The sequence below is a fragment of the Tinamus guttatus genome, unplaced genomic scaffold, assembly GCF_059628265.1.
Source record: "Tinamus guttatus ecotype Peru unplaced genomic scaffold, ASM5962826v1 Tinamus_guttatus_pri_ptg000154l, whole genome shotgun sequence".
In the NCBI taxonomy this organism is placed as follows: domain Eukaryota; kingdom Metazoa; phylum Chordata; class Aves; order Tinamiformes; family Tinamidae; genus Tinamus; species Tinamus guttatus.
This window is the reverse complement of record NW_028288688.1, coordinates 729,302-860,431: the sequence shown is the minus strand read 5'-3', so window position 1 is coordinate 860,431 and position 131,130 is coordinate 729,302. Positions and strand designations below refer to the sequence as shown.

General features: G+C 44.7%; 1 protein-coding gene and 1 pseudogene across 1 annotated transcript; both read left to right on the top strand.

The window, feature by feature from the left end:
* Window positions 1-22,215: 22,215 nt before the first annotated feature.
* LOC148595100 (PI-PLC X domain-containing protein 3 pseudogene) lies at window positions 22,216-22,940 on the top strand (annotated as a pseudogene).
* A 5,021-nt stretch (window positions 22,941-27,961) lies between these two features.
* Window positions 27,962-125,112, top strand: LOC148595099 (uncharacterized). The gene is made up of 3 exons (XM_088522493.1): window positions 27,962-28,034; window positions 98,848-99,627; window positions 125,021-125,112. The coding sequence occupies exons 1-3, from the start codon at window positions 27,962-27,964 to the stop codon at window positions 125,110-125,112; spliced, it is 945 nt and encodes a 314-aa protein (XP_088378619.1).
* Window positions 125,113-131,130: the final 6,018 nt, after the last annotated feature.

Genomic DNA, 131,130 nt, shown 5'->3' with positions numbered 1-131,130 from the left:
GCAGAGCCTAGTTCCTCTAGGGTGATGGTACAACGCATGAGATTTGGGAAGATAGATTTAACCCCCAAAGCAGAAAAACTGATTGATAACATAGGGATGAAATAGTTAACGTAGAGTGTACTAATAAGCTAGTCAATACTTAGTCGACGGGTTACAACAACGGTTCCCTGCAGGATTACCCTTAGGAGCATATGGGGGGGATCCATCAGGACAGGTACATAAGAGTACAGATTTACTATGGAATAATGATACCGCTAAGGCCTTGCCAGATGGAGTGATTTTAATTTGTGGGGATAGAGCGTGGCAGGGAATACCTAAGAATGCCTATGGGGGGACCGTGTTATTTAGGGCAACTGGCAATGATAGCCCCGTCTAGAGCTAAGTTGTTAACTATGAAGCAGGAACAAAGAAGGCAAAAGCGTTCCCTTGGTTTAACACCGGAATGTAATGATAATGTACAATTAATATCTGTAACTGCGCGGGTCGCCTTAGCTATCTTTGTACCAGGAGCCGCAGCAGGAAATGCATTAAGGGAACTTTCGAAGCTAGCCTGTTGGAGTGAGAAGCAAGCAAATGCGACAACCGAAGTATTGGTTGGATACCAAGGATTTTCACTTATATGTGAGCGAAAAAGCGGGAGTTGCCAAGGGAGTGTTAACGCAGAATCAAGGCCCTTGGAAAAGGATAGTGGCGTACTTATCAAAAAAATTAGATCCAGTTGCCGCAGGGTGGCCCTCGTGTCTTAGAATTATTGCAGCCGTGGCGTTAATGGTTAAGGACGCAGACAAACTCACGTTTGGGCAAAAGCTGTATGTAACGGCTCCTCATTACGCAGAGGCATTACTCAAACAACCGCCTGAAAGATGGATAACAAATGCTAGGCTGACTCATTATCAAGCCTTGCTTTTAAACCCAGGAAGAATTATGTATACGTCCCCAATGACATTGAATCCAGCCACTCTCCTACCTAACCCAGAGTATGAAACACCTATGCATAATTGTCAGGAGGTGTTAGCTGAAACTACGACAGTGCGGGAAGATTTGAAGGATGAGCCGATGCAAGGAGGAAAAGTGTGATTTACAGATGGAAGTAGCTTGGTCGAGCAAGGAAAAAGAAGGGCGGGAGCTGCAGTGGTAAATCAGAACGGAGAAATAGTTTGGAGCCAGCGTTTACCAGACGGCACTTCAGCTCAGAGAGCGGAACTGATAGCCTTGGCTAAGGCATTAGAAATCGCAGAAGGAGAGCGAGTGACGATTTATACAGATAGTCGCTACGCATATGGGACAGTGCATATACACGGAGCAATATACAGAGAAAGGGGATTTCTCACCTCTGCAGGAAAAGAGATCCGAAACAAAGAAGAGGTTTTGCACTTATTATCAGCTTTACAGAAACCTAAAGCAGTGGCAATTGTGCATACCTTAGGACATCAGAAGAAAACTGATGCAATAAGCAGAGGGAATGCAGCTGCAGATAGTGCAGCCCGGCAAGCCACGTTAGAAGGACAAATACAAAAGGTACTAGCGCTGACCCACAACACGTTAAGAGAAGATGTGGAAATTGTGGAGGATGAATACACCTCCCTACAGGAGAGGGAATGGATCCAAAAAGTTGCAGAAGAACAAGGTGCCGGAGCAGTTGCATAGTACCACACACTTAGGGGAAAGAAAAATGGGACTGTTAATAGAAAAGTTTGGGTTGAGATTCCAAGATCAGAAGAAAATATTAAGAGAGATAATAGAAGGGTGTCAAGCGTGTCAGGAAATGAAGCCATCGAGGGTCAGAAAGGTGCATGAAGGTATAAGGGAAAGAGGTGGTGAACCTGGAAGGCATTGGGAAGTAGATTTTACGGAAATAAAACCAGGTAAATATGGGTATAGATATTTATTGGTATTAGTAGACACATTCTCGGGGTGGGTGGAGGCCTTCCCCACTAAGCGAGAAACAGCCCAGGTGGTAGCGGTCCCATATATGCAAACGGGACATTCTGTGGGACAAATGGGACAGTCGACGGGTTACAACAACGATTCCCTGCGTGCGGGATTACCCTTAGGAGCATATGGGGGGGATCCATCAGGACAGGTACATAAGAGTACAGATTTACTATGGAATAATGGTACCGCTAAGGCCTTGCCAGATGGAGTGTTTTTAATTTGTGGGGATAGAGCGTGGCAGGGAATACCTAAGAATGCCTATGGGGGACCGTGTTATTTAGGGCAACTGGCAATGATAGCCCCGTTGTTAACTATGAAGCAGGAACAAAGAAGGCAAAAGCGTTCCCTTGGTTTAACACCGGAATGTGATGATAATGTACAATTAATATCTGTAACTGCACGGGTCGCCTTAGCTATCTTTGTACCAGGAGCTGCAGCAGGAAATGCATTAAGGGAACTTTCGAAGTTAGCCTGTTGGAGTGAGAAGCAAGCAAATGTGACAACCGAAGTATTGGAACAACTCCTGCTCGATCAGAACAGCCTGCGACATGCACTACTACAGGATAGGGCGGCTATAGACTTCTTGCTCCTCGCGCATGGGCATGGATGTGAAGAGTTTGAAGGACTTTGTTGTTTTAACCTGCCTGATCATGGCCAATCGATTCACCAACAATCGCGCTGGCTCAAGGAACATACTCAGAAGATAACACGGGAAGAAGGACTGATGGACGGAGGGCTAGAGTCATTGTTTGGAGGGTTACCTGGGTGGATATCAGGACTGATAAAAGAAGGATTGCGCATATTTGTAATTCTGTTATTGCTGTTTGTTGCGACAAACTCAGAAGAATCGAGAAAGGATTCTCTGATATGAACAAAAGAAAAAGGGGGGAATGTAGGGATTAAATAGTTAATGTAGAGTGTACTAATAAGCTAGTCAATACTTAGTCTCAAAGTGCAAGGACTCTTGATAATTGGCAAGACAGGTGGCTCTGCATGGAGGGGTTGCCTATCTGCAAGAACTCCTGATATATGGCAGGTCAGGACGTTCTGCATGAAGGGGGTGCTTATCCAGAGGTCCCAGTCAGCAATAAAATATAGATAACATTGACATGAAAGCAGAACAGGAAAACGGGAGGGGGGACATTTTTGGGGTAAGAACGGTATAAAAGAGGGACGACCGAAGCGGTCGGGGTCCGTGAGAATCCTTTCTCGATTCTTCTGAGTTTGTCGCATAAGCATTATATGCATAGAATTACCTCGATTTGTAGCTTTTTCCATAACCCCCATTACACATTTCCATATTATACAGATACGTAGTAACAGCAATAACAGAATTACAAATATGCGCAATCCTTCTTTTATCAGTCCTGATATCCACCCAGGTAACCCTCCAAACAATGACTCTAGCCCTCCGTCCATCAGTCCTTCTTCCCGTGTTATCTTCTGAGTATGTTCCTTGAGCCAGCGCGATTGTTGGTGAATCGATTGGCCATGATCAGGCAGGTTAAAACAACAAAGTCCTTCAAACTCTTCACATCCATGCCCATGCGCGAGGAGCAAGAAGTCTATAGCCGCCCTATCCTGTAGTAGTGCATGTCGCAGGCTGTTCTGATCGAGCAGGAGTTGTTCCAATACTTCGGTTGTCACATTTGCTTGCTTCTCACTCCAACAGGCTAACTTCGAAAGTTCCCTTAATGCATTTCCTGCTGCAGCTCCTGGTACAAAGATAGCTAAGGCGACCCGTGCAGTTACAGATATTAATTGTACATTATCATCACATTCCGGTGTTAAACCAAGGGAACGCTTTTGCCTTCTTTGTTCCTGCTTCATAGTTAACAACGGGGCTATCATTGCCAGTTGCCCTAAATAACACGGTCCCCCATAGGCATTCTTAGGTATTCCCTGCCACGCTCTATCCCCACAAATTAAAAACACTCCATCTGGCAAGGCCTTAGCGGTACCATTATTCCATAGTAAATCTGTACTCTTATGTACCTGTCCTGATGGATCCCCCCCATATGCTCCTAAGGGTAATCCCGCACGCAGGGAATCGTTGTTGTAACCCGTCGACTGTCCCATTTGTCCCACAGAATGTCCCGTTTGCATATATGGGACCGCTACCACCTGGGCTGTTTCTCGCTTAGTGGGGAAGGCCTCCACCCACCCCGAGAATGTGTCTACTAATACCAATAAATATCTATACCCATATTTACCTGGTTTTATTTCCGTAAAATCTACTTCCCAATGCCTTCCAGGTTCACCACCTCTTTCCCTTATACCTTCATGCACCTTTCTGACCCTCGATGGCTTCATTTCCTGACACGCTTGACACCCTTCTATTATCTCTCTTAATATTTTCTTCTGATCTTGGAATCTCAACCCAAACTTTTCTATTAACAGTCCCATTTTTCTTTCCCCTAAGTGTGTGGTACTATGCAACTGCTCCGGCACCTTGTTCTTCTGCAACTTTTTGGATCCATTCCCTCTCCTGTAGGGAGGTGTATTCATCCTCCACAATTTCCACATCTTCTCTTAACGTGTTGTGGGTCAGCGCTAGTACCTTTTGTATTTGTCCTTCTAACGTGGCTTGCCGGGCTGCACTATCTGCAGCTGCATTCCCTCTGCTTATTGCATCAGTTTTCTTCTGATGTCCTAAGGTATGCACAATTGCCACTGCTTTAGGTTTCTGTAAAGCTGATAATAAGTGCAAAACCTCTTCTTTGTTTCGGATCTCTTTTCCTGCAGAGGTGAGAAATCCCCTTTCTCTGTATATTGCTCCGTGTATATGCACTGTCCCATATGCGTAGCGACTATCTGTATAAATCGTCACTCGCTCTCCTTCTGCGATTTCTAATGCCTTAGCCAAGGCTATCAGTTCCGCTCTCTGAGCTGAAGTGCCGTCTGGTAAACGCTGGCTCCAAACTATTTCTCCGTTCTGATTTACCACTGCAGCTCCCGCCCTTCTTTTTCCTTGCTCGACCAAGCTACTTCCATCTGTAAATCACACTTTTCCTCCTTGCATCGGCTCATCCTTCAAATCTTCCCGCACTGTCGTAGTTTCAGCTAACACCTCCTGACAATTATGCATAGGTGTTTCATACTCTGGGTTAGGTAGGAGAGTGGCTGGATTCAATGTCATTGGGGACGTATACATAATTCTTCCTGGGTTTAAAAGCAAGGCTTGATAATGAGTCAGCCTAGCATTTGTTATCCATCTTTCAGGCGGTTGTTTGAGTAATGCCTCTGCGTAATGAGGAGCCGTTACATACAGCTTTTGCCCAAACGTGAGTTTGTCTGCGTCCTTAACCATTAACGCCACGGCTGCAATAATTCTAAGACACGAGGGCCACCCTGCGGCAACTGGATCTAATTTTTTTGATAAGTACGCCACTATCCTTTTCCAAGGGCCTTGATTCTGCGTTAACACTCCCTTGGCAACTCCCGCTTTTTCGCTCACATATAAGTGAAAATCCTTGGTATCCAACCAATACTTCGGTTGTCGCATTTGCTTGCTTCTCACTCCAACAGGCTAGCTTCGAAAGTTCCCTTAATGCATTTCCTGCTGCGGCTCCTGGTACAAAGATAGCTAAGGCGACCCGCGCAGTTACAGATATTAATTGTACATTATCATTACATTCCGGTGTTAAACCAAGGGAACGCTTTTGCCTTCTTTGTTCCTGCTTCATAGTTAACAACTTAGCTCTAGACGGGGCTATCATTGCCAGTTGCCCTAAATAACACGGTCCCCCATAGGCATTCTTAGGTATTCCCTGCCACGCTCTATCCCCACAAATTAAAATCACTCCATCTGGCAAGGCCTTAGCGGTATCATTATTCCATAGTAAATCTGTACTCTTATGTACCTGTCCTGATGGATCCCCCCCATATGCTCCTAAGGGTAATCCTGCAGGGAACCGTTGTTGTAACCCGTCGACTAAGTATTGACTAGCTTATTAGTACACTCTACGTTAACTATTTCATCCCTATGTTATCAATCAGTTTTTCTGCTTTGGGGGTTAAATCTATCTTCCCAAATCTCATGCGTTGTACCATCACCCTAGAGGAACTAGGCTCTGCGGTGGCCTCTCTCCAGTCCAGCCTGCTTCTCCAGTAAGTTTGAGGCAACAATAAGTTGACAGGGTCTTTTTCACAGCTGTGGATTTTATCTTTTTTTGGCATTCACTTCCCCTGCTGTTCTCGGAACACAGAAGGAGAGAGGGGAAAAAAAAAAAAACACACCTAAACGTCATCCATTTTGCACAGACTTTTCCTCTTTGGGTCATTTCAACTCTGTTTTAACAGTGTGGGATATTGACCACGAATGCTGTGTTAGAAAATATATAAAGCTAGTAGAAATATGGAGGCATGTTCTTCCAACACGTAAAAAAATAAGTGGGGAGGCGCAATCGCATCTCTCAATGTTAGATAATAAAACTCTGAGCCCCTAGGAGGCAAACGAATGTATTTCCAAAACCCCCACCAATACCAATATATGAACAAAGAAAAAAATGCCATTTGGAGGGAGGGAAGCAAATATTAAGATGCTAGAAATACTGCAAAATGCTTATCTCAACCCAGTCCACAGGTAAATATTTTTGGATATTTTGCTGGATAATACAATTCACCAGCCACCAGGATCAGATTCAGCTTTAATGTCTGAGACTGCTGGGTCTAATTTTCTACTACTTTGTACCTTGCATAAGTGCAGATCTGTATGAAGTATCACTAAATCAGAGTAGTAACACTGCATTTTTGCTCTGTGCAGTGCATGTAACTGTGCTGTGTGGAACTGAATCTATTTTGGTGTGAAAATGTTGCAGTTTGAAAGCTGTAGTGGTGGTGGTGGTGGGGGAAGGAGATATCAAATCAATATCGGATTCACGAACAGTCTGTGGACTGTAGGTCCGATTGCCTCCCCCCAAACAAGTAGTCGACTTCACAAACAGTATGATTTATTCAAATGCAACATTTACAAAGCAAGTTTCGGATGTCAGTACAGGAAATTCTCTACTAGAGCGTGGGGTTTTTAGCTAGCTCTGATGTACAAATGTGCAACCATCACTCACCCCAGAAGATGGGAGAGGGCTCTCAGTCTCGAGTCTCCTCAGGCAGCGTCCCGACACAAGGGGAGGGAAGGGGGATCAGCGCATCAACTGATCCAGAATTTATGATGGATTCTTCCCTCTCACTTCTTAGTCTCCTCAGGCAGCGTCCCAGCACGAGGGGAGGAAAAGGGGCTCAGCCTGTCGACTGACCCAGGAGTTACAATGGTTTCTTCCCCCTCTCCTTTTCATCCTTAGTTCACCTTTTATACTTTTCTTTACATTCAGGTAGAGCTTGAGTGACTAGAGTCATACTTAATATTGTTATTGATTGGTGAAAAAGTTTCTCGCTTTCATTTAAAGGTACAGTCAACCGAAAATCTAGAGCGCATGCTCAGTGAGGGGTGGTCGTACCTCGGAGGCGGGTAACTTTTGGGATGGAGGTGTGGTTTTCACATTATAATGAGCAAAGTTCAAGCAAAGTTCATCCGAAAGGAGTGATTTGCCACCTTTGCTGGCTCAGCACCGGACTTGTTATCGTATATCTCCCATTAGACAGCCACTGTGTGGCTTATCAGTGGCCCAGCACAGGGAGTGCAACAGAGTTTGGCTGCGGTGTCTTCGCTCCGCTCCAGCCTCCATTACTCCTCTTTGCAGCTGCGAGGAGGGCAGATTGTGCTGCCCAGGGAACCGTGGAGGAGCAGAGTCCCTGTGCACCAGCCATCCTGGAAGTGGCGACTGTGTATCACCCCAAGCAAGCTTTTGTAATGCTAAAACTTCAATTAGGCCCTAGTTTTCCTCTCAGTTCCTGCTTTCAAACAATTCTTCTACATTTGGTTATCTCTTGATGAATAAATTGTTCTGAGCAGATGAAGAAAGCAATGCTGATTAGATGATTATGGACTTAAATATGGCCCTCTAAAATACCAAGTGCAACTTATTTGTCAAAAAGATGAGGAGTACCAGATGAAGCTGGTTGCTTCCAGTCTTTAACTGAATCTTTGTGATATAGCTGCATGGAAGAAACTTCAATCTGTCTTCAAAGAGCTGGAAAAAAAATCAAAAGCTTTAAAATTTAGCCTTTATCAAAAGTTCTGTTGTCTTTGATTATGGTCTATGTACAGATTAAGGAAAAACTAGATGAGAAAAGCAGTATTTAGGATCTCACTATTATACTTTGAAGTCATCAGACAGATGTAGTTTGGCCAATGGTGCTAGTTGAGACCCTTGGTCTTTTGTGATTGTAATGAGTTAATGAGAGGGACAGTGGCAGACTCTACTACATATGTAACCATATAAGACAAGTATAAAATAAATACCTGTTACCATATCTTGTACATTTATATAGAGGAAAAGATTATAGAGACACCAACTGTGCTCTCTTGACAAGTGTGTGTGTGTATGTGTTTTTTTTTTTTTTTTTTTTTTTTTTTGTATCAGCCTAGGTATCATGTGCTTTCTCTAAAACATGATAAAGAAATGGAGTTTTTGAGACCACTGAGTCTTAAATATCTACTCCTAAACCCAAGTGCCTATCTGCAGATTAGTTGATGAATGCTACCAGCTTTATTTCCATCATCTTGCAAAGCATTGCTTCAGGAAGCATCTAGCACGCATCCTGGGAGCAATTTTCTGACTGATTTCACTGCTAAGGCTTGAGCAAAAGCGAAGGAAAATCTGTGCTGAGAAAGAGGATGCATAGGTATTACACTGCTATTAGGGAAAAAAAAAAAGGGAAATTCACAATAATAAATGGACATTTTACTGCTAAATAAAAGAATATACCTAGGTACTTCAGCTGCTGAATTTATATGGGGGTTCTAGAAATATATATATATATATATATTTAATTTTGTGGTAATTCTTATGTATGTTCTCAAAATGTATGTCATGGTGGTATTACTTTCTATTACATTTTGTCTTTGGGATCTCTATTTGGAAAGAATTTTCTGTATAGCATTGCCGCCAAGATCTGTCTTTAAAAAATATGAAAGCAACAAAATTTATTAGGAAAAAATTTAAGTAAATTCTATGATAAACCATATAGAAAAAAAAGGCTTACATGAACTTCTGGCAGAATGTAGCTTTGCTTCCACAATCCTCTGGTAAGACCAAGTTATTCTGCAGTGTGGAAGTATTCCATGAATGCCAAGCTAGGATACTTCAAATTAAAACTTTTGGTCGAAGATACTTTTATAGCTACCAAATTTAGATGAGTATATGAAATTGCTGAGGGCATAATATGATATTTGCCAGTAGGACTGTGCCTGCTGTCACATACTTCTTGCTTGACACTTTTGACAGAATTCAAGTTGCCTTTAGAGAAGTGAGCTTCAATATTTTAGGGGAGCTGATGAAAGACTTTGGCAACACTTTAGGTTTTTTTTTTTTTTTAAGGCACATCAGGACAACAGTAAACAGATTTTAATCTTGTAAGTAGTGTCTACAATCAGTCAGTTTGAAAGTATTTCAGAAGAAGATGAAACTGAATTGATAAAATTGAGTCCTCACTGAATTATGGTAATAATAAAAATGGAAATGAACACATGAGTAAAATAGTAGTGCTTATTGGACCATAGTGAAACAAACATTTGGGTAAAAATGCAACTGAATAAGCTGGGACTGAACCATAAAATTATTTGAAAGCTGCCTATTTGGCAGAAAAGAAATTTAGGACTGGTAGTGCAGGAAGAGATATGGGGAGGATGATGGCTGTGATTTTCATGTGTGAGACCTCAGGGAAGAAATAGTTACTGCAGTTTTCAGCTGTGTGTTGAGAAGCTTTGTAGGCTAAACTCTGGCTGCAGTAACCTTACCTGGCCACACACTGTGTATTGTATTCATCGGTACTAGAAAGACAGATGGAAGGGAGGTGACAAAGTCCCTTTATTATATTGAAGTGTGGGGAGAGGAAGTGGTAAAGGTACTAAGACTGGTGTATGTCTGGGCATAACTCTGGAAATCAGCTGCCCACCTGAGGCATGGGCACTGTCACCCTCTGCTCGGCCTTCCTGGGCCCCCTCCACATGGAGCAGCAGCGCCTGGGTACTGTGGCTGTCTCTGATAGCGATTGTGCAATCTAAATAATGTTTAAACCAGTGTAAGTGTCCTCTGAGAGGTTTGCAGTAATTTATCTCAAACTAGTTAAAATATCATTTTAGGCATCACTAGTACTCGTGCAGAAATGTCGTTTCTGAGTGCAAGTGTTTGGAAAGGAGCCTTTGGGATGGAACATGTGTTAATCTTTAATGTCTGAAGCCTGTCAAAGTGAAGGTCACGTTGCCCTTTCACCCATTGCATTCTTCCCTTCTCCCATTATACTTCTGCATGTTTTCCACAAAAACAAAGCAGATCACGCTCATTGCCTCCTCATGGGAGGAATGCAGCCATGTTAAGGAAACTTGCACTTCTCCATCGCGTTTGTGTGCCATTTTTGACACAAACTATAGTCTGTTTGGGTAAAGATGCATTAAAAAAAAAACATTATTGGAAATTAGCTGCTGGATTTGTGGCAAAATGTTACAATAGGCCTCAGCTGAAATGTGCCTGATGTTAGTTACAGAGTCTTTTCTCTTGTCTCGTTCCTGTTAACGGAAGTGAGAAGAGATGGGGTGATAGTGCATGTGAGGGAATATGCCTCTAAACATAACAGTTTTGGGCACAGGGACGACAAAATGTCAAGGCCTTTACTGAGAGACTTTCTAGTTATATAGTATAGTTAAAACTGAGTGACACTTAAAGGATTTGGGGCAATAGATATTCTGGGGATGATGTATTCCTATATAAATATGAGAATTAAATGGTAATCTGACTTCCTTTTCATTATTTTGGGTAATTTCCATTCAGATACCAAATTCAGTATCTTACTTATTAGTGTCCCTTTAGCTGTGACAGCTTGAGAATATCAAGTGCAATAAAAATGCAGAAAAGATATAATTATAGCTACTGGTCCTCATAAAAGATAATAATAAAAAAAAAACAGGTAAAGCGTTCTTCAGGACTGAAATGGAAACAGCACACTTAAAGGTGCAAATAAAAATACAACATGACACTAATCTAATGCTGGTGTCATCAAAGAATAAATGCAGTCTCTATAGCTCAGTCTGTGGAACATGAAACTGTCACTGTCTAGATATAAAATTTGAGTTTAGCCAGATTTTTGATGAGAGTATCCCAAAGGCCATTTTTTTCTTGGCTCTCCAAGAACTATTTATCTTATTTTTGTCACGCAATGGGTGGAAAAAATATTAAAGTCTGTGTGGTTGTTGTTATGATGGTATTTTTGTGATAAATGATGAATGTAACTGAGACTTGGAGGAATGCAGAATAATACTTTAAATAATTTGGTTGTCCTTGATACTACGAGGAGGTGGAATATTTTAGACATTAGTTTTCTGTTCTTGTGTGTAAGTGCATGTAAAAACAATACCAGAAAAATATCTACAGAGTCGAGCACTCAAAATTAGAAAATGCTTGAATTACGATTGCTTGTGCAGTTTTAGTTTGTATTACCCATACAATGGGCACAAAGTGTACAAAGATACAGTGTTTCTTGATGTAGGATGTCTGTATCATGTAGTTCATGGAGAGCGCTGCAGTAGCATTTTGTTTTTCTATTTTTCCTCAGATGGCAGTTCCCTATCTTCCTTTTTCTGCATCATTCATGTCTCACATTGGAACAGAACAGTTTCCCACTAGTATTTCTGGAGGAGTCAGGGGCTCTGATCTTGCAGGCTGTCCTCTCTCTTGTCCTTGTCCAGACCTCTTTACCCATCACATCAAACGCAGAGTGCTCGTGGTTGGTTTCTTGCCCTAGCTTGACTCACCCCAGTCTACCAAGTCTTGGGCATGATGTGGAGATCCTGATTCTTGTGGTTCTTGCCAATGTCTCAGAAGTAACAGTCCCCTTTCTTGACTGTGATTGAGCATTTCCCACAGGTCCCATCACCTTCTCTTGTGCTTTTTATTTCTGTAGGGAAGAAATGCCATTTCAGAATGGAAGACTTTCCAGTCTCTTCTGAAAAGATCAGCTCTTTCATGATGCAGAAGTATGAAACACTTGGTAAGAATTGATGAGCTGTGACCTTTTTTTTTTTTTTTTTTTTTTTCTTTTGGTTATTTCTAATTCATGCACTTCTTTCTATACTTGGCTGGTTAGATCTTTGTGGAGATACAGGCTGACTGTGATGGGCCTCTGTAGAGGTTTATCTTACTATGATGTAGAGCAAGGCAACCTGGCCCCTTGCTGAGGACTTTCCTGCACTGTTCAAATACAGCTGTCGCTGCTGTAGTTGCTCCTCAGCGAGACAGGAGGAAAGTGGAGATATGACTGAATATGGGAGAATGTATTTAAAATCAAAGATAATTTTGAGTGCTGACTTTGAAATGCCATGGGCCTGAATTTTCAGATTCCTCGCACCCCAGTGTTGTGTGTCCTCCTCACCACACACACACACGTGCGTGTGCCCTGCTCTTTTCTGGACCATGTGGCCTAATATATGCTGTCACTGAGCACTTTCAGGGCTATCCAATGTTCTCTTGCACATGCTCCAAAGGGATTTAGAGCAAGGGCACCATCAGTTTGTGGATCCAAATGGGGCTCATGCCTATTAAGCACTGGGATATTTGGTCCTGCTAAGGTTGGTTCATTTCTGGGCACCTGCAATTGGGAAACTCTGCAGCAAGAGTAAGGCTTTGTGGTAGGTAGGCAAGCAATATGGAAAGGTTTTCAGGGTCACAGTTTTAGACTTAACACTGCTAAATTCCACTTAGAAACATTTAGAAAGATTTTTACCCTCTCAAGACCTTAATGTGCCTGTTAGAGATATGGGGATATTTTCCTCCCCTTAGGGATATGCTCATTATCATCTGAGATATGTATGGTGTGATTAATCTCGCTTAACTTTAGCAGCCTGAAGTGAGCTGTTTGCTTCACTTGAACAACAAAGGAAAAGAAACACCTTCATAAGTGGATCATCTCAATTTGTATTAGATGCCTATATTCAGACAGGGTGACGTGCCCACCAGAGGTGCCTCTCTTCTCTCTTGCCTCTGGAATTTAGATGGTGGTTTAGATGAAAGGCTAGATTTTAAGCAGCTACATTGGGCAAGATGATCAGAGGTGATAAGCGTGGACTGACTAAATGGATGCACATCTGTGTGAGGAGGTGAAATATCCAACATGTTGCAGTTCTGGCGAACAGCGTGTGTTCATCTACAAGGGGGACAGTTTCAGTGCTAGAGTGCTATAGAGATTTCCTGCTACTTAATTTTTAGTGCTAAGGATTCAAATCCACCCATACCAAGATCCTGGATATCTTCTCTGTCTCTAAATATTGTTTCATAGTTGCTGGAGCCAAGTCATAAAAACATTTCTTTCCTTTGGCTTGGTTCCAAGTAGAGTGACATCACTTTTATCAAACTGTCTCTATTAGTGCTTTAATTCAGCAAACAGAGATTGCTAAGTAAGCCAAAATATCCATCAGAACTACATGCTCCCCAGAGTACTGTACAAACTACCATTTTAAGATCCCTATTGTAGTAATTATTCTGAGCATCTTTCTTATGACACTCACTAGGAAAGGGATGACTTTTTGCTGAGGGTGCCAGTCTCTAATTTTCTCCCTATATAAATGTGCTCTGCCAACATCTTTTTCCCTTCCACCTGTGCAGTGTTACTGCTTTGCTCATACGCAGCTGGGAGCTCCCCATCTTAGTTGTTGAGATGCTATAATAGAGGGCAGGGAGGACCCAAACATCCTTTGTGTATGTGAACAGGTGGTTTGGATGTTCAGAGCATCAGATGCACCGACAAGCATATGATTTGACTGCTAAGGAGATGATTTGATAGCGAACAAAAGGTCGTATACTGGCAAAACTGTTAACTGGTGGCATGAGGGTGGTGACTGCAGCTCTGGCTCACTGCTCATTTTCCTCCTACATTGCAGGGCCAGGTCTGTGTTTTTTGCAGCACAAGATGAGAACTTTGTGGGGGTCATGCCGCGGACTCTCCTTGTTGCACTGTTACTATATGGAAGATGTAGAGGAGAGGGATGGATTTTTAGTATGTATCTGTTGCAATAGGTGTCTCCTCTTCCTCTTTGTGGACTGTTTATCTCTGGAGTCAGGGATGTACGTGGTACTCACGTTCACCCTCACCTCGCCGTCCTGGGACACTTCATCTCTGTCCAGCGAGCAGTGCCCCCATGTGCCTCTGTGTTTCTGCTTGACTGGTGAAAATCAGTGCCATGAAATTTGCCTTTCTATATGCAAACAGTTGAACTCTCTTGCTAGTTCGAGAGGCTCATTTGTGGCTGTAGGAAATGGCTCGTGTTTAATGTGGCTTTGTGTCTCTGCACAGGGAAAAATGTGTTAGTCAAATAAGGAAAAAGCTATAATATGATTTTTAGCTTGGAGATTAGGTGCAATTCTGAGGTTATTTTGGACAGCTAAACACCCAGAGTGAGAAGTACCTGCGCCAGAGTGCACTGCAGCAAATAAAAGCACCATTGTATTGCCAATCTGTTCAGGCAAACAGCTTTTCTTTCCAAGGTTTTGTACTGATTATTCATTTGGCTCTCATTCACCTGCACTTCCAGATTTGCTTTCTGTGCTTACTGCTTTGGGGAAATTATGCTTCACTGAATAGGTCCTGCAAATTCATGACATGCCACACTTGATAACTGGGCTGTATTAAAGCTGCTCTGAACAATGCTTGTAAATACACTGCCAAAATCAGCTGTGGATGCTGAAGAGCTGTATAGGAACTGGATTTGTTGCTATAAAACTGTTTGTGTATCTAGCTTGTAAGAGCCTAAACCACACTGACTCTCAGCTGTAGTTAGATTCTGAAAAGTCAGTTCTTCAAATGTGTTTGGGAGCATAATGATATAAGTATATGCAGAGAAGGTTTTTCAAAAGAGTTGAATCAGGTTAATTTCTGCCTGCTGTTGAAGTCTATTTTAAAAATTGCAGTCACTATATTAAAGGAATGGTGTCTTCCTTTTTATTTGTTGATTTTTTTTCTTCTTTAAGCTTGTGTTTAGTCAAGAGATGCTTTAATTATATTTAGCTGTCATATTGGAAATATCTCTCAAAAATCAGAGGGGAAGCGAGTACTTAATTGGAAGACAGAAATGTCATATATAATCTTTGTGATATGAATAGTGCCATTTTTTGTTGCATTAGTGACTGCTGTGATATTAAACAACTGCACATTGATAAAGATGCAAGTCTGCTTCATAGCAAGTACATCACAAATTTTATAGACAGTGATTATAATGTGTGAATTAGATCTAATTAAAGTTTGTCAGTAACATAATGTACAAAATGGCTGATTGCCAGTTCAGAAACAGAATTAGGGACTTCCTGCAAATTTTAATTTTTGATGAATATGTTTGGATTTCAAAACATACCCTCTGATAGAGCATATTTATTCTTTATTTATATGTCAGTGCTGTTAGCAACAAAAGACTACAAACAAGGCATTTTTCATAGGTGAGCAATAATGTGTCATGTGATTATTTTCATACTTCCATCTTAAAGTACTAAGTATTTTTGCTTTATGCAAGGCTGCATGTTGGATGGTCATGAGCACAGCATAACCTACTAGCCTCACTTCTGCAAAAAGGCTTATTCTGCTTTATGTGGTATTAGCCGCTCTGGTTACAACCCAGGTGCAGAGGTACCAGGGTGGGAGAAGAGGATAGTGGTCTGGTCTCAGCACCATCTGGAGTACCATGTGCTCTCCCTCAAAGGAAGAAATACAGAGTGTGCAGTTGCTGCTGTGTCTGTGCTTGGCTTGCTGACCTGACTGGGGTGGCTGCTGCATGGCCCTCTAGGTTTTTCCAGGTTTGCTCTAGTGCTTCAACTCCCTTTTCTCCTCCTTGTTTCACAGGTGACCATCCATGATCAATGGGTCACCATTGTGTTGCCTTGGTCTTGGATTTCAGTTTTCCAGGCTCCTTGCAGCGCAAAATACCTTGTGGCAGGTGTCAGGAAGGCAGGTGGCCTCGGCCGAAGGATCCTGTTGAAAGGGCAGATGTCAGCATGGCTGCAGACAAGGCTGGTAGGGCAACTGAGTGTGTGAGGGGAGCGCTCTCCTGGGAACTTTGGCTACAGACCCACATGGCTTTGATAAGGCCTCAGCGGTACATGAAGTTCGCATCCTAGAGGGTGATTCAGGTTGTGAAAAGTTTTCTCTTAAAAAAAAAAAGTATATAAATAAATAAAAAGAAAAATAAATAAAGGTGGGGGGGCTAAATATGACAATCTAGATCTTATATCCAACTACATTAGCTTTTAAATAATTTCTAATCACTTGCTGTTTTTTTTTTTTTCCCCAGTACGGATGCTACTGAAAGAAGTAGCAAAGAAGCACTTTTTCTGAAGATCTCAGTTACTAAAAATTAATCATTAATTTATATGTCTATAACTGGAAGAAGAAAGGCAGAGGGAGGAAAAAAACGTCTCTGATACAGACTCTTCTTTGACAGCCTACTTGAAAAAAGGCAATAATAGTGTGGAACAGCTGCTATTATGTTTAGTTGTGGAGTAGGACTGTGGAAACGAGACAGTATCTGCCAGTGCCAATTTATTAAATAGTAACTTCATGATTTAGAGCAAAGGATCTACAGGCAGCTCGTGTCCTCTCAAAACTGAGTTGAAAACGATCCAACCAGGTGTTGAGCAAGTTCCTGCAAATATCATGAAATGAATATTCAGGATGGCATGGAGCTACAGGGGGAAAGCGACAGGGAAGGGAATGTCAAGGCAGTTTGGACTGTGATGTTCATGCATAAGTAATACAGGGCAATCTCTACCCAAAATGGGACCTGTTGGTGCAGAATAAAAGGGATGTAATTAGGGAATTCAGAAGAGGAAAGAAAGAACTCCTGCTGAAATCAGCACAGTATATTAAGGGTCGCCATTACTAATACCGCCATCTGCAAGATTATTGCAGGCAACAATGCTGTGACTTCTAAGCAAAGGAAGTGTCATGTTAAAACCAGAATACAGCCACTCTGGAGTGGACTGCAGTAATTGCTGTGTTTTGGGAAAATATGATTTTTGGGGGCGCATTCAGTACTGAAATCATTCTATATTCAGATGTTTTGAAAGGTCTTTAAAGTGCATTTACTAATTTACAATTTTCATTATTTTCAAAGTTGACTCTTGCCAGAGGGATGAAAACAGCTGAAATGAGCTAGAGATAGGATAAGGATAGTATCCAATTACATGCTGGGAAATTACTATAATGTGTTATATTTATGAAATGTTAATGTGAAATGTTTATGAAATGTTAGTGTTAAATTAATTCTTGTGTTTAAAGTCACGAACGTTACCAGAGCCTGGACAAAGTGCATATCAGCTGAGTGTTCATTCAGTTAATCAATAATACTGTCTGTGACTTTTCATTGACTTTCTAGTGCTAAATGGTAAACACTAACAGCCAGATCTGCAGCGGTATAAATTGGCATAATGGGTCATTAGAGCTGTACTGATAAATATCAACCGGGAATCTGGTGTAGATTGTGGACTGGAAAATAAGGAAGTAGAATGCTGTTATTTTATAACTTGTTTCATTCGTATCTTATACTCCTTGCTACTGTATAGCGTCTCATTCGGGGACCATATTGAGTGAAGTAGGGTTACTATTTGCAATAATAATATAAGAAAAATTGGGTAGAAATGGATTTCTGGGCATAGAGTGTTTGACAGGACTCCAGGCTGATTGATTGTGTAGGGCTTCAACTTGCCTGAACAATGATGGTAAAAGAGATGAGTAAAAGACAGCCATTGACGGTTTGATTCCTTTATATTCTGTGTGTTACTTTACCTGTTGCTATACTGTTTGCAGAATAAATTGTGTTTATTAATCTCCATATGTTCATGGATGTAGCTGATTGCTTTATTTTACAATTCCAGCTAAGACTCTTCTAGCCGTAGCTCTGGTAATGCTTAAATGTAACACAATGTAATTTATTATTATTATTAACCTACCATCAAAAATAGCATTGAGCACTGTGCATCTGTTTCCTGCATATTGGTTGAGGCCTCTAGTATTTTGTTGGGTGTTCTGTTCTTTTGTGATAGCTCCTTTTTTTGAGGTTAAAAAATACAGCAATTGAGTGGATAGAAAGATTATTCAGAGTAGTAATCAAAAGCATGAAATTTTTGGAGGGAACAGTAAATCTCATGTTTTAGAGTTTAGTCTTGTTTAAAAATCAGATTGTGAACTGTTGAGGAAGAAGGGATGGCAGATTATCCCAAACCTCTTGTCTGGAGATTTCTTAAGCTTTCTCTGAAGTGCTAGACCCTGTATGAAGGTGGCCATGGGCTTGTCACAGGGTGCATAGTGTGACAGCACTTGCCTTAGCCACATTTTCAGTCCTGAAAGACTTGGATACAGACACAGTCACACCAAACTTGGATAGGAGGTGCTTTTAAACCTCCTTCTTTGATTGCAATCTGTCTTGTCTGTCCACACCTTGCAGTCAAGGAGTAAAAGTGCAGATCATTTCTTCTCTAGTTTCCATTTAGTAGACACCAAATATATATATATATATATATATATATATATATATATATATATATATATATATATAAATTTGCTCTTTGAGGTTCTTTTCTGACTGCCTGCATCTTTCCGCCATTCCCCTTTCTGAAGCTTCTTTGCCCATTGTCTTCTAGATGTGGTGTTACCTGATTGCAAAAGGCTATTTTATGATGCTGATGTAGTGTTTTGCAGGTGCTATGGAAGCTTTTTTTCATATAGTGTGCACCCAGTCAAATTTCTGTCTTCTGTATGTGTATGAGAGTAGGATCAGGTGTCAGGAGGACATATGCTGGAATCTGTTACAAACTATGGGTACCAACTAGATCAGAGCCTAACATCTTCTAGTGATCTGTAATGTATAAATACAGCACCAATGAATGCCACAGCTGCCTTGAAATCTCACATTCAGAATCTTTGAATGAGATTATTTTCCTTGTACAGGTGCACACAAAAGTCAAATACTGATTCCGTGATGGAGACAAAGTGAGGCCTTTAGGAGTTTTTTCCCTCCAAGGTGTTCACATGGAGTAATTTTGTAAAGTGGTGCTTGTACATGGTAAAAAAAGTGCAGCTGTACTGTAAGTTCAGCTCTCTGGGCCAGGGCATCAGCAGAATAGCAACACCATGTCACTGTAACTTGGAGGATGGGTCATGTTTATGGTCAGCAAAATGAGTCCGTGTTTGCTCCACTGTACTGCAGTACCACCAGTACTGCTCCACTTAGCACTGTGGAGTAAGTCCTTTTGGTGCAAGTACTGCTCCCTTGCACCTATTTAGTTACAGCAGAGCAAACTGAGATCCCCCTCTGTCAGAGCAGCTATTTGTATGTGCTGAAATGATGATGCCTTCAAAAAGCTTGGGTTCCAAGTGCTTAAGACTGTTTTCTGGATTTTTAAAGGAAAAAAAATCTTTAGGAAAGATGACAGTGCTTTCACCTGCTTTTCCCATTTTTTTCCCATGAGAATCAGATTAACTGCTCAGATTTGTGCCAGTTTTTCAGGCTCAGTCACTGAGAAAATGAAAATGAATCTAGTCTGGATTTCCTAATGGTAACTCCTAGGACAGCCCATCCTGGAGTGCTGATAAACTAGCTGTCAGTGCACTCGTTAATGTGCAGGAGGAATCCTTATTCTCTGCTTCACAGGTGTCCTTGCAGCAGAGTTCGGTGTTTGTACAGTCAAAAAAAAAGCCTTGCCTTTAAAATTCTTATGGCGGTGCATTTCAGATTGCTGTGGCTTCCTCACGGGAGTCTTAAAAGTCACAGGAAAAAACATTTTAAGGCATCAGTCTTTTCATCCCTAGCCGGTTCTTCCTTATTCATAGCAGATCCTACAGCGCACTTTGTCTACTTGAAGGAGTGCCGTCAGGGAAAACATTCTCTCCAATGCTCTCCAGATTGCCTGTGTCCTGTTGTTTTGCCCTTCAAGACCTTAATAATGAAAAATTATTTTTCTAAGCTATCTTGCTTGTAACGTTCAATAGCTTGCAACCATGCTGTGTTTTTTCCTCCCTCTTCCACTCTCTTCTCTGTTTTGCTTTACCAATATTAAAAACTGTCCACTGACAAGGTGTTCACCATAGTTTTCTGCTGTGAGAATTGTGCTGCTTCTCTTGACTTTATTAGTTTTAAATCACAGTTGGTACTATACATATTGGTTGTAGTAATCAAGTTTAACTTATTCTGCAAGTTTAGGTTGCCAGATGCTGTAGACCAGGCAAGGAAGGATTAAAGGTCTAATTAATCTTGCTATCATCCTGCTGCAATCAGTTAATAGTTTATACATATATCCTTATTCTTCTACATAAAATTCTAGGGAAATTGGAGAGGCTTCAATGGATGAAGAATTCACTTAGTGAGGGTTTGCAAGATCCATCCTTTAGTTATATCAGTAACTATGCCCTGTTTTAAACAAGACTGGATTTACTTTGATTTCTAGGTTATTGCAGGTTACATTGAGCAGCACATTTAATGTAACTCATTGATTTTTCCCTGTAATGCTGTTGAGACACAAACTACTGCTCTAATCATTTGTTTTATCATTAAAATTCTGTATGCAGATCTGGTCCCCTGGGATATCACTGTGTAACCAGGTACTCCATGATCTATTCCATATCTGCAGAGTGTGGTATCACTTCAACACTTAGCAGTGTTGAAAGCATCATCCAAATTGAAAATTTAGAATATAATGCATTTCAAAGATAGAACTGTGAAAAGCAGGGGTGTACAAAAATATAAGATGTTTGTCTAATTAAACAAAGACAAATTCAAACCAAAGTTTAAGATGGTTTGTCGTGACTGCGTTTATTGTTAAAGAAGAAAATCTCGTAACTGTCACTTCACTTTGTAGGGTTGGTTCCATCTTGGCTAAAACACCAAGGACTGACTAGCAGAGTTTTATTAATGTGATGCTTATTTGCCACAAAATTCAGGTTTAGGAAAGCAGTTTTCAGGAGCACTCTAAAAGCAGTGCTAGAAGGCAGGACATGTGCTATGAACTCATTTTGCTACTAGAAGCTGGATCGCTGAGGGCCCAGTGCTGCAGTCTGTTTCAGAAATGCAAGTCCTGCTGGCCGGAAGAGCTCTGCAGTGTGTGTGTGGCACGGGAGGAATGCAGCCTTGCAATCAGTCTTGCTGTATAAACTGCCAGATTTACTGCTAGTTATTTGGAAAACTAATGGTATACAGGGGTGAGAAACATCTCCTAAATTCAGGTTGTCTCTCAGTAAAGCAAAACAAAGTTCCTTGCAGAAGACTTTTAATATATTTGCAGATAGAAGGACATTTGCATATGCCCTTAGCTTTATCAGCAAAGGGTCTGAATGCTGCTCAAATGTATGAATTTTCATTTTTCTCCTTTTCTTTTCCTTTTTTTTTCTTGAAACAAAGAGAATTTTGCATCACAAATTACTTCGTATATTTTTGTGTAACCGTGTTAGGTTGTGAAAACTTGCAACTTCCGTACATAAGCATGTGAAGTAGTGTATTCCATTCTTGTTGCGAGCATACAATAGCACTTTATTTTAAGCAGTGGAAATCAATGCTATTCTTGGCTGCATTTGTTATACTTAAGTAGCTTCCTCTATGGAATGCAAAGATTTCAGATGCGTATTTTAAAAGGAACACAATACTAAGTAACTTGATTGCAGACCAGATGAGACTTGAACTAGAGAGGGATTCAGGAAGGTTAGATGTTTTGGGCATTTTTCAATCAATATTTTAGTATTTTAGCTGACCATAAAGGACTTGTTGGAGGTAGGGTTGTTGTTCTGCAAACTCCATACAGTGCATCATTCAGAGTGCAGGGTCAGAGTCTCTCTTTTACTTTTTTGTTTTTGTTGTTGTTTTTGTTGTTGTTGTTGTTGTTGATTCTAGGGGCCTTTCCTATTATGTGACTTTGGTGTTATGTTTAGCTTATTTTAAGGTTCAGAACCACTGACTTCAGGGAAGTTAAAGGCATAAGTAAGAGGGAAAGAGAGTGGGACTCAAGCTTCAAAATTGATGCTGCCTTTCATTCAAGTTCTTGTGAAGTGACAGTGAAATAAATATTGCCAGATAAACATACTTTTATTGAGTAAAAGGTCAAGGGAGGAGTCTGTGAGTGTTTGTGCAGATTGGGATCATTTATTAACAAAGAATCATTAATAACTTTTAATGTGCGAATGCAATATTGATTGTTTTCTTTTGTTGTGTTTTTAGGGTCTCATGACTCATTTAGCTTCTACATTGATGAAGCCTCTCCAGTTGGGCCTGAACAGCCAGAAACTGTCCAGAACTTTGTCTCTGTATTTGGGACAGTGGCTAAAAAGCTGATGAGAAAGTGGTTGGCTACACAATGAACTTCACTAGCCAGCTGGGGGCAGGTATACGATATTTTGATTTTAGAATTTCTACCAAGCTCAGAGACCCGGGCAATGAGCTCTACTTTGCTCATGGTTTATTCAGTGCCAAAGTCAATGAGGGCCTGGAAGAGATCAATGCTTTTCTCACTGACCACCCCAAAGAAGTGGTGGTCTTGGACTTCAATCATTTCTATGGCATGCAGAAATGCCATCATGAAAAGCTTGTCCAAATGCTCAAAGACACCTACGGAAACAAAATGTGTCCTGCTATATTTGCCCATGAAGTAAGCCTCCAGTACCTGTGGGAAAAGGAACACCAAGTGCTGGTGTTTTATCACAGCCCAGTGGCTCTTGAGGTACCATTTCTTTGGCCGGGTCAGATGATGCCAACACCCTGGGCAAACACAACAGATCCAGAAAAACTGATTCAGTTTCTCCAGGCATCAATCACCGAAAGAAGAAAGAAGGGCTCCTTTTTTATATCGCAAGTCGTGCTGACGCCAAAGGCTAGTACAGTGGTGAAAGGAGTTGCTAGTGGTCTCAGAGAAACAATCACAGAAAGGTAAGTTTTGGGAAGGTAATGTGTTTTGACTGTGTTGAATCTGTATTGGTAACACTGCATTTCTAATTCCTTTTGAAGAAATCTAGCAGGCGTGTTTCCTTCTTCCATTGTACTGTGGGATACAGTGAGAATTTAGGCATAATCCTAAAATATTTAGAGAGAAACACATTTAAGGAGAAGCTTTTGTATATTGAAAGAAAATACTCTGGTGCTAGAGCCTGATAAGATCTTGTTGGATTAGCTTTTTTTTTTTTTCTTCTCTGAATAAAAAATAAAGCTTTTTCTTTTGTTTCTTCTTTAGGGAAGACTCTCTGCAGCCCATTGTAGTGGTTGTGTAGATGAAATACTGTGTTGACAGGCCATTAGTTATTACATTACAAAAAACACTGTCCATGCAAGGCACACATTCTGACTTTGATAAATTACAGCCAATTTTCATCTTAAAGGCATATATCTATGACTATGTTCTTGACAACTTTGTAAGAAACCTGAAATTTAATGCCAAGGCATAAGAGCTTTTTTTCTAAACAACAACAACAACAAAATGTTGTAAAGTGTAAAATTTTATAATGGGGATCAATGGCTTGTTAATGTTCTGCTCTCTGGATGGATGTGCCTGTGCCAGGAAGGTCTTTTGGGAATGCTGTATCCTGATAGATGATGAATGACTGTGACACTGCACCTGACAACAAAAACATGCCTCATTTTTGAGAAGCGCTTAGCCATTTTATGACAGCTTTCCCAAGTGAATGTAGACTAGAGCAAAAAAACAAAAACAAACAAACAAAAAAAGACAAACTTCCCTGACATGATAAACTGGTGACACAAAAAGTTTTATGAGCAGTTGAATATGAATCAGAAACGCTTATGCAAATGTACTTGTGGCTCTTCACATATTCACCACCTATGTATTTATAGGCTCCATATGACTGGGAATCTCCCTTACTGGTGAGTCTGAAGAACACTTCTCTGTATTGAAATTCTACTTTGGTTATTGATTTTACTGTTAAATGATCTGCTTGTTTGGAGAGCTCGTTCTTGTTGTGTTATTTGCTCTGATAAACATCACCGTGTGTTCTTAATAACATGAAGTAGCACAGCTGAGAAATTACTTTTTTTTTTTTTTTGATAGCCAGTAACATTCTTTTTTTCCTCTCCAGCTAAAAATGTGCTCTCTTGGGACTGCTTGGGAGAAAATAAAAGTACAAATGGATTCTGGATATGTTTGGATGGGTTTTGAATGACTTGAACTTTTGAAATCTTATTATCTCTTATCTACGTCTAATTTTGAGTTTATCACCAATTTATTTGCAATGTCAGTAAATATTAGGGCAGAAATACCTGCCACCAATCGGCTTCTCTGTTGGAACTCCCACCATACACGTAGAAAAAGGGATTTCGAGGATCGCTAGTAGCCAGGCATATGGTGCTTTGATTGATTGATGGCATTGGCTAGGGTTATCCAGATGTTGCCGCCAGTTCTTCGGGGAGGGGCTGGACACCAATCTCCTCCACCCTAACTTCCGAGGATGAGGAGGGCAGCGACTGCAACGCAGGTCGCACACACCATGCTGGAACCCATCGCGGTCCACTTTCTGTGGAGACACAAGCATATCCCCTTCCCCAAGTTATGAGCTCGTGTGGCCCAGACCAGTGGCCAGTAACCAGATCACGAACTTGCACCGGTACCCGCTGTGGTACCTTTTCTGTTGTAGTCAAAGAGGAAAAATGCGAAAAACATGGATGATAGAGTAGAGTTGTTAGGGAAGGAAAGTTAAGCACATATACAGCTTTATCTAGTCTTGCCTGTGGGGACTCCCCCTGCATTCCCCCTTTTTGTTTTTGCACGAGGCGCTTCAGAGTGCCATGTAAACGTTCAACAATGGCTTGGCCTGTAGGCGAATGGGGAATCCCAGTCATGTGGTGAACACCCCATTGATTTAGAAAACTCTGCACCTTTTTGGAAACATAGGCAGGACCATTGTCAGTTTTTACTGTTTGAGGAATACCGAGAGTTGCGAAGGCACGTTGAAAATGGTGAATTATGTGTAAAGATTTCTCCCCTGCTTGGGCTGTAGCACAAGCAGCGTGGGAAAATGTATCAACATTCACCCTGTCACCGCATCTTAACCAGCTCATCAGGCGAGGGGTTCTTATGACTCGAGTTGGTTTCATGTTTCAATGACCCAGAGGCGCCCGTGGAGCACTGCAAAGCGTCCATTTGCTCTGTAACAGACTCTATAGGAGAAGGATGCTTCTCCTGGTCCTCTCTGTCTTCCCCTAATAGAGGGGTACTTTCCGGCATCACCGGAATGCTCTCCTGGTTGTGCTCCGCTTTCCAATCCTCCAAAGTCTCCTGCAGCAGTCGCCAAGTAGTAGGTAAACCCTCTACCTCTTTAGAGCCTCTAGAAAGGGCATCCCACAGCTTATCACCGACCTTCTGCCAAGCGCTCACACTAAATGCAACAGCTGAAGTGGCTTCAAACCCCTGTCCTCGGCACCAGAGCAACAGGCGGTGTAACTCATAGTCAGTAACTTTAATACCTCTCTGAGCAAGTAAGGCCTTCCATGTAGATAAAACTAGGGCTTCCTGCTTTGTCAGGTTTTGCCCCATGTCTGTGTATTTCCGCTCTCTGCAGTGCACCTTCGAGAGGTGTCAGTCCCGCTTGCACCTTCAAGAGGTGTCAGTCCCATTCGCACCTTCGAGAGGTGTCAATCCCGTTCCCGGCGGCTCACCTTCACAAGGAGTCAAATCACAGGTCTGGACCAGGCAGCTTCCCTGCTGCTCTCAAGTTCCGCCGGGCTCCGCCGCCACCGCCAGTCGCCAGGCGGTCCACTTCTTATTATCACGTTGGGGGTCACCAGTTGTCGCAGTCGTGGCGGCCAAAAACACAAAGAAATGGGGTAGAAGCAACGCAAACTACGCTTTATTGTTTTTTAGGTACATTATTTATACCGAGCTCTCCTCGTCGTGGCCGCTGCTTATTGGTGAGGACTACAAAGGACAGTAGCTAGTGACAGAGTTATGATTGGATGATTCTTAGCTTGGCCAGTTTCTGCTCCATGGCCAAACCTCCTTAAACTTGTTAATAACTTTCTGCTGTCTCCGTGTGAACTCCCTATCTCATAGATACACTCTAATCTTTTCAAGGTTAACATTCTCTGCTAAGGGAGCCAGGGATTTCACAGACCAGCTGCAATCCCTGACAGGCTCCGCGTGCGGCCAGGCAGGGCAGGGGCTGCTCCGGGATCGGAAACTATATAAGTTGTGTTTAACTCTAAATAAAGGTCTTTGGCTCACCATCACAGAGACCCTGCTCCTGTAGGACCCTGTGCAAAGAGGGGCCATATAAGAAGTTAATAAGGTTGAGGTGACTAGGTACCTAATTTCGTTATTTGCTTCTGTGAACATAGCTTGCTACTTATGCTGAGCCACCCTGCTCTTGCTGCAACCATGAGATAAGATATCAGCTGTGAATAACTGGTAACTGCAAATAACGTATGAAGGAGTTGCAGCTGTCTATAAAAACACGGACTTTTTCCTAAGACGGCGCGGATCTCAGGCAAACTGTAAGAGGTCCACCGCCGGCCGGCTGCTAAATCTTGCTTTTCAACCCACCAGGTTGAGAGTGCAGGTGATTATTGAGATTACGGACTAACATTTTGGGGGCTCGTCCGGGATCTCAGTAATCGCCAGGCCCTCCCTGGTTGTGAAGGGCCGCTCGACTTCGCCGGGGGAACGTTTCCAGGGGGAGCGCTACCTGATGACGTTCCAGGTCCCCGGATTCCGCCTTCCCTTGGCGACCGGGCGGCACCTTGCAAGCTTAAGGGACCTCCGAGGTCCAGGGGGAGTGCTACCTGATGACGTTCCAGGTCTCCAGATCTCGAAAAACCTTGAGGTAAGGTATCGTACGATTCAGGAGGTTAAGGGGCACCCCGATTTCTGGTGTGGTGGACTGTGGGAGGTCTGACGAGACAATAACTCCCCGCCACCGGCACGCGTGGGACGCCACTGCGTTGCCCTGGGTAAAAGGTTGGAATAGGTTGGAACGTTCCGCAAGTAGTATCATGGTCATTGTTATTTGTGTCAGTTGTCGTGATAATTGTTATTTGTGTCATTTGTGTTGTGTTCTAAATTGCTTTAATCCAGACGGAATGGGACAATCAAGTTCTGTTCCCGAAGGACCCCTTGATTGTTTTTTGTCAAATTTTCAAAATTTTAGGAGATGGACCCTCCTAAATTATGGGTTTAATATTAAGGCAGATAAATTGAAAATCTTTTGTAAAAGTGAATGGCCAACTTTTGGAGTGGGTTGGCCTCCCGAGGGGTCTTTCGACCCCAACGTAGTCCAAAGAGTACTTTTTATCGTTATGGGGGATCCTGGCCACCCCGATCAGATTCCTTATATCGTTCCGTGGAATGATATCCTAAAAGAACCCCCCATTTGGCTACAAATGTGTATGGTAAAATGTGGAAACGGGTGCAAAGCACTAGCAATGAGAATGGGGGGAGAGAAGCCCCCCATTCCATCTGCGTCATCCGCGCCAAAATTCCCTGTCCTCCAGGAGCCACCCGAAGATTCGATTTTACCACTCTATAGCCCCCAATAAGCACAAAGCCCCACTGTGGTGCCGGATCAACATGGTGGTCCTGCCCAGGACGACCCTTTATCCCCACCCACAATAGAAGGGGTCAAACTTATGGCCCGGTGGGAACTGGTGAAGCCATCTCTCCTGACTCCACCAGCTCCATGGTATCAGTTTTACCTCTAAGGCAGGTCCCTGGAGGAAGTGGGAGCACGCCCTTCTCCACCACGGACCTGTATAACTGGAAGCAACAAAACCCTCCCTTCTCAAAAGATTGTGGGAGCATGATATCCCTTCTTAAATTTGTAATGTATAGTTATCAACCCACATGGGATGATTGTCAGCAGCTCCTCCATGCTCTATTTACATTGAAAGAGAGGGAGAGAATATTAAGAGGAGCTAGAGAATTGATACCAGGTATAGAAGACCTGACCGAACATGGTCGTAGAAACGTTCAAGATGAACGTGCGCCCCTCCAACGGCCGGAGTGGGATTACCATACAGTGGACGGGTGAAGGTCCACTGAGTTGTATCAGCAGTTTCTGATACAAGGGCTTCAAAAAAAAAAAAAATCTAACAGGCAGAAAACCTACGAATTTGTCAAAAGTAGCAGAAGTTAAACAGGGATCCTCTGAATCCCCAACTGCATTCTTGGAATGCCTGCTAGAGGCATATCGTATTTATACCCCTATTGATCCAGAGGACCCTGCAAACCAAAAAGCTATAAATCTGGTCTTTGTGGAGTTGCAGCTGTCTATAAAAACACGAACTTTTCCCAAGACGGCGCGGATCTCAGGCAAACTGTAAGAGGTCCACCACCGGCCAGCTACTAAAAGCTTGCTTTTCAACCCACCAGGTTGCGTGTGCGGGTGATTATTGAGATGACGGACTAACACTCCTCCATACGCCCGCAATACCTAGTATTGTGCTGATGCATAATGTACAGAGAAAGCAGTATGGGATCCCAGCAACCTATTGTTATGTTTGTACAAAAGAGAGAGCGGTAAAGCACATGGTAAATAGAGAAGGCAGCTGGGCAGAAGGTCTTGGTGATGCACCACGCTATATGAAGCAGAACTTGCATTGAGCTAGAAAAATGCCTATGTTTGTCATACTGCCTTATATTAAAACAGAGATGATAGCATTTTCTTCTTAGGAATTCATTAATGTCTGTGGGGAGTTTTGAAATTCTTTCTTGGGGAGCCACAATCGCTGTGGAAGTTACCATTTTGATACAATATAAAGCGTGTTTTGGTGTCTTTTTGTTCTGAAAGCCTGGAAATGTTTCAACTCATTATACTGAACTTTTCTTTACAGCTTCACTCATATGCAAAAGCTTTGTTATTACATTTTATGCCAGGAATGAATGATGATTTTTTTTTGTGGCTAAGATATAAGCTTAATGTAATGGAAGATTACAAGAAGACTATGTTACAAGAAGACTATAATGATAGCATGTCCTGTGTTGTGCTGTTGCTCGAACACAGCAGAACCTATTATAGTAAAATGTCATTCAGTATTTCTCTTAGATAATAAGGAAAATAATAAAAACAGACATGTCTTTAACACACTGCATGATAATTCAGTGGGATTTGATCTTTGCCAAGATTTTAATACTGTAACTGTTGATCTGAGAGTTTTTGTAACTAAGCAACTGCTACCTAGAATATATTATATCATAAAATTGTATTATTGAAACAGACCTGTCAGGGATTGCAGCTGGTCTGTGAAATCCCTGGCTCCCTTAGCAGAGAATGTTAACCTTGAAAAGATTAAAGATTAGAGTGTATCTATGAGATAGGGAGTTCACACGAAGACAGCAGACAGTTATTAACAAGTTTAAGGAGGTTTGGCCATGGAGCAGAAACTGGCCAAGCTAAGAATCATCCAATCATAACTCTGTCACTAGCTACTGTCCTTTGTAGTCCTCACCAATAAGCAGCGGCCACGACGAGGAGAGCTCGGTATAAATAATGTACCTAAAAAACAATAAAGCGTAGTTTGCGTTGCTTCTACCCCATTTCTTTGTGTTTTTGGCCGCCACGACTGTGACAACTGGTGACCCCAACGTGATAATAAGAAGTGGACCGCCTGGCAACTGGCGGTGGTGGCGGAGCCCGGCGGAACTTGAGAGCAGCAGGGAAGCTGCCTGGTCCAGACCTGTGATTTGACTCCTTGTGAAGGTGAGCCGCCGGGAACGGGATTGACACATCTTGAAGGTGGGAACGGGACTGACACCTCTCGAAGGTGCAAGCGGGACTGACACCTCTCGAAGGTGCGCTGCAGAGAGCGGAAATACACAGATATGGGGCAAAACCTGACAAAGCAGGAAGCCCTAGTTTTATCTACATGGAAGACCTTATGTAGGGGGACATTGTACAGGGGGGTGCCTTTGACCGTCCTTAACCTGGACTGAAAAGGCTGACGTGCAGAATCACTGAATTTCGGTAAACAACTTTTAAGGAAGTGTCTCCTGTACTTGAGGAAGTTCCTAGGAATGAGATGCTGTTTTTAAATCTTGCGGTTAGGCACTTGGATACGGCTTAGCAACCTATGATATGTTAGTACGTTAATGCTTGTAACCAATTACTGATGCTCTGCCGAGATGTTGCTATGCTAATTGCTATATATTGTGATACGTAGCGCGAAATAAATGAAGTCAGTTCCAGCTTCTATGAAGTTGTTGTCTGGCATTCCTGACCCGCTCCAAGCTGCAACAACCTTACTTGCTCAAGGAGGTATTAAAGTTACTGACTATGCGTTACACCGCCTGTTGCTCTGGTGCCGAGGACAGGGGTTTGAAGCCACTTCAGCTGTTGCATTTAGTGTGAGCGCTTGGCAGAAGGTCGGTGATAAGCTGTGGGATGCCCTTTCTAGAGGCTCTAAAGAGGTAGAGGGTTTACCTACTATTTGGCAACTGCTGCAGGAGACTTTGGAGGATTGGAAAGCGGAGCACAACCAGGAGAGCATTCCTGTGATGCCGGAAAGTACCCCTCTATTAGGGGAAGACAGAGAGGACCAGGAGAAGCATCCTTCTCCTATAGAGTCTGTTACGGAGCAAATGGACGCTTTGCAGTGCTCCACGGGCGCCTCTGGGTGGTTGAAACATGAAACCAACTTGAGTCGTAAGTACCCCTTGCCTGATGAGCTGGTTAAGATGTGGTGACAGGGGAAGTCTCCCAGTGAGTTTTTGCCCCCCCTCTATAAGACACCTGCGCAACAGTTGGCCTAGTGGGAGGCTTTGAATAAACCTGTACTTCCCTCTGCTCCTCCTGGAGAGGGGGAGAAGGAAAATGATGAAGAAATCCACAGTAAAAAACGTTTCCCACCCCCCCTCCCCCAAGACTCCTCGGATGAGGAGGAGGAGGCGGTTTCTGCTGTTCGTCCTTCTGTGAAAGAGACTATAGGGAGTTCTCAATGTCGGACCTTGAGATTAGCAGCTGAATCCTGGACTCTCCTCCCCCCGCCACGGTGACTGTGTTGCCGCGGCAGCCTGGCAAATTCTGGGATCAGGTTAGAAAAAAGGCAGCCGAAATGGGGCAATGGGATTTGTTAGATAAGATCGGTTGCCCCTCAGAGGCCTCCACTCAAGTTGTCGGCTGTGGTTTGGAAGCTTTTCCTGTGTTTAAGGCGGCCCCCAACTCTGGAAGAAGGGATGAACACAGCACGATTGCCTGGAAAGTAGTGCAAGACCTGCAGACATGTACATCAAAATATGGTATTAACTCTTCAGAGGTGATGCGGCTGATCCGAATTATTAATGCGGATCTTTTAGCCCCGTATGATATATCCCATCTTGCTCAGATTCTGTTCCAGCCTGTAGAGAATCAAGTGTTTATGGCACACTGGAGGAGATTAGCTGAACGGGCTGCACTAGACAACATGCGATTGCCGCAAGGAGATCCGCGGCAGGGAGTTGGGGTTGACGCTTTGATGGGAATGGGTCTTTTTGCTAACCCTGATCTTCAGGCTCAATGGGAACCTAGTATTCTTGCACAGGCACAACGTTTAGGTATGTCAGCTCTGATACGAACTATGGAGCTGGTCTCGCCCCGTCCTAGATATACAACAATCAAGCAAGGGGTTAAAGAGCCATTCTTACAATTTGTTGAACGGATTGCTACATCATTAGAAAAACAAGTAGAGGATGATGACTTGAGAGAGAGACTGTGCACTCAGCTAGCTAAAGATAATGCTAACGAAGATTGTCAGAAAATAATTGAAGCAATGCCAGGGAACCCAACTATTCCTGATATGGTAACAGCTTACTCAAGAATGGGAACAATAACACATAAAATGACTGCTCTAGCTGCAGTTCTTCGTCCCAATCCCAAGTGCTTTGGGTGCGGTCAGGAGGGGCATATCAAGGCTGCTTGCCCGTTTCAGAGTGCAGCCGCTAAATGAAAAGGCAAAGCGGCAGGGCATATTGCCAAGCCTGTGGAAAATACTTGTAATCGATGTGGCAGGATAGGGCATTTTGCCAGACACTGTCGATCTAAATTCCATATTAATGGCTATTCTTTGACGGGAAACGAGGAAGCAAGCGCGAGGAGGCGTGCGGGGACACAAGTACCTCACACAGCGATTCCATGCATGCGAGCACCTCCGATGGCTTATCCCTCTGCGACCATCTCACAGGGAAAACCCGTGGATCAGCAGGCATGGATGTATCCACCGCCGACACAGTAACTCTGTCAACTACGGATATTGTTAAAGTGCCTCTGGATGCAAAGGGGCCTATAGGTCAAGGACTCAGTGCATTATTGATTGGACGGTCTAGCAGTATTTTAAGTGGATTAATTGTTCATGTAGGTGTTATTGATTCGGATTATACTGGGCAAATTTGTGCTATGATGTCTACTCCCTATCCCCCAGTAACCATTCCCAAAGGTACCCATGTCGCTCAACTTGTGCCTTTTTTGAGTTGTGTTCCTCACACAGAACTTAAGGAACGACGAGAAGGAGGCTTTGGTTCTACAGGTCCACCTCAAGTTTTCTGGTCGCAAACTGTATCAGCGCAGAGGCCACAAATGACGTGTACCGTCTCCAACAAAGGCTATTCACCATCAGCGTTGAAGATTATGGGTTTGTTGGACACTGGGGCTGATGTAACTATTATCTCTCAACATTCCTGGCCGTCGTCTTGGCCCATTGTGAACACTGGGATGGGTGTAGTAGGGCTGGGGGGATCCACTCAAGGGGCATGTCTGGATTCATTAAGTTTAATTAAGTGGATTAATTAAGTGGATTAATTGTTCATGTAGGTGTTATTGATTCGGATTATACTGGGCAAATCTGTGCTATGATGTTGAGCAGAATGCTCAAGTTTCTGTATTCATCAATAAGGGGGTTTCTCCACAGTTTGGCTGAAGAGCAGGACAAAGGGAAGGGAGACTGAGTGGAGCCATGAGCTGAGTGGGACAAAAAGAGCCATCTGCAGCAAGATGGGGGCCTTTACAAAGGAGGGAAATAGGGCAATTCCCCCACATTCTTCAGCAAGGGGGACAAAGGAGTTGGTGAGCTCAGGTGAGAACAGACGGCGGGAGGCCGGAGTTCGGTGTAGGCGGGCCGGGAAGGCTGTAACTTCTGAGTACCTTGGCCAATGGGGAAAAGGAGAGGGCGTCCCTCGGTCGGGAAATTAGGATAAAAGTGGGGGCTGCATCCCCCAGCAATTTGAGAGACCCCCCAGGGCTATGCCTGGTGGACTCTCCCTTTATTCGAATAAAGTTTTAGGACTCCTCTGTCTCCTTTTTGGACATTCAGTTCTTGACAGCGAGATTTTCCGCACAATGTCTACTCCCTATCCCCCAGTAACCATTCCCAAAGGTACCCATGTCGCTCAACTTGTGCCTTTTTCGAGTTGTGTTCCTCACACAGAACTTAAGGAACGACGAGAAGGAGGCTTTGGTTCTACAGGTCCACCTCAAGTTTTCTGGTCGCAAACTGTATCAGCGCAGAGGCCACAAATGACGTGTACCGTCTCCAACAAAGGCTATTCACCATCAGCGTTGAAGATTACGGGTTTGTTGGACACTGGGGCTGATGTAACTATTATCTCTCAACATTCCTGGCCGTCGTCTTGGCCCATTGTGAACACTGGGATGGCTGTAGTAGGGCTGGGGGGATCCACTCAAGGGGCATGTCTCTTGTACCTGCGCTGATCACCAATCCTGAAGGGCAAATAGCAACGATCAAACCATACATAACCTCTGCACCCCTGAACTTGTGGGGAAGAGATTGTTTAGGACAATGGGGCGTTAGGATTACGACGGATTTTTTGACGGGGGCCACTGTGTTGCAGGGTGTTCATCGACCCACACTTGCTTTAACCTGGTTAACTGACAGGCCTGTGTGGGTGGATCAGTGGCCCCTAGCAGAGGAAAAGTTGCAAGCCCTGCAAGAATTGGTGTCAGAACAGCTTGTGACTGGGCACATTGAACCCTCTCACAGTCCTTGGAATACCCCTGTATTTGTGATTAAGAAGAAATCTGGGAAATGGCGACTTTTACATGACCTATGACAGGTAAATGCTGCCATGGCCACCATGGGAGCTTTACAGCTCGGCCTTCCTGCACCCTCAATGATCCCTATGGACTGGGGTATTGTGGTAATAGACCTGAAGGACTGTTTCTTTACCATTCCATTAGCACCCCAGGATAGGGGAAAATTTGCTTTTACCGTATTACCTATAAACCATTCTGAGCCAGCCACAATATATCAATGGAAGGTGTTACCTCAAGGTATGAAAAATTTGCCAACAATTTGCCAATGGTTTGTTGCTCAAGCCTTATCTCCTGTTCAAGAACAGTTCCCAGACTGTTATTGTTACCATTACATGGATGACATTTTGCTTGCAGCCCAGAAAAGGGAGCAGCTGAACGACCTAGAAAAAGTAGCTAGACAATCCTTACAGCATTTTGGCTTGGTTATAGCACCAGAGAAGGTGCAAAACACTAAGCCCTGGAAATATTTAGGGCTTACAGTCACTGCCCGACGAGTGACGCCCCAACCCATCAAACTTAGTGTTAACGTTCAAGCACTTACTGATGTCCAAAAATTGATGGGGTCGCTGAATTGGATTAGACCCTATCTTGGTCTCACAAATTCCCAGCTGCAGCCCTTATTGGAATTGCTCCAGCATTCTGTTAATCCTTCTGTTATCTAGGACTTTGAGTCCTGCAGCGGTTCAAACAATCCAGCAGGTGGAGCCGTTATTACAAACTAAATTTGTATCCCGCATTGACCCATTACAGATAGTTCAGTTGTTTGTCCTCATTGATCGGACAACTCCTTTCGGTGCCTTGGTGCAATGGAACCCTGAATGGACAGATCCTTTACATATTCTGGAATGGCTGTTTTTACTTTTTCGACCTCGAAAGACTGCACCAGGATTGTTTGAACTTCTGGCAGACCTTATTATGAAGGCTCGTAAAAGATGTGTGGAACTGACAGGAAGGGATCCGTATCGCATCGTTGTCCCAATACAAACGTGGTATTTTGAATGGTGCTTAGCCAACAAGTATGAAGTTCAAGCAGCTATGGCTGATTTTCATGGGCAGATCTCTAATCATTTGCCCTCACATCCTCTTATTAAGCTTTTTCAGGAATTACGGTGGGTCAAAAGCACTTGAGCCAAATGGGGCCAGTTGATGGACTCACTGCCTTTACAGATGGATCTGGAAAGACTGGTAAAGCTGCTGTGGTATGGTACGACAACCGAGAATGGCATGACAAGGTAATCTTACAAGAAGGATCACCTCAAATAGTGGAGCTGCGAGCTATGTCCGTAGCTTTTCAAATGTTTCTCCAACCTGTGAATATTGTTACGGACTCTGCTTATGTTGCCAATCTAGTTGCATGGCTAGACAAGACGGTTCTGTCTTTTATTGATCAACGTCCATTGTTTTTGGTACTCTTAGACCTATGGTCTGCAATACAACAGAGAACCGAACCCTATTTTGTACTACATATTCGCAGTCATACTGCATTACCTGGCTTCTTTACTGAGGGTAATGCTAGGGCTGATGCCCTTGTGTCTGCTGTGGCCTTGGGTCCGCTCCCTAACAAACACCAGCAGGCTTTATTATCTCATTGTTTTTTTCACCAGGGCAGCTCGGCACTGAGTCAACAATTTGGCTTGACGCAATCCGCGGCACGATCTATAGTTGCTGCCTGCCCTGATTGTCAAGGACAGCAGCCACCTGTTTTCTATGGAGTTAACCCGAGAGGCCTACAAGCGTTACAATTGTGGCAAACGGATGTCACCCATATCTCTGAATTTGGGCGGCTTCGGTTTGTCCATGTTTCTGTTGATACATTTTCCCAAGCTGCTTGAGCTACAGCCCAAGCAGAGAAGAAATCTTTACACGTAATTCACCATTTTCAACGTGCCTTTGCAACTCTCGGTATTCCTCAAACAGTAAAAACTGACAATGGTCCTGCCTATGTTTCCAAAAAGGTGCAGAGTTTTCTAAATCAATGGGGTGTTCACCACATGACTGGGATTCCCCATTCCCCTACAGGCCAAGCCATTGTTGAACGTTTACATGGCACTCTGAAGTGCCTCGTGCAAAAACAAAAAGGGGGAATGCAGGGGGAGTCCCCACAGGCAAGACTAGATAAAGCTGTATATGTGCTTAACTTTCTTTCCTTCCCTAACAACTCTATCACCCATGTTTTTCGCATTTTTCCTCTTTGACTACAACAGAAAAGGTACCACAGCGGGTACCGGTGCAAGTTCATGATCTGGTTACTGGCCACTGGTCTGGGCCACACGAGCTCATAACTTGGGGAAGGGGATATGCTTGTGTCTCCACAGAAAGTGGACCGCGATGGGTTCCAGCACGGTGTGTGCGACCTGCGTTGCAGTCGCTGCCGTCCTCATCCTCGGAGGTTATGGAGGAGGAGATTGGCGTCCAGCCCCTCCCTGAAGAACTGGCAGCAACATCTGGGTAACCTTAGCCAACGCCATCAATCAATCAAAGTACCGTATGCCTGGCTACCAGCGATCCTCGAAATCCCTTTTCTAAGTGTCTGGTGGGAGTTCCAACAGAGAAGCCGATTGGTGGCGGGTATCTGCGCGAGCCGAATACAAGGGCTTCAACTGCTGCCTAATATGCTGACAATGGATCAATGAGACCAGAGATCCAGACTCGGGGCGAGGGTAAAGACTACAGTTGCTCTAACTGACGGAGTATGCAAGTTGCAAGTGGATGATGGATGGGAGTGGTTAAATAAGTTGTTTGGCAACTGGGGTTTGTCTGGGTGGTTACCATCTCTAGTGAAAACAGGTTTGCTGATTTTGGTAATTATTGTAATTGTGTTATTAATGGTACCTTGTTTGATCGGTCTGCTGCAAAGGGCCCTGCAGTAAACCGTTAGTGCCATTTTTGTAGCACAAATACAAAAAGGGGGAATTGTCAGGGATTGCAGCTGGTCTGTGAAATCCCTGACTCCCTTAGCAGAGAATGTTAACCTTGAAAAGATTAGAGTGTATCTATGCGATAGGGAGTTCACATGGAGACAGCAGAAAGTTATTAACAAGTTGAAGGAGGTTTGACCACGGAGCAGAAACTGGCCAAGCTAAGAATCATCCAATCATAAATCTGTTACTAGCTACTGTCCTTTGTAGTCCTCACCAATAAGCAGCAGCCATGACGAGGAGAGCTCGGTATAAATAATGTACATAAAAAAACAATAAAGCGTAGTTTGCATTGCATCTACCCCAGTTGTTTGTGTTTTTGGCCGCCACGACTGCGACAAACTCGCAGACACAGGCTTTTATTGTGGGGGACAGATAAACAAAATTACTCCTTACTGCCTTAATTACTCAAAAAACAGTGAGGGTGACGGAGCACTGGAACAGGTTGCCCAGAGAGGTTGTGGAGTCTCCTTCTCTGGAGATCTTCCAAACCCGCCTGAATGCCACCCTGTGCCACGTGCTCTAGGTGACCCTGTGTGTGCAGGGGGGTTGGACTAGATGATCTCTAAAGGTCCCTTCCTACCTTAACAATTCTATGATTCTATGATTCCTTTTCAGTGGAACCAATGGAGTGAAAAAAGGAGGAACATAAAATTTATCCCATGAAAGTGTGTTAGTTAAGACAAGGAAATTCTTCAGAGAGACAGAAGAAAGATTCCATGAAAGATCCTGGGCTGAAAAAAACTTCCTCGGAATGAAGATGATGTGAAGACAAATACACAGTTATTTCTCCATTTTGGGGAAGAGAGTGGATAAATGAAACATAATTCATAGCAGAGGAAGAAAGGTAAGATAAAGTAAAATAGTTAAATAAAAATGAAAAACAGCCCTCCTTAAAGATTATGACTTAGATTGATGAGATTTTTTCCCCTGATGGACAACTTACAGACTAAAGAGCTTTTAATTGTCCTTGATGCAATCAAGGGCGATGGTCTTCTGCTAACTTCTGAGTTTCAGCCATAGTTTATGATGTAAGTTGTTCACATTACTCACCCTATAATGATGCACTTGGCTTCATTGTTTGTAGTCTGGTTCTCATTTGTCTGGCATTACATTCTAAGATTGCAATTTTAGGGCTACATATACTGTCCTTAAATTCCCAGGATGATGCTCACACCTATGAGAATTCTGCTGCGGCAGAGAGAGGGCAGCATACATCTCACTGCTCTGAATGCTGCAAATTTCTTGGCACTGTTCATAACCGAAGACATACAAATCACATTTGGTACCTCAGTGAAAACATGTAAGTGGCCTTCTTTTATCAAACACTATAAACATGCTTAGTTTTGCTTTTTACCTAAAACACAAATGTAAAAAATGATCATAATTGATTAAAACATTTTCCCTTTGCCCACCCACTAAAGCCCTAACACATCGGTGTTATAGGAAGATCAGTGTTTTACAATATAATTCTTTAAAATGTAATTTTTCTTTTAATTCTAAATAATGCAACAACAAACATATAATACTATCAAGTAGTGTCATCTTCATCTTCATCCAGGGCATAGTTGAGGTTTATGACTCTGCTGATAAAGTCCACAAGTTCTACAAAATCTGCAGTGATAATATTTACACCACTTTCTCCTGGTTTCTGAGTACGGACCCATTGCATCATTGCAGGAAGAGCTCTAAGGAGAAAAGAGAAACAATAATTACTCATCTGCAGTGAGGTAAATGCATTGAAATTTACCAACGGTGACCTTAACTTATCTTACTTGGTTTCTAAGGGAAACGAGTGCAGAAGGACACAGGTTACTGCCCAGGACTTTTAAATCATAGAATCATAGAATGCTTAAGGTTGGAAGGGACCTCTAGAGGTCATCTAGTCCAAACCCCCTGCACTCACAGGGTCACCTAGAGCACGTGGCACAGGACTGCATCCAAGCGGGTTTTGAAGATCTCCAGAGAAGGAGACTCCACAACCTCTCTGGGCAGCCTGTTCCAGTGCTCTGGCACCCTCACTGTTAAGAATTTTTTCCTTAAGTTCCTGTGGAACTTTTGGTGTTTCAGTTTGTGGCCATTACCTCTAGTTCTGTCGGTGGCCACCACTGAAAAGAGGCCAGCACCATTCTCCTCACTGCCTCCCTTGAGGTACTTATAGACACTGATCAGATCCCCTCTCAGCCTTCTCTTCTCCAGGCTAAACAGGCCCAGCTCCCTCAGCCTCTCCTCACAGGACAGATGTTCCAGGCCCCTGATCATCCTTGTGGCCCTGCGCTGGACTCTCTCCAGCAGCTCCACATCCCTCTTGTCCTGTGGAGCCCAGAACTGGACACAATACTCCAGATGTGGCCTCGCCAGGGCTGAGTAGAGGGGCAGGATCACCTCCCTCGACCTGCTGGAGACGCTCTTCTTAATGCACCCCAGGATGCCACTGACCTCCTTGGCCACGAGGGCACACTGCTGCCTCATGGTCAACTTGTCGTCCACCATGACACCCAGGTCTTTCTACCTACTCTTACTTATATCCTACTCTTTATAATTTTCAATCTCTATGGGACGAATATGTTGATTGTATGACCTTTGTGTTATACTTTTCTATTGAGAAGCTGAATTGCAATCTCACAGTGATTACTGATCTTGTTTTAGGGCAATGGAATGGACCAGGTATCTTTTCAGTATCATCCAGTCACATGATTTCATGAGAATTGTTTCAGGAAAAGGCAATCACAGAGAATTCAAGCCATTTGTAAAATGTGTTTGATGCATTCTAAGAAAGACTGAAAAATCTTTTTTGGGGACACTGCAGCAACTATGATTTCTATAGTATAAATACAGCATATACTGAATATAATTTCTTTACCAGTATCAATATCCCAGGCTTGAATTATGTTTCTTCATAAAACACTGATTAATAATTGAAATCAAAAGCAACACAGTCAAGTTGACTCTTTTCTAAAACAGCATATTTTTTATCATATCAGACTTCCAGCACTGGGTTAATGGAGTAGATTTGGCATATTGTATTGGCATGGCTTTGCATTAATGGTATTTTAAACCATTGCGCCCTGCCATGGAACTATCTCCAAATAGTCCTGGTTGATAAACAGGGATATCTACATTTTATTTATATTTCAAACAGAACTCAGTTGCATGACCCTTTGCCAATACGTAAATTGTTAGATGGAGTCACAGAGATCTTGTGTTCAAGATACTAGAGAGCATTCAATTGTAAGAGGCAAGTGAATCAGATTATCCAACAAAAAGCTTATTTGCATAGCAAAGACCAAGAGAACAGCTCTGTAAAAATAAATACATGAGCCAAAGAATCCACTGACCTCAAGGATTTGGTCTAGGCTATGCAACTCTGCTTAGGATAAAGATTTACAAATAAATAAATAAATAAACAAACAAATAATACACCATACACGTCTTCCTCCCACAGTGCCATCTTGAAAGTGAGTCGGTATCTGTGATTTTAAGACATCACAGATTGCTCAGTTTCAGTAGAAATATCTCATGCACACTAACAGTAATTATTAGAATAAGCCTACTTTAATGTTCCCCAGGGTGTATTTGTGATAGCAACACAAAGCTTGTTCACCCTTCCTTGTAATTTCCAGTCTCCGCATGCTCCAAACCAGTGACTGTTCTCATTAATGGTTTTAGTCAGCAGAACACAAACCATGCTGTGTGACAGCCACCTACATGACTCCGTGCTTACAGAAACCCCGTAGAGACCATGCTCTTAATGAATATTCACGTGATTTTGATAAACATGACTTTGTACATAAGCATACGTAAGCCTCTCAGTCTGTAAATTCAGACAAGCAGAGGATCCTGACAGCACTGCTCTCTGTGTTAGGCAGGTCTGGGCTCTCCTGGGGGGGTGATTGATGTCCACATTTATGAGGGTCTCCTTGGGGATTTGACACCAAGGGGTCTCATTGACTCCAGAAGGGCTGACAGCCATTTCAGTTCAGGTAGATGGCCAAAGCTAGTGATTTCTTCTTTTATGTGAAAGTAATTCTGCAAAATTACAGTGGTGTAGTCATCCTGTAACTACATTCATAACTGCATTGTGCTGGTATAACTAGCTTTCATAATAAAAGAGCATCACACTGGTGATAATAACAGTGATGCCACTTTTGGAATTGCATATAGGGCAGGCTCCAGCTCTCCTTATGGCACTGAGCAATCTTAAGCCTTCTAGCCCTCCCATACCCCAGCTGACTTTGCTGTAAAGTGATGCGGGGAAAGCATGATGAGTTAATCAGAAATCCTTACTGCCTCAGAGATGTGTTGGGAGATTTCAGTACTGTGAATAAATGTTCTGAAGTGCATAATAGATGAAAGTACTATGTTAGCATGAGTGGCACAAATTAACAGCCAGGCAGCTGAAAAATCTGACATATGCAGAATACTGTGAGGCCTTTAAAAATGATTTATGTCTGTTCTATCCCACAGCTGCAGAATGCAGTCCTTGCAATGGAACTGCATGCCAGGATTGAAGTTTTCACAAAGAATACATTTCTGACTCTTAAGGGGTGAGAAAAATCACCTTGAACAAAGTATACTGGACAGTGCTGCTTGCCTTAGCCTATAGGCACATATAAGAAGATATGTTGACGGCAAAGTCTAAGTGAGGAGAAAGACAGAAGTCTCCTTCTCTCATCTTAATAATTTACACCATCATTTTACCATCATTTACCATCATTTTCACTTTACTGTAACTTCACTGCACTCAGTGGAAATTGGCCAGATTTTACACCAAGCCAGACCAGCACAGGTTTCCTAGACAAGGTACAACAAATTGACCTGCAAATAAGGCTCTGTATTTGTGTCATTTTTTCCTCTTGCTTGGCACTAGAGAAGGGCTAACAGTTGGAGCAATACAAAATAGGAAGTCACAAATCTGAGGTTTTAGCAGTGGAAGAAGGTTATTCTGTGGGGAAGAGGAGAAGGACATGCTATCTGGCACTCACTACAGACTATGCTATTTAATCTTAGAGATTTTTCTATCCTCACCTTGGTACCTCGGCTGCCTCCTGGGCATTAGCTTCCTCCTCGAGGAGAAGCACATGATCTATTCAGACTCAGAGCTCCCTGGGAACGGCAAGGTCACCGCCTGCTGCTCCTCTCACTTCCATGAGGTTGAGAGGACAAGGGAACAAAAGTGACGTGAACGGCTTGACAAGGGAGGGATGGGTGAGACAGGCTGCCACACAGCACCAACTCATCTCTACGTCTTCTCATCTCCACAGGACAGGTCCATCTGCATCCCCCAATGCTGCTCAGCAGTCTTGTCCAGAAGCACTAGGGTAAGCTGAGAAGCATATGTGAAATGGGGAAACCAAAGCACTGGAGAGTAGGGACACAGCTGCGGTGAACAATGTGGTGCTGTGCAGAGATATTTAACATGGCTATTTATTTCTTCTAAGATCAAAGCCTTTATTTCTACTGGCACATCACGAGGCCAGTCAGACATATCAATCATTTGGGCATATCTTAGGTATCCAGATGACTTGTGTCATGGAGTGCAAACATGCCCTACATCTCTATTTTCTGCTTTTCGTTGTTGTTGAAGAGCCATCTACTTTCTCACATAGTGTTGCCACAGTGATTTTTATTTACAACTAAGTAAAATCTAGACTCAGCTTTGACAGTTACTTTATTACCTCTATTTTCCTTGTTCTGCTTGTATGAACAGAAATGTGTGCTTTTTTCAGATTTGCATTTCTTTCAGCAACCATTTTCTGATGTGCTTAAGAACAGGAAGAAACATTGCCCTAAACTACAAGAGACGCACAGCCCTTTCCAAAGCTATTGGATATGTGTATTGGAGATGGGAATTTCTATGATCTGTAGAGTCATAAAAATCTCCTGTGGGAAGCAGAGGCCAGACCTTGAGGAAGAAGATGTTTGCCTGCCTAGGCTGAGCGATAAGGAGCACGGATGCAGCTGCTCAGCCCAGTTCACAGGCAGGCCCTCCCTGGAAACCTGTTGAAGCCGGCCGCTTGGCCAGGCTTGTAGCCAACATAACTGCAGACGTCCTCCAAACTAGCTTTGGAGGCCAAACACCTGGAAATGAGGAAGAAGAGGAGGAAGGCAGGACCCTCGAATTGAGGGTTTGGACCCCTGACTGGCATGCGCGCCTGCGCACCCAGGTGTAGGGTACGGCGCTCGGAAGATCTCGCGATGTACGGGAAGAATAGGGAACTAAGGCATATGCCATATTAGGTAAAGAGCAACGCTTATTGGCTATATAGGCATGCTTCCGCCTTTGCTACCTTTATAAGATCCAGCCTGCGTATATTAAATGCCATTTGCAGCATCCTCATATTGGTGTCTGTGCTCTCTGGCCCGGGCACGGGTTGGACGTGCCTGGCCGCCTCGGCGGACGGAGTCGATTGCCAATGTCAGGCAACAAGTGGTGACCCCGACGTGATACTCCGAGGCGGCGGACCGCAGGCGGTCGAGGGATCCGCGGATCATGGAAGCGATAATCAAGGTCGTATTATCGTGTGCTCGTGAATGGGGATTTCTATGAAATCGAACGCAGTTAAGAGCTGCTGAGCGGCTCCTTGAAGAAGGGGCGGTTAACAGTGCCAGGGAAGTTTTATTCCCCCAGCAGAGATGTACCACCGCGTTAACGGAATATGGTATGTCTAAAGGGAGCGCGAAAGATCTAAAGACATGGGGAGTGATACGGCAGGTCCTCCAGAGAGCAAGGGAGGAGAGGGAGACTTGGAGGGCAGCACGGGAGGCGCTCGAGAAGAGCGAAGCAGTGGGAGTGCAGACAGAGGCTGATGAACAGACCCTCTGCAAGCTTTCGATCTGGTGCAGAGAGAATGGGTTCAAAGCCGAGCCCCACCTAGTATTCAAACCCGATGTGAAAGCCAAAAGCAAAGTGGCCATCGGAGCCACGGCAGCCTTTGCAAGCACTTCAGGACCGGGACCGCCACGCCACTGAAAACCGCTGGTGTTTGGAGATCCATCGCTAACCCCCCCGCCCGTGCCTGCCTCTGTGCCTGCACCTGCGGCGCCTACAACGTCTGTGCCCCCGCTTCCGCTTGTTAGATTGCCTTGAAAAAAGGAGAAAGGGGGGCTGGGGAAGAGAAGGCGAATGAGATCAAGGAAACTTATGTTGCTGAAGGCTTGATGAAAGCCAGGAGGGAGGTGCAGAGGAATTTGATTCATCTTTTAAAAGTAGGGGTTGAAGAACTGTAATGCTTTAAGTGAGGACGGAAACCGTTATTAGGGCTATTATTTCTATTTGCTATGTTCATCTCTATTATGTGTTGTATCCTTTGTATATTGATGCCGACACGAGGTATGGTTGAAAGGTGGAAATTTGTATGATCTGTAGAGTCTTAAAACTATTGTGCAAAATAGGATCCAAGACCCTGAGAAAGAAGATGTTTGCCTGCCCAGGCTGAGCGATAAGGAGTGCGGAGGCGGCTGCCCAGCCAGGCTCAGAGCCGACCTCCTCCAAAAGCAGTTGAAGGCGGCTGCTCGACCGGGCTTGTAGCCAACTTAACTGCAAACATCCTCTAAATTAGTTTGAAGGTCAAACACCCGAGAGGGAGGGAGATGAGAAAGGCAGGACCCTCAGACTGACGACTGGGACAATTTACTGGGATGCGCACCTGTGCACCCAGGAGGGAAGATTATGTGACTGAAGGCGGAGTTTGTCCGCCCCCCTGGTCTGCCTGCTGGCACGTACTGGCCCTACGTGGCAGGATGCACCGGGCATAAACAGACAGTGCAGAGAGAAAGGAGGAGTGAGACTTCTAACACTGAGACCCACGTTGTCTCTGCGGGGACGCCCGCTGAGTTGGGAGCCTGTCAGCAACCCTCTCATCTGCCAACTCAAGAGAATGTTCAGTCTCAGTGTCCTGCCGACAAGTATTACCTCACGAGTAATTAGGCATACTTTGCTTCTTTAACGTGCTTTCACCTGAATAGCCGTAGCCACTTTGTTCTGTGTGATTATTGCCGAATCCCAAACCCATTCGCAACCTAATTGGCAGCGAGGATGGGATTAGGCAATTGAGACAGTGGAACTCACTAGTGGAGTGCACAGCTACGTGAGGTCGTGCCACTGGATGGAAATTGTGTTTGTGCTGTTTGTATCTGTGGTTTTTAGATCTTTATTGTGTAATATATATCAGCAGAGAGGGCTAAATAAGCACAACAAGAAAGTCCAGAATTTGAAAGTGGGAAAGTCAGGAATAACTCAGACTACGGCGTCCCCCCCCACCTCCCCCGCCCACCCACCCCACCGATGGAGGACTGGGAGCCGTACTCTGACTTGTATCCTTGGAAAGAGACTAGGGAAGTACTTCAGCATGGGAAACAAAAATGAAGCGACGGCCAAGCTCCAGTGCAACTGACACAGAAGGACCTGCAACAGTCCTTACAAATTGTAAAAGCCTCAATGCTACTGGAGCGGGCGCCTCCTTAATATACAGAAATCCCAAGCAATTTCTGGGGAGGAAACCAAATTGAAGCTATGCAAACATAAATAGAAATGGAAATCAAGAACCTTTCAAAATGATTCGGACATCTTAATAATCGATTTAAAAGATTGTTTTTTCACCATACTATTACATCCTGAGGACCATGACATAGTGGAACATATGAACCAAACGCTGAAACGCCAGCTACGAAAAACGAAAAATTGGCAAGAGTAGAATATGTTTTAAAATTTTGAGATTGCCACAGGATAGCCTAGTCCCTCTGATGGTCAAACACAGGGCTGGGCTAAAGGGAGGCCTGACAGAAGTAAAGTCGGGTCCGTGTAAGGTGATGCTGAGAGACTGGAACACGGGAAACTGGATAGGACCCTTGGGCTTAATAACCTGGGGAAAAGGGTATGCTTGTGTCGTTACAGACACTGGAACCAGATGGGTGCCAGCAAAAATGGGCGAGACCTTGGCTGGAAGCAAACTCGCATACATCAAACGTAGCAGGCAGGCAGCTGGTACCCTAGCTGTGGAAAGTGTGAGCCTGCAGAACAACAACATGGGAGGAAGAAGTGTTACTGTTATTATTAGCTGTATATTGTGGCTTTTAGGAGGTAATATTACTTTTAACGCTATTATAGAAGCTGATGCTACTTTTAACACTAATGGATATGTTATGCTACTTAGGCGTATTGTTAATTATACCCAAATTAAGAGTTGTTGGCTTTGTGGGACAGCGGATCAATTGATGCACTGGTGTTAGGTATTCCTCAAAGCAACTGGACAGACCTGAATCCATATAGCCTACTCAATACATCATATCAGTGCACACAGGAGAATGTATGGGCGGGCACGCCAATAGCCATCATGCTGGAGGAGGCGCTGCAACAGCGCAGCACCACAGCCTCCATAGTCCATGTGAGAAGTCATGCCAGTATACAGGGATATTATCAGGAAGGCAACAATAAAGCTGATGCAGCAGCCAAGGGTGTATGGACAATAACACAAGCTCGTGCTATACACGAGCACCTCCACATAGGAGCGAGAGCCCTCGCAAAGCATTGCAACATTCCCCTTGCAGCAGCCAGGGATGTGGTAGCCACTTGCCCGTATTGCCAACGATCGACTCTATGGGGTGCTGGGGTGAATCCCCGTGGCCTAAAGGCAAATCAAATCTGGCAGTCAGACTTCACATTATGCCCTTTATTCAAACCACGACCCTGGTTAGCAGTTACAGTGGATACATGCAGTGGACTGATCATAACCACACAACACCAGAGGGTTACTGCACGTGCAGCTCACCAGCATTGGATAACGGCTATAGCATGGTTAGGCGTTCCGCGAATAATCAAAACAGATAACGGCTCCTGCTTCACAGCCCAATCTACGCAAGACTGGGCTGACAAATGGGGAATTCAACTGCAGCACGGAATTCCCCACAATAGCCAAGGACAGGCAATTGTAGAGAGAGCAAATCAAACCCTCAAACAAAAAATCAAGATCCTTGGGGAGGGGGAAGGTCATACCCAAAGAATTCCCAGTATGAAGCAACCAGAAATTTTGATGCGAGCGCTATATTCGCTGAATCATTTCATTCGTGGAAATGAGAACAAGGCACCAGTGGATAAGCATTGGGCGGTCGCAGCTATAGAGGATGGGCCCCCAGTTCTGGTCAGGTTCCCAGAGAAAGGGATATGGGAGTCTGGGTGGAACTTGGTAACCCAGGGAAGGGGCTACGCGGCCGTAAGACAGCAGGAGGTAGTGAAATGGGTACCCACAAGGTGGATAAGACCGAACCTCAAAACTCATGGCAACTATGAGCTTCCCCCTACAGGAACAGCTGGTGGGACGACCTCACAACCCATACACCTCAGTGATGGAGGATTCGACTGGACCCCGACCTACTAAGAAAGCACCTTGTCCAGTTGAAAAGGAAATATTGGAGAATAGCAAAACAAACGATCGACATGGCAAGACGAGGAAAGGGTCTCTTTGCGTTATCCTGCTGATACAGGTTGTATGGAGTCGACCAGGAAACACAGAATCCTAGGCCCGACAATGGGCGAGGGCGAGAGGCGCATCCCATTATTGCCTCCCCACCGGGGTGGAAAAAGGGGAAAGTCCTGATCTCAACCTGTGTTGAAAATGTTGCAGTTTGAAAGCCGTAGTGGTAATGGTGGTGGGGGGGGAAGGAGGTATCAAAAAAGGTATCGGATTCACGAACAGTCTGTCAACTGTAGGTCCGATTGCCCCCCCCCAAACAAATAGTCGAGTTCACAAACAGTATGATTTATTCAAGTGCAGCATTTACAAAGCAGGTTTCGGATGTTAGTACAGGAAATTCTCTACTAGAGCATGGGGTTTTTAGCTAGCTCTGATGTACAAATGTGCAATCATCACTCACCCCAGAAAATGGGAGAAGACGTCCAGTCTCGAGTCTCCTCAGGCAGCGTCCCGGCGCAAGGGGAGGGAAGGGGGCTCAGCCTCTCAACTGACCCAGGAGTTACGATGAATTCTTCCCTCCAGACTTTTCATCCTTAGTTCACCTTTTATACTTTTCTTTACATTCAGGTGGAGCTTGAGTGACTAAAGTCATACTTAACCTTGTTGTTGATTGGTGGCAAAGTTTCTCGCTTTCATTTAAAGGTACAGTCAACCGAAAATCTAAAGCGCATGCTCAGTTAGGGGTGGTCGTACCTCGGAGGCGGGTAACTTCTGAGATGGAGGTACGGTTTTCACATTATAATGAGCAAAGTTCAAGCAAAGTTCATCATTTGCCACTTTTGCTGGCTCAGCACCGGACTTGTTATCGTATATCTCTCATTAGACAGTCACTGTGCAGCTTATCAGCAGCCCAGCACAGGGAGTGCAACAGAGTTTGGCCGCGGAGCTTTCACCCCGCTCCGTCCTCCGTTACTCCCCTTTGCAGCTGCGAGGAGGGCAGATTGCGTTGCCCAGGGAATCGTGGAGGAGCAGAGTCCGTGCGTACCAACCATCCTAGAAGTGGCAACTGTGTAGCACCCCAAGCAGGCCTCTGTAATGCCAGAGCTGTGTGAGGCCCTAGTTTTCCTCTCAGTTCCTGCTTTCAAACAATTCTTCTACAAACGCTCCTTCCACACAATCCACTAACATGCTTTGCTTTTGTAAGTTTTGCGGCTCCGCTAACAGATAACGCTTTATGCAAATTAATGGCACGAAGAGCAGCAAATCTCACAATACTGCCTAGTGGGACAGTGTATGGGGAATCATGGTCACCATATGGGTCATATGTTAATGTGACATACTGCTCCCATCATGTGAATTTCACAGGGTACCTAGAGATAGTCACTCAGAAGGCTCAGAAATGGGAGAGAAAGATTACATCAGACCCCTCTGCCACCTATGAAAGTTATAATACAATAAATATAGGCAGAGGTGTGGGAAGATTTAGCTGCGGGGATGATGAAGGAAACAGGGAGTGGATTATACCCGAAGACTTGTTTAGACACTCAGGTACAAGATGGACGAACGGTACTATAATTCTCCCCACCTGAAACGTTTCCTGCTCTAGCGCGCTATGCTTGCTGGCTGCTGCATACCTACCACCAGACAAAATACCCCCAACCCTTGTAAAATTTTTTGCCCCCATGTCACCTGGTGTCTTTTTACCGGGTAATATGAGCGAGGCACCATTCCTCGTCCTGGTGAATGCTAATATTACTTGCCTCGGCCCGATTTTAGGATCAACAGGGCTATACAAAATTCAAAGCTCGACCTGTCACTTGTTGCGGACGAATAAAGCAGTAAACACGTTGTCTCAACAGATAGCGGCAGGTCTTAGGGATGTCAACAAGATACTCAAAGCACATCACGAGGCCATCAACGTAATCTTCGAGATTCTCCAGGTGGGGGGAGGCCGGTCCAGAACATTCAAAAACCTAACATTTTGTTGCCTGACCACAAAAGACTACGAGAAGATCGGCAAGAGGTCGGAGGCCATTCAAAACATAGGATCACATCTGCTACAGGTGATAAGATGTAACCCAGGAAACTGGAGATGGCTTGAGAGCATAGGCAACAGTATCTGGGCATGATTACTATCCTGGTTCAATTGGATTGATTGTGGAAGCTTGGGTTGATTATCATTATGGTATTGATTGGTGTCTTTTGCGGCATGTCTATTTTGTCATGTATAACCCACTATGTATTGCATCAGCTACAACGCTCACAGAAACAAGGCAGTCACAATGTACGCTATCAGCAGCTTGTTCAAAGTAGTGATATTTAGGATACTTAGATTAACATGGGGAGGGGGAGATGTAGGGTAGGGCGCTCGGAAGATCTCGCGATGTACGGGAAGAATAGGGAACTAAGGCATATGCCATATTAGGTAAAGAGCAACGCTTATTGGCTATATAGGCATGCTTCCGCCTTTGCTACCTTTATAAGATCCAGCCTGCGTATATTAAACGCCATTTGCAGCATCCTCATATTGGTGTCTGTGCTCTCTGGCCCGGGCACGGGTTGGACGTGCCTGGCCGCCTCGGCGGACGGAGTCGATTGCCAATGTCAGGCAACACCCAGGGGGGAGAGTTGCACAACTAGAGGCGGCGTTTGTCCGCCCCCTGGGCTGCCTCCTGGGTCGTACTGACCCTACGTGCCAGGATGCACCGGGCATAGAGAGGACAGTGTGGAGAGAGCGGGGGGAAGGAGAAACTCCTAACTCTGCGGCCTACGCTGTCTCCGCGGGAGCTGGTCAGCAACTCTCTCTCTCTGATCTGCTTGAGAGGATGTTCGGGTCCAGTATCCCACCAGCAGGTATCACCTCGTGAGCAGTTATCCTTACTTTGCTTCTTTTATGTGTTTTCACCCGAATAAATGCTCGATGTAGTCACCTGATTATTGCCGAATCCCGAGCCCATCCAGAACAACATGCCAGATCTCTATCTTTTTTTTGTTTTAATCTATCAGTGATCTTAAGTGGATTCCCATGCTATTGAATTTTGTTTAAATAATAATAATACATTCAATTAGCTTCAGTTGATGGAGCAAAACTGAGAGTTCACATTCTGAGCTTTCAGACAGAAAATATGCCCTAACCAATTGCATTAAAATTTGCTTTAAAAATATGCTCTTAAGCTATTTTAGTGCAGAATTATTTTTTTAGATATCTGAGTCATCAAAGCCTGACAACACGACAGAACATGAACGGCAGCAGCATGCTAAGATAGGACCACCCATGGCAAAACAGCCATTCCTCTCTGCAGAGTTCTCAAGGCAGGAGGAGGAAGGGGAGAAGCAGTGTTATAAATACAAAGTGAAAGAGTTGTTTATTGTTTAATGAAAGTTTGATCACTAAATGGCAGACAAGAGGTTTTCATTCAGAGCAGATGGAGCCACTGCAACCTAATCCAGAAAGGAAAACAGGTCTCATTTACAGAGTGCAAAGCAATTTAGCATTATGTGCCCATTACCAGCAGCACCAGAGAGAAGTGAAGCTGGCCCAGTCACTCAGCAAGAGTGGCATAAATATGGCATATTTTCCCTCTTCAGTAAAGCACATTCCCCTCCTTCCCCCATCCTTCCTCAAAGAAGTGATACTACATAAGAACAACAGCGTTCCTTTGCAGGAGGATGCACTCACATGAGCAGCAGATTTTTGGGAGCTCCTGAATTTGAATTCCTAAAACATTTTTCTGCCCATCCAATTTTACTCACGTTCACACAAACTCTGAATAATTCTGAATCCATAATTCAGCACATGCTGACTTTGACTTTTCCAGGTTGCTGAGAACTCATCACTCCAGTGGGAGCAGCAGATGTCTTGCATCCCACTGCATCATAAACATAATTGCTGGAAAGAATCTTGACAAGTCATTCACATGCATCTATGTCCACTCAGCCCATCCTGAGGCTGAATCATCTCAAAGATCAACTGCACAAACTATTCCTGGCAAAAGTTCAATTTCATCAGCTCTTACAAACCTCCAGTGATGGATTTCATAATCTTCCTCTGCATATTCAGAACCTGTCTTCATAACTCTCTTATTCCTCCTCATTAGTTTCAGTTGTAGTACCCAAAAATAGATGCCTCTAGAATGAACAGCATTCAGGTATGCTATTCAAGAGTGTTCACCGAGTCCTCATCCTGCTGTCACTAAATATTTACTATCAACTAGTAAATAAGCTTTCCTGCAAAACATGAAGCTTAGAAACCATCCCACGGTATATCATTTTGCAATAATTTTATTTTGTGGCAAAATTAGTTTGAAAGTTTCCTGTCTTTTACAGGCCAGCCATTTGTTTCTATCCTCCTATCACCATTTATTGTCCTCTTAGTTGTGCTGATACATCCCTACAGACAAGATAAAAAGCAGCACACAGAAATGTGCTAGAGTAAAGGAAACAAATCAACCTTTTCACTCTTCCCCTGTCCCAAATAGCCTCAGTTCATTGAAGAGATTTGATTTACAATAGGACCTTGCAAATTGCTGAATTGGCACAGATGGCGAACAAATGAACCAAAGCAGAGAGATTTACACAGCCCAGGCATGGAAGGGTGGAAAGGAGTTATTTAAGAACTTCCCCATCACTCAGATCCTCTCTAGGCAGCAATAGTGTGGTCATAAAACTGTCATTAAAAAGATCCGTCTGACTAGAACCAGTGAATTTGGGCAATGCTGGGTGAAATTATGATTTTTATTATTCACAGTTAGCTCCAAAGGGACAATGGTGGGTATGCATTTTTGGGGCTCCTGAATGGACATGTTTCACTACCTGTGAGTCATCACAGTGCAAGTACTACGTATATTAACATCCATCAGCCCTGGATTTATCCTTCTGAAAAGCTGTAAAAAGTTTGAAAACACATCAAATGACACAGATGACAATTCTGGGGCCAGATTAATATTTTAACGTAACTGATCATAGCACTATGCTCTGCAGAGTCACAAGGCACACGATGTCTTTGCTTTCCTATTAAACTGTTGTTGGCTTTACGGGTTTCATTTTAGAAAGGAGGCAGAAAGGAGCTTAAAAGTAGCCTTTTCTGCCCTCTCTTCAAAGAGCATTTCAGCTGAATTTATTGAATCTGGACCTCTATGCTAATATAGAAAGAGTAATGGGATATTTAATAGCAGCAAATGGATAGCACAGGAGGTTAGTGATCGATGTTCACCATCCTATATTTATTCCTGATTTTGTTTTTGAGCCATTGCACCTACAGCATTAAGTAAGAGTATTAGAAATCCAGATAGGTGGTAAAGGAAACCCTGTATTATAATATCCCTAATGAGGTAACCCTAGTATTTTCACAGAATCACAGAATGGTTGGGGTTGGAAGGGACCTCTAGGGATCATCTAGTCCAACCCCCCTGCTCAAGCAGAGACACCTAGAGCACGTGGCACAGGGTGGCATCCAGGCAGGTTTTGAACATCTCCAAAGAAGGACATATTCTTTGGCTACTTGGCTATATTTTGGCTATTCTCTTGGTCAACATAGTGGGGAATGGAAGTGGGAAAGCCCAGAGCTATGAGAGCTTGCATTGCAACCACACAAATTTTACCACACAAATTACCATGCAAAAGCTCTTATGCCAGAAGTGAAGGCAGCCTTGTAACACACGCACTTATGCTGGTATGGACAAACACCCAGTAGTCCATGTATTATCAGGAATATATGCTACTGACTGCCAGGATGATGTCCATTTCCTGTGTTTTTTTTTTTTTTAATGATCACACATCAAGCCAGATAAACTCCTTAACTGTTGCTCTAATTTATATCTGTGGAGATCACTTCAGCAAAAATAATCTCCTACCCCACAAGTGGTTTAAGTTATGAAAACCAGGGACAGAGAATTGCAATTACTTCCTAATTAACATCTTTAGCTGAGAGATCTTAAATCGTTCAGATGTCAATTTTTTCCCCACATTTCATGGCTGAAAACAAGATAAGGCAGGACACATTTACATGGCATTTTTATGTGCTCAAGACAGTTGGTTCTGAACCTATTTCCAAAGTACTGAAGAAATGTTAAGAATTTCACAGAAATGGCAATAAGAATGGATTATAGAAATAAGAAAAGGAGTTTATTGTGCTGCCTCTTAAGTGAAGAAAACCTTTGTTTTGCATAATAAAACCTCTGTCACCAAGCAAGAGAATAGCTATGGGTATTTTTCTCCCCTCTTCTATTAAAAAAGTGATTTATTTAACTCATTATATTTGATTCGCTTTACTGAAACTATTCAAATAAGGTGTTAGAGTTCACCACAAGGGGGTAATTGCTTTGTCACATGTGCATAACGTGTCGTTGAACATTCTTCCTGCTTCATATCTCCAAATCTTTTACTGACATTAGTTTTCAGTCCCCGTGCTCTCTACTGTGTCCTGGTCTGAGTTGCCAAGAATTTTTTGGGACAAGTTAGTATTTTTTTTGCCTCTCTCTCTTGAGATACATGGTTCCCTTTGCATTGAGTAAAAGGCTCCTATTGTCACCTAGACTTCTCTTGTGCGTGAGGCAAACATTGCTATTTTACTGTGGCACCCACCTACAGAACTGATGGAGCTAAACTGAAATCGTCAGCTGTTTCTAAGCTCCACAAATATATAATCCCAGCAATGCTGCTTAATGAAATGCCCCTTTCCACTCTTTCCAAGCTGCAAGAAATAAAGCTCTGATAAACCTCATTTGCACTGTAAAGCATTAGGAATCACTTCATTATTGAATCTTGTATGAGTAAACACTGCACAGAAAAGCAGACAGCAATGGCAAATCCCTTCTCCCCACACATTTATTTCCCGCTGAGCTGCTTTTCTGACACACTATTTTCTCAGTCCAAAGCTCTTGCCTAAGCCTGCAGCTGAGAAGGCTGTACTTAGCAGCAGCAGCAATCTTACATAAACTGAAGGAAGGCAAACAACACTTAGGGCAGGAGGCTCTGAACAGCTATGTATCTTCCAGAAAACCCCTAAAGAGTAAAGTGCATCTTCAGTAGCAGCAGGGAATAAATTTTTACCACCTGTGGCTACCAGGTAACCATGCAAATTATGCTAAAGCCATCTGTACTGTTAACACATGACCCTGTACATCAAAATTCTGCCTCTGCTTTCTTTGTCTTTATCATACTTTTTAGCTAGTTTTGTTATGCATAGGGAGGGGGGAAGTTGTTGCAGATAGTTAGGGAACGGCGGCCGGAAGATATCGTGCTGTACGGAAAGATAGGGCCCCTAATAGCCAATAGTGTTTAGTCTATGGTGTAAGCAGACGGATGTGACGTTGTAAACCTAGCTATATAACACCTTGTTACCCATCAATAAACGCCATTTGCCGTCCACCACATTGGTGTCAACTAGCTGATAGCCCGAGTGGTTTGGGGGTGGTCGCAGTGCCGTCCCTGAACCAGGTCGCAGCAGCCGTTTGAACTGCAACAAGTGGTGCCGAAACCCGGGAACGTCATCGCCTGGATGAGCGAGCAGCGTGAGCAGCAGCCAGAGCAAGTGGACCACCCCGGCGAAGGGGACACTACCGAATCAACAAGGAGGATGGAAGCCCTCATAAAGGTCGTATCGCAATTACATAAGTACTGGGGGATTGATTGTAAGCCAAAAGATTTTACTCTTGCAGTTACAAGGCTTTTGAAAATTAAGGCTATAGACCAGCTGGTGGATATTCTCCACCCTGAACTGTGGGACAAATGTACTAAGGCATTAGCTGAGGAGACAATGTTCTCAGGTTGTGGGAAAAACCTTAAGGCTTGGGGAAAAGTTGTACAAGCCTTACAGAAAGCTATGAAAGAGCAGGAGACTTGGGTAGCAGTAAAAGACTGTTTATTGGCCACGTCCAAAGTGGGAATCGGGACAACTGTGCAGACTTTGGACCCCCCAGGTGATGGCAATTCTGCTGAGCCTAAAGGTCAGCAAGAGGGTGAAACATCCCCTCCATCCCCGAACCCCGCCCCGCTTACAGAAGAGCAGAAACAGCCGAAATCTGTTTGGAGCGAGCTAGCCGAGGAAGCTAGGAACATTGAAAAGAAGTCAGAGCATGATGACGTCTGGGCCAGGCCACCACCCTATGCCCCTCAAAATGGCGCCGAGCCGCAGGGGGTAGGGTGGGGCGAGGGTGCCCCCGGCGCGAGTGAGGCGCCGGAAACCAATGGGAGTGACCGGACACCTGAGGGCGGCCCGAAGGAGGGGCCGAGAGGAAGCCCGAGGGAGGGGCGAAGAGAAGACCCGAGGGAGGGGTCGAGAAGTCCGAGTGAGGGGCGGAGAGAAGACCCGAGGGAGGGGTCGAGAGCAAGCCCGAGGGAGGGGCGAAGAGAAGACCCGAGGGAGGGGCGGAGAGAAGACCCGAGGGAGGGGTCGAGAAGAAGTCCGAGTGAGGGGCGGAGAGAAGACCCAAGGGAGGGGTCGAGAGCAAGCCCGAGGGAGGGGTCGAGAAGAAGTCCGAGTGAGGGGCGGAGAGAAGACCCGAGGGAGGGGTCGAGAGCAAGCCCGAGGGAGGGGCGAGGAGCGAGCCCGAGGGAGGGGCGGAGAGGAGGTCCGAGCGAGGGACCTGGAGCGAGCCCAAGGGAGGGGCTGAGAGGAGGTCCGAGCGAGGGACCTGGAGCGAGCCCGAGGGAGGGGCGGAGAGGAGGTCCGAGCGAGGGACCTGGAGCGAGCCCGAGGGAGGGGCGGAGAGAAGGCCCGAGGGAGGGGCCGAGAACCGATCAGAGCGGACATTTCAAAAAACGCCGAAGCCCAACGAAAAAGTACCGGAGCCCGGAAGTGACCAGTCAGTCGAGTTCCGACTCCGGATCAGACACTAGTCAGGACGAGTGGCTCACAATCGATTCAAACTTAAGGAAGGAGAAAAAGAAGGTAAACATCCGAATTAAAGAAAAACCGGCGGGAGCATTCATGATTAAGCATGTTGCAAAGGAAGAGCATCTGACCCCAATTCAGGTGGCTGTTACCTTCAAAATAAAACTAATGAAAATTGTGAGTTTCTGTTCACAGGACCGGATCATCGGACACCCCCGTAACCCGTACACCCCAGTGACAAGCGTCCCGCCCGAGCCTGCGAGTTCCACGCTGACCGAATCCAGAAAACAACAAAACAGCCTCCGCAAGAGGGGGCCGCGATGCCTTTGCGTTATCTTAATTTTGCAGCTTGTCACTATAGGACAGGTAGAGTCACACCAGCCCTTTAAATGGGGTACTTGAACAGATCGAACAATCTCGAGCAATTAGTACAAAAATAACTACAGGGCCACCAGTTTTCAGTGCCATGCCTTGCCAACTAGCACCCATTGAACCCTGTTCCAAACGCAGCTGGTACAAAAATTTGTTCACCGGTTCGCCGTGGTTAACCACCCTGATATCCACCTTGATAGGGCTGATCACAATGATCATGATGACGCTAATCTTTGGACCCTGTATATTGAATAAGCTCATGCCGTTTGTCAAGAATCGGCTAGAGAAGGTTAACATCATGTTAGTAGAACACCAACAACTGCTTTAAGAATATTTCCGCTCAGTATTACCCCCAAGTTATCCCAAGGTACACCCTATTCCTACACCCTGGTATTACCTGTCATCCCCTACCTTCTACGCGCCTTCTTCTTTGTGCCTTATGTTTTATGTCAAGTTTATGATATGTAATTTTAAGATTGGTATAACTATAAGAATAGAATAAGATAGTAATAAGAATAAGATAGTTGTATTTTAGCTAGTTTTGTTATGCATAGGGAGGGGGGAAGTTGTTGCAGATAGTTAGGGAACGGCGGCCGGAAGATATCGTGCTGTACGGAAAGATAGGGCCCCTAATAGCCAATAGTGTTTAGTCTATGGTGTAAGCAGACGGATGTGACGTTGTAAACCTAGCTATATAACACCTTGTTACCCATCAATAAACGCCATTTGCCGTCCACCACATTGGTGTCAACTAGCTGATAGCCCGAGTGGTTTGGGGGTGGTCGCAGTGCCGTCCCTGAACCAGGTCGCAGCAGCCGTTTGAACTGCAACACCCCACATTTCATGGCTGAAAACAAGATAAGGCAGGACACATTTACATGGCATTTTTATGTGCTCAAGACAGTTGGTTCTGAACCTATTTCCAAAGTACTGAAGAAATGTTAAGAATTTCACAGAAATGGCAATAAGAATGGATTATAGAAATAAGAAAAGGAGTTTATTGTGCTGCCTCTTAAGTGAAGAAAACCTTTGTTTTGCATAATAAAACCTCTGTCACCAAGCAAGAGAATAGCTATGGGTATTTTTCTCCCCTCTTCTATTAAAAAAGTGATTTATTTAACTCATTATATTTGATTCGCTTTACTGAAACTATTCAAATAAGGTGTTAGAGTTCACCACAAGGGGGTAATTGCTTTGTCACATGTGCATAACGTGTCGTTGAACATTCTTCCTGCTTCATATCTCCAAATCTTTTACTGACATTAGTTTTCAGTCCCCGTGCTCTCTACTGTGTCCTGGTCTGAGTTGCCAAGAATTTTTTGGGACAAGTTAGTATTTTTTTTGCCTCTCTCTCTTGAGATACATGGTTCCCTTTGCATTGAGTAAAAGGCTCCTATTGTCACCTAGACTTCTCTTGTGCGTGAGGCAAACATTGCTATTTTACTGTGGCACCCACCTACAGAACTGATGGAGCTAAACTGAAATCGTCAGCTGTTTCTAAGCTCCACAAATATATAATCCCAGCAATGCTGCTTAATGAAATGCCCCTTTCCACTCTTTCCAAGCTGCAAGAAATAAAGCTCTGATAAACCTCATTTGCACTGTAAAGCATTAGGAATCACTTCATTATTGAATCTTGTATGAGTAAACACTGCACAGAAAAGCAGACAGCAATGGCAAATCCCTTCTCCCCACACATTTATTTCCCGCTGAGCTGCTTTTCTGACACACTATTTTCTCAGTCCAAAGCTCTTGCCTAAGCCTGCAGCTGAGAAGGCTGTACTTAGCAGCAGCAGCAGCAGCAATCTTACATAAACTGAAGGAAGGCAAACAACACTTAGGGCAGGAGGCTCTGAACAGCTATGTATCTTCCAGAAAACCCCTAAAGAGTAAAGTGCATCTTCAGTAGCAGCAGGGAATAAATTTTTACCACCTGTGGCTACCAGGTAACCATGCAAATTATGCTAAAGCCATCTGTACTGTTAACACATGACTCTGTACATCAAAATTCTGCCTCTGCTTTCTTTGTCTTTATCATACTTTTAAAGAGAGTAAAAAACAACAGTTCCTCTCCAACCTTCAGAGGGAAGAAGACTTGAGTTGGTTTCTGTTGTATTCATGCTGTTTTGAACATTACTGAGGCAGAAGCGCAGACAGACAATCAGCAGCTTAGGGTTCATCCTGCCTTGCTTTCTGGCAACTTCAGCTGCTCACAACGTACCGTGAAGGCATCCCGAAAGCCATGCCCATTCCTCCAGCTAGCTCTCAGCTCTGATGGCAGCTTCCCCCCATGATGCAGACCAGGTACCAGCTCAACTTGCTTCGCAGCAGACCTGGAGGGGACAGGGCTGCAGGCAGCGATCCTCTCCTGCTCACAAGGTGCTCTCTGCATAACACATCATTTCCTTTCCCTCCAAAACACACAGAGTAAGTGCTATCCCCTTTGCTAACAGACACCAATACACCAGCGTGCCTTTGTAGTTTCTGTGGTGGAATATTTAGTGGAAAATTGAGAACAAGACTAAATATGCTGTGATTAACCAGACAGGTGGGGGAGAAAAAAGATAAAAATCAAATGCTGACTTGAGATCTAAAGAAACTGCAATGAGTTAATTCCAGGATCAGAATCCACCAAGATCTCAATCCATCCAGTGTCTTGAGAAATCAGGCAACGCTCAGGCAAAGGTGCCTGACATAGCTGCCCCAAATGCAACTGGAAGTGAGAAAAGTGCAAGGCAGCATGACAGTAAAAGATGTGAGAATTGCATGGAATAATCACAGGCGGATACTGACCTCAAGAGCATCATTTTACATGGTGGTTGCATGACTAAAGAAAATCTCGTTCTGTTTAAGGCCTTCTTACTCTTATATTCTGCATGTCCGGCCTCCACTCTGACAAAATAATAATAAAAAAAATCCTCCCTTCTCCCCTTGCCAGCATGTGAAACAGTAAGGAAATGAAATTACGGCAACTCAACAGTTTTCCAAGATGTAATCTAGGGCTAACTCACACATTTTCTTATGGATCTCATGACAGATGGAAGCTTTATTGAAGCCCTGCTTCTTGGAATTACACTATGCATGAAGCCTGTATTTTTAGAAAGAGAGAAAAAAAAAAACAAAAACCACAGTGAGGCTGTGCAAACAAACCAGGGAAGATGAAACCTAAATAGAAAAAAAGATCAATAACATAACAAAAAGCTTCCAAACAAATTATTGTTAATTTTTTTTTCATTTCTAGCCAAGTTTTTCAATATTTTAAAGATTATAACAAAAACAAAAGAAATAAATGTAATTTTAACCTCAGAGTGCTTCATTAAGTGTTGACAGAACAGAGGACATAACAGTATAAAAACATATTAGAGTTGGCACAGCTATGCTCAATATTCATATTCAAAGAAAAAAACAATTAGAAATACAAATAGCTTAATTCTTCTTTTGGAAATCAGACAGGAAGGCAAAAGCACGTCTATATAACACTGGGAGACACTGTGGTAGGCGTTTGCTACAGGCCACCTGATCAGGATGAGGAAGTTGATGAGGCCTTCTACAGACAGCTGGAAGTAGCCTTACAGTCACAGGCCCTGGTTCTCATGGGGGACTTCAACCACCCTGACATCAACTGGAAGGACAACACAGCCAGGCACAAACAGTCCTGTACATTTCTGCAGAGCATTGATGATAACTTTTTAACACAGATTGTAGAGGAGCCAACGAGGAGAGGTGGGCTACTGGACCTCGTACTAACGAATAGAGAGAGACTTGTTGGAGATGTGAAGGGGGGGGGGTGGTGGTAGTAGTAGTAGTAGTAGTAGTAGTAGTAGTAGTAGTAGTAGTAGGTGGGCAGCTGCAGTGACCATGAGCTGGTTGAGTTTAGGATCCAACTAAAAGGAAGCAGGGCTGTAAGTAGCCTTGCAACCATGGACTTCAGGAGGGCCAACTTTGGCCTCTTCAGAGACCTCCTTGGAAGAATCCCATGGTCTAGGGCTCTAGCAGGAAAGGGGGCCCAAGAGAGCTGGCCAGTATTCAAGCAGCACTTCCTCCATGCTCAGGAGCAGTGTGTCCCTTTGAGTAAGAAGTCAGGCAGAGCGGGCAGGAGGCCTGCATGGATGAGCAAGGAGCAAAACTCAAGGCAAAACTCAAACAGAAAAAGGCACTATACAGAAAGTTGGAAAAAAGGACAGGCTCCTTGGGAGGAATATGGGAATGCAGGGATGTGATGAGGAAAGCTAAGGCTTTGGAATTGGAATAAAAGCAATTGGAATTAAATCTGGCAAGGTATGTTATAAATAACAAGAAGAGTTTTTTCAAATATATCAATGGTAAAAGGAAGATTAGGCAAAACGTGGGTCCGCTGGTGAACGGAGTGGGTGCCCTGGTTACAAAAGACATGGAAAAAGCAGATCTACTGAATGCCTTCTTCACTTCAGTGTTTACCAAGGGCAGCCCTCTGGAATCCCAGACCCTGAAAACCAGAGAAGGTGCCTGGAGAGAGGAAGACTTGTCCTGGGTAGAGGAAGATTGGGTCAGAGAGCACCTAGGGAAACTTGACATCCACAAATCCATGGGCCCTGACAGGATGCACCTCAGAGTGCTGTGGGAGCTGGCAGATGTTATTGCTAAGCTGCTCTCCATCATCTTTGAAAGGTCCTGGAGAACGGGGGAGGTGCTGGAGGACTGGAAGAAAGCCAACGTCACGCCAGTCTTCAAAAAAGGCAAGAAGGAGGGCCCAGGCAACTACAGGCCAGTCAGCCTCACCTCCATCCCTGGAAAAGTGATGGAACGGCTCATCCTGGCTGTTGTCTCCAAACATGTGGAGGACAAGAAGGTGCTCAGGAGTAGTCAGCATGGGTTCACCAAGGGGAAATCTTGCTTGACTAACCTGATAGCCTTCTATGATGGAATGACCAGCTGGATAGATGAGGGGAGAGTAGTGGATGTCATCTATCTCGACTTCAGCAAGGCTTTTGACACCATCCCTCACAACATCCTCCTGGGCAGGCTCCGGAAGTGTGGGATAGATGAGTGGATGCTGAGGTGGATTAACAACTGTCTGGATGGCAAAGCCCAGAGGGGGGTGATGGGCAGTGCAGAGTCTAGTTGGAGGCCTGTAGCTAGCGGTGTCCCCCAGGGGTCAGTCCTTGGTCCAGTCCTGTTCAATTTATTCATCAATGACCTGGATGAAGGCACAGAGTGCTCCCTCAGCAAGTTTGCTGATGATATGAAACTGGGAGGAGTAGCTGATACCCCAGAGGGCTGCGCTGCCATTCAGAGGGACCTGGACAGACTGGACAACTGGGCAGTGAAAAACCTCATGAAATTCAACAAGGCCAAGTGCAAGGTCCTGCATCTGGGGAGGAATAACTCCATGCATCAGTACAGGCTGGGGACAGATGTTTTGGAGAGCAGCTCTGCAGAGAAGGACCTGGGCGTCATGGTGGACAAGTTGACCCTGAGGCAGCAGTGTGCCCTTGTGGCCAAGGAGGTCAGTGGCATACTGGGGTGCATTAAGAAGAGCGTCTCCAGCAGGCAGAAGGAGGTGATCCTACCCCTCTACTCAGACCTGGCGAGGCCACATCTGGAGTATTGTGTCCAGTTCTGGGCCCCTGTATTGGAGATAAAAATTTCTGTGCCCCCCGCCGCTTCCCCCCCCGCCTTCCCCCACGAGTGGACCAGATGTTCTGGGGGAGGAGGAGGATTGAGAGCCATACTCTGACTTGTATCCATGCAGAGAGACTAGGGACATAACTTCAGTATAGAATACAAGAATGAAGCAACAGCCAAACTCCAGTATGAGGGGCACGGAAGGGCCAGCGACCCCATGTAGAGATCATTAGGTGTGCTGCAAGCACTGGGAATTGAACAAAATAATGTGTCCTTTGCTCTTAGTTGCACCCAGACCCAGACGTGGGTGCAGAGTGTCATCGCAGGTATATTGAGAGATGGAGACAACGGAGTCCTCCCTACCGAGATCTGAAAAAAAAATCGTGTGGGATGCGACCACAGAGAAAGAGCGACAGCTTCAAGCATGATGGAGACCTGTGAACTTCACCCATGACCAGGGCCTCCGTGCAGTCATCACCTACGTACTGACCCTGGCGAATGTCACCATTGAGAAGGTTTATCTGTGCTCTACCTACCCCCACCCGCAAAGATGATGCCCTTAAGGCGAGCAATATTTCCTTTGATACCAAAAGAGGGCGTATGCCATTTTGGGATTAATCCACAGAGTAATAGTAAAACCACATTAGCTTATGTAGGGAAAGGATGCGTGTGTTCTAGAACAACTTGTAAATACGTGCTAAGTAATGAAAGTTATAATCAGACTGTGTTCAATGACTCTAATACATGTGCTCACAATGTAGTCATTATTAGAGGCTCTGATTTTGTGTATGTTACCCATGTTTAATGAGAAGCTGTGTGTGTGTTGCCATAATAGTGGCTTGCATAATAGAGGCCCGCTTTGGAGACGGTAGTGCTGAATGCCTTGGTAGTGGACGGTTGACCGCAAGGACGAATGTCTTATCAGCAAGGAGCAAAGCAGGAAAAGGAGGAGGACTACAACTGCATGTGGAATGTCTTGTCAGCAGATGAGGAACAAAGCAAGGAAAAGAAGATAACCACAACTGCACGGCTGGCAGGATGCTGATTGATTGTAATTTTAGCAACACTTGTGTTAAGAAAGTATAAAAGAAGTTGGTTTGAGAATAAAGTCTCACTCTTCATCCCAGACTGAGTCTGTTTCTTCACAAGGTGCAACAGAGATATATATACTACAGAGGAATTCACACTGAGTTTAGTGTTGGAAAGGAAAATAAGCAGACTCCAACTCAGATGTCTTCTCAGAGAAAGTCACAGTCACAGTGAAGGTCTCGCGACATTTCCAGGAAGTTAATGCATTTGGATTTTTTTTTTTAAACTGAATGTGGAAATATGCTTGGTTACGAAACATGAGTAAGTAGATCATGACGAAGCAATCCATTCAGCAATGTTGAAATGGTAAACTACAACAAAACTACTATTTCAAAACAGCATTAAAAAATTAAAAAAGAACAGGTACATAGTCATTTTTCATCATTTCTGCTATTTGGACAGTAATAAGCAGCAGAAAATAAAATAAAAGCTTTGGGCTGTATATCCAAGTAATAGAAATTGAAAAAATTGGAAATAACCAGTTTTTGATTTGAACAATGTCATGAATGAAAAAATATGAGGAAGTAACCAAAATGATACAGGAACAGTTTTTCAGTTAATTAAAAATTAAATGTCTAGTTACTATTCAGCTTAGCCAATTAAATATTCTTTTCTGACTTTTCGCTTTAAATTTAAATTGTTTTAAATGAGATGTCAATTTATAAGAGCATTATTTTGAAATTGTTAAAACACTTCAATATTTCTAAAACATTAAGTTAGAAAATATCAAGATGAAGTGTTTTCCTACATATTTGCCTCAAACTCACCAAGTTTGACCCAATTTTACAAATAGTATCAGTGCTTCTTGCAAAACTGCTTTTTCAGCAAATTTCTGTTTATTAGCAAAATTCTTTCCTTCTGCACATTCCTCTTTATCTGAGATACCACCTTTTTTTTATACTTGCTGCTGTTGTTGCTTTGATTGTACTAGCAACCACCTTCTGGTATGGAGTGAACATCGTCTACTTCATTCTCCACCAAGGCTTTACAGCTAAAGTTTGCTGTATCAGTTAAGTTGCAAGTTCTGTATCAAACAGACAAACAGCACTGAAGACCCTTATTACATTGCTGACCTTGCCACCCAATTTATTTTTTAGCCCATGTTTAAAAAGCTTATATATATTACAAGCAAAATGAAGCCTCTTGGGTGGATCAGCACAACATGGGTCTAGACCCTTGGATCAATGAATAGCTCCTCCACAACAACTGCTTAATCTCACAAAAGATGGAGGGTTAGCAACTTATCCCTTTAAATTTTCTGGCTTCCAGCTCTGGCCTTGCACAGCAAAACCATCTTTGCTAACCAGCTGGGTCCCAAAGGAAGAAACCTCCTAAACAGTGTCCTGGCCATTACTGCAAACCCCTACGAAGCACGGAGCAGGAGTAGCTCACCCTCGGCCATTCTCATCCCTTCTGCCTGCTTTCCTCACAACCCAATATTAACCATCCCAAAGCATTCATAACGTAAACAGTGTAATACTTATGCCAAATACAGTATCCACGGAATATCAGAGACAGCCATTGCTCTTTCAAAAGGAGAAATGCTTGTTCTGGTACAGCCCGAGGGACACATACTGCTCAGAGAAGCTTCCTGCCAAGGCAGACCTGATGGTCAGAAGTTGGTGACATTCATCACACTAACAAAGATATGTTTGGATCTATCTTACCAATAGCTACTCAGACTACAAATGAAAAATGCAAGTGTTTTCTTCTTAATAACCAGGAGATGGCTTCTAATGTATGTGAGGAGCAGAGACTGTTCCTAGGCCAGCAAAAAAGAGGAAAGTTAGTTGTTCCTTGTTGTCCAGTACCTCCATCTCCAGTGATGGAGCAAACTGTAGGGCAAGGAAAGTGCACGGCTGCCTTGGAAAGGCAGGTTAGCAGCCAGCCACTCATTCCTCCCTAGAAAGGCAGGCTAGGGATCAATCTGTTAATTAATTTTTATCTGTTCCTCTTTCAAGAGCTGATAGAGGTCATCTTCAAAGCCACCACCTTTCTTGATCCTGCTTTTCCAACTGTAAGACTGTTGTAAAACTTCACTGCTGTGATGGCAGGAAGCTCTGCTCTCACTCACCTCCAGCCCAAATTTATCCAGTTAGTTTGTAACTCTTGTCTTGTGAGAACACTGGCCTTTAGCCTAAAATGTTCTTTTCCCTACTCGGTATTTATTCTCCTGTGATATTTATAGACAGTTATCACGTAGACTATCAGGCTTCATTGTGCCAGGATAAACAATACAAGCTCTCTCCATGACTTCAGTACTTCCCTGATTAGCCTAGTAGTCCTTCTCCACATCAGTTCCAATTTTCATCTGCTTTCTAGAACAAAGACAATCATAAATGGACATGATATCCAAAAAGATACTCTGCCAGCACCTTGGGCAACACTAAAATAACTTTTTTTTTTTTTTTTTTTTTGTGCATGCTGGCAATGCCTTAATACCTATCAAGAAGATACCTGACTTTTTTTCCAGATGGGTTATACCGAGGGTTCAGTTTTAGCCACTATTGGTGATACTCTAACACCTATTTTGTCTGGCTTCTCCATCTCCTACTATTGACAAGACCAGTTTCTTAAAGGAATGCCACTCTCACCTCCTCTTCAACCTGGTATTTCCAATCCTTCTCAATGCCATTGCTGATTCCCAAATTCCATTTTGGTTGGTAATTTCTTATTTAACACTTTACCAGATACCTTACTGAAACACAGATGAGACCAATTTTCCATAAAATTACTTATAAAAACAAATCAAGACAGCTTGACACAATCCACCTTTGGCAAAACTTCATCAATGTTCATCTTACTTTCCATTAACCTCTGTATCATTAATTATCACTTCCTTCCAATTATGCTCTACAGTCTTGCCTTCTCCTGACAGCTTGTGGGAGCTCAGAACATTCCTCTGCCCTTTTATGCTCTAAACCAGCTTCACATTTTTCATAGACCTGCTTTAAATGATATGCAATGCGCATGCTAGTGCTTTAGAAATTAAAGGATGGAGATTACAGATTGCTCTCCTCTCTCATTGAATCTGTTATAGCTTCTCATTCCTTACAGTTTTCTTTTCTAAAACATCCACTCTACTGATATCTGGAGTCCTAAATAAGGCTCCAAGAGGAATTCTGACAATTCAGACATTGATATCTCAGGCTGCAGTACACCTTGTTCATACATCTTTCCAGACTTCTGGCCTTGAGGGAGTAGGATTTTATCCAGTCATGTAGAGGGCATTCTCTAAAAGTTTAGATAAAGCTGTAGACAGATCGTTCAGCAAAGGAAGCTTGCTAATAAAGTAAAATTTTATCCTTCATATTAAAGGTCGGATGTTAAAAAAATTACACATGATTTTTCTTACCTGCTGCATGAAAAACTAACCTTCAAATCATACACTGAATAAACTAAAGATAACTTGATATGAAGATAGCCAAGATTCATACTGTTTTTTTAAGCAAACAAATGCTAACAGTAATCTTTCTTTAATTCAGCCATAGGTAACAAAACTGAAGCGCCTGGATGATGATGGGATCAACACAACTGAGAACAAAAATCAGATCTCTCAGAAAGTTGTCATATCTACCAATCTCTTCTACATGGCATGTCCCAAATGACTGACTCGACATTGCATCTACCATTATGCTATCTGCCTGGGTTTCTTGCAAAAAGTTGTGGAAATGCACCACAGAACATTACTTAGATGGTAGCCTTTCCCTGAAGAACTCTGTCCCTCTGTAGAGTTTAATACCATGCACAGCAGATGAATTACTGCAGTTAATAACACTGCTATTTTGCTTGACCAGTGCTATTCACCCTATAGGTAATGGGCAAGACTAATTTCCTATAGTCATAAACAATGTTAAACTGGAGATTTTGAATGAGAAAAGTGTCTGCAGACTGTCACTTGATCAACAATGAAATCCATGGGACAATAAAGGCTGGATGCTTTACTGCTGGATGTTTATCATGGTCAGAAACCAGAACTGCTTTTCTGTGAGAAACTCCAGCGTTTCAAAATGTGGCTTTGTTTCAAATTAGAAAGCAAATACAAAATGTTGGCATTTCCCGTTAAATAAAGTTCAAAATCCATTTCTGAACACACACAAGAAATGTTTTAAATACAAAAATTAATATTGCATTGAAATCTAAAAAAATATGGAATTAATAGAAATATAAAGTTGGAATGTTTTGACATAAACAATACTCTCCCTGGAGGAAAAATCTTAGAAGACAGATTCCTGAAAAAACAGTGGCCTTTAAGAATTCTGCAAAGAACTGCACTGTTGGGAAAAAGAACAAATGATTTTGTAATCACTTCATTGACCAAATTACACCAACATGCACTTGCTGCCATACCTAACAAAAATTAACAACTGTAGACCAAAATCTTAAAGAGGGAAATAAAATATTAACTAATATACCACTGATGTGATCTCAAATCAGCTTTAAAAATAAAAATGGCCAAGATTTTTCAAGTGCCAATAATGGTTTGGAGAGTTCTTACTGGTTCTGAAAGTCACCAGTGGGGTATTCAGCAATAAAATTATTCAAACACTAAGAATATTCAGGTAACAAGACTCACATTTCCAGTAATGGTCACTTCTGAAATGATCTCATATTTTATTTAGTGACAACCCCACCCTGATGAACTAGGGTTGCTATACCACAAATGAAACAAACCACATCACAGCCAAGAACGGAAACAGCAGACTGAAAAATGCATTTTATGGATTGTAAAAATGCAACAAGGATTGCAGAGGACATATCGACAATGAACTAAAATCTTCTAGAGTAAAGCCAGGATAAATAATTTGGTGGAGTGGTGCTATAGCAGAGAGGCCTTTGCCTCTTCTTTCAGAGAAATGCTGAGTTGTGCTGGATCATTCAGGGCCACCAGCACAAGGAAAAGCAGCCACTTGGTGTGTGTGAGTCACTCAAGGTGGCTCATGCATCTCTTACGAGATGCAAAGTGCAATATAGCCACAACAGCCTGCCTCCTTCTGCAGACCCTCAGCCACAAGTGGCTGGTTGGCTTCATCTGAGCAGCCGTCTCTCATGAGGTGTCAAAGAGGGGTCAGGGGACCTTGCACCCCTCAACCTAGCACCAGTCCCAATGGAAATCTGCTAGGCGATACAGTCCACTACAGTATCGCCTGGGTGTTGCCTGACATTGGCAATCGACTCCGTCCGCCGAGGCGGCCAGGCACGTCCAACCCGTGCCCGGGCCAGAGAGCACAGACACCAATATGAGGATGCTGCAAATGGCGTTTAATATACGCAGGCTGGATCTTATAAAGGTAGCAAAGGCGGAAGCATGCCTATATAGCCAATAAGCGTTGCTCTTTACCTAATATGGCATATGCCTTAGTTCCCTATTCTTCCCGTACATCGCGAGATCTTCCGAGCGCCGTACCCTACATCTCCCCCTCCCCATGTTAATCTAAGTATCCTAAATATCACTACTTTGAACAAGCTGCTGATAGCGTACATTGTGACTGCCTTGTTTCTGTGAGCGTCGTAGCTGATGCAATACATAGTGGGTTATACATGACAAAATAGACATGCCGCAAAAGACACCAATCAATACCATAATGATAATCAACCCAAGATTCCACAATCAATCCAATGGAACCAGGATAGTAATCATGCCCAGATACTGTTGCCTATGCTCTCAAGCCATCTCCAGTTTCCTGGGTTACATCTTATCACCTGTAGCAGATCTGATCCTACGTTTTGAATGGCCTCCGACCTCTTGCCGATCTTCTCGTAGTCTTTTGTGGTCAGGCAACAAAATGTTAGGTTTTTGAATGTTCTGGACCGGCCTCCCCCCACCTGGAGAATCTCGAAGATTACGTTGATGGCCTCGTGATGTGCTTTGAGTATCTTGTTGACATCCCTAAGACCTGCCGCTATCTGTTGAGACAACGTGTTTACTGCTTTATTCTTCCGCAACAAGTGACAGGTCGAGCTTTGAATTTTGTATAGCCCTGTTGATCCTAAGATCGGGCCGAGGCAAGTAATATTAGCATTCACCAGGACGAGGAATGGTGCCTCGCTCATATTACCCGGTAAAAAGACACCAGGTGACATGGGGGCAAAAAATTTTACAAGGGTTGGGGGTATTTTGTCTGGTGGTAGGTATGCAGCAGCCAGCAAGCATAGCGCGCTAGAGCAGGAAACGTTTCAGGTGGGGAGAATTATAGTACCGTTCGTCCATCTTGTACCTGAGTGTCTAAACAAGTCTTCGGGTATAATCCACTCCCTGTTTCCTTCATCATCCCCGCAGCTAAATCTTCCCACACCTCTGCCTATATTTATTGTATTATAACTTTCATAGGTGGCAGAGGGGTCTGATGTAATCTTTCTCTCCCATTTCTGAGCCTTCTGAGTGACTATCTCTAGGTACCCTGTGAAATTCACATGATGGGAGCAGTATGTCACATTAACATATGACCCATATGGTGACCATGATTCCCCATACACTGTCCCACTAGGCAGTATTGTGAGATTTGCTGCTCTTCGTGCCATTAATTTGCATAAAGCGTTATCTGTTAGCGGAGCCGCAAAACTTACAAAAGCAAAGCATGTTAGTGGATTGTGTGGAAGGAGCGTTTGTAGAAGAATTGTTTGAAAGCAGGAACTGAGAGGAAAACTAGGGCCTCACACAGCTCTGGCATTACAGAGGCCTGCTTGGGGTGCTACACAGTTGCCACTTCTAGGATGGTTGGTATGCACGGACTCTGCTCCTCCACGGTTCCCTGGGCAACGCAATCTGCCCTCCTCGCAGCTGCAAAGGGGAGTAACGGAGGATGGAGCGGGGTGAAGGCTCCGCGGCCAAACTCTGTTGCACTCCCTGTGCTGGGCTGCTGATAAGCTGCACAGTGACTGTCTAATGAGAGATATACGATAACAAGTCCGGTGCTGAGCCAGCAAAAGTGGCAAATGATGAACTTTGCTTGAACTTTGCTCATTATAATGTGAAAACCGTACCTCCATCTCAGAAGTTACCCGCCTCCGAGGTACGACCACCCCTAACTGAGCATGCGCTTTAGATTTTCGGTTGACTGTACCTTTAAATGAAAGCGAGAAACTTTGCCACCAATCAACAACAAGGTTAAGTATGACTTTAGTCACTCAAGCTCCACCTGAATGTAAAGAAAAGTATAAAAGGTGAACTAAGGATGAAAAGTCTGGAGGGAAGAATTCATCGTAACTCCTGGGTCAGTTGAGAGGCTGAGCCCCCTTCCCTCCCCTTGCGCCGGGACGCTGCCTGAGGAGACTCGAGACTGGACGTCTTCTCCCATTTTCTGGGGTGAGTGATGATTGCACATTTGTACATCAGAGCTAGCTAAAAACCCCATGCTCTAGTAGAGAATTTCCTGTACTAACATCCGAAACCTGCTTTGTAAATGCTGCACTTGAATAAATCATACTGTTTGTGAACTCGACTATTTGTTTGGGGGGGGGCAATCGGACCTACAGTTGACAGACTGTTCGTGAATCCGATACCTTTTTTGATACCTCCTTCCCCCCCCACCACCATTACCACTACGGCTTTCAAACTGCAACATTTTCAACACAGGTTGAGATCAGGACTTTCCCCTTTTTCCACCCCGGTGGGGAGGCAATAATGGGATGCGCCTCTCGCCCTCGCCCATTGTCGGGCCTAGGATTCTGTGTTTCCTGGTCGACTCCATACAACCTGTATCAGCAGGATAACGCAAAGAGACCCTTTCCTCGTCTTGCCATGTCGATCGTTTGTTTTGCTATTCTCCAATATTTCCTTTTCAACCGGACAAGGTGCTTTCTTAGTAGGTCGGGGTCCAGTCGAATCCTCCATCACTGAGGTGTATGGGTTGTGAGGTCGTCCCACCATCTGTTCCTGTAGGGGGAAGCTCATAGTTGCCATGAGTTTTGAGGTTCGGTCTTATCCACCTTGTGGATACCCATTTCACTACCTCCTGCTGTCTTACGGCCGCGTAGCCCCTTCCCTGGGTTACCAAGTTCCACCCAGACTCCCATATCCCTTTCTCTGGGAACCTGACCAGAACTGGGGGCCCATCCTCTATAGCTGCGACCGCCCAATGCTTATCCACTGGTGCCTTGTTCTCATTTCCACGAATGAAATGATTCAGCGAATATAGCGCTCGCATCAAAATTTCTGGTTGCTTCATACTGGGAATTCTTTGGGTATGACCTTCCCCCTCCCCAAGGATCTTGATTTTTTTGTTTGAGGGTTTGATTTGCTCTCTCTACAATTGCCTGTCCTTGGCTATTGTGGGGAATTCCGTGCTGCAGTTGAATTCCCCATTTGTCAGCCCAGTCTTGCGTAGATTGGGCTGTGAAGCAGGAGCCGTTATCTGTTTTGATTATTCGCGGAACGCCTAACCATGCTATAGCCGTTATCCAATGCTGGTGAGCTGCACGCGCAGTAACCCTCTGGTGTTGTGTGACTATGATCAGTCCACTGCATGTATCCACTGTAACTGCTAACCAGGGTCGTGGTTTGAATAAAGGGCATAATGTGAAGTCTGACTGCCAGATTTGATTTGCCTTTAGGCCACGGGGATTCACCCCAGCACCCCATAGAGTCGATCGTTGGCAATACGGGCAAGTGGCTACCACATCCCTGGCTGCTGCAAGGGGAATGTTGCAATGCTTTGCGAGGGCTCTCGCTCCTATGTGGAGGTGCTCGTGTATAGCACGAGCTTGTGTTATTGTCCATACACCCTTGGCTGCTGCATCAGCTTTATTGTTGCCTTCCTGATAATATCCCTGTATACTGGCATGACTTCTCACATGGACTATGGAGGCTGTGGTGCTGCGCTGTTGCAGCGCCTCCTCCAGCATGATGGCTATTGGCGTGCCCGCCTATACATTCTCCTGTGTGCACTGATATGATGTATTGAGTAGGCTATATGGATTCAGGTCTGTCCAGTTGCTTTGAGGAATACCTAACACCAGTGCATCAATTGATCCGCTGTCCCACAAAGCCAACAACTCTTAATTTGGGTATAATTAACAATACGCCTAAGTAGCATAACATATCCATTAGTGTTAAAAGTAGCATCAGCTTCTATAATAGCGTTAAAAGTAATATTACCTCCTAAAAGCCACAATATACAGCTAATAATAACAGTAACACTTCTTCCTCCCATGTTGTTGTTCTGCAGGCTCACACTTTCCACAGCTAGGGTACCAGCTGCCTGCCTGCTACGTTTGATGTATGCGAGTTTGCTTCCAGCCAAGGTCTCGCCCATTTTTGCTGGCACCCATCTGGTTCCAGTGTCTGTAACGACACAAGCATACCCTTTTCCCCAGGTTATTAAGCCCAAGGGTCCTATCCAGTTTCCCGTGTTCCAGTCTCTCAGCATCACCTTACACGGACCCGACTTTACTTCTGTCAGGCCTCCCTTTAGCCCAGCCCTGTGTTTGACCATCAGAGGGACTAGGCTATCCTGTGGCAATCTCAAAATTTTAAAACATATTCTACTCTTGCCAATTTTTCGTTTTTCGTAGCTGGCGTTTCAGCGTTTGGTTCATATGTTCCACTATGTCATGGTCCTCAGGATGTAATAGTATGGTGAAAAAACAATCTTTTAAATCGATTATTAAGATGTCCGAATCATTTTGAAAGGTTCTTGATTTCCATTTCTATTTATGTTTGCATAGCTTCAATTTGGTTTCCTCCCCAGAAATTGCTTGGGATTTCTGTATATTAAGGAGGCCCCGCTCCAGTAGCATTGAGGCTTTTACAATTTGTAAGGACTGTTGCAGGTCCTTCTGTGTCAGTTGCACTGGAGCTTGGCCGTCGCTTCATTTTTGTTTCCCATGCTGAAGTACTTCCCTAGTCTCTTTCCAAGGATACAAGTCAGAGTACGGCTCCCAGTCCTCCATCGGTGGGGTGGGTGGGCGGGGGAGGTGGGGGGGGACGCCGTAGTCTGAGTTATTCCTGACTTTCCCACTTTCAAATTCTGGACTTTCTTGTTGTGCTTATTTAGCCCTCTCTGCTGATATATATATTACACAATAAAGATCTAAAAACCACAGATACAAACAGCACAAACACAATTTCCATCCAGTGGCACGACCTCACGTAGCTGTGCACTCCACTAGTGAGTTCCACTGTCTCAATTGCCTAATCCCATCCTCGCTGCCAATTAGGTTGCGAATGGGCCTGGGATTCGGCAATAATCACACAGAACAAAGTGGCTACGGCTATTCAGGTGAAAGCACGTTAAAGAAGCAAAGTATGCCTAATTACTCGTGAGGTAATACTTGTCGGCAGGACACTGAGACTGAACATTCTCTTGAGTTGGCAGATGAGAGGGTTGCTGACAGGCTCCCAACTCAGCGGGCGTCCCCGCAGAGACAACGTGGGTCTCAGTGTTAGGAGTCTCACCCCTCCTTTCTGCTCTGTCTGTTTATGCCCAGTGCATCCTGCCACGTAGGGCCAGTACGTGCCAGCAGGCAGACCAGGGGGCGGACAAACTCCGCCTTCAGTCACATAATCTTCCCTCCTGGGTGCGCAGGTGCGCATCCCAGTAAATTGTCCTAGTCGTCAGTCTGAGGGTCCTGCCTTTCTCATCTCCCTCCCTCTCGGGTGTTTGACCTTCAAACTAATTTAGAGGATGTTTGCAGTTAAGTTGGCTACAAGCCCGGTCGAGCAGCCGCCTTCAACTGCTTTTGGAGGAGGTCAGCTCTGAGCCTGGCTGGGCAGCCGCCTCCGCACTCCTTATCGCTCAGCCTGGGCAGGCAAACATCTTCTTTCTCAGGGTCTTGGATCCTATTTTGCACAATAGTTTTAAGACTCTACAGATCATACAAATTTCCACCTTTCAACCATACCTCGTGTCGGCATCAATATACAAAGGATACAACACATAATAGAGATGAACATAGCAAATAGAAATAATAGCCCTAATAACGGTTTCCGTCCTCACTTAAAGCATTACAGTTCTTCAACCCCTACTTTTAAAAGATGAATCAAATTCCTCTGCACCTCCCTCCTGGCTTTCATCAAGCCTTCAGCAACATAAGTTTCCTTGATCTCATTCGCCTTCTCTTCCCCAGCCCCCCTTTCTCCTTTTTTCAAGGCAATCTAACAAGCGGAAGCGGGGGCACAGACGTTGTAGGCGCCGCAGGTGCAGGCACAGAGGCAGGCACGGGCGGGGGGGTTAGCGATGGATCTCCAAACACCAGCGGTTTTCAGTGGCGTGGCGGTCCCGGTCCTGAAGTGCTTGCAAAGGCTGCCGTGGCTCCGATGGCCACTTTGCTTTTGGCTTTCACATCGGGTTTGAATACTAGGTGGGGCTTGGCTTTGAACCCATTCTCTCTGCACCAGATCGAAAGCTTGCAGAGGGTCTGTTCATCAGCCTCTGTCTGCACTCCCACTGCTTCGCTCTTCTCGAGCGCCTCCCGTGCTGCCCTCCAAGTCTCCCTCTCCTCCCTTGCTCTCTGGAGGACCTGCCGTATCACTCCCCATGTCTTTAGATCTTTCGCGCTCCCTTTAGACATACCATATTCTGTTAACGCGGTGGTACATCTCTGCTGGGGGAATAAAACTTCCCTGGCACTGTTAACCGCCCCTTCTTCAAGAAGCCGCTCAGCAGCTCTTAACTGCGTTCGATTTCATAGAAATCCCCATTCACGAGCACACGATAATACGACCTTGATTATCGCTTCCATGATCCGTGGATCCCTCGACCGCCTGCGGTCCGCCGCCTCGGAGTATCACGTCGGGGTCACCACTTGTTGCCTGACATTGGCAATCGACTCCGTCCGCCGAGGCGGCCAGGCACGTCCAACCCGTGCCCGGGCCAGAGAGCACAGACACCAATATGAGGATGCTGCAAATGGCGTTTAATATACGCAGGCTGGATCTTATAAAGGTAGCAAAGGCGGAAGCATGCCTATATAGCCAATAAGCGTTGCTCTTTACCTAATATGGCATATGCCTTAGTTCCCTATTCTTCCCGTACATCGCGAGATCTTCCGAGCGCCGTACCCTACACCTGGGTCAGTGTGACCCAACACAGTGACGCTCTGTGCATCAGCAGACACATGATTTAAGAGATGACAAAAGTTGATGAGCATAGGATTGCAGAAAAGCACACACACCTTGCTTTAAAAGCATAAGCAATCACCTCCTAGTTAGCCACTGGGAGTCTGTACCTAAGAACAGAGAGCAGAGCTGCCTCTGAGTTAGCAGGTGGTATAGTCAGCAGGGCAGAAGACATGCAGAGAAGGTTACTGAGAGCAGCTGAGCCTTGTGGTCAGAGTTCATGCAGTGCATTTCCAGATTTACTACACAGTAAAGTGCTGCCCGAGCTGAAAAATATTTTTTCCAAGAAAGAGACTACTTCCAGCTCACACAGAGGAAAGGAAGCTTCTTACCAAGGGGTGACTGCTCAGTTGGATATCAATCTTTCCTGCTGTAGTGTAGCTGGACAGCAATTGCACTAAAATACAGTGTCAGAAGGAAGAGAAGGCAGCAGCAAATGCACAAGGTGAGATAGACCATTTTTTGACCAAACATTTTCTGATGTGAAATTAGCAACAGTTTCAAAGAGTTTACCATGAATAGTGTTTAACAAGAGGGAGAGAGGTTTTCAGGACACTTCATTTCTAGTGTCTTCATGATGATCTTACCAGCTGATTTCTGTTCTTTAACTTCTACATTAGGATGTTTAGCAAATGAATGAAGCTGGATCCAGAGTCTTACCAATGCCATGTGCTCATACTCTTCAGAGAATAAGTACAAGTGTTAAATAACATACTTTCATATTGAAACCTTTCAACAGTGACCTTCAGGATGGTCTACCTGACTGCAGTCTGAAACAGTATCTCTGGAAACGAAATACTCTTTCCCTTATTTTTCCCAGTGGTAAATCATCTCAGCATAAAACAACTGTGGAAACACTCTGGTTACAGAATTCATTATTTGACCTGAATAGTCGGAACCCTTATCTTCGCAGTGCAGCAGAAGCAGAAATGAGACTTGCTGGACTGACTACTTGCAACCGTAGAAAGGAAAAAATGAAAACAAAGATGAATGCAGGTGGAAGAAGGAGCAATGGAAAGGATGAAACAACAGTGGTCCTGAACAGAAGCAGATTCTTCTTCTGAAATGGTAACTGCGATGACAGGCCTTGAACAACTAGTGGCTCAGTTATGGCAGCAGGCCCCATACATCCCGTGGCGTCCAGGAAAGGTGAGAAGCCAAGTCCTTGGTCCATGTACCAGGCAGTATACAGGTCACCACTTTGGCCAGCTCGAACCTGCCCCACAGCCAGACAGATATCCTCCACACAGGCTCAATCACCTGCCCTGTATCTTGTTTTTTTTTTAGTGCTAAAGGCACTGGTTGCCTAAGCTCTCTGCTTCCACCTGTGTGTCCAGCCACAAACTTTTCAAAATTCCCTCTTGAATGGAGGGCAGGGAATAACGGGGTTGCCCTCTTCTCGCTTCCTTCCAGAAAGCTGTCGCGAGCAGCCAAAGCAAAGCAAACTAACGGATTAACTCTTGAGAAATATCCTGCTCACAGAGAAGTGAGTTTCACTTTAAACTTGGGAAACAAAACACTGAATGAACTGGCTAAAAATGTTCACTTCCCAGCTAATCAAGCAACACAATAGAGTATCACATGTACAAATTACTTCTATTATGGCATTTACTAGGAGCTCTAATGCAAATGGTTCTCACTGGAACACAGGACCCACACCTCATAGTACAACAGTTCCTTACTTTTAGTACATAAATCCAAGTAGGAATGGAATAAAGGCCCACAGCTGTCCCCCATCACAGGCCTACAGCAAAATTAAGGAGCCATTTCATCATAGATCTGGTTCAGTTGCTGACCTACCACACACCAGTGCATGCCAGCACAGGAACAAGTAGTAATTGAAAGAGCCTCTGCACTACTTGTAACGCAAAGCTAAGCAGGTTGTGCTACACCACAACAAAATGAATAATGGTAAAGGTTCCTCCTTCATGCCATAGCTCAGAAAACAAATCTTCAGTGGGGAAGTGCCTGTGGTTCCTACCTGACTCTCACCAATAGGTCTGTGTCGCAGTCGTGGCGGCCAAAAACACAAACAACTGGGGTAGATGCAACACAAACTACACTTTATTGTTTTTTAGGTACATTATTTATACCGAGCTCTCCTCGTCGTGGCTGCTGCTTATTAGTGAGGGCTACAAAGGACAGTAGCTAGTGACAGAGTTATGATTGGATGATTCTTAGCTTGGCCAGTTTCTGCTCCGTGGCCAAACCTCCTTCAACTTGTTAATAACTTTCTGCTGTCTCCGTGTGAACTCCCTATCTCATAGATACACTCTAATCTTTAATCTTTTCAAGGTTAACATTCTCTGCTAAGGGAGCCAGGGATTTCACAGACCAGCTGCAATCCCTGACAATTCCCCCTTTTTGTATTTGAGCTACAAAAATGGCACTAACAGTTCGCTGCAGGGCCCTTTGCAGCAGACCAACCAAACAAAGTACCATTAATAACACAATTACAATAATTACCAAAATCAGCAAACCTGTTTTCGCTAGAGATAGTAACCACCCAGACAAACCCCAGTTGCCAAACAACTTATTTAACCACTCCCATCCATCATCCACTTTCAACTTGCATACTCCGTCAGGTAGAGCAACTGTAGTCTTTACCCTCGCCCTGAGTCTGGATCTCTGGTCTCATTGATCCATTGTCAGCATATTAGGCAGCAGTTGAAGCCCTTGTATTCGGCTCGCGCAGCCAATCGTCTTCTCTGTTGGAACTCCCACCAGACACTTAGAAAAGGGATTTCGAGGATCGCTGGTAGCCAGGCATACGGTACTTTGATTGATTGATGGCGTTGGCTAAGGTTACCCAGATGTTGCTGCCAGTTCTTCAGGGAGGGGCTGGACGCCAATCTCCTCCTCCATAACCTCCGAGGATGAGGACGGCAGCGACTGCAACGCAGGTCGCACACACCGTGCTGGAACCCATCGCGGTCCACTTTCTGTGGAGACACAAGCATATCCCCTTCCCCAAGTTATGAGCTCGTGTGGCCCAGACCAGTGGCCAGTAACCAGATCATGAACTTGCACCGGTACCCGCTGTGGTATCTTTTCTGTTGTAGTCAAAGAGGAAAAATGCGAAAAAATGGGTGATAGAGTTGTTAGGGAAGGAAAGAAAGTTAAGCACATACACAGCTTTATCTAGTCTTGCCTGTGGGGACTCCCCCTGCATTCCCCCTTTTTGTTTTTGCACGAGGCACTTCAGAGTGCCATGTAAACGTTCAACAATGGCTTGGCCTGTAGGGGAATGGGGAATCCCAGTCATGTGGTGAACACCCCATTGATTTAGAAAACTCTGCACCTTTTTGGAAACATAGGCAGGACCATTGTCAGTTTTTACTGTTTGAGGAATACCGAGAGTTGCAAAGGCACGTTGAAAATGGTGAATTACGTGTAAAGATTTCTTCCCTGCTTGGGCTGTAGCTCAAGCAGCTTGGGAAAATGTATCAACAGAAACATGGACAAACCGAAGCCGCCCAAATTCAGAGATATGGGTGACATCCGTTTGCCACAATTGTAACGCTTGTAGGCCTCTCGGGTTAACTCCATAGAAAACAGGTGGCTGCTGTCCTTGACAATCAGGGCAGGCAGCAACTATAGATCGTGCCGCGGATTGCGTCAAGCCAAATTGTTGACTCAGTGCCGAGCTGCCCTGGTGAAAAAAACAATGAGATAATAAAGCCTGCTGGTGTTTGTTAGGGAGCGGACCCAAGGCCACAGCAGACACAAGGGCATCAGCCCTAGCATTACCCTCAGTAAAGAAGCCAGGTAATGCAGTATGACTGCGAATATGTAGTACAAAATAGGGTTCGGTTCTCTGTTGTATTGCAGACCATAGGTCTAAGAGTACCAAAAACAATGGACGTTGATCAATAAAAGACAGAACCGTCTTGTCTAGCCATGCAACTAGATTGGCAACATAAGCAGAGTCCGTAACAATATTCACAGGTTGGAGAAACATTTGAAAAGCTACGGACATAGCTCGCAGCTCCACTATTTGAGGTGATCCTTCTTGTAAGATTACCTTGTCATGCCATTCTCGGTTGTCGTACCATACCACAGCAGCTTTACCAGTCTTTCCAGATCCATCTGTAAAGGCAGTGAGTCCATCAACTGGCCCCATTTGGCTCAAGTGCTTTTGACCCACCGTAATTCCTGAAAAAGCTTAATAAGAGGATGTGAGGGCAAATGATTAGAGATCTGCCCATGAAAATCAGCCATAGCTGCTTGAACTTCATACTTGTTGGCTAAGCACCATTCAAAATACCACGTTTGTATTGGGACAACGATGCGATACGGATCCCTTCCTGTCAGTTCCACACATCTTTTACGAGCCTTCATAATAAGGTCTGCCAGAAGTTCAAACAATCCTGGTGCAGTCTTTCGAGGTCGAAAAAGTAAAAACAGCCATTCCAGAATATGTAAAGGATCTGTCCATTCAGGGTTCCATTGCACCAAGGCACCGAAAGGAGTTGTCCGATCAATGAGGACAAACAACTGAACTATCTGTAATGGGTCAATGCGGGATACAAATTTAGTTTGTAATAACGGCTCCACCTGCTGGATTGTTTGAACCGCTGCAGGACTCAAAGTCCTAGATACAGAAGGATTAACAGAATGCTGGAGCAATTCCAATAAGGGCTGCAGCTGGGAATTTGTGAGACCAAGATAGGGTCTAATCCAATTCAGCGACCCCATCAATTTTTGGACATCAGTAAGTGCTTGAACGTTAACACTAAGTTTGATGGGTTGGGGCGTCACTCGTCGGGCAGTGACTGTAAGCCCTAAATATTTCCAGGGCTTAGTGTTTTGCACCTTCTCTGGTGCTATAACCAAGCCAAAATGCTGTAAGGATTGTCTAGCTACTTTTTCTAGGTCGTTCAGCTGCTCCCTTTTCTGGGCTGCAAGCAAAATGTCATCCATGTAATGGTAACAATAACAGTCTGGGAACTGTTCTTGAACAGGAGATAAGGCTTGAGCAACAAACCATTGGCAAATTGTTGGCAAATTTTTCATACCTTGAGGTAACACCTTCCATTGATATATTGTGGCTGGCTCAGAATGGTTTATAGGTAATACGGTAAAAGCAAATTTTCCCCTATCCTGGGGTGCTAATGGAATGGTAAAGAAACAGTCCTTCAGGTCTATTACCACAATACCCCAGTCCATAGGGATCATTGAGGGTGCAGGAAGGCCGAGCTGTAAAGCTCCCATGGTGGCCATGGCAGCATTTACCTGTCATAGGTCATGTAAAAGTCGCCATTTCCCAGATTTCTTCTTAATCACAAATACAGGGGTATTCCAAGGACTGTGAGAGGGTTCAATGTGCCCAGTCACAAGCTGTTCTGACACCAATTCTTGCAGGGCTTGCAACTTTTCCTCTGCTAGGGGCCACTGATCCACCCACACAGGCCTGTCAGTTAACCAGGTTAAAGCAAGTGTGGGTCGATGAACACCCTGCAACACAGTGGCCCCCGTCAAAAAATCCGTCGTAATCCTAACGCCCCATTGTCCTAAACAATCTCTTCCCCACAAGTTCAGGGGTGCAGAGGTTATGTATGGTTTGATCGTTGCTATTTGCCCTTCAGGATTGGTGATCAGCGCAGGTACAAGAGACATGCCCCTTGAGTGGATCCCCCCAGCCCTACTACAGCCATCCCAGTGTTCACAATGGGCCAAGACGACGGCCAGGAATGTTGAGAGATAATAGTTACATCAGCCCCAGTGTCCAACAAACCCGTAATCTTCAACGCTGATGGTGAATAGCCTTTGTTGGAGACGGTACACGTCATTTGTGGCCTCTGCGCTGATACAGTTTGCGACCAGAAAACTTGAGGTGGACCTGTAGAACCAAAGCCTCCTTCTCGTCGTTCCTTAAGTTCTGTGTGAGGAACACAACTCGAAAAAGGCACAAGTTGAGCGACATGGGTACCTTTGGGAATGGTTACTGGGGGATAGGGAGTAGACATTGTGCGGAAAATCTCGCTGTCAAGAACTGAATGTCCAAAAAGGAGACAGAGGAGTCCTAAAACTTTATTCGAATAAAGGGAGAGTCCACCAGGCATAGCCCTGGGGGGTCTCTCAAATTGCTGGGGGATGCAGCCCCCACTTTTATCCTAATTTCCCGACCGAGGGACGCCCTCTCCTTTTCCCCATTGGCCAAGGTACTCAGAAGTTACAGCCTTCCTGGCCTGCCTACACCGAACTCCGGCCTCCCGCCGTCTGTTCTCACCTGAGCTCACCAACTCCTTTGTCCCCCTTGCTGAAGAATGTGGGGGAATTGCCCTATTTCCCTCCTTTGTAAAGGCCCCCATCTTGCTGCAGATGGCTCTTTTTGTCCCACTCAGCTCATGGCTCCACTCAGTCTCCCTTCCCTTTGTCCTGCTCTTCAGCCAAACTGTGGAGAAACCCCCTTATTGATGAATACAGAAACTTGAGCATTCTGCTCAACATCATAGCACAGATTTGCCCAGTATAATCCGAATCAATAACACCTACATGAACAATTAATCCACTTAATTAATCCACTTAATTAAACTTAATGAATCCAGACATGCCCCTTGAGTGGATCCCCCCAGCCCTACTACACCCATCCCAGTGTTCACAATGGGCCAAGACGACGGCCAGGAATGTTGAGAGATAATAGTTACATCAGCCCCAGTGTCCAACAAACCCATAATCTTCAACGCTGATGGTGAATAGCCTTTGTTGGAGACGGTACACGTCATTTGTGGCCTCTGCGCTGATACAGTTTGCGACCAGAAAACTTGAGGTGGACCTGTAGAACCAAAGCCTCCTTCTCGTCGTTCCTTAAGTTCTGTGTGAGGAACACAACTCAAAAAAGGCACAAGTTGAGCGACATGGGTACCTTTGGGAATGGTTACTGGGGGATAGGGAATAGACATCATAGCACAAATTTGCCCAGTATAATCCGAATCAATAACACCTACATGAACAATTAATCCACTTAAAATACTGCTAGACCGTCCAATCAATAATGCACTGAGTCCTTGACCTATAGGCCCCTTTGCATCCAGAGGCACTTTAACAATATCCGTAGTTGACAGAGTTACTGTGTCGGCGGTGGATACATCCATGCCTGCTGATCCATGGGTTTTCCCTGTGAGATGGTCGCAGAGGGATAAGCCATCGGAGGTGCTCGCATGCATGGAATCGCTGTGTGAGGTACTTGTGTCCCCGCACGCCTCCTCGCGCTTGCTTCCTCGTTTCCCGTCAAAGAATAGCCATTAATATGGAATTTAGATCGACAGTGTCTGGCAAAATGCCCTATCCTGCCACATCGATTACAAGTATTTTCCACAGGCTTGGCAATATGCCCTGCCGCTTTGCCTTTTCATTTAGCGGCTGCACTCTGAAACGGGCAAGCAGCCTTGATATGCCCCTCCTGACCGCACCCAAAGCACTTGGGATTGGGACGAAGAACTGCAGCTAGAGCAGTCATTTTATGTGTTATTGTTCCCATTCTTGAGTAAGCTGTTACCATATCAGGAATAGTTGGGTTCCCTGGCATTGCTTCAATTATTTTCTGACAATCTTCGTTAGCATTATCTTTAGCTAGCTGAGTGCACAGTCTCTCTCTCAAGTCATCATCCTCTACTTGTTTTTCTAATGATGTAGCAATCCGTTCAACAAATTGTAAGAATGGCTCTTTAACCCCTTGCTTGATTGTTGTATATCTAGGACGGGGCGAGACCAGCTCCATAGTTCGTATCAGAGCTGACATACCTAAACGTTGTGCCTGTGCAAGAATACTAGGTTCCCATTGAGCCTGAAGATCAGGGTTAGCAAAAAGACCCATTCCCATCAAAGCGTCAACCCCAACTCCCTGCCGCGGATCTCCTTGCGGCAATCGCATGTTGTCTAGTGCAGCCCGTTCAGCTAATCTCCTCCAGTGTGCCATAAACACTTGATTCTCTACAGGCTGGAACAGAATCTGAGCAAGATGGGATATATCATACGGGGCTAAAAGATCCGCATTAATAATTCGGATCAGCCGCATCACCTCTGAAGAGTTAATACCATATTTTGATGTACATGTCTGCAGGTCTTGCACTACTTTCCAGGCAATCGTGCTGTGTTCATCCCTTCTTCCAGAGTTGGGGGCCGCCTTAAACACAGGAAAAGCTTCCAAACCACAGCCGACAACTTGAGTGGAGGCCTCTGAGGGGCAACCGATCTTATCTAACAAATCCCATTGCCCCATTTCGGCTGCCTTTTTTCTAACCTGATCCCAGAATTTGCCAGGCTGCCGCGGCAACACAGTCACCGTGGCGGGGGGAGGAGAGTCCAGGATTCAGCTGCTAATCTCAAGGTCCGACATTGAGAACTCCCTATAGTCTCTTTCACAGAAGGACGAACAGCAGAAACCGCCTCCTCCTCCTCATCCGAGGAGTCTTGGGGGAGGGGGGGTGGGAAACGTTTTTTACTGTGGATTTCTTCATCATTTTCCTTCTCCCCCTCTCCAGGAGGAGCAGAGGGAAGTACAGGTTTATTCAAAGCCTCCCACTAGGCCAACTGTTGCGCAGGTGTCTTATAGAGGGGGGGCAAAAACTCACTGGGAGACTTCCCCTGTCACCACATCTTAACCAGCTCATCAGGCAAGGGGTACTTACGACTCAAGTTGGTTTCATGTTTCAACCACCCAGAGGCGCCCGTGGAGCACTGCAAAGCGTCCATTTGCTCCGTAACAGACTCTATAGGAGAAGGATGCTTCTCCTGGTCCTCTCTGTCTTCCCCTAATAGAGGGGTACTTTCCGGCATCACAGGAATGCTCTCCTGGTTGTGCTCCGCTTTCCAATCCTCCAAAGTCTCCTGCAGCAGTTGCCAAATAGTAGGTAAACCCTCTACCTCTTTAGAGCCTCTAGAAAGGGCATCCCACAGCTTATCACCGACCTTCTGCCAAGCGCTCACACTAAATGCAACAGCTGAAGTGGCTTCAAACCCCTGTCCTCGGCACCAGAGCAACAGGCGGTGTAACGCATAGTCAGTAACTTTAATACCTCCTTGAGCAAGTAAGGTTGTTGCAGCTTGGAGCGGGTCAGGAATGCCAGACAACAACTTCATAGAAGCTGGAACTGACTTCATTTATTTCGCGCTACGTATCACAATATATAGCAATTAGCATAGCAACATCTCGGCAGAGCATCAGTAATTGGTTACAAGCATTAACGTACTAACATATCATAGGTTGCTAAGCCGTATCCAAGTGCCTAACCGCAAGATTTAAAAACAGCATCTCATTCCTAGGAACTTCCTCAAGTACAGGAGACACTTCCTTAAAAGTTGTTTACCGAAATTCAGTGATTCTGCACGTCAGCCTTTTCAGTCCAGGTTAAGGACGGTCAAAGGCACCCCCCTGTACAATGTCCCCCTACATAAGGTCTTCCATGTAGATAAAACTAGGGCTTCCTGCTTTGTCAGGTTTTGCCCCATATCTGTGTATTTCCGCTCTCTGCAGCGCACCTTCGAGAGGTGTCAGTCCCGCTTGCACCTTCGAGAGGTGTCAGTCCCGTTCCCACCTTCAAGATGTGTCAATCCCGTTCCCGGCGGCTCACCTTCACAAGGAGTCAAATCACAGGTCTGGACCAGGCAGCTTCCCTGCTGCTCTCAAGTTCCGCCGGGCTCCGCCACCACCGCCAGTTGCCAGGCGGTCCACTTCTTATTATCACGTTGGAGTCACCAGTTGTCACAGTCGTGGCGGCCAAAAACACAAAGAAATGGGGTAGAAGCAACGCAAACTACGCTTTATTGTTTTTTAGGTACATTATTTATACCGAGCTCTCCTCGTCATGGCTGCTGCTTATTGGTGAGGACTACAAAGGACAGTAGCTAGTGACAGAGTTATGATTGGATGATTCTTAGCTTGGCCAGTTTCTGCTCCATGGCCAAACCTCCTTAAACTTGTTAATAACTTTCTGCTGTCTCCGTGTGAACTCCCTATCTCATAGATACACTCTAGATACACTCTAATCTTTTCAAGGTTAACATTCTCTGCTAAGGGAGCCAGGGATTTCACAGACCAGCTGCAATCCCTGGCAGGAGTTTATCTACACTTTTCTGGCAGTTTCCTCTCTGAGACACCAAAACTATAACTGAACTATCCTAGTAGGGTGTGCTCCCAGTTGACACAATCTGGGAAATTTTGCCAGAAAAGAGCAAGACAGAAAGGACTATGCAGCACAACTGGGCCATTCCAGAGCCCCAGTTTGTCTGTCATCCCTATGCAGCTAAAACTCTCATTGATTTCATCCAGAAGTGTGCTTGCCCAATTGGTCTGCAGGACTGGGTCAGATAGACTAACTATCCAACCTGATTCCTTTGGGGAGGTTTCGACACATGTATTATGAGGAATCCCATATGAGAAAATAGATTATTGTAATCAGTTGACCAGAGAAAAATACCCACCTGCACTATTGGTCTTCATAACTATTTTGTGTAATCTTATACTTAATCTTAAACTACATTGCACAACATAAAGGCAGTAGAGCAGATTCTCAGCTGATATAAATCTGTATGGCTCCATATTTCAATTTATGTAATCTGAGAGTCTCTTCCATAATCTTCTATGCTGATCCAATTTACACTTATTTGAACCAAAATAGCATCTGCCCCCAGAAGTCTCATTTCTCACCTTCTATGAGAAGGTAAAAGTTCAGGCTGAAGGAACCTAATTTTAAAATCAGTGAGTTATTTAAATTTATTTGTTCTTCGTTATACTAGTAGTTTTGTAGGTGTTGCTATTTCAAGCCATTCTTTTAAAGTATATATATGTGTCTATCTATATGCCTAGGTGTGTGAGAGGGAATGTGTGATCCTGTGTGCTGAGCTAAGACTTTCTGTCACACTGATAGAAATCTAGACCATTTTCTCTAACTTCAAAGCAGTTACTGAAGATTTGGGATACTGGGATGAGAGAGAGCAGATAGTCACTGTGTAGTAAGTATGCTGTGTTGCAAAATAATTAAAAAATGTGGATAATAACTGAGAAACATCAAAAAAAAAAGTGGAGTGCCCTGAAAACATAGCTCCAGTGCTATTTATTCTGAATATAGTGTGTGGAACATTAGGCATTAGTAACTGAATAGGTTATTGGGTGATTTCAGGAGTTCAGTTAACACCATTTTAAACTTTCAGATTCCTTTTCAGTGAAGCAAAAGCTAATAGTGTATATGATATATTTGCCATATCTCAGTGGTAGCTTCTGTGTTACATACAGTCAACATTGTTCTGAATTGTATATGTTTACCCAATGATGAGGGTAAAATATGCTGTATAGTACGTACAATGTATTGATTACAATGTTTGTTGGAGTTCAGTGATCTATTTAGTTTTTACTGTGCTGCTGTTTTGTAGGTGTGTGTATGTATGGGAGTGTGGATTGTCTACAATATATGAAGAAATAATAATTAATCCTAAAGGAAAAGGGCGGTTATGTAACCTGCCTTAATGCATTCACATAATCTTGTTTAAATCCCATAATTATGAACTCAGATTTCAAACACAACTGAAAATTGTTCATACAGCTGCCTTTGGCAGTAAGAAGTTAAATTGGAACTTATGTGGAGCTCATATATTAAGAACAGTATGTTTGTACAATGCACTACCTTGACTGTACGTGGTGATAAAGACCTGTTTTTCTGTGTGATACAGGTGAGGTTAGTTCTGTGTCCACACAGCCTATGTTGATGCCAGTGGGAACTATGTTTATGTAATGAAGGGCCTAAAATTCCTCTACGGAGATACAATTGTGACACTAAGGGCATGGTACCTTGGCTTTGTAGAAGTGCTTTGATGCTATGCAATACTGTGTTGCAGTTCAAATGGCTGCAGCGACCTGGTTCAGGGACGGCACGGCGACCACCCCCAAACCACTCGGGCTATCAGCTAGTTGACAGCAATGTGGTGGACGGCAAATGGCCCCTATTGATGGGAAACAAGGTGTTATATATCTAGGTTTACAACGTCACATCCGTCTGCTTACACCATAGACTAAACACTATTGGCTACTAGGGGCCCTATCTTTCCGTACAGCACGATATCTTCCGGCCGCCGTTCCCTAACTATCTGCAACAACTTCCCCCCTCCCTATGCATAACAAAACTAGCTAAAATACAACTATCTTATTCTTATTACTATCTTATTCTATTCTTATAGTTATACCAATCTTAAAATTACATATCATAAACTTGACATAAAACATAAGGCACAAAGAAGAAGGCGCGTAGAAGGTAGGGGATGACAGGTAATACCAGGGTGTAGGAATAGGGTGTACCTTGGGATAACTTGGGGGTAATACTGAGTGGATATATTCTTAAAGCAGTTGTTGGTGTTCTACTAACATGATGTTAACCTTCTCTAGCTGATTCTTGACAAACGGCATGAGCTTATTCAATATACAGGGTCCAAAGATTAGCGTCATCATGATCATTGTGATCAGCCCTATCAAGGTGGATATCAGGGTGGTTAACCACGGCGAACCGGTGAACAAATTTTTGTACCGGCTGCATTTGGAACAGGGTTCAATGGGTGCTAGTTGGCAAGGCATGGCACTGAAAACTGGTGGCCCTGTAGTTATTTTTGTACTAATTGCTTGAGATTGTTCGATCTGTTCAAGTACCCCATTTAAAGGGCTGGTGTGACTCTACCTGTCCTATAGTGACAAGCTGCAAAATTAAGATAACGCAAAGGCATCGCGGCGCCCTCTTGCGGAGGCTGTTTTGTTGTTTTCTGGATTCGGTCAGCGTGGAACTCGCAGGCTCGGGCGGGACGCTTGTCACCGGGGTGTACGGGTTACGGGGGTGTCCGATGATCCAGTCCTGTGAACAGAAACTCACAATTTTCATTAGTTTTATTTTGAAGGTAACAGCCACCTGAATTGGGGTCAGATGCTCTTCCTTTGCAACATGCTTAATCATGAATGCTCCCGCCGGTTTTTCTTTAATTCGGATGTTTACCTTCTTTTTCTCCTTCCTTAAGTTTGAATCGGTTGTGAGCCACTCGTCCTGACTAGTGTCTGATCCGGAGTCGGAACTCGACTGACTGGTCACTTCCGGGCTCCGGTCACTCCCATTGGTTTCCGGCGCCTCACTCGCACCGGGGGCACCCTCGCCCCGCCCTTCCCCTTGTGGCTCGGCGCCATTTTGAGGGGCATAGGGTGGTGGCCTGGCCCAGACGTCATTATGCTCTGACCCCTCCCTCGGGTCTTCTCTCCGTCCCTCACTTGGACTTGCTCTCGACCCCTCCCTCGGGTCTTCTCTTCGTCCCTCACTCGGACTTGCTCTTTCCGGCGCCTCACTCGCACCGGGGGCACCCTCGCCCCGCCCTTCCCCTTGTGGCTCGGCGCCATTTTGAGGGGCATAGGGTGGTGGCCTGGCCCAGACGTCATTATGCTCTGACCCCTCCCTCGGGTCTTCTCTCCGTCCCTCACTCAGACTTGCTCTCGACCCCTCCCTCGGGTCTTCTCTCCGTCCCTCACTCGGACTTGCTCTCGACCCCTCCCTCGGGCCGCCCTCAGATGTCCGGTCACTCCCATTGGTTTCCGGCGCCTCACTCGCACCGGGGGCACCCTCGCCCCGCCCTTCCCCTTGTGGCTCGGCGCCATTTTGAGGGGCATAGGGTGGTGGCCTGGCCCAGACGTCATCATGCTCTGACTTCTTTTCAATGTTCCTAGCTTCCTCGGCTACCTCGCTCCAAACAGATTTCGGCTGTTCCTGCTCCTCTGTAAGCGGGGCGGGGCTCGGGGATGGAGGGGATGTTTCACCCTCTTGCTGACCTTTAGGCTCAGCAGAATTGCCATCATCTGGGGGGTCCAAAGTCTGCGCAGTTGTCCCGATTCCCACTTTGAACGTGGCCAATAAACAGTCTTTTACTGCTACCCAAGTCTCCTGCTCTTTCATAGCTTTCTGTAAGGCTTGTACAACTTTTCCCCAAGCCTTAAGGTTTTTCCCACAACCTGAGAACATTGTCTCCTCAGCTAATGCCTTAGTACATTTGTCCCACAGTTCAGGGTGGAGAATATCCACCGGCTGGTCTATAGCCTTAATTTTCAAAAGCCTTGTAACTGCAAGAGTAAAATCTTTTGGCTTACAATTAATCCCCCAGTACTTATGTAATTGCGATACGACCTTTATGAGGGCTTCCATCCTCCTTGTTGATTCAGTAGTGTCCCCTTCGCCGGGGTGGTCCACTTGCTCTGGCTGCTGCTCACGCTGCTCGCTCATCCAGGCGATGACGTTCCCGGGTTTCGGCACCACTTGTTGCAGTTCAAATGGCTGCAGCGACCTGGTTCAGGGACGGCACGGCGACCACCCCCAAACCACTCGGGCTATCAGCTAGTTGACAGCAATGTGGTGGACGGCAAATGGCCCCTATTGTTGGGAAACAAGGTGTTATATATCTAGGTTTACAACGTCACATTCGTCTGCTTACACCATAGACTAAACACTATTGGCTACTAGGGGCCCTATCTTTCCGTACAGCACGATATCTTCCGGCCGCCGTTCCCTAACTATCTGCAACAATACTGCTCGTGTCCCATGCCTCAATGTGGCTGGGAACTTGCAGGAAAAGCTCTGAACTCTGTTCCAATCCAGGTTCTTTTCTTAGATAGAAATCAGGTGTAGCTGAGGTTTAGCGGCCTGGCCACTAGCATTTTGCTTTAAGGAGACAAGAATGTGTATTTAATGTATAAAAGAGTAATAAAAAATCCAGTTTCTTTGTATCCAGTGAAACATCTAATAAAGCTCTGGTACCTGTATTCTTGTTTTATGGCTTTGCTGTTGCATTCAAGGCATTGCATGTGGAAAACTTCTTAAAACAGTTGTGTAAAATGGGCAAAACAGTCAGATATTAAACTGGGGCCGTGCTGTTAGGGCAGAGGTTTTCGTGGCCTGTCGCTGTGAGGGCACAGTGGAGGAAGTGCTGTTTCCACAGGATTCCCATAGGATCCTTGAGCGCTGCAGAAGGCTCTCCAGACCCACTTTGCCTGAAGTACTGAACCTCTGACCGACCATACAAGCCTGCCTGAGCCCACGCCCTCGCCTTTAGAGCACCTCATAGAAAGGGGCAAAATGGTAAGCAGGGACTAGACCTCAGGAACGTCACCTGGCCAGCAGGTGACTTCTCTCTGTCATCTCTCTGGGACCTGGTCCTGCCAAGGTGAAGCATGAGAAGGTGGAAGCCAAATCCTTGCTGCAGGGCAAGAGCTTGGGATTCCAGGTGTGTATAGCCAAGTGACATAGACTTTATATCTGGCACAGCCAAAAATATGCTGTGTTTTTCAGCACACACCTCCTGTCTTACCTCTCCTGAGTCGCAGCCATGACAGCTAAAGTGCTCTGCTCCCAATGGCTCCAGGACCTGTCCCTGGGCCCATTTTGGAATCGAGGCACCAGGCCCAGGCTGCTGGGGCTGGAGAAGGAGATGCCATGGAAGGTGAGCAATGCCAAGGAAGCCTCTGTCAGTGCCTCCCTGCAGAAGCCCAGGCATTATCTTTGCTCATGTGGCAGCTGCTTAAGCTGTTGCCCTTCCTTTCCCTTCTTGCCTCCCAGGTACTTTCCTGGTAATGAGAGTGCGCAGTTAGCCTGAAACGTGGAACAAATAGTCCTTGTTACAAAAGTGAGTCCCCTTCTTTTTTTGTTTTCTTTTACGTTGTTTAATTCCTTCAGTCAAAGAGCCAGAACACCAGCTATGTCCTGCTGTTGTAATAGCTACTCTGCGCCAAGTGTGGGATGTCTCTCTCCTGGTTAACATGCAAATCTGATGATACATCACACAGCCAGCTGAGATAATACTGCATTTAAAAACTGAGAAAGCAGGTGTTGTACTGCAGGATAAAGATGTTCAGTGAGTGGTTCAGATTCCAGAAAGTAATTGTGTAATAGGCTACTGAATCTGAGAAAACAGGAAAAGTTTTTTTACCCTATATCTTTTAACATTATAAGAGTTCAATTAAAGTGCAACTTCTTGTGCTGGACCTTGACATTTGGATGGTGGTACCTCCATGTCATGGTCTGTTAATAGTTGCCAAACAGTTTGAGCAGTTTCTCGTACACATTCTTTGTTGTTCCCACCTATTAGTATATCATCTATATATCGATAAATGCATATTTCAGGGGGTTTCTTTACTGTGGCTAGAAGTTTTGCGAGCGCATTATGTGCAATAGTGGGCGAGTGTTTATATCCCTGTGGCAATCGATTAAAGGTGTATTGTACATCATCCCATGTAAATGCAAACTGTGGCTTATCTTTATCATCTAAGGGTACCATAAAGAACATATCTTTGATATCTAGGGTGGCCATCCAGGGATGTGCAGCTGATCGTATAGCCATGACAATCTCAGCTATGCTAGGGACTGCCGCTGTTAGTGGGCCGGTGTTATGATTAAGTAAGTTTTCGGTAATCAATTGTCATTCTCCACTTGCCATCCGGCTTCTTGACAGGCCACACCGGGGAGTTATACGGAGAATGTGTTCGGCCAATTATGCCTCGCTTTTCTAAGTCCACAATTACTTTAGTTATTCCCTTCTTTGCAGCTGCAGGCAAAGGGTACTGGGGAACATTGGTCACATGAGATGGGGGCAGGGCATGCGTTACTTCCAGCACTCCAGCCGTTATGCTTTCCTGCTCCTTTCCTCCAAAATTCCAAACACTACCATTAGGCAGATACCATCGCTTTCCTCTAAGCACATCGTATCCTAGAATGTTCCCTGGGTGTGAACTTAGTACCACATCCACATCTGTCATCCTCTTTTCTCCAGGCAACCATAATTGTGTCCTAGCAAGTGGGCATTTTTTTTTAGCACCTGTTACTCCACTAATCACAATAAATTTTTGAGAGGGTTTAAGTCCTAATGATTCTGCTTGCAACTTGTTCAGAACACTAATCTGTGCTCCAGTATCAATCAAAAATTCTAGACTAAGTTTTTTTGGACCAACAGGAATTGATATATAGGGTTCTTTGTTTTTGGACCATTGAAAAATATGTATCATGCGGGTTGGGCGGCCCGAATCCCAATCCGCATTGCTTAGTTTTTTGATCTCCTAAACTCTTCACTTACTTAGAGGAGCAAAGGGATTGTTTGTTCTGTCAGAGGCGGGGGGAGAGGGAGAGTTCTTGTCTTGTCTGCTTGGAGGAGGAGATTCAGTTGCTCTGTGTTCCAGGATTTCAACCAATTTTCTGATGCAGCTAGTGGGTTGCCCCTGCAGCATAGCACGGGGTACTCCTAAAGCTAATGCTTGTTGCCATAAATCATTGCGCAGAGGGCTGTTAATTTGATTTACTGATGCCGGCAGACCCTGAAAGGGTTCCAGTTCATGTTTTGGGTATGGTCGACCCTCCAATTTTCTTGTGTGAAATACCTTCCTACCTCTCCCTCATTGTTCTGATAGAGGCTCAGGGTCTGACCATGCCATCTCTCGTCCATAACTCACCATGTCATGTAACAGCTCTGCCCAAGTAGGGACGTGTGCAGGGGGGGCGTGAAGGTTCTGATCATTATGCTGTTGGGCCCGAATGACCCTTCCTTTAAATTTTGCATATATATCTTTGCTGTGTCAGGCAGACCCTTAATAAGGGGCCTCAGATGGACTGGGTCTACCGGAGCCATTAACGGAACATCAAAGCGTCCTCAGTCATACATTGCCTGAATACAAGCAGCTTTCTGCATTGCTTCTGATAAGCCAGACAGTCCCCTAACTTTGATTATTAGTGGCTCGCCTCTTTCTCTGGGGTCTATTCCCTCTGCCCAGTAAGCAACTCGAGCAGTAATAGATCAATTATCATCTGGGAACCCCTCATCTAGAAACACTCCTGGTCCCCAGAAGCCTAAAGATTCTTCTCTGTCTAACAATATTCTGTCGCCACCTGAAAGGGAAACTCTCCACAAGTATTCGGTTTCGGTTTCCCCAGGCTTTCTTGAAAATTTAGTCTGCAGTTCTCCTAATTGTGAACCTGAATAAGGAGTAGTCTGAACTGTGGTGCGGGGATTCCGACCTCGGGGTCCTTCAGATGTTTCCGTCTTTAGCAGCGGCCGAACAGCCACTAATTCTGAGGATTCTTCTTGTATCTCTTTATCTGGATCTCCCCATATGTCCCCGTCCCAGTCCTCAGGCTCAGCGTTAGTAATTAACTTCCTGATTTTCCGCATATTAGGAGGTCGGGGTGCCTGCATCAGCATTGTTTCAATTCGCTGCTCCAGTAACTGGGTACGTCTCTTTTCCTTCTCTAATTCATACTGCAAGTGTTGAATTTCTGAATTCTTACTTTGATAATCTAATTTCAATTTCTCGAATATTTTATAGTCCTTCTGCGCCTGAATTAAGCAACCGCCCAGAATGGCACAAATAACACCCTTGCCTTTGCTGTCCTTAAACTTAGCATGGCATTCCTCCATTCTTTGCAAAACCTTTTCAGGATCTGACCAATTATCTCTGGCCCAATCTTCCCCACCTTCTGAGGGACCACATTTCTGTCTCCGTAGGAATTCCTTTATCGACATCCTGCCGACTACGCGAATTTTGTGAAAATGTTGCAGTTTGAAAGCCGTAGTGGTAGTGGTGGTGGAGGGGGGGAAGGAGATATCAAATCAATATCGGATTCACAAACAGTCTGTGGACTGTAGGTCCGATCGCCTTCCTAGGAGCGAATCGAGTTCCCAAATAGTGTGATCAACTATTGTAGGGATTAAATAGTTAATGTAGAGTGTACTAATAAGCTAGTCAATACTTAGTCTCAAAGTGCAAGGACTCTTGATAATTGGCAAGACAGGTGGCTCTGCATGGAGGGGTTACCTATCTGCAAGGACTCCTGATATATGGCAAGTCAGGATGATCTGCATGAAGGGGGTGCTTATCCAGAGGTCCCAGTCAGCAATAAAATATAGATAACATTGACATGAAAGCAGAACAGGAAAAAGGGAGGGGTGACATTTTTGGGGTAAGAACGGTATAAAAGAGGGACGACCGAAGCGGTCGGGGTCCGTGGTGTGACCCCTGCGTGGGAAAGCCCGGACCCCAGCTAGCTGGTAATACTTATTATCTTTCTCCTATTATTAAAAAGCACAATATATCGATGGTGTTTGCCTCTTTCTCCGTTGATTCAAAAACCGGACCCAACATTTGGGGGCTCGTCTGGGAGTCGAATACGAGAAAGAAGAAAAAAAATAGAGAAAGACAATAAGCCAAGGGAGGCCTCAGGGGGTGAGAGTGAGCCGACAGAAATCCAGGTGGACGCACCGAAGGATAGTCGGCTGGAGTCCGAGGGAGACGTCCCTCGGACTCCCAGGAAAAGGAAGGGTGGTTGGTTGGGTATACCGTTTCTCCTTGACGAAGGGAGACCGGTCTGGGAAGGGCGAATTCTGTTAATAATCGCCCTTACTGGTTTACTGGCAGTTGTATTAATTTTGGTTTTAAGCAACGAGCTTGATACAATGGGACAAGGGAAATCCACCCATTTGTCATTTATGTTAAATCATTTTGGATATGTTAAGCATCGGGCACATGATTTATCTGTAGAAGTGTATAAAAACCGATGGGAGATATTTTGTAAAAGTGAGTGGCCAAGTTTTGATGTAGGCTGGCCGAGAGAGGGAAGTTTAGATTTAGAATTGGCAAGGAAAGTAAAAGAGGTAATAATGAGACCTGGGTCGGAAGGACAGCCAGATCAATTTCCATATATAATCACCTGGGAGGATTTGGTTTTACATCCACCCCCATGGCTGAAACCTTTTGTGGGGGTGAATGGAAAGAACAAAAAGGTTGATATTTACTTAATGAAAAAGAAAGAGAAAAAGGCGGTATTATCAGATTCGACTTTATATCCAGAAATATTGGATGAAGAAAGCGGGCATAATCCCCCCCCTTACGCACCTCCGCCTGAGGCACGAAGGGAGGTGAGTAGTAGTGATCACAGGAGGGAGGGAGGGGAAGACAGGGGCCCAGCGTTTGGGACTCGATCTCACCAAAGGGGAGACGAGGGAGGTGTGTCAAGCACCTCTCAAGCTTTCCCAGTTAGAGCAATTGGAACAACAGGGCCTCAGGGACAGCCTACGTATCAATACTGGCCATTCTCTTCTAGTGACTTGTATAATTGAAAAAGTCAAAACCCCTCTTTTTCCGAGAAGCCGGGAGTGTTGATTGATTTATTAGAATCCATCTTGTTTACACATAACCCTACCTGGGATGACTGTCAGGAGCTTTTAAAAGTGTTGTTTACGACCGAAGAGCGTGAGAGGATCCTGACCGAGGCACGAAAGTTGGTGCCGGGAGAGGACGGGAGACCCACCGGGCAGCAGAACCTTATCGATGAAGGATTCCCATTGGTAAGACCACCGTGGGATTTTGAACAACCTGAAGGTAGGGAGCGTCTCCGAACATACCGGCAAACGTTGATGGCAGGGTTGCGGGCGGCGGCGCGTAAACCTACTAACTTAGCAAAAGTAAATGCTGTCAGGCAGGAAGCCGAGGAAAACCCTGCCGCTTTCTTAGAGAGAATATTAGAGGCGTTTAGACAATTCACTCCTTTAGATCCTATGAAGGAAGAGAATCGGGCAGCTGTCATCTTGGCATTTGTAAATCAAGCTGCACCAGATATAAGAAGGAAATTGCAAAAGATTGATAGGTTGGGGGAGCAAACTTTACAGGATCTTTTAAAAGTAGCAGAAAAGGTGTATAACAACAGGGAGACTCCAGAAGAAAAACAGGAAAGAATGAGAAGGGAAGATCGGGAATACCAGGCAAAAGAAAATCGGAGAAATCAAAGGGAAATGTCTAGGAGATTTTTTGAAGCAGGAGAAAAGTCAGGGAGGCAAAGAAGGGGACCGTCACCCCCCAGAGGAGTTGAGGTACGGTTAGGAAAGGATCAATGTGCAATTTGCAAAAAGAAAGGACATTGGAAAAATGAGTGTCCGGAAAAAGGAGAAAGGGGGCCACCTAGAGTACTGGTGGCAAATGAAGATAGCGACTGAAGGGGCCGGGACTCGGAACCCTTCCCCGAGTCTTAGATAGAATTAGAAATGGAAGGGAAATGTGTAAAATTTCTGGTAGACACAGGGACTGAATATTCGGTGATAAATGAAGCAGTGGGGAAGCTATCGACAAAGAAAACTCGAGTACAAGAGGTAAATGGGAGTAAGGTGTATCGGTGGACATCAGAAAGGAAAGTAGATGTAGCTAATAGACAGATCATGCACTCTTTCTTGTATATACCGGAGAGTCCGGTACCCTTAATGGGCCGGGATCTCTTAACTAAATTAGGGGTAAGGATATATTTTGAGGACGATGGAATAAAAATCAATGACCGAGAAGGACGACCGATACAGGTCCTGACCGTTAGATTAGAGGACGAATATAGACTGTATAAAGAGAGGAAGGAAAAATTGGACCAGAAACTCAAAAATGGATGAGGGAAATCCCAGAAGTATGGGCAGAGAATTCGGGAGTAGGAAAAGTTAAAAGGAAAATTCCTCTGGTCGTGGAATTGAAACCAGGAGCTCACCCGATTAGGGCTAGACAGTACCCAATGACCCCTGAAGCTCGACAAGGAATAGCGAAGCATATTAAAAGGTTACTGGAAGCTGGCATTCTGCGTAAATGCAAATCTCCATGGAATACTCCTCTGCTGCCAGTAAAGAAGCCCGGAGGAGATTTCAGGCCAGTTCAAGATTTGAGAGAAGTTAACAAAAGAGTGGAGGATGTGCATCCTACGGTCCCGAATCCATATACTCTGTTAAGTACAATGCCACCGGATATGGGATGGTATACGGTTTTAGACTTAAAGGATGTATTTTTTTACCATCCCCCTGACGGAACAGAGCCAGGAAATGTTTGCTTTTGAATGGGAAGATCCCGAGAGCGGATACAAGGGTCAGTTAACTTGGACCCGATTACCACGAGGGTTCAAAAATTCACCGACTTTATTTAATAAAATACTGCAGGAAGATCTGAGTGAATTCAGGAGACAGAATCCTAGTGTGAAATTGCTTCAGTATGTGGATGATCTGCTGCTAGCGGCAAGAACGAAAGAGGAGTGCGAGGAAGGTACGAGGAAGTTGTTGCAAGAATTAAATAAACTAGGATACCGAGTAAGTGCTAAGAAAGCTCAGCTATGTAATCCGGAAGTAACATATCTGGGATATAAGATACGAGATGGTAGGAGATGGCTAACTGATGCCATGAAAGAGACTGTTCTTCGGATTCAGGAACCCAAATCTCCAAGAGAGGTTCGAGGATTCTTGGGGACGGTGGGATACTGCCGTTTGTGGATACCTGGGTTTGCAGAAAAAGCGAAACCTCTGTATGAGGCGAGTCGAGAGAAACCGGACTGGCAGTGGACAGAAGCTATGAGAAAATCTTTTGAGGAACTGAGATTAACCCTGCTAGAGGCCCCTGCACTTGCACTCCCGGACCCAGCCAAGGATTTTCACTTATATGTGAGCGAAAAAGCGGGAGTTGCCAAGGGAGTGTTAACGCAGAATCAAGGCCCTTGGAAAAGGATAGTGGCGTACGTATCCAAAAAGTTAGATCCAGTTGCCGCAGGGTGGCCCTCGTGTCTTAGAATTATTGCAGCCGTGGCGTTAATGGTTAAGGACGCAGACAAACTCACGTTTGGGCAAAAGCTGTATGTAACAGCTCCTCATTACGCAGAGGCATTACTCAAACAACCGCCTGAAAGATGGATAACAAATGCTAGGCTGACTCATTATCAAGCCTTGCTTTTAAACCCAGGAAGAATTATGTATACGTCCCCAATGACATTGAATCCAGCCACTCTCCTACCTAACCCAGAGTATGAAACACCTATGCATAATTGTCAGGAGGTGTTAGCTGAAACTACGACAGTGCGGGAAGATTTGAAGGATGAGCCGATGCAAGGAGGAAAAGTGTGATTTACAGATGGAAGTAGCTTGGTCGAGCAAGGAAAAAGAAGGGCGGGAGCTGCAGTGGTAAATCAGAACGGAGAAATAGTTTGGAGCCAGCGTTTACCAGACGGCACTTCAGCTCAGAGAGCGGAACTGAAGAACAAAGTGCTGGAGAAGGATATTACGATACAGGAGGAAGAATGTTAATTCCCAAGCGGATGGGACAGAGGATGGCGCAGCAGTTACATAGTACCACACACTTGGGGGAAAGAAAAATGGGACTGTTAATAGAAAATTTTGGGTTGAGATTCCAAGATCAGAAGAAAATATTAAGAGAGATAATAGAAGGGTGTCAAGCGTGTCAGGAAATGAAGCCATCGAGGGTCAGAAAGGTGCATGAAGGTATAAGGGAAAGAGGTGGTGAACCTGGAAGGCATTGGGAAGTAGATTTTACAGAAATAAAACCAGGTAAATATGGGTATAGATATTTATTGGTATTAGTAGACACATTCTCGGGGTGGGTGGAGGCCTTCCCCACTAAGCGAGAAACAGCCCAGGTGGTAGCGGTCCCATATATGCAAACGGGACATTCTGTGGGACAAATGGGACAGTCGACGGGTTACAACAACGATTCCCTGCGTGCGGGATTACCCTTAGGAGCATATGGGGGGGATCCATCAGGACAGGTACATAAGAGTACAGATTTACTATGGAATAATGGTACCGCTAAGGCCTTGCCAGATGGAGTGTTTTTAATTTGTGGGAATAGAGCGTGGCAGGGAATACCTAAGAATGCCTATGGGGGACCGTGTTATTTAGGGCAACTGGCAATGATAGCCCTGTCTAGAGCTAAGTTGTTAACTATGAAGCAGGAACAAAGAAGGCAAAAGCGTTCCCTTGGTTTAACACCGGAATGTGATGATAATGTACAATTAATATCTGTAACTGCACGGGTCGCCTTAGCTATCTTTGTACCAGGAGCTGCAGCAGGAAATGCATTAAGGGAACTTTCGAAGTTAGCCTGTTGGAGTGAGAAGCAAGCAAATGTGACAACCGAAGTATTGGAACAACTCCTGCTCGATCAGAACAGCCTGCGACATGCACTACTACAGGATAGGGCGGCTATAGACTTCTTGCTCCTCGCGCATGGGCATGGATGTGAAGAGTTTGAAGGACTTTGTTGTTTTAAACTGCCTGATCATGGCCAATCGATTCACCAACAATTGTGCTGGCTCAAGGAACACACTCAGAAGATAACACAGGAAGAAGGACTGATGGACGGAGGGCTAGAGTCATTGTTTGGAGGGTTACCTGGGTGGATATCAGGACTGATAAAAGAAGGATTGCGCATATTTGTAATTCTGTTATTGCTGTTACTATGTATCTGTATAATATGGAAATGTGTAATGGGGGTTATGGAAAAAGCTACAAATCGAGGTAATTCTATGCATATAATGCTTATGCGACAAACTCAGAAGAATCGAGAAAGGATTCTCTGATATGAACAAAAGAAAAATGGGGGATGTAGGGATTAAATAGTTAATGTAGAGTGTACTAATAAGCTAGTCAATACTTAGTCTCAAAGTGCAAGGACTCTTGATAATTGGCAAGACAGGTGGCTCTGCATGGAGGGGTTACCTATCTGCAAGGACTCCTGATATATGGCAGGTTAGGACGTTTTGCATGAAGGGGTTGCCTATCTACAAGGACTCCTGATATATGGCAAGTCAGGATGATCTGCATGGAGGGGTTGCTTATCCAAAGGTCCCAGTCAGCAATAAAATATAGATAACATTGACATGAAAGCAGAACAGGAAAACGGGAGGGGGGACATTTTTGGGGTAAGAACGGTATAAAAGAGGGACGACCGAAGCGGTCGGGGTCCGTGGTGTGACCCCTGCGTGGGAAAGCCCGGACCCCAGCTAGCTGGTAATACTTATTATCTTTCTCCTATTATTAAAAAGCACAATATATCGATGGTGTTTGCCTCTTTCTCCGTCGATTCGAAAACCGGACCCAACACTATAAGCTCGACTCTGGCAGTATCGGATTCACGAACAGTCTGTGGACCGTAGGTCCGATCGCCTTCCTAGGAGCGAATCGAGTTCCCAAATAGTGTGATCAACTATAAGTTCGACTCTGGCAGTATCGGATTCACGAACAGTCCGTGGACCGTAGGTCCGATCGCCTCCCCCCAAACAAGTAGTCGAGTTCACAAACAGTATGATTTATTCAAATGCAACATTTACAAAGCAAGTTTCAGATGTCAGTACAGGAAATTCTCTACTAGAGCATGGGGTTTTAGCTAGCTCTGATGTACAAATGTGCAACCATCACTCACCCCAGAAGATGGGAGAGGGCTCTCAGTCTCGAGTCTCCTCAGGCAGCGTCCCGACGCAAGGGGAGGAAAGGGGGGATCAGCGCATCAACTGATCCAGAATTTATGATGGATTCTTCCCCCCTCACTCCTTAGTCTCCTCAGGCAGCGTCCCGACCTGAGGGGAGGGAAGGAGGCTCAGCCTGTCGACTGACCCAGGAGTTATGATGGTTTATTCCCTCCGAACTTTTCATTCTTAGTTCACCTTTTATACTTTTCTTTACATTCAGGTGGAGCTTGAGTGACTAGAGTCATACTTGTTATTGATTGGTGAAAAAGTTTCTCGCTTCCATTTAAAAGTACAGTCAACCGAAAATCTAGAGCGCATGCTCAGTGAGGGGTGGTCGTACCTCGGAGGCGGGTAACTTTTGGGATGGAGGTGTGGTTTTCACATTATAATGAGCAAAGTTCAAGCAAAGTTCATCATTTGCCACCTTTGCTGGCTCAGCACCGGACTTGTTATCGTATATCTCCCATTAGACAGCCACTGTGCAGCTTATCAGCAGCCCAGCAAAGGGAGTGCAACAGAGTTTGGCCACGGAGCTTTCACCCCGCTCCGTCCTCCGTTACTCCCCTTTGCAGCTGCGAGGAGGGCAGATTGCGTTGCCCAGAGAACCGTGGAGGAGCAGAGTCCGTGCATACCAACCATCCTGGAAGTGGCAACTGTGTAGCACCCCAAGCAAGCTTCTGTAATGCCAAAACTTCTGTTAGGCCCTAGTTTTCCTCTCAGTTCCTGCTTTCAAACAATTCTTCCACAAACACTTCTTCCACAGCCACTTATGCAGTCAAGGAAGCGTCATACTCATTAGTAAAGCTGTTATTTTGACCAAATCAATTGCCATTCTGTGAGTAGCCATGCACCCTCACATTTCTTAACTCCTATACAGCTTCAAATAAAACCTGTACAGTTTGCAAGCAACAATTAGAGAGGATGAACTCTGGTATGTATGCTGTTGCATATTTTAGGTATTTTCAGTGCAACATATATGAAACAGCCAGAAAGGATCTTGGTGTACAAAACACCTTTATTAGTGAATTTTCAAAGTTCTATGGCTTTGCTTTTCTGGTAACTCAGGACAAAAAAAAATGAAACCAGTCTATTGGCATATGCACAAATCTAGGAGGATGGTGTATTACATTGTCTGACGGTATTTGAAGAAAGTGCATGTTCCTTAGCCTCTAATCTCTATCTGAATGGGTGTCAATCCAGATTTCAGCATCATTATCTCTAATACATGTGCAATAGAAAGCAGGTGCGTGTACTGATATACCATAAAGCAGCAGATCTGTAGAGAAGGAAAAACATGTTTTTCAGGCAGTACCAAGACAATTATTTTTCCCCCAGATGCTTAGAGCTACAACTCTGCTCTGATGCAGCAATTTTTTAATCATTTATATGGTTGGTCTTTTACTGTGAATATACTTTTGTATATTATTGTAGTTTTGGTTAGGGGAGGAGGCAGGCGGTGCAGCAGGGACAGAAGGTTGTCAGGAACTGTTGCCTCTCTGCTGCTTTGATGCTGTGGCTCAAACTCTGAAGAAAAGGCTGTTCCTGCGCAATTGCTGGGAGTCTGTGACTTTGCAGATCACACACTTTAGGGCTGAATGTAGGAAAAATAGATATCAGTGTAATCACGGAGGTGAAAGCTAACCATACCAATGGTCAAGACTGGAGGGCTGGTGAACATAAACAAAAGGCAACTCTAGACCACTGAGACAGTACAAATCAGAAATACTTGTAGAGTGAGGTGGTAGGTGAGAACAACTTTCAGACTTGTTGTTCTGGGTTTTGGGTACATCTTTCTTAAATCAAAAATATTCCTGTTTTCTTGTAGAAAACATGGACTTAAATGAAATTCTTTGCTCCCTAAACTCAAGTTCCAGCTACTTGCTGTTGCCCAATTAGCCCTCCCTCAGTTATTAAAAGTAGATGAAAAAACACAGTTATTGAAGAAACTACAAACAAAAGTTAAAGAAGCCTATTTTATACTAAGACTAACAGTCTTTGCATTAGGGTCTAGCAATAATCTAACTTTTAATTTTCAAGTCTTGTTCTAGTTATTAAATTAACATAACAAAGAATTATAAGAACTTTTAGAAAGTTAAGTCTGAATGCAAGTGAAAGACCTTAAAAAATACACCAGCTGCTTTGTAAATAAGTATAGTGCAGCTTCATTTGAGTCTTTCCAAACTTTGTTGAGAAAAATCTTTTTCAAGAAGACCAGAAATTGTAGGTCACTGAGATTTCCTCTATGAAAGGAAATCATAAAACAAGGAAAAAAAAATGATCAAGTATCCCGAAGAGCTAATACTGTGGTGTGAAAGGCTAGCACAGAGCCATCTGCCTGGCTCAGAGCAAGTTGGAGATTTGGCTCCCTCCTTTTCATTTGGTCTGTTTGAAAACTTGTTTTCAAATGTGGATCCATTAGAAAGTCTGTGGTTCTAGTGATATCTATCCCCAAATATAATACTTCTTGCTTCTAAGTCTAGCTTGTTACATTTTGGTCTGTTTTTTTAATTAAAAAATTGGCTCTCGTAGCAAGTTTTCAGAATGACGGCCAATCATTAAAAGTCACGATGATGCAGGTCTCGATGAGGGTTTCCTGAACAGTGCAAAAACTTTCATTTAAAACAAAATAACTATCCTTAGTTAGACTGGGAGAGGCAGACACACACTGCTAAGAGTCCATCTTGAACTGTGAGAAGTCAATAAAAATAATTAAAGAACAGGATCTCTTACTACAGTTTTAATTGATTGGAGTTAATTAAACCTACCTGCAAAGTGAGGTCACAGCACCTGAAACATTAACTGTGGCAGAGTAGGGGTGGCCCTGGGACCCTCACCACTATAAGTGAGACTACAAAAGTCAGGTTTTCTTACTTAGACCTTTTCCTAGCACTGCATTAGTCCATCTGGATGTAGTCTGATCAGATTTTGCAAGATTTCTGAGGGTGAGTTTCTTTGATAGCAAATCACAATTTCTTCTGCAGTAGCTGGAAGATTTGCTTGCATTCGTTAGAAATTTCACACCACCCAAAATCTGAGCAAGATCTTTCTCTGCTATTTTTGAATACCTGCTACTCCATAAAATTCACCTCTGTTTATTCCTCCAATTACAGCATTCAAAAATAGAAAATGTGAACAGTTGTTATAAATAAAGTGCACTGGATGCACTTTTACATGCTTAACAATTGCAGGTCATGTAGAGTCATTGCAAGCTCCCAGATTGGTCAATACATTTTAATAATTCCATTGACATGGACTTCTTTCGAGAATAGGTGTCTGGTTTTATATTTTAGCTGAAAATAAACATTTGCAGCAATGCAATTAGCAGTGAATACAGTCCATGTCTGTAGCCTTTTCTCCAGACTACTTAGATTCATGGGTTGTCTGGCTACCTTTCAATCTTAGGTGACTGTTAGCATCATCGCTGAAACAAACTGTTTATTTTTATCTTGGCCTTGTAAATAATGGAGCAATAAAATTCATTCCCTTTACTGGTCAAAAAAGTAAATCAAATTAGGGATAATAAGGAAAGAAACAGAGTAGAAACCAGAGCACATCCCTATGCATTGTGTAAATCTGAGAAGTGCCTGTATCATGAATACTGAATGCAGTTTGGTTACTCAGTTTTAAGCAGGGTTGTGATAAAGCTGAAAAAAGTCAGATAAGGCAACAAGGATGATCAAAGGTGCAGATAACTTCCATTAAGAAATGACTAAGGACTCTTCAAACTGGAAAAGACGCTAATACATGCAGATGTGATAGAGATCTGTAAATTCAGGAGTAGCATAGAAAGAATGGACCACAACTGGTGGTCCACAGGAAGACATCATCTGAATCTTGTTGCAAGCATGTCCAGAACAAGCAAAAGGGGCTGTTTTTTCACAAGCTCATGTAGTCATTCTGTAGAGCTCCTTGCCACAGGATGCTATTGGTGCTGAAACTTTACTTGTGTTCAAAGGGAGACTAGGCAGGTTCATGAGAAAAAAAATTATTGAACATCACTAAATACACAGAAACTAAATTCATCACACAAAGTGCCTAAGCTGTGAATGGTTGGGAGCTGGGAGAGTGCTAAGGAGCTATAGTTTCATAACAGGAAAAAAACAAAAAAGCTATTACTTTTTACTGGTAAAATTAGAGGAATTTTCACATAAATCAAGATTCATAATGGATAATGAATCTTGGATAATGATAAATAGGAAAAAAAGTTCATTCATGTTATATTGATACAAAATAACTGCTGGGTAAAAGATTGTAATAACTGCTGAGGAAAAGATTGTGTTATGCCTTCATTTATCTATTCGATCTACAGATTTTCACAAAGCTGTCAATGGCCATTAACCATATATATATATATATATATATATATATATATATATATAGTAACTGTGTTTTCTAGGCTAAAAATTGGTGCATATAATTTACAGTAGAACATAGAACCAGCACCTGTTGAAGTGCTGGCTTGTTGCAGGGCTTGGTATCAAAAAGCTCTGTGTCCAATGAAATCAAGGCCAAAATAGCTTTTTCCAGATGAAAAACAGGCTACCTCATTGAATGTTTTGTATATGATTAACTACATAGTTATACAAATATGTAATCATAATCACAATTCATGGACTCACACAAAATAACAGTGCCCCATTAATCAAATTTTAGACACCAGGTTTTCTTCTATTTGAATTACTGTATTACTAGAACTCTAGCATGGTCAGATCAAATATGTTTTTGTAATAGTAGGATTATTGCTGTGTACATCTGTTTGTGCAGACATCATAGTCTATAAGAAAATCAGCTAATCCTCATGCTCTGCACTAGAATGGTTAAATATACATGCTAACCTTGACTGACTCCTTTGTATGCGCACAGGATCAGTTTGCATGTAATATGGAGGGGTGGGGGACTTATTAAACAGCCATTTACAATGCTTGATAGCAGCACCATAAGCACTGACTGCATAGTTTAAAGACAGAGCAAAATCAAAATTGAAAGTGAGGGAAGGGTTTGCGCAATTAGCCACGTCCTCTTTGAAATATAGCAAGGCAAAGATAAGGTATCTCAAAGTCAGTAAAAATTCATGTGGGCTTTTAAATCACAAATCTACAGCTAGTGCTACATTTGCTTTTTTAGTGAGGCCTGAGCCTCCTTGCATTTACTACAGAATCCAGACATTACAGATTACTTAAAACAGTATCAGAAATCTAGACTTTGTGGATTTTTTTCTCTGAAATTATTTATTGAGAGCTTGTGCCCTCAGCTACCCTACTATGGGAGTAAGCACATCAGATAGATAGGATCTCAGCTTCTTAAGGGTTCAATTTTTTTTTTCTGGATTTATACACTTTGTCTGGATTTTAGCCTGATGATAACAAATTGGCCATTTAAAACCATAAATAGGAGCAGCTGAATGCAAAGGCAAACCCCATATTTCCTGGAGCCACATAAGAGGAGTCTGCTTGTTGGTTAAGGGAGTAAATATGGCTATTTCTGCTCTCAAATGTTTGTCATCTTTCCCTTGTTTTCTTTTTTTGATGATGTCTGAGTCCTAAATTAGAGATTGCTAAAAGGACTTGACAAAGAGAAATGTAAATTAACAATTTATGATGAAGCTGCTTTTCAACTTCTAGAGCTGCTTCTTCCGTACTTTGAAAGTGTCAGTTGTGTAAAGGCTGCAGTTAGCAAATATGCGTAAAGTGTGTTACTTTGTCTATAATCATAATGTTCAACATGATAGAGCTCTGAAGAGATTTTCCCCTGATGTGCTCTCTCTGCTGCTTTCTTTGTGCAGCTGCAATTAGACTTTGGATTAAATAAATATAACTTTTAAAGTAAAAAACAAAGCTTAATTTAAATGGCAAGGTTACTGAGGCACTGATGTGGGAACTTGTTTGTATGGTACTACATTAATTGCTCATGAACCTCCCCCTTCTTTAAAAAAATGCCCTTTTTGTCAGAAATTCAGAAGAAGCTCTTAACCTTCTAGGAAGAATAAATAGATAACTTGGACAATTTTGTGGTAACTGCATAGTATTGTTGTATTGGAGATGGAAATTTCTATGATCTGTAGAGTCATAAAAATCTCCTGTGGGAAGCAGAGGCCAGACCTTGGGAAAGAAGATGTTTGCCTGCCTGGGTTGAGCGATAAGGAGCAGGGATGCAGCTGCTCAGCCCGGTTTACAGGCAGCCTCCTCCGAAAACCTGTTGAAGGTGGCCGCTCAACCGGGCTTGTAGCCAACATAACCGCAGACATGCTCTAAACTAGTTTTGAAAGTCAAACACCCGGAAATGAGGAAGAAGAGGAGGAAGGCAGGACCCTCGAATTGAGGGCTGGGACCCCCGACTGGTATGAGCGCCTGCACACCTGAGGGGAGAGTTGCGCAACTGAAGGCGGAGTTTGTCTGCCCCTCGGCCTGCCTCCTGGGTCATGCTGACCCTGCGTGCCAGGATGCACCGGGCATAGAGAGGACAGTGCGGAGAGAGACGGGGGGAAGGAGAAACTCCTGACTTTGAGGCCTGCGCTGTCTCCGTGGGAGCTGGTCAGCAACTTCCTCTCTCTGATCTGCCAGCTCAAGAGGATGTTCGGATCCAGATCGGCAGGTATCACCTTGTGAGTAGTTATCCATACTTTGCTTCTTTTATGTGCTTTCACCTGAATAAAGGCTCGATGTAGTCACCTCATTCTGGCGTGATTATTGCCAAATCCCGAACCCATCCGAAACATAATTGGCGACGAGGACGGGATTCAGCAATTAAACAGTGGAATTCACTAGTGGAGTGCATAGCTAGGTGAGGTCGTGCCACTGGATAGAAATCCTGTTCGTGCTATTTGTTTTTGTGGTCTTTATTGTGTGTGCGACATGCGGTAGTTCTTTTTCAGGAGAGCTGCAGGCAGCACTGGCAACTGCAGGGAGGCTGCGCCTCCGAGGGAATGCCCTGAATGGGGGCCAGAACCATGGAATACTCTGTGGAACCGATGGGAGACCTGCACCTGGGTATCTCCAGAACCATGGACCCCATGGCGGTGTTACAGTATTGGGGTTGGTTTGTAGAGACTGACCATACTAAGAACTCAGTCCGACTGGAACATGCCGGTCGGATGGGAGGTGCTCTGCTGTGTGCATATAACATTTTAGCGGGGCACCTAAAGGAGGAACAGGAGAGGAATCAGCTCCTCCAAGAGCAGTTACAGGGAGTCCAAGCTGCCCAGGTGGTGCAGAGGCAGGCTCTGCTGGAGATGAATGATCAGAGGGAGCTCCTGGAGGAGAAATGTGCTAAATTGGTGAGAGAGTATGCGATACGAGTGATAAAGAACAGGAAAGGGAGAAACTCAGGGCAGAAGGGGAGCCGGGTGCGGACTATTATCACTGACCCTGAATGGGACCTGGAAACTTGGGATGGGGATATTTGGGAATCAGACGAGGAAGCCCCCATACCGGAGGAGAAGGGCCCATCACAGGACAAACCTAAAAGGCGAGCCGTCCCGGTAATACGAAGGAAAGCTGTGCTGCCAGGGCCAGGACAAGTGGTGCGACAGGATGAACTAACCGATTTTACCCCCGAAGCTATTAAGAATCTGTTGAGCAAATATAAACAACGGCTCGGGGAGAAACCACAGTCCTGGGTGGTAAGACTAATGGAAGAAGGGGCCGATTCGGTGATAATTGACAATGTCGATGCCTTGAGGTTTTTGGGGTTAACTAATGACATGCATGTACAGTCCGCCCTGCGAAGAGTGGACGGAAGTGGCAAGAGTCTTATTGCTGTGGTAGCCGAGGGTCTCACTTATTGCCACACTAATGATGGCGATTAGCCCCCATCCAGCTCCTCCTGGGTAGCTATAAGACAAGCATGCCAGATGCTTAAGGCAGAGGCCATGAAGATTGCTATAGAATTGGGAAGTCTGGAGCTTTATCTACAATAGCCGTTGTTACCCGGGATGTGAAATAAGTTGTTGGAGGAATGCCCAGGAGCGTGGCGCCCCTATCTAATTCCAGTTCTGATGTCAGAACAAGGAAACCCTATTGAGAATGTAATTGAAAAGTTGCAACAGATAGGGGACCTTCCAGGATTGGCATTAGAGGTGGATGGAAAAGGCGGCAGTGAGAAAAGAGGGCCGAGTGGGAACGCGGGGTCGGAATCCAGGGAGCGAGCTCGGCTCTTCCGTCTGCTTTTACAGAAGGGCATTGATAGACAGGAAATTGGTGGGAAACCAGCAGAAGTATTACGCCAACTAGCACGCCAATATAATGTCCATGCGGTCCAGGCAGCGGAGCAATGCTCAGGAATAATGTCCAAGGCTGATAGATCACAGGTGTTGCACCCGCGGGAGGATGTAGAGTGGACAGTGTTACGATTCAGACCAAAGGAAGAGCTGGAACCAGTTTCTCCCCCTCAGGAGGGGCTTGGACGCCTGAAACAAGAATAGGGGGGTGGCCAAGCTCCAGTGTCCGAAGGGTTCCAATGTAACATTGCTCGCCGAGACGATCGACCGTTCGTTACACATGCCATTTATTGGTTGGAACAAAATAGGCAAACTATTCGTGCCTTGGTGGACACGGGAGCGGAGGTCACAATAGTGCATGGGAACCTAGAAAAGCTCAGAGGTGTCGTAACCCCTGTTTGGGGTTTGAGTGACCAGCCTGTCAAGGGAAAATTTGTGACTGACTGCCATCAAGCCATACACTGGACTCTTGAAGCTGCTGGGGTGCTGCGACCAGGGAAGGTTCAGGTGATCCAATCAATCAGGGTGCTCAACAATAGAGGGTTGACCAAAATGTGGACACCCCTTACCCTGATGAGAGGGATACCCCGTGTGAATCGTGTGGTAGCCACCTTGACTGTAGCATATGAATCTGGAGTGAACTCTAGTCTCTTCCCTGCTAGGGAAGGGTTAGTATTAAACCATAGAGGAATACTTGAATGGGATCCCGGGGGAGGATTTCTTGAAAATTAAGCCCCACCCCCACACCCCCGCTCCTTCCCGCCCCCCCCCATTCATTTCCCATCCCCCCCACTGCAAGCAGATTAGATGTTCTGGGGAACAAGGAGGATTGGGAGATGGTGTTGAAATGGACGGACCGAGAATCGAAATAATCCCCGAGATGGCGAAAACAGGATTTGTCAAAAACTAAGGCAACCCGCCCTCCCTCCTCATCCATCCTCCCACCCCCTGCTTCTCCCCGCCGCCCCATCCGCCTTCCCCGCGTGAGTGGACCAGATGTTCCAGGAGAGGAGGAGGATTGAGAGCTCTATTCTGACTTGTATCCTTGCAGAGAGACTAGGGACATAACTTCAGTATAGAATACAAGAATGAAGCAACAGCCAAGCTCCAGTATGAGGGGCAGGCAGGAAGGGCCAGCGACCCCATGTAGAGATCATTAGGTGTGCTGCAAGCACTGGGAATTGAACAAAATAATGTGTCCTTTGTTCTTAGTTGCACCCAGGCCCAGACGTGGGTGCAGAGTGTCGTTGAAGGTATATTGAGAGATGGAGACAACGGAGTCCTCCCTACCGAGATCTGAAAAAAAAAAAATCTTGTGGGACACGGCCACAGAGAAAGAGCGACAGCTTCAAGTGTGATGGAGACCTGTGAACTTCACCCATGACCAGGGCCTCCGTGCAGTCATCACCTACGTACTGACCCTGGCAGATGTCACCATTGAGAAGGTCTATCTGTGCTCTACCCGCCCTGACCCACCCACCCCAGAAGGTGATGCCCTTAAAGCGAGAAATGTTTCCTTATGATACCAAAGAGGGTGGATGCCATTATGGGATCAATCTGCAGAGTAATAATAAAATCATATTAGCTTATGTAGGGAAAGGATGCCTGTGTTCTAGAACAACATGTAAATACGTGCTAAGCAATGAAAGTTATAACCAGACTGTGTTTAATGACTCTAATACGTGTGCTCACAATGTAGTTTTTACTAGAGGCTGTGATTTTGTGTATGTTCCCCATGTTTAATGAGAATCTGTGTGTATGTGTTGCCATAATAGCGGCTTGCTACTGCATGAGGCAAGTGAGACTCTACCTTGATGACCAGCTGAAAAGTCTAAGCACCTCCTACCATAGTCAAGGGCAAGACTGGGTTGGCCTCTGTGTTTGCCACCAAGAAGAACCTCGAGCTCCGCTGTTGGCTGCAACCCATTAGGCGTTGAGCGGTGGGGACACATGCCATGCCAGACCTTGATGTGAGTGATGGCCACCTCTCTCTCTGAGGGCCATCTAGGAGGCGAGCGTAGGCCAAGCGGCCTGTTGCTGGCATGAGTGACAGCTAGCGTAATTAACTTGTGACTAAGTACACAGAACTTGCCTGAAAATTGCTTATGCTGACTCTGCTAACTTGCACGTAGGCCCGCCGGACTGCTTACGCCACCCTGCGGAATAGGGCGGCTTACCCCCTAAAAAGAGAGAGAGAGAGAGAGAGAGAGAGAGAGAGAGATGCAAGAACATCATTGCTCGAAGGCATCGGCTCCGGGGATCGCTGCCGCGCAAGCATTGACCACACTACGCAGACTGGGATGCTGGCTAGCAAAATCCTGCAATGCTACAACAACGGCTTTGTTATCATCCTTGGTAGATGTAGACTCGGCTCAGCCCGCAACCTCGCTGCAACAGATACGCTTCTGCTTATGCATGGCCACAGATGTGAGGAGACAGGGGGCATGTGCTGCCTGACTCTAAGCGACCACGCCACGTCTGTGCATGCCCAGCTCCAGACATTACAGGATCTGACTCGTCCATTGAGAGTGGATGGTGATTAGATGGTGATGGACGTGGGGTTGGCCATGGCTACAGAAACTGTTATTATTATTATTTCTATTTGCAATATTATTATATGCTGTATCCCTTGCATAATGATGCTGACACAAGGCATGGTTGAGACTGCTATGAAAACGTTATTTGTTCGGGTGCTTCGCTACGATAGATTGACCTCTACAGATCACGGGGTGGCATGTATTGGAGATGGAAATTTCTATGATCTGTAGAGTCATAAAAATCTCCTGTGGTAAGCAGAGGCCAGACCTTGGGAAAGAAGATGTTTGCCTGCCTAGGCTGAGCGATAAGGAGCATGAATGCAGCTGCTCAGTCCCGTTCACAGGCAACCTCCTCTAAAACCAGCTGAAGGTGGCCGCTCGACCAGGCTTGTAGCCAACATAACCGCAGACATGCTCTAAACTAGTTTTGAAGGTCAAACACCTGGAAATGAGGAGGAAGAGGAGGAAGGCAGGACCCTCAAATGGAGGGCTGGGACCCTCGACTAGTGTGCGTGCCTGCGCACCCAGGGGGGAGAGTTGCGCAACTGAAGGTGGAGTTTGTCTGCCCCCCGGGCTGCCTCCTGGGTTGTACTGACCCTACGTGCCAGGATGCACTGGGCATAGAGAGGACAGTGTGGAGAGAGCAGGGGGAAGGAGAAACTCCTAACTGAGGGCTAGGCTGTTTCCGCGGGAGCCGATCAGCAACTCTCTCTCCCTGATCTGCCAGCTCGAGAGGATGTTCAGGTCCAGTATCCTGCCGGCAGGTATCACCTCATGAGTAGTTATCCATGCTTTGCTTCTTTTATGTGCTTTCACCTGAATAAATGCTTGATGTAGTCACCTCGTTCTCGCGTGATTATTGCTGAATCCTGAGCCCATCCAGAACAGATATAGATTTACTGATGGATACTGATGAACACACTTTGGCTCAGCTCCTTTAAATGGCCTTTCTAAATTCTTGTAACTCTTCTCATAAATGCTCAATGCATTAAATTAGAGATTGGATCATTACTGGGACAATATTTACTTCATGTAGCATCTGATTCCACTTGCTTGGAAGAAAAGAGAGCTTGTGAAGACCTACAAATAGATCATATCTAAATTTATTAACAAACTCTTCTTCCTCATTTCCGGGTGTTTGACCTCCAAAGCTAGTTTGGAGGACGTCTGCGGTTATGTTGGCTACAAGCCCGGTCGAGCGGCCGGCTTCAACAGGTTTTCGGAGGAGGCTGCCTGTAAACCGGGCTGAGCAGCTGCATCCGTGCTCCTTATCGCTCAACCCAGGCAGGCAAACATCATCTTCCTCAAGGCCTGGCCTCTGCTTCCCACAGGAGATTTTTATGACTCTACAGATCATAGAAATTTCCATCTCCAATACAATGTCTTTTTCTGCTTCGGGAAAAAAAAGAGTGATTCTGCCCTGTAAATATCATGTGTGCATACAAGTATGCACTTGAATGGGGTGAGAGGTGACCTCAGAAGAGCAAAGGAGCAGACAAACATGTTTGTCTCCTGTTGATTTTCATGCATCTTTTCTGCCTGTATAGCAGGCAGCTTAGAACACATTGACCCTCCAAATAAATCCTTTCTGAGGAAAAGAAGGCATCAGCTTCTCCCTATTTGGGTTGTAAGTATGCATTTGCATCTGTGTAGTCATTTGTGTGGTGGTTAGGTCACATCTTTTAATGTGATCTTAGCCTGTACTTGTCTTTCACCAGGTAGTCCATGTTTATATCTTCCAGCTATCCCTAAGCAATGGCATTTTCTTCAGCTGAATGCCTAGGAATTCTGCTTTTGCAGAATTGGAGCGCTATGAGCTTCGGTTTCTTGGAGAGATGCAAATTGTACTTGCATCCATTTCATTTATTTCAAATTATTTTCCTGACCAAGCTGCACTTGGCTGTTCTGTGGGGAGAAACCTCTCCCTTACAATCTTGGGAATGGTGGGATATGAACAAGGCTCCATGACACACACAGGTGCCTTTATGTTGCAGCTGTGCCTCCAGATGGTGGTCAGATTACTTTCTTTAAAATGCCATCTGCAAGTTACACTAATTCTGCTGCTTTGAAGGTGGTGAACCATGCAATTTGCCAGCATTTCTGCAGGAAAACAAACAACAACAACAAAACCCACAGAAAATTCAGGAACAAGATCTGTCTCTTTGAAATAAGTTCCCTCTTCACAGCTCAGAGTTGGGGCTTGGATAAATCTTAGACTTTTAGGACTGAGTTCCTGTTTGCTCTAAATTCTAGTGTTCCCATTACACTTGCTAAAGCAGCATATATTCCATCTTATTGCCTGGCTCTCGTCTTTCTATCAGCAGGTAAATGTTTAATCAAAACCATGAATCCAAGCATCTGGGAATGATAGAGGGTTCAAAGTATTGCCACTCAGCTGATCTTCAGTTAGTGCTTAGAAACTAAGAATGTTGCAATTGTGTTGTGGTTTTTGCAAGAGTTTTGCAGGGGCTAAGTATGAACTAAGCTATCCCTAGGGTCCTCTGTAGGTCTTAAGATGTGCTTGTTTTGTAAAGAAATCCCCCCCCCCCTTTTTTTTTTGGCAAATGCTCAGTCGCTCAGTTTATTTTATTGTATTTTATTGGTTCCAGTGCCTGCCACTGCTAAGGGTGGCATGACTTGTTTTTTCAGTGTCTGCTGCTTGACTCCTCTGCAGTATAGTTATGGATTATAAGATGCAGTAATTCTTATTGCAACACTGATCCACACAATCTCAGGTTAAATTAGTGCTGGTAGGTAGCAGTGAATACTAAGGCATTAAATGTCTCTGTGTGCTTCTTGCACAAAGTGTGATGGTGCTGGCTGCAAATCACTTCCCTGAATGAAGCTAACAAGGTTCTGCTATGGCTTAATAAAGATCCAGTTTTCATATTTATCCCTGAGGACTTGAAAAAGATGAGATGTTGCTTATGTTTGTGAATTCTCAAGTGAACAAAGCAATTAGGCTTCAAGTAATATTTAAAACATTCAATCAATATTGTAGTAATACCTCTTCAGCCTTGTGTCTGGCAGAAAACAGTTCAGTATAATACATATGTATACATGTATACACTAGGCAATATTTATAATAGTCATGATATCTCTTGGAAGAACATTTGACACAAGATCCCAGTTATACAGTGTTGTTGTTCTCTCACTTTAGCTGTAGCTCAATACACATCCTACAAATCCATTCCAAATTATTTTGGTACTGTTTTGTTTTGTTTAATAGAATAGCCCTAAAATTTGCCCCTGGATCACACCATCTTTCCTTTTAATCAGATTGTGAGGATTCTAGAAATTAGAAGTCTGTGCACTCAACTGCCATGAGGCATCACCTGGATCACATCTAATTAGATAGCACACGGTCTGGATGATTTTTTTTTTTCTGAGAATTGATCCTACCTTTGGTCAGTCATTCTAACACTTTCAAGAGAGCTTTACAGTCATCAAAACAAGAATACCAAAATCCTTTCAGTGAAGATGAATCTCACTTCACTCATTCATAAGAAAAATAAAACTGAGTTAGTGTGCTGACATTGAAATCATGAATGTATAGGTATCACTTTGAAAAACAATTAAAACTCCTTCATGAGTCTGGTCACACAAAACATGATCCTCTTTGTTATCATCCTCTTCTCCAAACTTTCAGCTCATCATTGTAATAGTCCCTTCCTTGAATACCCACCTTGCATACCAAAAAAAAAAAAAAACCCTCCAGCCACTACTATCACAAAAATATCACAAGCATTTCAAAATGAAGAGTCCTTTGCTCTTCTTCACCATGTTCTGTCTATGACCTTGTTTTGAAGTTTGACCTTTTTCTAATTTTTTTGTCTGAAGAAATGGCCTGATTATATCTAGAGATGGAGCTAACCATAGCTGTGCCTTCATAATTGGACCATGCTGTTTCTACAGTTTAGAAAATACAGGTCACTAGCCATTTTCTCACCTCTGCAGAGCAAAGTTAACACTACAGTGTCAGCTGGACATTAATGACTCAAATTGCCTGTAATGAAATGAAAGATATTTTGCATGACCTTCTTGACTGGGATAAGGAGGGAAAGAAAAAGAAGGCAAATGCCTGAAATATGCTGCTTAATTTGCTTCTACACGTTCCCTTGTCTGAATTATAGTGGTACAGTCAGCTTCATAAGGCTTACTGCCATTAGCAGTACTGGAAAACCTCTTATTATGAATATCTTTACAAGGCAAAGGTGGTGTTAAGAAATATTATACATAATATTCCGTGGGCTTGACATCTTGTAAACATCTGGCTTAGAATTTACCTAGCCTGGCTTTAGAGTTTATAGTGTAGATGTCTCTTCTGAGCCAGTAGTCTCGGCCTTCTTTTTTCTCCCTCTCTCCAGAGAGAGCGAGGTGCTCCTGGGGGGCTGTTCCTGGGACAGGCATTGGACCAGGTTGTTTCACTTGTTCCCAGGTGGGTTATGTACCTGGAAAGCAGGTAGAATCTGAAAGCAAGGGTTATATGTGACCAAACTCACAGGAATTGCAAGATTTAGTGAAGAAGTTTTGGGTAAGAAAGCAAGCCTCCAAATGCCCATAATTTGTAATGTTGATGCACCAGAAGCCCAAGCACAGTGTGTTGGCTGTGAGACCTGCTTCCTGAGGAGTTAAATCACAGAGGACAATGCAGGCTATATCTTAAACAACTTCCTCTGTCAGCAGTCTCCTCACATACTGGATACTTGGTGTTCACATGTACAGAACATAAACCCTCCTGCTGTATTCTTCCCTGCTATAAAACATTATTTTCTGTCTACAGTGTGAGTACATGTAGCTGGCAGATAGCGGAGATGAGAATCCAGACTTGTTTTAAAAGACTATGCTTGACTATGCTGCAGTGTGTGATGAGAAGCAGAGCTGATTGATTAATTATCAGTGATGTCTCTATCCAAGGAAATTAACAATTTAAAGATTATGTAGTGAATTTGAATGTGAATACATCCTTTTAGAAATAGGTGAATAAACCACAAAGCCTAAAAATAGATGAGGAAAAAAGTCAGGAAAGTAAGTGACTTGGTGAAATCCATAGAGAAGAATCAGAAGCAAACATGGGACTGGGTGTCATAATTTCTGTTTCCAAATATTGTGTTTAGTTGTCTGGACTATACTTCCCTCTGATGCCCTATTCTGAATTTAATTAATTTAATTACTGCAATGGGAACAGGAGCAAGACTTTAGGCTGAGATTTTAAAGGACAGTTGAGGGAGTTAGAGACTCACTGTTGGTTTCCAGAGAGACTTAATTGTCTTTAAAATCTATAAAAAAACAAGACCTCAATTATTTGTAAATGATGTCTTAGGGAATTATAAGTTCTTCTGCTCTCCATCTGCCTGCAAATAAGGAGATCAGAACTATGTGGGCCCCAATAGAGTTGTTAATTGGTTTCTTATTGGTGGCCTGTGGCCATTGGATTCCTTGACAGATAAGTATTCACATATGCTTTCTAGGATATTTTTAAAACAACACTGGAAAAATGCAGAGTTGTGTGATAGATGGACTTACAATCATTAATCAGTGTGACCTGTTGGATCTACCTCAAGATTTGTTAATATAGGCATATTTGTAGTGAGGCTGAGGTTCATAAACTCCTCAGAAATAGGTGTTTTTATCTGTCTAAATCATTGAATTTTATGGCTTTCACAAAGTGTCTCTATATCTCAGAAAATATCAGTGATTATAGTCATCCTAGCCCTGCTGGCTAGTGGGGAAGGACAGGATGCTGTCTCCTTTTTGTGAGGCAGCATTGAATCACTGAGGAGCTATGGACACCCTGGGCAGGGGAAGGGACAGCATGCAACCATATGGGCATGAACAGAGGATAGGGAACAAGTACAGGGCCAGCTCTCCTTTCTTCATTAGTCTGTGTGGGTTTCCATCCATGTCTGCTATGAAGGATATAGCAGCATAAGATAGGCTGATAACAGAGATCCCCCTTTGTTGTGCTGCATGCACAAGGATTTATGGTGCAGCTGAGGAGGCTGAAGCTGTAGAAGATATAGCAGAGCTGGGAGCTGGGTCATTCTTAGGGTTTCACACCATGCAGTATGGGAGAGTGCAATGGCAAGGGTAAGAAGGAGGGTTTCTAGTAGCATGACTGTCTGAGTCATATTGCATAGTATATAATTTTCCTTACATCTACATACAGGTGTTCAAGGGGTCATGCATATACAGTTATCCTTCGATGCAAAGGCACACATATGTTTTGCATAGCCAACTGTGCTCTGCCTGTAGATGACATACAGGTAAATGCTCATGCAGCAAGTTTGTCATGCAGCTCTCATTCAGACACACAACTATTGGTGCAAGGCACAAGAATTAGAAAGTAACAGCTAAAAACTTAGCTTTCAGCATGCAGCAGAGCTTCAGCACTGAGTCCCCTGTGCTGTGTGTTACTGTAGATGGTTCATGAATAAAACATTCTGAGTCATGGAGTTCCCATAATTGCAGGTGAGCTATGTACAAATGGTGCAGCAATGCCGCAAACTCCTTCTCTCTGTGAAGTGGGATTGGAGGGGAATGATAGAGAAACAGTTGTCTCAGCTCTGTCAGTAGAGCCATCTCAGGAGTCTGCCTGCCTTCAGAGGCATGTGTTCACCTGGTCAGCACAATTAGAAAAATCCAGTCAGCTCCTGACAGGGCTGTAAGGATGCTGCTTGGGGCATTTAGGTGTATTCTAAGGTTTGAATGCCTCTCAGGTACCATCCTTATTGTGCCCATGGTGAGAATGGTTCTGTCTTTCTGCAACGCATCAGACACTATGGTGTAACCTGCAGTCTCTAAAGCCTTTCCATAAGAGCAAAAACATTAATTTCAGAAGATGGAGATGATGTTTAGTCACTCAGGGGAAGCAGAGTGAAGTAGTATTTCCATACTCACCCTTCTTCTGGGAATGTTTTCTGTAGGGTTCCCTATGTGATGAAGGACCTGCTACCTGTCCCACTACTACAACTGTGTGTGACTTGTAGAACAAGGACACATTTTTTATACACATCTGTCATTCCACCTGTGGCTGTAATCATAAAGATCTAACCATATACTTGTTACTTTCTAAATCTGTCTTGATTGCTGGTGTGTCATGTTTCTTGGAAGCAGCCTGTTTCAGGTCACAGCTTGTAATTAAAGGGAATTAATGCAATTACTCACATCTATGCTACTTGTAATGTTCCAGAGCCATTATGGCACTGTGCTTCTCATCACTGCACCTCTCAGGCTAGCTTCTTTATGTTTTCTTCCTAATGCTGTCATTGTGTATAAAACAGGTGGCTGAAAGTGGGAGGAAAATGCATGCATTTATTGTTCTTAGCTCTCCTTATCCTCAGAAAATTTCAAGTGTCCTAGACAGACTCTAAACCCATTTTTATCTTCCCTTTTTTGTTTACTAATTGATGAAGAATAGGAAAGGGATGAGGTGGACTGTTGGTAAAGACTGCCACGGAATATAGTCATAGCTAAAATCTTTTAAAGCACTCCTAATATTTCACTATGCACTCTGCTACAATTAAACATTTAGTAAACGTGTTGACTTCCACTAATGAGCTTTATAATTATAAGGACTAACTATTCAAAGAACTATGGCTTTAGGTCTTGAATTCTGAAAGCCATGAATTTTCCTTTGGCATTCAGCCTTGCCTTTCCCTTCTTTCTTAGCTGCTGCCAAGTAATTTACAGTTCAAGAAAGGCTAATGGAGCTATAAACAAAGCACAGATGCCTCTCGCATTTCCTTTATTGAGCTGTGGTATGAAAATAGCCACTGCTTCCAGAAGAGGGAACATTAGTAATTATAGAAGCACCTCAAGTCTCCTATTTATCTGTAGAACAGGTACAGAATAAATCATCTTTTGTCTAAAGTGGGACCAGCTTAAGGGGCAGAAACCTACCTTAATTGACTGTCGGTTCTCTGGGTTTATTTTTGTAAAATGGGCATTGGCCTACTGGAATGATCGCTGAACTCATTAAACCTCTGAACAAGAACTGGCTACTGAAAACTTGTTTTTAACGGGTGTCTGAGCTAGATAGTAGGATATCTTAAGATAACCCCATGAGCCTGTCAATCACTGCAAGCACATTTAAGTTAAAAATTTCCCACTCATACCAACATGAATCAAAAAATAAGTCAGCTAAGTTGAATGGTGTTAAAACCATTTTATCGTGATACAGTCATGACCAAGTTCATTAGCACCAAGTTAAGGCTGCCTGATGTTCTCTCACATCTTTCCAGAACTGCAAGTTCAGCAGTGATGGGACTTCTGCAGGGGGAGAGGTGAAGGGCACTCATGCAAATGTCACTCTGTCTTGCTGGTGCTGGTTCCCCCCTCACCAGGGATGTCCCCAAGTGCTTCCTCCCTCCAGGGCAGCTCCTGCTGCTGGGACCAGGGTGGAGGGTGCCCTGAACAGGGCAGAGAACTGAGTCTGAAAAGAGGAAGGGCAGGAAAGGGGAGTCTGTGCCCCCAGAAAGATCCAGGAGGATTCGTTCAAGCCTTTCTTTAGAGTAGGCTGTCTGTTCTTGGATGCTGGTAGCTGATGTTCAGCTTCACTGCCAGCTGGTCCGTTAGCACATACGTGGATATTTCAGGACGAAAGTCCAAATGAGCCAAGCTAAGCTTGCCCATGCATGCACCTTGCTTTTCACTCTCATCTGTTGAAGTGGTTTCTATCTGCAGTGGGTATTTATGTGCTACATTTTTGGGCACATATACAATGGTCAGCAACCCTCAAGATCTTAGCTCTCTCAGTCCTCCTGTCTAGCTTTGCAGAGGTACAAACCTACTTCACATAGACTCCTGCCTGGTGTCAGTTTCTCAGCTTCTCAGGTCTCAACTTCTCAGCTGCCTCACTTCTTGCTCTATTTCCTGTTGCCCCCCAAAACACAATGGCACAGTGGGCTGAGCAGTGCCCAGCAAGGAAACTTGTGTGTCTGCCCAGCCTTGCAACACTGCAATGCGCAAGCAAGCCCTCTGCATGTATCTCCTTAATATTCATTGCAATGCACAAGTGAGCAGGACCTGGACCTTTCCTCCTGAGTTCCTTTACCCTTTTTCTTGATATGAAGAGCACATTTATCACAGTCCTAGGACTGTTGGGAAGAACAAGATATGAAATAGCCTGCCACTGTGGGGGAACCTTAATCCAGCTGGAACTGGGCTACCATGCTGAGCTAGATGAATGCTGTTTAGTTTCCATATAATAACCAAAAAGGTTTTCATAAATTGTCAAGCATGAATTCTGCTTGTAGTTTAGAGAGAAGGCCAGGTTGACCTTCACTGTTATTCTCTTCGGGGCTGTATACCTTAAGGCAAACTCTACATCTAGCAGTGTTTACCTGCCATTCCCACTGCGAGATCAACAGAGTTTTTTTTTCTTGCTTGTGCACAGTGCTGTATGTGGAGGATGCTCATGCGGACGCTCTGCCAAGAGCATCATTGCGGTAGCCTGTTGCCCTGGTGCCCATTAGAATTGCAAGAGAGCAAGTGCTAATCTTCATGTCAGCAGAAGGCTGCTCAATATACTATCATCCACTTAATCCGTTCTGTAGATGCTTACAACTTGCGTCTTTCGACAGCTACTGCATGTTTATGTTAGTCTGGAGAATTTACTTGCAATCATGGATTCAGCTGCAGAAGAAAAGCCTGGTAAAGCCCCTGTAGCAGTAAACTGTTCTGCAATCAGCCTTCTCTATTCTGTGGGAACCAGTGAGTCATGCAAGAGGCTACTTCCCAAAGGATGACATTACAGCTGTCATGTGATGGAGAAAATAAAGAATGGGAAGAACTGTAACCTGAGTGGGTCCTGAGCCACAGAATAATCAAGACTAATCTCATTTTCTAGGATTAAAAGCTGAACACAAGATATTAAATCTTACATTAATGATCAGTTTATTATATACTTTGGTGTGTGTGGAGGCCCACCTCAAGAACAGCAGTACAGGATGCCTTGTTAGCAGATAATCAACCTCAAGGATGGCAGTCCAGGTGTCTTGTTAATTAACCTCAAGGACGGCAGTACAGAACATCTTATCAACAGATAAGGAACAAAGCAAGAAAAAGAAGAAAACTGCAACCGCATGACTGGTGCGTGATCAAGAAGCTTATTAGATAATTTTGATGCAATTCTTTAGACTATTGGCTTATTTAATAAGTGCACTTTGTGTGCTTTTTGCAAATAAGGAATTATATCCAGTTTAGTACAGTATATGTTTTATCTGATGCTTAAGAAAGTGTCTTTTGTTCATTACACCGGAGTCCATGTGCATCATACGCTGCAGCGTGTATTCACAAAGCCATTTAGGAGTTGAGGTTGTATCAACTTGAGCCTGATTTTCCTGGCATCCATGCATTAAGGCTCCTGAATGCCCTTGTGAGACCAGACCGATGGGGGCATACATGGCTACAACCAAACTATCAGAAAAAATTCACGACTGAGTCTGATGTTGTCCTTAATGGCACCCCATTGTGCATAGATATGATAGCAATTCTGATGCTTCATGTCCAATTCAGGTGGAAAGCGAGAGTAAGAGAACCTATAGCTGTGCTGCTGATAAGAGAAGGATGAACAAAGGTGTGAAGGTAAACTGTTAGCTACTATCTCTGGCCAGTCAATTTGGCATTATAGCCTGGGATTTGACCAATGGCTCTGATTTTTTTTTTCATTTCACTCTGAGGCAGTTTCAAACACTGTCAGGAACTTCTAATCCTATCTGCCACTGAAAAAGGAAAAAGGAAAAAGGAAAAAAAAAAAAAAAAAAAAAGGTGTTTGTTCTCTCAGCTCTGTAATGTACTTCAGATTTCACCTATACAGTTCATATACAGCGGAAAAAGACTCCTTCAGTGCCTGGTAATTGCCTTTTTTGATTGTGATAAAGATACCAATCCTATGGAAACTGGAAAAAGAACAGCCAGTAGTTGCAGAGATGATTCAGCCCAGCTCTTGATCGGTATCAATTTACAGATCTTGATTGTTGATCAAATAAATTAAAATCCCTTGCCCTGTTATTCCTGACTCATCTACTTTCTCAGCAGCAAGTTTTTAAAAACTACAGCTCTAAGTATTTATTGTATCAGTATCAAATGGCTTATATGCTGTTCTTTCATATTTATGTTTTGGTTTCAACACAGGAAATCTCTAATATACTTTTTCTGCTGGTGCTCCCTAGTGGTGAAGCTACAAGAATTTTGCTAATGATTGTACAATTTCAAATTTAATAATTTCTAGAGATTTAAATCCCTCAGGGGACCTGTTTCGGGGCATAGAGTCATTCCTTCATATCAGTGCTTGGAGGACTGAGGGTTTAGGTAGTGCAGTGCCTTTACGACGTGAAAAAGGTACATGCCAACAAGGAGAATCCTTTTCCTTTCCAAGGCTTTGTTCATTTTTCTCCTTAGTACTAACCTGATACATAAACCTTTCTAAAGAAGATGAAATTTGAAACTCTCATTTCTTTTCTCATTCTGTATCAGTCAGAAAGACAGACACTGACACGGCCAGGCAGACAGGCATGCACGCAGAGGCACGGGGAATATTTCTGTTCTTAACACTAACCCCTTTTGATCTATTTTCTGCACAGAGCTATGAGGTTGCCAGCAGAGCACTGCTCACATGCTGTGGTCAGTGACTCCCTCCCCATAAATGTCCTCAGGTCAAGGACAAAGGATAGACCAAAAGGACTTTCAGTAAAACCCAAACTCTCCCTTGGGCTGAGCTTTACCAAACTGAGAAATGTCTGAGAGCAGAAGAAAATCTACAGCCACAAGAGTTGTCCTGTCTAAAATCATTGTACACCAGCCAAGCAGCACCTCTCCCTAGTGCAGAGAGAGCACATCAGCAGGAGCATAACCCCACTGCGTGTGAACAGCAGCAGTTGAGCAAAAAAAAAAAGTCTTTTCTTCTCATCCAATACTTTGGTGCTGTGGCACTGGCAGCTGTGGTGCAGGAATCGCTCCCACTCTCAGATAATGTGCAAATCCCTACTGACACTGACTGCCTTTGCACTGCTAAAGCTACATCACGTACCTCTTCTCCAGCCTAAGTCCCTAAAGCCAAGGGGTTTTCATAGCACACAGTGGGGTTTTATAGCTATACAACCAAATAAAAGGAAAAAAGGAAAAGTTGGTAGAAACAGAAAATCAAGATTTGGTATCTTATAAATATGTGTAAGTATTTATATAAACAAATAAAATGTGTCCAAAGAAGGGCAAAAAAGCTGGTGAAGGGGTTGGAGCACAGGCCTTATAAGGAGTGGCTGCGGGAGCTGGGGTTATTTAGTCTGGAAACAAGGAGGTTCAGGGGAGACCTTATCGCTCTCTACAGCTACCTGAAAGGAGGTTGTAATGATACAGGGGTTGGTCTATTCTCCAGAATAACTACTGATAACTACTCCCTTGGCAGGGAGGTGGTGGAGTCACTGTCCCTGGCAGTGTTCAAGAAGAGATGTTCAAGTAGATGAGGCACTTAGGGACATGGTTTAGCATGCAGTGTGTTGAAGGGTTTATGGTTGGACTCAATGATCTTGAAGGTTTTTTCCAACCATACTGATTCTATGATTATATGTATATATCTTTTACAGATACTCAAACCCAGTGCAGTAGTACTGGCTGGGATTTGTTAGACTCTGTTATGAAAAAGGTTAACAACATCCTCTGGTTTAAAAATTGATCCATTGCAACAAAGTCCTCTCTCCCAGAGTGGGTTAGAAGTTTGTGAGTTTGTTGCAGATAGTTAGGGTCCGGTGGCCGGAAGATATCGCACTGTACGGAAAGATAGGGCCCCTAATAGCCAATAGTGTTTAGTCTATGATGTAAGCAGGCGGATGTGACGTTGTAAACCTTAGCTATATAACACCTTGTTATCCATCAATAAAGGCCATTTGCAGCATCCTCATATTGGTGTCTGTGCTCTTTGGCCCGGGCACAGGTTGGGCGTGCCCGGCCGCCTCGGCGGACAGAGTCAATTGCCAATGTCAGGCAACAAGTGGTTACCCCGACGTGATACTCGGAGGCGGCGGACCGCTGGTGGTCGAGGGAAACGGATCATGGAAGGGATAGTCAAGGTCGTACTATCTGGTGCTCGGGAATGGGGGATTTCTATGAAATCGAACGCAGTTAAGAGCTGCATTGAGCGGCTCCTTGAAGAAGGGGCAGTTAACAGTGCCAGGGAAGTTTTATTCCCTCAGCACTGGCGGAGATGTACCACCGCGTTAACGGAATATGGTATGTCTAAAGGGAGTGCGAAAGATCTAAAGACATGGGGAGTGATACGGCAGGTCCTCCAGAGAGGAAGGGAGGAGAGGGAGACTTGGAGGGCAGCACGGGAGGCGCTCGGGAAGAGCGAAGCAGTGGGAGTGCAGACAGAGGCTGATGAACAGACCCTCTGCAAGCTTTCGATCTGGTGCAGAGAGAATGGGTTCAAAGCCGAGCCCCACCTAGTATTCAAACCCGATGTGAAAGCCAAAAGCAAAGTGGCCATCGGAGCCACGGCAGCCTTTGCAAGCACTTCAGGACCGGGACCGCCACACCACTGAAAACCGCTGGTGTTTGGAGATCCATCGCTAACCCCCCTGCCCATGCCTGCACCTGTGGCACCTACACTGTCTGTGCCCCCGCTTCCGCTTGTTAGATCACCTTGAAAAAAGGTGTCGCAGTTGCTGCGCTCCTCTATGCTGGCTGTGCTGCAGGTCTTCTCCTGCGCTTCCTCGCGCTGCAGCTTCTGACCTCGGCCAGAACCCCCAGTGCCACGTCCACCAGCTCTGCCTCGGTCATGCAGTAGATGGTTGCTGCCCTGGCCAGCCCCAGCCCCAGCCACGTCCACCAGCTCTGCCTCGGTCATGCAGTAGATGGTTGGGGCCCGGCCCCCGGCCCCCGGCCGCCGTGGGGGGAGGCCCGGCCGGTGCTGCAGGCTGTTCTGCCGGTGCCATCCGAGCGGGCCGCCCCTGCCCGCTGCCTGCCGCCATCTTATGTACCCGCCCCGAGAGAGGGGGCGGTCTGCGCAGGGCTCCGGGCATGCGCTCCGCCCCGCAGAGGTCATGGCCGCCTCCGGGGGCGCCAGTCCCCGAGCCCACCGGCAGACCCGCCGCAATCCCCGACAAAAAGGAGAAAGGGGGGCTGGGGAAGAGAAGGCGAATGAGATCAAGGAAACTTATGTTGCTGAAGGCTTGATGAAAGCCAGGAGGGAGGTGCAGAGGAATTTGATTCATCTTTTAAAAGTAGGGGTTGAAGAACTGTAATGCTTTAAGTGAGGACAGAAACCGTTATTAGGGCTATTATTTCTATTTGCTATGTTCATCTCTATTATGTGTTGTATCCTTTGTATATTGATGCCGACACGAGGTATGGTTGAAAGGTGGAAATTTGTATGATCTGTAGAGTCTTAAAACTATTGTGCAAAATAGGATCCAAGACCCTGAGAAAGAAGATGTTTGCCTGCCCAGGCTGAGCGATAAGGAGTGCGGAGGCGGCTGCCCAGCCAGGCTCAGAGCCGACCTCCTCCAAAAGCAGCTGAAGGCAGCTGCTCGACCGGGCTTGTAGCCAACTTAACTGCAAACATCCTCTAAATTAATTTGAAGGTCAAACACCCGAGAGGGAGGGAGATGAGAAAGGCAGGACCCTCAGACTGACAGCTGGGACAATTTACTGGTATGCGCACCTGCGCACCCAGGAGGGAAGGTTATGTGACTGAAGGCGGAGTTTGTCCGCCCCCGGTCTGCCTGCTGGCACGTACTGGCCCTACGTGGCAGGATGCACCGGGCATAAACAGACAGTGCAGAGAGAAAGGAGGAGTGAGACTCCTAACACTGAGACCCACGTTGTCTCTGCGGGGACACCCGCCGAGTTAGGAGCCTGTCGGCAACCCTCTAATCTGCCAACTTGAGAGAATGTTCAGTCTCAGTGTCCTGCCGACAACCAGTGGAACTCACTAGTGGAGTGCACAGCTACGTGAGGTCGTGCCACTGGATGGAAATTGTGTTTGTGCTGTTTGCATCTGTGGTCTTTAGATCTTTATTGTGTAATATATATCAGCAGAGAGGGCTAAATAAGCACAACAAGAAAGTCCAGAATTTGAAAACGGGAAAGTCAGGAATAACTCAGACTACGGCGTCCCCCCCCACCTCCCCCGCCCACCCCCCCCCACCGATGGAGGACTGGGAGCCGTACTCTGACTTATATCCTTGGACAGAGCTTAAGGGAATACTTGCTAATTGATTTAAAAGATCGTTTTTTCACCATACTATTACATCCTGAGGACCATGACATAGTGGAACGTATGAACCAAACGCTGAAATGCCAGCTATATTAAAAAAAAAAAAAAAAAAAAAAAAAAAAGAGAGAGAGAGAATTGGGAATTATGCCTGCAGAAAAATTGGCAAGAGCAGAATATGTTTTAAAATTTTTGAGATTGCCTTGCCCCAGGATAGCCTAGTCCCTCTGATGGTCAAACACAGGGCTGGGCTAAAGGGAGCCCTGACAGAAGTAAAGTCGGGTCCGTGTAAGGTGATGCTGAGAGACTGGAACACGGGAAACTGGATGGGACCTTTGGACTTGATAACCTGGGGGAAAGGGTATGCTTGTGTCATTACAGATACTGGAACCAGATGGGTGCCAGCGAAATGGGTGAGACCTTGGCTGGAAGCAAACTCGGATACATCAAACGTAGCAGGCAGGCAGCTGGTACCCTAGCTGTGGAAAGTGTGAGCCTGCAGAAGAACAACATGGGAGGAAGAAGTGTTACTGTTATTATTAGCTGTATATTGTGGCTTTTAGGAGGTAATGTTGCTTTTAACGCTGTTATAGAAGCTGATGCTACTTTTCACACTAATGGATATGTTATGCTTCTTAGGCGTATTGTTAATTATACCCAAATTAAGAGTTGTTGGCTTTGTGGGACAGCGGATCAATTGATGCACTGGTGTTAGGTATTCCTCAAAGCGACTGGACAGACCTGGACAGACCTGAATCCATATAGCCTACTCAATACATCCTATCAGTGCACACAGGAGAATGTCGCAATGGAAGGAATGCTCTGAAATCCCCATGCACCTCACGGTTGTCTCCAACCCAATCTCGGTGTTTGCCCTCATCATGCAGTGGCAAAAGAAAAAAGGGGGAGAAGACTACCTTGCAGTTTTAGAATGGATCTTCTCCTCAGTTCAACTGCGCAAGAGCGTGACCCCTCGGTTGGAAGCGGTGGCTCACATGGTCTGCCGTGGGAGAACTCGGATGCTGGCAGTCTCGGGGGTGAGCCAGCGGCGATCCACCTTCCCCTGCAGGCGGCAGATCTGGAATGGGCCCTGTGGCACTCCACTGCGCTGCAGTTAGCGCTCTTGGAGTTCCCTGGGGAGGTGACTTCGGAAAGGCCCGCAGGAAAGCTTGGCCACTTCCTCACCAGCTATTCGTGGGTAGAAAGACCAAAGTGTGTAGAAAGACCTCCGTGCGATGGCCTCACGGTATTCACGGATGCAGATAAAACCTCCAGAAGGGCGGCCATCACCTGGAAGGAGAAGGACCTATGGAAAGCCCACACCCTACAAGCGGTGGAAGGTGACTCGTTGCAGACTTTAGAATTGGCGGCTGTCGCATGGGCGCTGATGCACTGGAAGGACACCCCGTTGAATATTTTTTCGGACTCCCTGTATGTCGTCGGAGTAGTACAGCGAATTGAGGATGCTCTTTTGAAAGAAACTCGTAACCAACGATTGTTCCAGCTGTTTCTACAAATCAAAAGAGCTGTGAGGTGGCGTTTGACAGCATTCTGTGCCATCCACGTCCGGAGCCATCAATGGACACTAGGTTTGGGAGAGGGTAACAATCGGGCTGACCAGTTAGTGAGCTTGGTGCGTGAACATGGGCCACTGAATCGTTTTGAAATCGCCCGAATTGCTCGTGAACAGTTCCACGCTAATGCAAAAGGCCTGACCTGGATGTATGATATAACTATATCCGATGCCTGTGGAATTGTGCAGGCCTGTCCCCAGTGTAGTCATCATGGGCCAGGTCTGGGCATTGGTGTGAACCCCGGGGGCCTGAAGGCATTAGAGATGTGGCAAATGGACATCACACATGTACCTGAATTTGGACGCCTCAAGTATGTCCACGTGTCCATAGACACCTACTCTAAGTTTGTGTGGGCCACAGCGCAGACCGGTGAAAGGGCCCTACATGTCTGCAGGCATCTAACCACATCTTTTGCAGTCATAGGCTCGCCCAAGCACATCAAGACGGATAACGGTCCGGCCTATGTCAGTGAGTCTGTCCGATGCTTTCTGATGCTTAACCTGATAGCCTTCTATGATGAAATGACCAGTCGGGTGGGGGGGGACCGAGTGGGGGGCCGGGAGACGGTCGGGGGGACCGTTTGAGAGGGCGCGCCTCCGTGAGTGGGAGGCGGGGCGGGCCAAGGAGGGGGGAAAGTAGGCGGGGCTGGAGCCCAACAAAAAAGTACCGGAGCCCGGGAGTGACCAGTCAGTCGAGTTCCAGCTCCAGCTCCGGCTCGGACACTAGTGAGGATGGGTGGCCCACAACTGATTCGAATTTGGGGAGGGAGAGAAGGAAGGTGAACGGGGCTGGGAGCCAAAGAACTAGGAGCCAGGGTATTCCCATTCGAATTGGAGAGGAGCCGCGAGGGGAAGAGGCCCCTCTCACGGACTGGAAGGAGATAAAGATCGCGTGTGCCGAGTGGGCCCCATCGACCGCGCTGGCGTTCCCAGTCCGGGTGACGGAGGCGGGACAGAGGGTCTACTCGCCGATAAACCCTAAGGATGTGCAAACGATTGTTAAGGCAATTACGGATAAAGGGATTAATTCTGCCATGGTCTCAACCCTCATAGATGGTATCTTCGGGGGGGACGATATGCTCCCGTTTGATATAAAGCAAACTTGTAGATTAATCTTTGATGGAGCAGGGATGATCGTTTTCAGACAAGAAGGGGAAGACAACTGTACAACGTGTTTAGCCCAAGTAACTGGGGCAGATCATCCATTACACGGCTCCAGTCTGCAGCGGTTAATGGGTACAGATCCAACAATGATCACCCCCCAGGCGCAGGCCCATGGCCTGCGGGCCCATGAAGTTATGGCAACTACTCGTGCGGCCAGAGAAGCTATTCGCACAGCCTGTAGAGTCGTTGCCAGACCATCACCATGGTCCTCAATAAAGCAAAGTGAAAGTGAGAGCTTTACACAATTTGTAGATCGTCTCCAAGCAGCGGTCGGCTCTTCGGCCCTGCCTGCGGAGGCAAAAGGCCCGGTCGTAGCGGAATGTTTACGCCAACAATGCAATTCCGCAACCAAAGAAATCCTGCGATCATTGCCGGCGGGGGCAAGTATCGCAGACATGATTAAGCATGTTGCAAAGGAAGAGCATCTGACCCCAATTCAGGTGGCTGTTCACACCGCAATAGCCAACGTAATGGCTTGTTCTAAATGTGGCCAGGCAGGCCATGTTGCAGTAAACTGCCCTTGGCTGGGGGACTCGCTGGCAGCGCTCCCCCCATGCCAAGATCAACCCAAAGGTCACTGTCAGGAAAGATGGCAGAGTCAAGTGGTGCCCGCTTAAGTCTATTAAACCAGACCTTCAAAATAAAACTAATGAAAATTGTGAGTTTCTGTTCACAGGACCGGATCATCGGACGCTCCGGTGATAGGCGTCCCGCCCGAGCCTGTGAGTTCCACACCGACCGAATCCAGAAAACAACAAAACAGCCTTCACAAGAGGGGGCCGCGATGCCTTTGCGTGATCTTAATTTTGCAGCTTGTCACTATAGGACAGGTAGAATCACATCAGCCCTTTAAATGGGTACTTGAACAGATGGAACAATCTCGAGCAATTAGTACAAAAGTAACTACAGGGTCACCAATCTTCGATGCCATGCCTTGCCGGCCGGCGCCCATTGAACCCTGTTCCAAAACGCAGCTGGTACGAGGGTTGGTTCGCCGGTTCGCTGTGGTTAACCACCCTGATATCCACCTTGATAGGGCCGATAGCAATGATCATGATGACACTGATCTTTGGACCCTGTATGTTGAATAAACTCATGCTGTTTGTCAAGAGTCGGATAGAGAAGGTTAACATCATGTTAGTGGAACGCCGACAACGGCTTTAAGAATATATCCACTCAGTATTACCCTCAAGTTATCCCAAGGTACACCCTATTCCTACACCCCCAGTATTACCTGTCATCCCCTACCTTCTACACTTTGTGCCTTGTGTTTTTATGTCAAGTTTATGATACATAATTTTGAGATTGTTATAAACTATAAGCATAGAATAATATAATACTAAGAATAAGTAAGAGTAATATAATAATAAGAGTAAGTAAGTAGAATAAGATAAGAATAAGTAAGAATAAGATAGTTATATTTTAGCTAGTTTTGTTATGCATAGGGAGGGGGGAGATGTTGCAGATAGTTAGGGTCCGGCGGCCAGAAGATATCGCGCTGTACGGAAAGATAGGGCCCCTAATAGCCAATAGTGTTTAGTCTATGATGTAAGCAGGCGAATGTGACGTTGTAAACCTTAGCTATATAACACCTTGTTATCCATCAATAAAGGCCATTTGCAGCATCCTCATATTGGTGTCTGTGCTCTTTGGCCCGGGCACAGGTTGGGCGTGCCTGGCCGCCTCGGCGGACGGAGTCAATTGCCAATGTCAGGCAACAGAGTTCTGCTGGCCTGGTCTGGAGTTGCCTTGTGCCTGAGCAAAGTACATCAGCACAGCCTCATTTAAGCTGGTTTGCATAGTATTTCTCAACCTCTTAGGACAAATATTGTTTTTTGCTGCAATTACTTCAT

Excerpts from the sequence above, each read along its gene's own strand:
- LOC148595099 (XM_088522493.1), top strand. The coding sequence starts at position 27,962 with ATGGTCGTAGAAACGTTCAAGATGAACGTGCGCCCCTCCAACGGCCGG. Across the intron at positions 28,035-98,847 it reads GATTACCATACAGTGGACGG|GAGCATATGGGGGGGATCCA; the intron begins GTGAAGGTCCAC and ends GATTACCCTTAG. Across the intron at positions 99,628-125,020 it reads GGAAAAAGCTACAAATCGAG|GTCTTCTCCTGCGCTTCCTC; the intron begins GTAATTCTATGC and ends GCTGTGCTGCAG.